Source organism: Myodes glareolus, chromosome 8 (genome assembly GCF_982192425.1).
Source record: "Myodes glareolus chromosome 8, mMyoGla1.1, whole genome shotgun sequence".
Classification (NCBI taxonomy): Eukaryota; Metazoa; Chordata; class Mammalia; order Rodentia; family Cricetidae; genus Myodes; species Myodes glareolus.
Window position 1 is genome coordinate 31,275,434 of NC_142033.1, and position 144,179 is coordinate 31,419,612.

At 40.7% G+C, this 144,179-nt stretch overlaps 3 protein-coding genes across 13 annotated transcripts in view; 1 reads left to right on the forward strand and 2 right to left on the reverse strand.

The window, feature by feature from the left end:
* The first annotated feature begins 7,927 nt into the window (after positions 1-7,927).
* Positions 7,928-90,713, forward strand: Clock (clock circadian regulator). Of its 10 annotated transcripts, none has more exons than XM_085691755.2 (24): positions 7,928-8,080; positions 9,234-9,312; positions 14,275-14,392; positions 30,793-30,877; positions 38,629-38,718; positions 41,302-41,361; positions 41,581-41,729; positions 44,458-44,549; positions 50,278-50,367; positions 56,112-56,232; positions 59,101-59,214; positions 59,347-59,465; positions 61,681-61,763; positions 62,172-62,278; positions 63,006-63,153; positions 63,651-63,726; positions 68,960-69,101; positions 69,988-70,088; positions 70,552-70,641; positions 74,102-74,254; positions 75,599-75,802; positions 76,432-76,637; positions 80,775-81,024; positions 83,770-90,713. In XM_085691755.2, the coding sequence occupies exons 5-24, from the start codon at positions 38,672-38,674 to the stop codon at positions 83,953-83,955; spliced, it is 2,538 nt and encodes an 845-aa protein (XP_085547881.1). In that variant the 5' UTR covers positions 7,928-8,080; positions 9,234-9,312; positions 14,275-14,392; positions 30,793-30,877; positions 38,629-38,671; the 3' UTR covers positions 83,956-90,713. The 10 variants fall into 10 exon arrangements, with proteins under 10 accessions (XP_085547881.1, XP_085547879.1, XP_085547885.1 ...); XM_085691756.2 differs by lacking the exon at positions 7,928-8,080 and adding an exon at positions 8,235-8,387; XM_085691753.2 differs by lacking the exon at positions 14,275-14,392.
* A 913-nt stretch (positions 90,714-91,626) lies between these two features.
* On the reverse strand, positions 91,627-117,490 carry Tmem165 (transmembrane protein 165). 2 transcript variants are annotated; one of them, XM_085691762.2, is made up of 6 exons: positions 117,075-117,487; positions 102,966-103,191; positions 97,235-97,410; positions 96,660-96,839; positions 93,179-93,284; positions 91,627-92,399 (listed from the first exon to the last, which is right to left on the reverse strand). In XM_085691762.2, exons 1-6 carry the CDS (start codon positions 117,273-117,275, stop codon positions 92,323-92,325), a joined length of 966 nt encoding a protein of 321 aa, XP_085547888.1. In that variant the 5' UTR covers positions 117,276-117,487; the 3' UTR covers positions 91,627-92,322. The 2 variants fall into 2 exon arrangements, with proteins under 2 accessions (XP_085547888.1, XP_085547889.1); XM_085691763.2 differs by lacking the exon at positions 93,179-93,284 and having other exon boundaries at positions 117,075-117,490.
* A 26,103-nt stretch (positions 117,491-143,593) lies between these two features.
* The window catches only part of Srd5a3 (steroid 5 alpha-reductase 3), a 13,552-nt gene continuing 12,966 nt past the window's right edge, over positions 143,594-144,179 (reverse strand). The window contains exon 6 of the mRNA XM_048415281.3: positions 143,594-144,179. This exon is cut by the window's right edge and continues 361 nt beyond it. The gene's annotated coding sequence lies outside the window, so the exon portion shown is untranslated.

Consider the following 144,179-nt stretch of genomic DNA (forward strand, 5'->3'; position numbering starts at 1 on the left):
AGCTATTATTGTTGTTTTTGATCTTAGCCATTTTGACTGGTATGAGTCATTTTGATTTGCATCCCTGATGGCTAAGGATGTTGAACATTTCCTTAAGTGTCTTTCAACCATTTGAGATTCTTCTGTTGAGAATTCTCTGTTTAGATTTGTACTCCATTTTTAAATTGGATTATTTGAAATTTTGATGTCTAATTTCTTGAGTTCTTTATATATTTTTGGAGATTAGTCCTTTGTCTGATGTGAGGTTGGTGAAGATCTTTTCTCATTCAGTAGACTGCCTTTTTGTCTTAATGACTGTGTTCTTTGCTTTACAGAAGCTTCTTATTTTCAGGAGGTCTCATTTATTTATTTTTGCTCTGAGTGTCTGTGCTATTGGTGTTATATTTAGGAAGTGGTCTCCTGTGCTCATGCATTGTTGGCTACTTCCCACTTTCTCTTCTATCAGGTTCAGAAATTTGCATGCAAATGGATGAAACTAGAATAAAACATCCTAAGTGAGGTAACCCAGACCCAGAAAGATGAACATGGTATGTACTCACTCATAAGTGGATACTAGCTGTCAAGCAAAGGATAACAAGCCACGACCCTAGAGAAGCTAAGTAACAAGAAGAACCCTAAGAGAAAAATATATAGATCTCTCTGGGAAGGGTAATTAGACAAGATCTCCTGACAAAATTGGGAACATGTAGGTGGGAGATGGGAGAGCAGAAGGGGAGGAAGAAGGGAGAAGGGGAGGGGGGAGGAGAACTTGAAGGAACGAGATAGTTGAGATGGGTGAAGGACAGAGATGGAAAGCAAGGAAAGAGATATCTTGATTGAGGGAGCCATTATGGGACTAGCAAGAAACCTGACTCTAGAAAAATTCCCAGGAATCCACAAGAATGTCCCTAGCTAAGACCCTAAGCAGTAGTGGAGAGGGTGCCCGAACTGGCCTTGCCCTGTAGTCAGATTGATGACTATCTTAAATGTCACTATAGAATCTTCATCTAGCAACTGATGGAAGCAGAGGTAGAAGCTGAGCTCCCAAAGTCCAGTTGAAGTATGAGAGGAGTGAGAATATGAGCAAAAATGTCAAGACCATGATGGGGACACCCACTGGAACAGTCTACCTGAGCTAATGGGAGCTCACCAACTCCAGTCGGACAGGGAAGGAACCAGCATAGGACCAAACTAGGCCCTCTGAATGTGGGTGATAGTTGTATGGCTGGGGCAGACTGTGGAGCCACTGATAGTGGCACCAGGATTTATCCCTACTGTTTGTACTGGCTTTTTGTGAACCTTTTCTCTTTGGATGGATACCTTGCTCAGTCTAGATATAGCAGGGAGGGCCTTGGACCTTCCCCAAAACAATATGCCTTACTCTCTCCGAGGAGTGGATGGGGGTGGGGGAGGAAGGTGGAGAGAATGGGAGGAGGGGAAGGAGTGAAAACTGAGATTGGTATGTAAAATGAAAAAAGATAGTTTGTCTTCTTTTTAATAAAATAAAATAATAAAAAGATAAAAATTTTATTTTCCTTCTTAACTCTGATCCATCCAGTAATAAGGGTTTTTACCCAGACACAGTTCTGAAGACTAACATTTGTAATGTATTAGAACAGGACGATTGTGTGTGATTCCAGCCTCTCCCTTCCATAGCATGTACACACACATTCTTCTAGCAGACTCATGCTTATATTATAAGCCTTTACCACATCATAAACACATTTGTCTTTTCAGTAGCATATAGGTATTTGTCAGTCTGTGGGAAAACTGATATGTAATATTCTTCACTATATTGAATGATTTAATAGGGCAGAAACTTCACAGTTTTTAATTGCCCAATACTCAATAATTGTGACTTTATTTTTAACTATCCCTGACAACTGTGTGCTATTGAAATCTCCCCCTCTACTTAGAGTGTCTTATTAAACTTTCTTCCTGTTGTTATGGACATTGCCAAGAAACTTGTTAGAAGTACATGATCTCTGGCCCTATTCAGACTAACTGGGTTGAATTTGGACTTTCATGAGATGCCTAGGTGATTGGCACGTGCATTAAAATTCCAGGAGCACTGTGAAGCAAGCCCCTTAAAGCTTGAGCGTGGTAACCTCTCCCCTCACTGGGTTATCAGATCACCCAAGCTGAAACTCCAGCTTCAGTTCCAAGTCAGAACTGAATTCAAGGAACCCTGAAGATGGAGGAGGCTGCTTTAAGATAGGATCTAGCTATGTAGCCAAGACTGGTCTCAAACGGGGTTGTATTTTAGCCTGTTCGTTTCTTTCCCTCCCTTTGTCTATCTCCAAGGAACTTAAAATCCATATTGCACCCAAATACTTGTTCTTTAATGAGGCATGTTGGTTTTTAGAAACTGGGTCAACCTTTCCTAGCACGGTCTCATGTTCAGCATGGACACGGATCAGGTTTAGCCCCATTCCGCTGGTCTCTTAGTACTGTTCCCACCCACCCAAGAAGTATTCCTAGGCTTCTTGCTGTTAGAACTTCCTTTTTCTGGAGGTGTCAAAATGGTTCAAGCCCAGTCAGTACTTTCAGCCAGTCAAATCACGAGAATATCACACCCTGGCCTTATCAAATGGTGGGGATGTATGCTTTGATTTAGTTCAACCCATCTCTGGTCAGTGGTTTCTCTTCAAGTCTCTTTCTTCCTGTTTGGTAAGTATTGGTGATATTGATAAATCTCCCTTTAGATTCTTTAAAGTTTAGAGGCAACGTCAATTTGACGCTATTAAAGCCTTAGTCACTTAACATAGAAGGAAAAAGGGAGTAAAGAAAAAGACCACATACTGTAGGAACTCAAGGAGATTTGGCTTCAGAGGTAGGCGTGGATACAGAGGTGGAAGAACACAAGTCTGAGGGCAGCCTGGGCTACATACATTATTGAGACTTGTCTTAATAGGAGCCAATAGCTGGAGATGGAGTTGAGGGGTAGAGCGCTTTGATCCTCAGTGCAAACACTAACAGGCACGTACGCATGCGCATACGCATGCACAGAAGGAAGGAGGCAGCCACTGCAACAACGTGGCTTCAGTGAATGACGCTCTCGGGTATTTTTGTTCGTTTGTTTTCTCAAGGCAGGGTTTCTCTGGAGCCTGTCCTGTAACTAGCTCTTGTAGACTGGCCTCAAACTCACAGAGCTCTGTTTGCCTTCCGAGTGCTGGGATTAAAGGCGTGTGCCACCACTGCCTGGCGGGTACTCCTCTTTTTAAGTGCTGTGTGTGAGTGTGAAGTTAGAGATGGCCATAAAAGATCCACTTTCCACTACTTTTGACCATAGCTGAAGGGGCAGGTTTCTAGCATCAAATACGGATAGTTATGTAGGGGATGAGATACTAGACCCTCTGTTCCCTCCTTTGGACTTCACTTGGCATCATATACTGGTGGCAGCACCCTGTTACTGTGTGGCACCTGATACACAGGTGGTAACTTTCTCGTCACTGTCACATCTACTACAGACAGCAACTCATCTAATCCTGTGTTGAATGCTCCTATGCAGGTGACAGCCTTACCTATTTACAGTGCCACACATTCTTACACAGGTGGTAACTTTATTATAGTCTCATGTTCTTATAGATAATCCTATAAGAGTGTTCCACATTCTTCAAGATTCTCAAATACTAGGACAACAGTACTAATCACATGATCTTCCCAATGCATTCCAGCTTATCCCTCCTTTATACTTTTATATACATATCTGGAGCTACTTCTTGAAAATCTGCCTCCAATCATAGTTGGGGGTATAAAAATCTAGCAGCTCTAATCTCATTCACTCAATTCACTTCAGATATTGAAATAAACGCTATAAATAAAGCATGTGGTTCCTTTCCTCATGAAGTGTATAATCTGATAGGGGAGATGGTTAGTAAGACATTGAAGATTAAACAAACCCATTGAACATTAAATAGCACAAAATTAAACTAGGAAGTGTTATGAGGGAAAGAGTAAGCCAAGAAGAGGTGGGCACTGTGCAGGTGGAAGAAGAGTAGGGATCCTTTAATATACCAAGATCTTTTGACACTTGAAAGTGGAGGAGGCAGGCTGAAGAATAGGTACAGCAGAAAGCAGGCAAGTCAAAGCCTGAAAGTGGGTGGTGATTAGCAAGGAATTGAAGAGATGTTTCTGGAATGTGATGAGAGCAAATGGTAGACCATGACGTTGGAGGGCAAGCATGGGGCAGATCAAATAGGGGATTGTGGCCATGGTTAAGCATTTGGATGAACTGTAAATAGACGTTTTAGAAGGAATACAATGTGATTTCTCTCATACTTTTTTTTAAAGACAGGGTCCTGCTAGGTAGCCTAGGTTAACCTTGACCTCACCGTTCTTCTGTCTTGATGTCCCTAGTGCTAGGATTACAAGTATGTACCACTATTAACCAGTCACAATTTCAAAAGAATATTTCTGTTTTGTGGGGCATACTTGAGACACCCAAGAAAAGACATCAAGTAGGTAACTGGACATGTGTATGAAAACTGAGGAAGTGGAAGCTGTAGTCAAAACGCATGAGTCAATAGAACCACTCCTTGGACTCCAGTGACAGACTGTAAAGATGGACAACAATCATTCTCACCACCTAAAGCCACAATTCTCCAGAATTCCTATCCTTGTATTTTATGGGTACTACTCGGAAGCTCGGGGAAATTACTTGACTCTGTGTCCCTTCAGCTTAGGGAGAATTAGTAACATTTTAAGTCTATACTGTTGACTCTGAATTCTATAATACCACAGACAGATATTGCTGAAATCCCCTCTATTTTAAAAGAACTAGAAAGATCCTAAGTCATAGAGCCATGAATATTTAAAAACTGTACTGTACTCATTTGCATGCCTGAAGCTTCCAACTCACCTAAAAGTATGGCGTGCTAGATATGTCTATGGCAGATTGAACAGTATTATGAGAGGAAGACGCTACTTTGTGACTAGTGGGACATAGAGGGCTAACCAAAGAATCTGACCAATGACAGCTGAAATCATGGAAGGAAACTGATTTCTAAAAGTAGCCAAACAATATCCCTACCAGTTCAATAGTAGCACACAACCATTGGCTGAAACTCAGCTCCTTCACTGGACTTAAGGTCCACTCAGGAAGAAGGAAATAAAGCCTGATATTGGAAACCTAGCCAGAGACTTGGTGCTAGTGACATCGTGAAAGTTGGAGGAGAACCTACAATGTCCACATTACCAATCTAGCAAGAGTCCAAACTACAACCTAAATATTCACCATTATACCCACAGATAAGTATAGGTTTCACCCTTTATCAATTTTTTTTGCAACAAATAGAGACTATTATAGAAAACCACAACAGATCAAAATGCAAGAACGAGTAACTGTATGGTACTTAACCCCAACTGACCCATCTACAACACAGACCTGTACCTAGGGCTCGGGGGCCACAGTGGAAGAGGAGGCAGAAAGATTATAAGAGACAGAGGAACAGGAGGTTTTCCATGAGGCTGGATTTCCTAGAAATGTCAGAGAAGCTATACCTATGAAGTCTCATCAGTGTGGCTGCCGAAACAAGACCTGAGCAAGGAGGATATCAATAGATATGCTAACGTGGAAGGGGTAACTCTCATGGGGCCTCAACCCTTGACAAAGAACTGTAGGCCACTAAGGAATGCTGAAATCAGGGAAACACAGTTCTTCCCAGAGAAGAGCCCCTAAACTGGTTATTCAATATCAAGTGCCCAGCCCTGAAATCATAGCCGTACAGGTAGCATCATACAAACTAAGCAGGCTGTATTTATATATTTAGGAATACATACACACACACACACACACACACACACACACACACACACACACACAATTAGAGAAATAGAGGCCATGAGTTTGAGAGAGAGCAAGATGGGGTACATGGGAAGGATTGGAGGGAGGAAAGGGAAGGGGGGAGATGGTGCAATTAAATTTCAATTTCAAAAACATTTAAAGTGGCCAATACTTGACATGGAACTTACTAGCAGGTAGTGTTAATGCACAGCTGCCTCAATTGTCCTGTGTGCTGAGACTATTATCCTCATTTTACAGATGAAGAAGAGCTTTATACAGAAGTCAGTAGAAAAAAATTAGAAACAGTTAAAAGGCACAGGGGCGTTTACAGAACACATAACTAACAATGTGGTTAAAATTGGGAGCCTTGATTTAGTATTTATGAAAACTATGAGGCAAAATTTTTGTTTGACGGAAACACAGAATGTTCAAGTTGGGGAGAAAAAGCTTTTCTCCCTCCCTTGGAGAGAATATGGAAGGAAAGCTGTAAAGTGAACCGTGGAAATATTCACAACAGTGGCAGAGGACTGAGGAGAAAATCAAGGGATTATCAACAGGTCTTGGTAAATAATTAAACCCAAAATGTGAGAGGGAGGAGCCAGAGGTGACTAGGAAGACAATGAAATCATTTCAAGGGCAAAGGTCATGTGAAGATATATGTACTAGACAATACTGAATATAAAATGGGACTGTCTCTAGACCAAAACGGAAACATTCAGCCTAGGAAAAGCCCTCTTACTCTGGTCTGGCTGCAGCCTACTTCATCGGCACTCAGACCTTATTTCCTTTCACTACCACGAGTGGTCAAGACAGTAACTTGGATGTGGCAGAAAAGCTCTCATTGGTTCCAGCAATAAAACACACACATTCAGGAATTTATTGATTACTTCCTTGCAGTTTCCAGAGGACTCTAGCCCCCACGGACGGGCATCAAGCATCTAGGCTACATCTCCATCTTTGAATCTGCCTTTTCTGTTTGTTTTTTCCTTCCCTTTTCATTAGTCAATGAAGAAAAGACTTTACTCTTCCAGATTCAAATCCACTGTTAGGCTGAAAGAGAACTAAAACAAGGTTTCCTCCTTAGCAGCGTTCTGCCTGGACCGCAGGGACTGAGTGGAGAATGGGTAAGTTGTTTAGAGGAAACGAACCAGAGCAGCACATGGCATTCAGAACAGCAGAAAAGTGCAGTAAGGGTTTTGTTTTTTTTTTTTTTTTTTCCGATGGCAAAATGAACAAAGCATTCATCAAGGGAAAATTCTCTGGACAGGCTCTGGCTATGCAGCCCAGATTAGCCAGGAATTTGAGGATTCTCCTACCTCAGCGTTCACACTGCTGGGAGAGTAGGCAGCTAAATTCTCCCGATTTGAAGTTCTTCATTCTGGGCATACACCAAGAATTTAATTCTTACTGAGATGGGCATAACCTTGGCGAGAGATTTGGAAGCTAAACAGTACAGGTTTATTTATTGCCTTCTGTTTCATGTCCAAGATGATTTAAATAATAAAAAAAGAAATTAGTAAGAATTAGGGCTCTGAAGGCTTCTTTCCCAATAATTCGGGTGCAGTGGCCACGAAATAAGTGTAATCTGGGGTCCTGGATGATGATCTGGAGCTAGCCTCAGCTTTTATAGTGTTTTCTTGCCTTTTTATAAAATGAGCAAACACATCCCGATCTTTTGCAGCCGAGGTCAATTGTCGCCCAAATCTACGTCCGGGGAACAGCTGGAAACCGAGTTCCCGCAGCCCACGCACCTCCAGGAGAGAAAGCCGACCTCTTCCAAGTCGGGTTGGAGAAGTTTCATTTGGCGTCAGCTAAGCTCTTTGCTTTTCCAGGGACAGAGGTCCCTGTCGGGCCAGCGGCTCCCACAGGCAGGGAGCGCCGCATCCCGGGAACCGAGAGCCACCCAAGCCGCTGCCGGCGGCCGCACCCTCCGCTAGGCTCCGCCTCCCGGCCCGCGCGGGACAGGGGACCCCGGGGCATCCCCGCTTCCCTCTGCGGCCGCAGAGCGAGCAGACGCGGGCCCGCAGGAGTCGGGGTTTCCTCGCGCGCCCGGGATCCTCCGGAGCAGCGCGACGCCGCGCGGCTCGGGGCTGCCTAACGGGGAAGTCGCATGCGCGCCCGGGCGCGCTGGGGAAGGCGGCCGCGAGGGGAGGGGCAAGTGCAGAGCCCGGCCGGCCGCGGAGCCCCGGGTCCACGACGCATGCGCCGGGAGGGAGCGCAATCACGGATTCGGCTGGCGGCTACCGGCTGGGGAGAGGAAAGCCCGGACTACGAGAGCGCAAAGGAAATCTGGCCGCAGCCGCGCGCGCGCTCCCGGTAGGTGCGCCCCAAAGGGTGGGCCCCGGGTCGGACGCGCGGCGGGCGGGCGGGCGGCCGGCCTCGGCAGCGCATGCGTGCTTCCGGAGCCGGTGGAGGAGGGGAAGGCCGGGAGGGGGAGGAGCGCGGCAGTAGCGGTGAATTTGGAGGGGTGGGCTGGGGGCGCGCACCGGCCGCCCCAGGTGCTGCTGGCTCCCGGGGCCGCGGCGGCTCCCGGTCGTTGCGGCCTGGCAGACGCCAGTCCCCGCGGTCAGAGTCCCGATTTGGGGGAAGGAGGGAGGAAGCCGAAGCCTCAGGCGGCCGCGCGGTAAAGACGCGGGCGGGCGCTGGGGGCGGCGTGTGGGGCCGGGGGCGAGGGGGGCGGCGGCGACGACCAGGCCGGGAGGCGGGAGCTGCGGCCGGGAGGCGGGAGCTGCGGCCGGGATCGGGGTGCTAGCCGAGCGCGGAGCTCCTGGGAGTCGCGCTCAGCTGGGCCTGCGGGAAGTGTCCGCGGGCTGCCGGGGTTACCTGCGGGGCAGGGGGGCGCGGCGGGTCCTGCGACCCGGTGGGGAGGGGGCACGACGCCGGGGCGGCCGCGCGCTGGAGGCTGGGTGCGGGGACAGGCCGAGTCGGCCGCCCCGAGGGCTCGCGCCCGGGACCCGCTAGGCCTTGTGACCCACTTTATTCCTGTCACCACTCGGGCACGTTTGGAGCGGCGCCCAATGGGGCGATGGGGCGGCCAGCTCCTCCGCCGAGCCCCCGCCCTCGCGGCGGCCGGCGAGCGCCGCGCTCCGCGGTCCGAGCGGCCGCCGCTGCCGCCCAGGGCTGGTTCCGTTAGTGGTCGTGGTTCCGGGGCTTGGTCGGCGGGCTGCGCGGGGCCCCGGGCGTCCGACCCGCCGCTCTCCGCTGGCGGAGCTGACCATCCCGGCAGTGGTCCTGGCTCGACCGGTACGGAGCGCCACGAAGTTTATATTCCCGTGGGTGTTCTCAGCCGCCGTCCAAGTCCCGGGTAGTCAGTAGAATCCTGAAAGATGAAGAGCTTTGGCCTCCGACCTGGCAGATGACAGATCGGGTGGTGGACTTTTGCTATTAGAATGCCGTACCCCCACCACCTGAACGACTTTCTTGACGCTTTTAAAAATATGACAACAAACCCCGGTGTTTTCTTTTCCAGTGAAAGAACAGCACAAGAAGAAACTTTTAAAGGCATTGTTGATTTGACTACGGCCCCGATCCCCGAAATCACAGGAAAGGTAATTTCGCTCGATTGCGTTGTTACAGCTTTAAAAGAGATGAGGGAAGAAAAGTTGGTTTAGAACATCCATTTTCATAGCTGATTGAAAAGAAAGCCTTAAGAGGATATAACTTAATGAGTTGCTGTCTCTAAGTCATGTGCCCCGGAACAGTTCAAATCTGGTTTGTTTTAAAAATATTAGGGGAAAGAAACCTTATGTGCCAAGAAACCTTACTGACTAGAGTGACATTGGTTTAGTTTGCAGGACTAGCTATGATCACCTATGAAAAAAGAACGAAGCAAAACTTAGGCATAAAGTTAAAAAGCAAGAAGTAGAATGGTGTGAACTGTGTGTTGTTTTCTGTGTTAAGGGAACATGTAGTAACTATAAGATTTGTATTGTTCTTTTGTATAAGGAAGTTCTAAAATAATACTAGAAAACCAATAATTTTGGAAAAGGGAGAAGTGGTCTAAAGAGGAAAGGGTGGAAGATGAAATGTTTTATGTGTTGTCTATAGTATTTTTTGTTTTATGGATTCATAAACAACAAAAATTACTTAAAATACTTTATATGCTGTTGGCTTCCTATTTTGTAGGGAATTTTGATCATTTTCAATAGTTTTCTTAATATTTGAAAGAATAAGCTGAAGAAAAGATTAGGATGAATTTGCTGCCTCTTTCCACTTTAAGAAGGTGAAGTCACACGATTTCAAAACCACAAAGGTTGTTCTTTGTCCTTGCTGACACTTAGTGGTAACTGCATCTGGCGTCACAGTTGGGTCATGCTGCTTTGATAGGGTAGTGTCTCCCTTTTATTTTTTCAGGAACTGTAGTCTATATATTTTTTTTCCTGTTGTCGATCCCTACCTCGGAAGTTCGAACACTGTACTTTCAATGCTAATAGACTAGATTGTTCAGCTTAATGTGCTTTTCTGATGGGCAGCTATTATTTCCTTTAAGGAAGTCAGACGTGAACCCCAGTGAAGTGTTTGTGGGGGAGATGATTTTGTATGGAAAATAAAATTCAGAAGCAAATATAAGAAAGTAAGCATTTTTATGATTACAGGTTGTGTAAATATACATTGTACCCTTTTCAACAAGGCTAAGGTGGAAAGGGTCTTGTGAGAGTGGGTACAGTTTTAGGAGGGGAATGCTCAGAAACTCCCTCTAGTGACAGTAGTACTGGTGAAAGCTGGTTGCTGTAGAGATTTTCCTTAATATTAGTAGTACTTTTATTTTGTAAGCTAGGATATCTGTGGCTTCTGTTAGTTGCTGATCGTCACTCTAGTGCACGTGGCATTTGTCTTTCATTTGCACCTCACAGATGCCCCCTTTCCAGTCTTGTACACCAGTCAGTCACATAAGGGAAGCCGTCTGCTGTGGTGGTTGTTGTTGAGACAGGCTCTCAGGCTGTCCTGGAACTTACCCTGTACTCTCAACTGGCCTTGAACTCATGATAATCCTCCTGCTTCAGCTTCCTGAGTAGTAGGATTACAGGTGTGTGCTGCCACACTGGAGATACATTTCTACTTTTATCTCCTAACTTTCTCCAGAGTTAACAATTGGATGTGTAGCTTTCTCCATGTTCATTTTAGCCTTAAAAGCTGAATTATTGAGTTTTATGGTAGCTTTTTGTGGGGATGTCGGGGAGTCTTAGTATGAAGTCCAGACTTGTCTGGAGGTACAGAATCTCCTGCCTTACTCAGCCTTAACGTTGGGGTTATGCTTGGCCAGTTATTGAGTTCTTCTTGAATGATTGTTCTGCCAGTTTGTCTCAACTGTACCCCCCCCAGGATAGAAATGATTAGAATGTGTCATAGAGTTTCAACATCTGATATAAACCTTAGGATATAACCCCCTATACTCCCCACTTCCCAATGTTTGGAGGGAGTTCAGACTGGTGTGAATTTGGCATAGAGACTTAAATTTTAACATTTGCTATAGCACTCTTAGGAGCCCAATTGTAGGATCTCAAGTTTGGGTCATAGAGGGTGAATAGGTATCTCAGGCTCTGTCTAGTTAAGAAAGGAGAGAAAAGCAGACCAGAAAGCTCAGACTCTCCTTCACACAGAAGGAGTCAGCTGCAACCATACAGCAAGTGTCTCTGCGGTGGTGATGTTTATCTGTGTAATTGACTTAGTTTAGCTTTCCCTCTGGAGAGAGCCTTTTGCTGTTTTATTTGATCATTATAAACTAATTATATATTGATTTCAAGGTTGTTAGAAATATGAAAGTAAGAAGTATAATTGTCAGTGAACTGCTGTCCATTATCAAACACGTTGGGCAGGTTTTGCTAATAATAAAAGAAAGTTTTTTCCTTTCTTACTCTGTCCCCAGAGCACAGCATTAAATGCTTTCTCTCCTTATTTTTACCTATGCTGCTGTGTCAGGTAAACTATTTATTTGTTCTGATTTTTTTTAATAAGACATTGTGGGGAACACATTATTTTTAAGTTTTACATTTTATAGCACAACCATCTTTGTGACTATTCCTTTAGAATATCTGCAGATGTTGCAGCATCTTTTTTGTTGTAGATCCTTTGTAGACAGTACATCAACTATATTTTCTCCCTTTCTGACCATTAAATTGTTGGTAGAGTTGAACGAATTATTAACCTAACACCGTTAAGTATAAGAACAGTTTAATCCTTACTAATTGGCTTAATTACATAATGGCATTTATAGATTTCTTTACAACCATTTTTAATATCCCTGATATATGTAATTTCCATAAATTAAGTGGATAAAGAAGTTTGGTTTTCTCCATGCTTTACTCTGCAAATATTAAATTACCTAAACAACTTATCCTCACAGTTTTAATTCTGAGTTATCATGTTAGTTATATAATTCACGAAGAAATACTTTGTCTTATTATTTTAAGTCTGTCCTGTCACTCTACAAAAAGAAATAATTTATATAGTATATATTTTTATTGTTTTGATTTTTAAAAAGGACTATTTATTTTAAAATTTTATTTTGTGTGTTTGGATGTTTTGTCTACATGTATGTCTGTGCACCATGTCAGTGTGGACTCTCTTGGGAGCTAGAAGAGTGTCAGGTCCCCTGGGAACTGGCGTTATAGAGATGCTTGTGAACTGCCATGTGGGTGCTGGGAATTGAACCCCACTCCTCTGGAAGAGCAACCAGTGCCCTTAACCAGTGACCCATCTTTCCATACCTTAAAGGATTTTTTTTTTAATTTTTTAAAAAATGCTCTGTATTTTAAGTATTTTTTTTTTTTTGGTAAAATCTCTTATTTATATGGTGAGTGCTAGAATCAAAAGTGGACCCCTGTGTCCAACAAATACTCTATTTCTTAAAAGAGCTCATGTTTAATTGAATCTTTATTTTTAATTTTCATTATAAGTAGTAGAAAATAAGACCTCAAATTGACTCCCTTTTTGTTTTTGTTGGTGTTCGGATTTATTTGAGACAGAGTCTTACTGTGTGGTCCAGGCTTGTCTAGGCCTCTCAATCAGTCCTACTGCTCCGACTTCTCTAGTACTAGGATATGCCATACTTGGTTTCAAAGGTTTTTGTATTTAGGAAACGAGGCACAAATAAAGTTGTAATTGTAGCCTAAGCCACTTGCCTAGCTAAGAGTTTATTATTTGTATTGAAATATAACTTACTGTTCAGTAGTTGACTTACTTTCTTAATTTTCAGCCTTTGGTTATAAATGCAGCACATCCCTGTATGGAAATTTGGAAAACATAGAAACCACAACAAAAAGCATAGTTTTAAGAATTTAAAATACTACTGAAAATCCTATCACCCAGAGGAGCCATTGTTATTTTTTCTGTTACCTTTTCCTCCACTGTGCTTAAGCCTGGCGTGAGTTTATTGTGCACACTCACAGACCCGTGGCTGCACAGAGGGCACCGCCTACTCCAGTGTAAACGGCTGCGTCTTTACAGCAGCTTGTCAGCGTGCTTTCATGCTGCTGTTTCCTGCAGTGCTACTGGCTTAGTATGTTGATTCTCACCCATGTTTTCCATATAATTTACTTAACTACTTTTACTATTGGATATGCAGGTTTTTAATTTTTAAGTTAATAAGGGGAAATACAGCTTGGAAATTTTCAAGTCTTCAGAATTAGAATACAAGTAAAATGATACTGAACTTGTGTTGATAACGAATTCAACATTTTGTTGGAAAAATATGTCAGTCTCTCCAGTCGATTAATAATCATGATCAATAGTGAAGTGAATCAAAGATTTTTGTAGTCTTTTCTTTCTAAATTTGTTTTGCTTTGAATGTATTTCACATTGCATTTCATGAGCGATAATCAGTTGGGGATTTGGTTTTCTTTTTATTACTGAGGATGAATCTCATTGTCAGCCTCTAGTTTAACTGATATTCTGTGCGTTTTCTGCTTTTAAAGGCCTTGTTTCTTCTCTGCTGCTCATTGTTTTCTTTGGGTGTACTTTGTTTTCTCTAATCTCTCAAGCTAGAAGCTGAGGTCATTTGATTCTTCATTATAACCATACTAGAAGTTCTGACTGCTTAAATTGGTTACTTCCAGATTTTTCTATTTTGGGGATCTTGGGATTCTGATCCTTTTCATCACTCTTCTGAGTATCTGGGGCTGTAGGCAAACACAGCTGTGTGTGGCTTCTGGTATCTCTTTGATCTGGGATTATTGAGAAGTTTGTTTACAAGTATTAGGATTTTCCAGAGATATTTCTGTTAGTATAATTCCAGTGAGATGTGATTGTTTTAAATTCATTGAAATTTGTTTTATAGCTCCAAATGTGAGCTTGGGAAATGTCTTACATGTGTTTGAAAAGAAGGTTGTTGGGTACAGTGTTCTATAAATACCAGTTATGTCAAGTTGGTTTATTGTTTTATTTATACCTTACTACTTTTGAATGAATGTCAGACCTGCTCTTTTCCGCCAGAGCTCACGTGCACGTTAGCTTTTTCATTGCTGTGATAAAATATCTCAATGAAACAACTTAAGGAAGGGCGTTTTCTTCAGTTCCACAGGCTGACTGGCCCCATGGTTGAGGTTCTGAGGTGAAAGAGCTTGATAGGAGAGGGGTGAGCACGAGTTCCTCACGGGCAGTGGCAGCACGGGCGGAGAGCTCTGAGTGGAGGTTAGTCTCTAGTGACTTGGAAGTTTCTCATTTTCAGTAATGCCATCAAATGAGGAATCTGTCAGTGGATTGATCCATTGATTAGCCCAGACCTCTACTGGCCTGTTCCTCTGTAGGTTTTTTTTGGGGGGGGGGCTTGTTTGTTTTGTTTTGTTTTTTACTCTTTCGGGGCCCATCACCAAGCTTCTACTTAAATACATGGAGACTTATTCTTACTTAATGAATGTCTGGCCTTAACTTGGCTTGTTTCTAGCCAGCTTTTGTAACTTAAATTAGCCTGTTTCCCTTCTTCTGTGTTTTGCTTCTGGGCTTTTTACCTTTCTTATATAACTTTCTTCCCTTCTTACTCCATGGCTGTTGTGTGGCTGGGTGGCCAGCCCTTGGCATATCCCTCTCCTCCTTTTCTTGCTCCTCTTCTCTCAAGCCTGGATTTCTCCTATTTGTTCTCTCTGCCTAGCAGTTCTGCTTATTTCTCTCTCCTGTCTAGCTCTTGGCTGTTCAACTCTTTATTAGACCAATCAGGTGTTTTAGACAGGCAGAGTAATACAACTTTACAGATTTAAACAAATGCAATATAAAAGAATGCAACACATCTTTGCATCATTAAGTAAGCATTTCACAGCATAAGTGGATGTAAGGCATCTTAACACTAATATTCCACAACAGTTCTTCCCTCTGTAGTCAGATCCACCAACTTGGGACCATGCCTTCACCCTCTTACCTTTTGGTAGGCGCATCCTATCTGGACCATAACAAAATGTTAAACCTTTTCATCTAGGATGGGAGGAAAGCACCTTAAACTAAGAGAAAGCTAAGAGACAGGATCTTGTTAAGTTGCCTTTGGGTTCATGATCCTTCCACCTTGCTTCCTGAGAAGATAGAGTGCAGGCCCAACATTTGTGCCCTGTGTAGTTTCATAATTCAGCTGAGTATCTTAGAGGACATAGAAGCGAAGAGCTCTGAATTCCTGTGTGTTGGCCGTTCTGTTACTCTAGTCCTTCCCGAGCATCCAAGTGCTATCCTAGCTTCTCTGGTCTTCGTCAACAGTATTCTGCACAGACCAAGTTGAAATTTAGCCTCTGGTCTGAGTCCAAATTAGAAAATGCTGTAGATCAGTATAAGTCAGATAGAATGGAAACCTTTAAAAACCCTCCACCCCATCTCTGGAGTTTCACATCTTGTCCTGTTAGTTTAAAAAAATGCCCAGAAAGCTTGATTTGGGGAAATCATTTTATCTTATTGTTTATATATTAATGTTATTAGATTTTAATTTTAATACTTTTAAATTTATGCCTTAAATTCACTGATTTAAAACCTGTATATGTAAGTGTGTAGGTTGAGTTGTAATAAATGTACATAAATAAATGTAGCTACTACCAGTACCAAGAAACAGAATTCTTTTCACCCTCAAAGGTTCCCTGTTCTCTGGCAGCCCCTGGTCTGTTTTCAGATGGCATGTTTCCTTTTCCTGTGATGCAGAAGTGGAGCCATGTAGTCTGTCTTCTGGGCCTGCCTTTCATAGCGCTCGCATATCAACTAGTCTGCCTCTTTTTGTGCTGGGGATTGTCTGTCATGTAGGGTATGCATATAAATTGTTTTTCCAGTTATGAGTTGATAGACATGGGGCTACTACTGTAAGAACTGGCAAACATTGGAGCACATATATTCTCATTTCACTTGGACAAACACCTGAGAATGGTATTACCAGGATTTGTAGTAATTATATGCTTCACTTTACAAGATACTGATTGTTTCCTAAAGTGGGTGTGTAGCTTTACAATCCTTGAACCAACCATTGGCAGTTTTTTTGGCAACCTACACTCAGTAATGTCAGTTGGTTTGTATTTTGACCATTTTAATATGTGTGTATAATTAGGTATCTTGTTCTTTCATTTGCATTTTTATAATAAATGATATTAAATATACTTTCAGCTGTATGTCGTGGGTGTATTTTCTTTTGTGGAGTGTACGCCCAAATCTTTATCTACTTAGACGATTGGGTTATTTGCTTATTATTGATATAGAAAGGTCTACTTTGCCTTAATATAGTCTATTAGAATATATTTTGTTTTGTCAGATATTAGATAGTCGAATTGTAGAAATTATCTTCCAACCCGTGACTCACTCCCCTTTTTATGTTATTGGCATTTTTGAAGAGAGTTCTAACTGTGATGATATCTGATTCATTCATTTTGTCTCTCTTTCACTTCCCTTCTTCCCCTTCTCTTCTTTTTGTTGTAGATCTTTCTGAGACAGAGTGTGCCTGCGTAGCCCTACCTGGCCTAGAACTTGCTAGGTAGGCCAGGCTGGCATCAAACTCACTGACATCTGCTTCCCTCTGCCTGCCCCGTGCTAGTATTGAAAGTGCACTACAGTGCCTGGCAATTTCTATTATTTTATGCTTTATGGTTTTTGGCGTCTTAGCTGAGAACTAATATTTTTGTCTCGTGTTTTATCACAGAAATTTTAAAGGTTTGCTTTTATATATGTCTGTCTGATTCAAATTGATTTTTATATATAGTATGAGGAAAAGATTGATATTAAAAATAACTTCCCTTGTAAATACAGTTGTTACTATGATTGTACTTCAGAATTATAGTTAATAAATAGTATTTCTCTGAAAATAATAAAGCATTAATGCTCAAAAAGCAAAGGAGAGTTTTTTGTTTGTTTTTGTTTTAATGGAATTCACTTTTTTTTTTTTTGGTTATTCAAGACAAGCTTTCTCTGTGTAACAGCCCTGGCTGTCCTGTAGCTCACTGTGTAGACCAGGCTAGCCTCGAACTCACAGAGATCTGCTTTGCCTCTATAAACGTGTGCACTACCACTGCCCAGCTAAAAGAGAGTTTTTTAGGAACCTTAGTAGAGGATTTCATGGACTTCTATCAGATAATACTGTATCAGATGAACAAAAACCAAATCTATATATAGTAGCTGAATATATCAATTGTAATTGGGTGGGTAATCTTAATTCTACATTAAAAATAGAGATTGTTTTACTTATTTTCAGAACATTTGTGGGAAAATATAAAAAATAGACCATCATATTAGATAATAAAACTTAAGTGTATTCCAAAAGTAGTAGTAACATGCAGCTGTCCATGTTAATGGAGTAGCTCTTAGTCACGTGTGCTTAAATTTAAAGTAAAATTTAGCACTCAGTTTTTCTCTCTCATTAGCCACATTCATATTTTAACTGAGTTTGGTTGCCTATAAAACATATGGAGGAAAAAATATATGTATACCTCCTCCTTTTAAAAATCTGTGTATCTGTTGGTGGACACGATTATTTCCATTTATTGCTTAATATGGACCATATGTCTGGTGAGCATAGAAACATAGATTTTTCTTCAGCATATTGGCTACAGTTCTTTTTGTTTTGTTTTGTTTTTGAGACAGGGTTTGCCTGTGTAGCCCTGGCTGTCCTGGATCTCACCTGTAGACCAGCCTGGCGTCAAACTCGGCGAAATCTGTCTGCCTCTGCCTCTGCCTCTGCCTCCCAAGTGCTAGGATTAAAGGCATGCACCATCATCACCCAGCCTGACTGCAGTCCTTTTATATATAGTTGTGGAATTGGTGGATTGTTAACGTAGTTGAGGAGTGTCTATACTGTTTTCTATACCAGGCCATATTAATTTACATTCCTACCAGGAGTATGTAAGAGTTCATTTTCCTTTGTATCCCTGTCATCACTTGTTATCCTTAGCCTTTTTTGGTATTCGTCGTTCTTAATAGAATGAGGAAATACTTCATTGTGGTTTTGTTTTACATTTCCTAATGAGTAGTGATGCTAAGCATTTTTTCCTATACCAGTTGGCTTTTGTATGGTTTTGTTACTTTTTTCTTCTCTCCCTCTCCGTGTGTGTGTGTGTGTGTGTGTGTGTGTGTGTTGAAGGTGCACGTGCTCATGTGTGCCCACGCTGAAACCAAAGGCTGGCACTGGGTATCTTCCTTGGCTCTAACTCTCTGCCTTGCTTCTTTTTTCTTTTTTTAATTGCCTTTTTTTTTTTTGTCATATACTTAATTTTGATCATGTTTTCCCCTCCCCCAGTTCCTTCCAGATCCTCCTGAACTCTACCCACCCAACCTTGGTTTTTTTCCTCTTTCAAAAATAAAAACAAAATGAGAAATACAACAACCCCCCACAAAATAAACAAGCAAAAGACCAATAAGAAAAAAATGTCAAAACAAAGCAAAAATGGAACAAAAGGTCCACAATAAAGTTCCTTTTGTGTTGGCCAACTACTCCTGGTGGGGCCCTGCCCTGAAGTGTGATCGATATACTCAGTGAGACTCATTGTAGAAAGCTGGTTTTCCCACCACCAGTGGGTATCAATTGCAGATAGCTTCTTGGTTAGGGGAGGGCCCTGTGTTGCCTTTGCCCTCAGTGCTGGGCTCCATCTGTCTTGGCTCTGCTGCAGGTCCTGTGCATGCTGCCATATCTCTGTGTTCATGGATCAGCTCTGCTGTGTCTGGAACACACTTCCCTTGGAGTCCTCATCATCTCTGGCTCTTAAGTCTTATTGCCTTTTCTTTCCCTTAGATCACTGAGCCTTGAGGGGAGGGGCTTGATGAAGACCTCCCAATTAGGACTGCGCTCTCCAAAGTCTCTCACTCCACTCATAACTCAGCGAGCGAATCTCTGAGAGTCTGAGGTCAGCCTGGTCTACAAGAGCTAGTTCCAGGACAGCCAGGGCTACACAGAGAAACCCTGTCTCAAAACAAACAACAACAAAGAAAAGAAAGCTAAGACTTTATCTTGTACTGTCATTCTCTGCCCCTATCATCACCACCTGCCATGGAACAATCTACTACTTGAATGACGCCTATGCAATAATAATGGAACAATTGCATTTCTTAGACAGTGCATTTTAAGTTCTGTTTCATAGCAGGAGGATAGTGGACTTCTCTGCATGTTTCCATCTTGCCCCCTTTCCTTTTCCTTCTCAGTTTTATACCTTTTGTTTTTGACCACACGGATACTGTTCACATTCCAGGCTTTGTCAGTAAACTCTAAAAGCTGAATGCAGTAACCCTCATTTAACTTCCATTTCCATCCTCCAGCTCCTCCCCATCCTCTCCCATGTCCCTCTCCCAATTTCATCTTGTTTCATTAGAATTTCTAGTGCCTATAAAGGCTTTGTAAGAGAAAAAACTGTGTATGAGTGTGTGTATACACATATACATACATACATACATACACATTTATTTAAAATTTATATTGGTTGCTTTTGGTAACTTTGTGACTTTAGAAAATAGACAAGTTAGTCAGTGACCAGTAAGAAGTCAGAGGTCTCCATGACAGTTTTACAGAAGACGTTTGTCTAGTTGGCTTCAGAAAGTTTGTGCTAGGAAGTGGGCCCCAGTCTGTTTATTGTTGTAACAGAATTGGAGAGGAGACTAAATGTGTGTCTGTGTCTGTTAGGGCCCTAATGAGGAAAGAGTGTGACCTAAGAATTTGGAACCCTGCAGTTCCTGATGAAGCCTTTGTCCAACCCTAGAGAAGCATTTCCTTTGCTTTGACAGAGTATAGCATCCTCCCCCACACCACAGGCCATTGCCTAAAGACTGCCCTGGTCCCAGGCAAAGAAGGGATCTGCTTAATGAAGTCCTTACTCAAGATCGGTTCCCATTTGCTTCTTACTGCCTTCTGCCCAACAACTATCATCAGCAACTTTGCACAGCCTGAGAGATTTGCAATTCCTCTTCTGGCAAGACCTGTCGTACATGCAAAATGGTTTGTAAGACTTAAATAATAAATATAAGGAGAAACCAGAGAAACAGGTGTGGGAATGTTTTGAAAAATGTTGACCTGAACAAAAACTTGGGAAGAAGGAAGGTCACTGATAGGATGTTACTATTGATAATCAGTGATTTGCAAATATTTTTCACAGTATGTAAACTTTTTCTGCATAGTCTTAATAGAGTCTTTTGTGGAACAAAACTTTACATATTGATGAAGTCTAATTTATCAGTTTTTTGTTTGTTTGTGGATCACGTATTTGAAGTTAAGCTGAAAAATTGCACCAAGTTCTAGGTCCCTATGATTTTTGCCTTTTATAATTCAGTTGTCTGCATTTGAATGCATGATATACCTGGGGGCTGGCGAGATGGTTTAGTGGCTAAGAGCTCTTCCAGAGGACTAGAGTTCAATTTCCAGTACTTCTTTGAGTGACTTGTAACCATCTGTATCTCCAGCTTAGCGTGCTTTTCCTGGTGCATGGACATGACTTACCACCCCCCCACACACATATAAATAAATATACCTTTAAATGTATATAAAGTTTGAAGATCACGTCAGGGGTCTCTTGATGGGGTTTCCTTGATTTGCTTATGGTTTTATGGTTTCTTTCTATACTGTGATGGTCCTTCAAGTTTTTAATCCATTTGAAGCTGCCCTACACTGAAATCTAGATATTGATGAAGTCTGGCATGTTCATTGCCATATTTCCAATTTCTGAAAAATAGGAGTGCCCCTACAGTTGTTCAGTATTTTAAAAATAGTAATAGTAGAGTCAGTGTTATACTTGGAATTTGGTTAGCAGCTGCCTTGTTTGTAAAGTTATTTTTTTGTGTCCATGTAAAACTCAGAAGCTGATTCTGCCAGTTGTTAGGAGAGAGGCCTTTGGAAACTTCTGCAGTCCTTCTAGATCAGTCTTTGAACTTGATGAATTTCACTCAGTAACCTCCAGCCTTTTCTTTGAGCTCCGAGGTGTGGCTCTGTGGGCTTTGTTGTTTTGTTTTTGTCATGTGGATTTCAATGTCCTGGTAAATATAGACCAAGGAAGTATAAATGTATTTGGAACTTATCTGCTTCTTTTCTTTGTAGTTTTTATTTAAAAATATTGAGGGTTTCATTTTTATAAGGAATATGTATTAGTAAGCTTCCAATTGCCATAACAAAAGAACTGAAAACAAATTTTAGTGAGGAAAGTTTTATTTTGGCCCTGTTTCAGAGGTTTTAGTTCATAATCTGCTTGTTCTGTTGCTGCGGTTCTGTGGGGAGGCAGAGCTTCATGGCAGCAGCAGCAGCGTGTGGAGAAAGGTGGCTTACCTCATAGATATGAAAACTGGGGAGAAGGCCTGCTTTTCCAAGGCACACTCCTAGTATCCTGTTTCTTCTAAGCACCTGCCATCTCATTGGCTATTCAGCTGTGGATTAATTCATTGGTAATGTTAGCATCCTTATGGCGCAGTACCTGTGAGCAGCACCACTCCCTGGGACTAAGCCTCTAACACATGAGCCCCAGGAACCATTTTATATCCATGCGATAACAGAATGAAAAATAACTGAAATTCAAATGTGCTCTTTTTTAAAATCAATCTCTGAAGTTTTCTCAATTTCCTCTGAAAAATAAGGGCTATAATTTTCCATTTCCTGTGATGGAGGTTATCTGCAAAAGGCTGAATAGTGGAATAAGAGTTAATTGTCAGGTTTTAGACAGAGTAATGATTACCATGTTTTATAGTTTGAGTATTTTACATGTAAACGCAGTATTATTTGTACACTTTCTGTTTCTCCATTGTGCGATAAGTTCCCTGCTACAGCTCCAGTTCACGTCAGAGGTCTACCCACTGCCAAGTTCGGCGTGCTAGCTGCTTACTTCTCTGTGACTCATAAGCTAAGACTGTGACATATAAAAAAGGTGAAATTCAGATTTCAGTGTTGATTTTACTCAGATGTAGCCTCTCTTGTTTTATGTGGACTGTGTATAACTACTTTTAAACTATAGTGACTATACAGTGGTAGCAGCAGGAACTTTAGGACCCTTCTTCAAGACCGTCCTTTGCAGAATACGTTAGCTGACCCCTTACTTCTCTGACAAAACACTTAATAAAAGCAACTCAAGGAAGGAAAGGAGATTTTATTCTCCTTCGCAGTTTGAGGGGTACAATTGTTTTGGTGGGGAAGGCACGGCAGTGGGACTCTGAGGAAGCTGTCACATTGTGTCTGCAGTCAAGAATCAGAGAAACCAGCATGAATGTTGATGCTCAGCTCACTTTCCCCGTTGTCTCTTTTATTCAGCCTAGGACTCACCCCGTGGGCAGCACCACCTACCTTTAGTGTGAGCCTTTCCTTTAGGTGAACCTCTGCGGAAACACCCTTATAGGCACGCTCCCAGCTGTGTCTCCTCTCTCTTCTAAGTCCAGTCAAGTTGACAGTGAAGATTAATTACACCCTTGCTCTGTGCAGTAGGAGTATTTGTAGGTCAATTGCTAGGGTTTATAAGGTATGGGAGTAGGGGAAGGTTGACAACTGGAGGTAACGGTCAGGTACCAGCTCTTAGTGACTGACTTAGACTCTTTTTTTATCCTGGGAAGAGTAACCCATATTAATTAGACTAACTTGTGTTTCTTTTTTAAAGTAGGGAATAAATTAAGAGAATATATTCACTAATGAGTATATATATTCACTAGTGAGTGAATATATATATTTAATTATTTAATATGGAAATTTTAAGTTTTTACCATGTTTTAAAGTCGTCTTAATATTTTACATGTAAATGCCTGTATGTATCATTTACACATTTTCTATTTTTCCATAATATGTGGTGATAGCCCGTTCATTTTATTAAGTGAAAGAATTGATATTATTTGGAAACCACTTAATGACTGACTCAGTTATTAAAACTAGTACATTAAAGATGAAGGTGCACTGCCCCATGGATGACTTAGAGAATGATTTTGAGGAACTAACTGAAGTTAGATACAGGCAGTCCTATACTACTAGAAGAAAGACCAGGATTTTAGTATTTACCTCTGTTGTTCCTCTGGAACACTCGATAGCAACTGGGCATATCCATCTCTCTGAATCCAGTTCCTTTTTGAAAAATAGGAAAAAAGAAATTTTCTGGCTGTAGGCGTTTGGGAATTTGTTACAATTATTCATTGTACGAGTTTTGCTCTCCACTGATTGATCTCCCACAGCTAGCAATAACTTGGCACATGGTTGACTATTTAAGTATTAGTTGAGTGGAAGAAAAAAGACTGGTTGAGGTTCCATGTCTCTCAGATAGGCACGATCACAGTAATGCCAGCTTCTCCAAAGGTTTGCTTTTGGGGATTTGATGAGTTTTTGTTAACTAGAGTAACATTTTGATGGAAATAGAAATTTTCTTCAGATCTGTTATTTATAGAATGCTATCAGTTCATTGACTAGATTTATTGGTATACTTAATTATATAACATTTTATGAATGCTTTAAATGGCAAGGTTAACTGCTATTTTAGCCTCTAAGAAACAGAGGAACTAATTCATTGTAAAACCTTAGTGTGCGTGCACACACACACAAACACACTCCTCATTTGAGAAATTTGGAAAATTCATGTAAGTTTTCTGAACTTCCCCTAACTCTGCACCAAACCTCATTTTATAATGGAACTTGTCTACACAGCTTCTTCAGCAGTTTACAGCATGGAAAGATAGTGTGCAGGAGTTTTAGTGAAGGAACACTGTTCCAGATTATGAAAATGATTGGTAAGTGAAAGTAGAAAAAGAAAACAAACATTTATCCGTCTCCTTATACAGATTATGTCCCAGGATTACACAGTTGGTAAGAGAGAAATTGTATCTTTAGAGGAATCGCAGCTATAAGAAATGCTAGAAAATGACAGGCCTTGTGGATTTAATCATCAATGACTCTGAAGATACTATGGGAAAATTGGTTGTGAAATGTGTAAAATACAGTGGCTAAAGCAGAATCCATAAACCTTTTTAACTAGGCACTCTGGCTAGGAGACAAAAGACAACCCTGACAAGTAAATAGTAGGATCGAGCTGGGAAGGAAGTCGGCGCGAAACAGCTGTGCATGGATGAGGAGGCGCGGATACACTAGAAATCGGTAGTGAGGACTCCGGGAAAGGCGCTCTCCTCACTTTCTTTCCCCGTCTACCCTGAAACAGGGTTATGGTTTCATTGCCATGGTAGCATATACATTCATAAAGGTGAAGGAAAGTGTCTCTGGCCTGAAGAAGTGGGAAAGCTCCTTGGAAGCTGGACCATGATTTGGAAATCCTAAGAAAAGACAACTCTGTGTGTGTGTCCAAATCCACAAGGGCCCCAACCACATTCCAGGTACTTGAGTTCAGAGCAGAATCCGAAAATCAGAGAAGTGCCCTACAAGATAAGCCATAGCTCGAGTTATGCATACAGATAGTGACCCCAAGCAGTAAAACCAAAGCTACCCCCATGTAACTCTACTTAGAAACTGTGGTCTAAACTTAAAGTCATGTTCCTAAGAGAGCCTTACTAGAGCCTACAGTCCCATGGCCAATATTCGGAGTATCAAGAATGTACTGCAAATTCTTGCTGTACAAAGAAAAAAAGGAAATTATGATTCTTTTTAAGGAAACCATGAGAGGAGCCAGAAAATAGAATTACAAGAAAGTCCTTAAACAAGCCTTGAGTTAAAACTAAGCACTTGATGTGAATGGAAAAATAGGGTATAGGATTTGCTTCTGATATTTGAAAAATTTTCCTGAAAATCAGAACATGAATCAAATCAAATTTCAGAATTGAAAAATGTAATATGTGAAGTATAAATTCACTGTGTGGGTTCAGCACAATGGAGAATGACAGGAAAGCGTGAACTTGAGATAAATCAGTAGAAACCTGCAGGCTGTATCTCCTCCATGTAGGTCTGCACTATAACCTAGGTTCGTGTTGTGCTCTCTGCTTTCTGCTCATGGAGTAGTGTGCTGTGTGCACATCTGCATGTTCCCCAAGTAATTGCTCCTTAGTGGCTGCAGAGATCAGTGTGCAGTTTGAGCCTTGTCACTCCACTGGTTCAGAGGCAGCCATTACTTGCCATTAAAAAGACTAAATACAAATATGTAATTATTAGAGTGAAGAGAAAATATTATGGCCCTTATTTTCTAAATAATCTGTGGTTCTGAATGTTTACTTAAACTAGTCAGATGGCTGTGAATTTGCTTGGCCTACTTGGTTGTACAAAAGTGATTTGGCACTTAACACAAGTTTTAATAAATCAGAGTAGCTGTCATTTTAGTGAAGTGATTATGCTGAAAAATATTCAGAGGACTTTTCAAGCCTTGAAAAGGGGTTTATTTACTGTGGGTGATGTTTTAAGTATAGCCTTGTTGATGGGATGGGTATACACATAATGAATATGTTGGAGTTCACTGCTGTGGGCGGAGGATGGATGGTGTGTTGTTTTCACTGGTGACATGGAATTGTACATGTGTGTGTTTCTTATCAGAGTTACATAAGAGCATTTTCATACTAATATGTAATGTACTTTGAGCAAGTGTGTGTGTGTGTGTCTAATACTTGTTTTTGTACTAATAAGCAAGCTCTAAGCCTTGTGTTTTAGTAGTAGTGATGAACAGATCAGATTTCCTAGCACACCTGAAGACTTGTGCACTGATGAAAGGCTGTCCTTCTTTTAGGTCGGTACAGGTTTTCACCTTCATCTTTGGGGACCCATCTAAGAAATCCACAAACATTTGGCTTTTTAAGTTAATGGACTCTTACAAAATTTGTGGTTTAGTTAAATTTGGGTATCTGTTTCACACTTAAATCACATCACATCTTTTTAATGTGCATTGAGAAGTTAATGCCATTTTTTTGAAACATGACATAATAATGAAGTAATTTTTTTAGAAGAGAAAAATAGGTCTCATATTTATTTGGACACTATACAAACAGGAGATTTAGGTAATATTTGTAGAGATGTATTGTTGAGTTGTTGAAATGGTCATGTTTTATTAAGAGAACTTGCTACAGGAAGCTTCTACTACCACAGGCTTGATTCATAAACCTGGTTTGGGGTGTGGTTTTAAAGAATATTGCTTGAGTTTTGTATCATACCAGCTAAACTTTAGCTCTACTTTTGATTAATGTTTGTATCAGGAAGCAAAATTTGTGGTATCAACAGACAAAATTCTAAAGTAGGTCACGAATCAACATGTTATTAGATTATAAACAAGTTACAGTTTTAATTTATAAATTATAGAGAATTTATAATTTTACTTTTTACCTTAAGGTTTTTTGTTGTCCTTTGATAATTAGCAATAATTAAATCAAGTTAAAAGAATTTCCCTCCTTTGTGTGATGTCAATACATAGGAAAGTAATTTTTTGCTCATGTGTTTGTCCTTTGAAATAACTTGTATTTTATCTTCCTTCTTACATGTAGGTCGAGCTATAGTATTAGACACCAAATTCATAAAAAGATAAAAAGAATACTTCAGCTTTCTAATTATAAAAAGAATGTGTTTTCATGAAGGATATTTTACAATATACAAAAGAAAATGTGAAAACCATTGTGCTTAAAACATCTCAGAAGCCATCATATGCTGTAGCTTTGATTTTGTTTTGGTCCCACTCTAAGTACAATTGGACATACAATTTTTTTCTAGCGTTAGTGTTGTATGAAGGCTACTTGTTTGTTCTTGGCTGACCAGAACCAAAATAATCGCACAGAAACTGTATTAATTAAATCACTGCTTGACCTTATTAGCTTATGCATATTTCTAGCTCACTCTTACTTCTTAAATTAACCCATTTCTATTACTTCATATTTTACTCAGAGGTTCATGGCCTACCGGCAAGGTTTCACCTTACGGCTTTCATCTTTCTCTTCTGGTGGTTTCATGGCGTCTTCCGACTTGGCCTTCTTCCTCCCAGCATTCAGTTTAGTTTCCCTCACCTACCTGCCCCGCTATAGACCCAAAGCAGCTTCTTTATTCATTAACCAATAAAAACAACACATAGACAGAAGGACTTCCCACAGCACTTTAGTTTAAGTAATATTTTGGTGAATATAAAACTTATGGTGCTTCTGGTTGTCTATTTCCCAAAGTGAAATTATGGGGTCAAAGGATCTGTATATTCTCAGATTATTTATGTGTCTGAGTCCCTTCTCTCCCTTTAAAAGTCAGAGTCTGGTGTAACCCAGGCTAGCCTTGAACTTAGTATGTACTGAGGGAGGATGCCTTTTATTACTTTTAACCCTCCTGCCTTCACTTCCTGAGCGAGTGTTAGAATTACAAACAGGCACTATCATGCTTGGCTTATTTGGTGTGTCATCAAACTAGGGCTCCATGTTTCATAGGCAAGTGCTACCAACTGAGCCACGGGTTTTCCTTTAAGAAGAGCAAATTCCTGGCTGGGGCTGTAACTCAGTTACTAGAGCACTTAGTAAGTAAGCGAGTAAGTGTGGCAGCCAGAACTTGAGGCAGCTGGTTCCATTGAAAGCTCTTTGCTCAACTACCCGTTTCTTTTGCATGCAGTCCAGGACCCCAGCCTAAGGGATGATGCTGCTCACATCATAGTGGGTCTTGGCACCTAAGTCACCCAAATGTCCAGAATCCCTCATAGGAACATCCAGACTCACTTCCTGGTGAGTCTGTATCCTGTGAGAAAGACAGTTAGTGCTATCCATCATGGACACATAGGACTTTCTCTATGCTTCTGTTTTTCCTTTAGATTTTTGTTAAGAAGGTCATGCTGGCTTTGTGGAATCTCTTTGGAAGAGTTTGAGAAGAAAAGGTGTTAACCCAGTCATGATTTGATAGAACCAGTGAAGCCAGTTTGGTTTTTCTTTGTGAGTAGTTTTTGGTTATCGAGTCAGTGTATTTATCTGTTTAGATTCCTTTCATATTTAAGTCTATGTGTGTAGAAGTTTGTCCAGTTTTTTTGTCTGGTTTGTGGTGGTTGTGGTAATATCTTACAGTTCCGTGTCTGTGGCTTCAGTTCAATTGTCTCCTATTTCTGATTTGATTTATCTGAATCTGCTTCATAGAATTGGACATAAATTCATTTGATTTTTTTTTTTTAAGGCTTACCTTTGTTGATTTTGGGGGTGGGTCTTATTTCTGGTTGATGTTTATTTCCTTCCTTCAGCAGACTACAGACTTGGTTATTTTTCTTTCTGGTTCTTGGAGGTTTCTTAATTTTCCTTTTTCAGAGCTTGATGTTGGACCCAAGACTGTGAGTGCATCAAGCAAGTGCCCTTCAGAGAGCTGCACTCTGGGTGTGGTAGTTTTTATTGTGGGTATTTTAGTACCTCTCTAAAATGTCTATTCCTTTACATTTGATGTGCTTTTGTTTCTCTCAAAATACTTGATCATTTCCTTCTTGATTTGGTCTTTAGCTCTATGGTTATCTAGTAATGTATTGTTAAATTTGCACATTAGTAAATTTCTGTTTTTATTCTAATGTGGTTGGAAAGCATACTTCAGACTTAAATTTGTTAAAGCTTGTTTTATGATCTAACATGTGACTTGTTCTACAGACTTTTCAGTGTATTTGAGAAGAGTGTACATTCTGTGACTGTGAATGAAATATTTTTTGTGTTTGGTCTGTAATGTAAGTTTGCTTTTATTTTTCATCAGCATGAACTGTCCATTATAGAAACCTTTTGTTTTGTTTCTCTTCACGCTGCTTTTTTTATTTGGATGCTTTGTTGGTGGGAGTGTACATCGTGATTGCTGTAGCTTTTGAGTGAAGTGACACTTCCATGTTATGTATAATGTTTATCTTTGTAAGTATGGCCCTGTGTGCCTGGTTTTGGTTGTCACTTCCCCTTTGTGGAATATGTCTCTCTGTCCTTTTTAGTTCTAGCCCATATATACTTTTAAATCTAAAGTGAGGCTTAAGATATTACATGGTTGGATCTTCCCTATTTTGAATTCATTCAGCTGTTCTCTGTCTCTCATTCTAGGACAGCTACTCTTACACGTGATATACTCGTACACTCTTAGGTTCGTGTAATCCCTTGTTTTCCAGTTCACTAGCTTCTTTCTCCTTGCCAGTTTCATCTGCATTTATTTTGTTCTCTTTATGTTATTTTGCTTTCACTGTTTTCACATTTCTTTCTGTGTATCCATAGAAATATCTGTTATTGTCATACATAGTAAATAAAATGTGGCCGTCTCTCTAGGCTGGAAACTTGAATTACGTGCAGGAATTCGAGTCATTTGCTCTCCTCCTGCTTTACATTACTGATGTCACATCTTACGTTTATTTATTTATATTATATGCCCATTAGGATTTTTGTGTAGTTTTTAAAAAATATATGGTTCAGTTTCTGTAGAGAATTAAAAGTGATTTATCTTACTTATAGATTTTTTCTGTCTTTTCTTTTATTAAAAAGAGATTTTTTTATATAATATATTTTGAATCTGATTTCCGTCCTCTGAGATTTCCCATACCTTCCTATTGGAATCCACACCCTTTCTGCTCGCAGGCATCTACATAATAATAATAATATAATAATAATAGCAAAAACAAATAGAACAGGACAAACAGAAGAAATTAATAGCCCAGGAAAAAAAAACACAGCTTACACTAAGATGCAGAGACACATTTTTTTTAAAGATTTATTTATTTATTATGTATACAACATTCTGCTTCCATGTATGCCCGCACGCCACAGGAGGGTGCCAGATCCCATTACAGATGGTTCTGAGCCACCATGTGGTTGTTGGGAATTGAACTCAGGACCTCTGGAAGAGCAGCCAGTGCTCTTAACCACTGAGCCATCTCTCCAGCCCCTCAGAGACACATTTTTGTTCACACAAGAATTCCCTAAAAACACAAAACCAGAAGCCAGAATACACACACACACACACACACACACACACACACACACAGCCTTGTCAAAACCTTATGAGACAGAGACCCTTCAAAATGCTATTGAGTTCATTCTGTATTGGCCATCTCCTGCTAGGTATGGGACTTGCCCTTATGTCCCCAGACTCCATTGGAGAGAACTGATTTGTCATTTTTGAGTGGTTATCAACTGAACCATAGCTTCTGGGTTTGGGGTGGAGGCTTCTGTACATTTCTCCTCTCCGCTCTGGCACCCCATCTGGTGAAGACTTGTGCAGACCCTGTGCCTGCTACCATGGCCTCTGTGAGGTCATATGTCCATCGGCCACTGTGTTTAAAAGGCCTTGTTTGCTTGGTGTTCTTCATCCACTCTGCCTCGGACAGGGTTCCCTGAGCCCTGAGGGGAGGGGTTTCCATGGAGACATTTCGTTTAGGACTGAGAATTCTAAAGTCTTTTGCTTTTTCTTCACATTGTCTGCCTATGGTTCTCTGTATTTCTTTTCATTTGCTACAGCAGGAAACTTCTCTGATGATGGCTAAACAAGACACTGATCTATGAGTATATGAGTAGAACATTGATAAAAATCATTTTATGGGTATATTCCTTTAGCAAAAGAATAGTATTTGGTTTTCCCCTAGGCTCCTGGCCTTATTTGTAGCTTTAAAACTATTTTTTTTATGGAATCAGTTTATAGAATTTCAATTTTATTGTTCATTTTTATAACAAAGTTCTAAATCTTCTATGTTTAAGAATTAATTTAAATGTTTTTGTGTTAAAACCGTATGTAAGTTGAATAGAGTAACGTTTCTTTCTTGTTTAAATAGGGTTCTGATAGTCGGTCATACAGAGGAAGGCCTTGAACACGTGGATTTTGGAGAATCTGTTCTAAAAGTGTAAAAAGTGCAAAAGGTAAAGGCATCTTATAATGTTCTATTGTATTGATTTTTCCCAGAAAAAAAAATGTGTAAAAGGACTTAGAAATTACATGGCATGCTCATTTGAGGAAAGCATTATTTAAAAAATTTTGCTTTTGTGTTAAGTCCAACTCAGACAATAGTTACTGTTTATGTATTACTTTAATTAATGATTACATGATGGTTAATAAGACTACAGCTATCTCTGTCTCATGAAGATTGCATTTTAAAGGAAGACAAGCAGTAAACAAACTATTAGTGGTACCAAAAGAATTAAAATGGACAGTAGACTGGGGTGGCTTTCATAGCATTAGCCAGAGACAGCTGTGTTGAAAATGTGTTGTGAATGAAATGGCAGGTGCTAAGCCATGTGTGACTCTGAAAGAGAAAAAGAAACTACATTGGCAGGAGGAAAAGAATGACTGGGTGCTTAAAGAACAGAGTGTAAATGTGGCTGGAGTGTGCCCTAGATACTGCAGAGCAGACATGAAGATCAGCCTGCACAAAAAGGAACTGAGGAGTAAAGCAGATGGCGAGAGAACAGTCAGGTGCTCTGATTGAACTCTGTGCTATTCTGGACACCTCAGAAACCTATAGAAGAGTGTGGTGCTGGGGAGTCAGCTCACTGGGCAGAGTGCTGGCTGTGCAAGCATGAGGGCTAGCCTGAGCTCACAACCCTAGCTCTCACATAGAAACAGACAGACAAGCAAACAAAAAACTTGTGCCATTGTATACCTGTAAGCCCAGCACTTGTGGGTGGAGACAGGTGATTCCCCAGAACTCCCTGGCCAGATTAGCTAAATTGGTGAGCTTCAAGTTAAGTCAATCTCTGTTTCAAAATGTTAGATAGAGAACAATAGAAGAAAACATGGTGTCAAACTCTGGTTTACACATGCACTTACATGTGCATATACATAACATACACTACATACTATGCACCCACACAAACTGTAGCAAATGCCTTTTGGGGAGGCAGGGAAAGGATCCAAAATTTGAGGTCAGCCTGGGCCCTGTGATAATTTGTCAGGAGACAGCGGAGTCGGGGCGGGGGGGGAGTCTATATTTAAGGCTTCGAAGTTGGAAATAATAGAGTAAGAAAATGTATTTAGGAGTTATTGGCATAAAGAAGTGCTTGAGTGTTTTGCATTCAGTTACCTAGGAAATGTATTCAGCCATAGTACGCAATGATAATTGTCATAGGAAGTGTATTCAGCTCTAGTTCACACTGATAGTTATCATAGGAAATGTATTTAGCCCTAGTTCACACTGATAGTTATAGGAGCAGCGATGTCATTAAAATGAATACAAAAGCTGGAAATGTTCTGCAGTAGAGAAGAAGAAATGATTAAGTCAGTACAGAAATGATGGCTACGTCACATCCACCAAGGGATCGTCTAGAGAATCAAGGAAGCAGCCTCTGCATATAGCAGTACAGTGTTTGTGAATTCAGATAAGCGGTCCAGTGGAGGCTCCAGGAGTCCAACAATAAGAGTGACGAGAAAGAGTAAGGACATCTAGACTGCAATGGCAAACAGCTCAGCTGAATTTCACGCCTTGAAATCTCCTTAGAGCCAGTGTGTTAGCTCCCTTGTCCCTGTGGTGCAGTGCCCAGCATAAGTTACTGTAAGACAGACTTCTTGATTATTATTTTGGATTCTGGGTTCAGTAGACCATGGTTATTTGCTTTTGGGTGTCTGGGCTCATTGTGAAGTTGACCATTAAGGCTGCAGGAACATGAAGCAGAAGAGAAGGCAGTACACAGGAAGAGGCCAGGGCAAGACAGCCTAGGATCTGGCTGCCATTGACCTGCTTCTGCTCACTAGGCCTCACCTCCTACCTTTTACCACCTGTCAATAATACCTTCGTATCATGAGTCAGTCAGAGCATCAATCTGCTCATTATGTTAGAACGCTTAGGATATATTTGACTCTGGAACTATCCTGGAGACACACCCAGAGGTTTACTTCATTAATCTCTTAGATTAGTGGCTCTAAACCTGTGGTCACAACCCCTTTGGGGGGTCTAATGACTCTTTGACAGGGTCACCTAAGACCATCGAAAAATACCGATATTTACATTATGTTTTATAACAGTAGCAAAATTACAGTTACGAAGTAGCAAAGAAAATAATTTTATTGTTGGGTGTCCCCAAAACCATGAGGAACTATACTACAGGTTGCAGAATTAGGAAGGTTGAGATCCACTGTCTTTGATGTTTCTTAATCCGGTAAAGTTGACCAAGATTAACCAGTCACAGCTAAATACAGAAAAATAGTTTTGCAATTGATACAAATTCACAAGGACAGAGAGAATGGGAGAGAAAAAAAAATGGACCTCAGAAAGCTAAAGGAAGTGTGGTAAATTTCTTATACTAGCAGTGGAGGTCTGAGGAACTTCTTGTCACCAGAGAGCCTCTGAAATCGCCATGAATTTCAGAACCCTCTTTTATTTCTGAAGTGAAAGCGATGGTGGTATTAAACAGAGTGATTTGTTGCACATATACTGAAGAGATTTCTTTCTTCTGACTCTGAAATGTGTGTTATTCCTGATATTCCCAGAAGTCTGATTATTCTTTAGTAAGTGTAAAATAAGTAAAAGCTAAATGGAAGGGTTGATAAATAAAAGCAATATGTGAAGAGTAGAGAGAAAAGTTAAAAATTGAATAAAGTGATTAAACTGTCTTTTATCCTTCATATTCAAGTAAGATTTCCAAAAAATCAAGGAAACAAAAAGTAACTAGAGAATGATGTGAGAAACCTTGCTTGACTGACATAAAGTATCGCCTACAGAGTGACTGCTACAGCTAGAAAAATAAATAGAAAATGGTTACATTAGCATTAACTTTTAGAACAGAAGGTTGCTTTCAGGGAGAAAGAAGTCGGTTACATAAGAAAGGATTAATAATCAGAGCAGTATTGGACTTGAGATATCATTTCTCTTTCAATAAGCAAAAATTAAATAAATAAATTAAGTAAATAAAAAATGGTGACATCATGATGTGTTGGTCAGCATTCGGCCACCTTGACAAAACACCCAAAATAAACACCTTTTTTAAAAAAGGAGGATGGGTTAGCTTGACTCATTGTTTCAGAGGATTCGGTCTCCAGCCACTTGATGTCATTGCTGTGATGAGCCTGACGTCATGTGCTCAAGCTGCTCACTTTGTACTCAGAAAAGATACTAGGGTGCTGCTAACTTCATTCCTCCAACATTTTACCTTCTGACATAGCTAGGAACTAAGCCTTCATCACATGAGATTTGGCTGCAAGGCGCCATTTGAAATCAAACCATGTCACCTAGGGTGAGAAAACAGAGACCCTAGTTTCTGAAAACAGAGACCTAGGGAATCATCAGGGTGATACTGAATACTGATCCCAAGATGACAGCACTGTTCTTGGGTACAGATAACAGATATTTGAGAATAGATTAGCAAGTTCTGGAGGAAACAGTTGGAAAATGGTGAGAAGTTAATGTATATGAAGGTAAAGAAAGTATATTTAGATAGTCATGAGTCTGTAGTAAATCAGCAACAAGTATGTGCAAAACCAGATAAGCGGTAAAGGAGAAAAGCTTTCCTCCTTCTGTGATAAACACTGTGACCAAGGCAACTGTGAAAGAAAGCATTTTATTGGGTTTACAGTTCCAACGTGTTAAGAGTTCATGGTGGCTGCAGGAATAGCTGAGAACTCACATCTCAAACCACATTCGGGAGTAGGGAATGGCAGGAAGCTTTTAAGACACGAAGCCTGACCCTCCCTATGATAAAACCCCCAAGGCCACATCCTTCCCAAATAGTTCTACCAACTGGGGACCAAGTATTCAAATACATGAGCCAGTGGTAAACAAACAATCTCTTTCAGACTTCTGGAGCAGCTAACTACAGGGAAAACTACTCAGAAGGGGAAATTTAATGTGGACTAGAAGACTGAGGCTTAGCTGTGAATCACATTTACAGTTGTAAATATGAACTTAGCAGTTGGGAGGGGTGTATGTTTTTAATGTCAAAAAGAAAAAAAAGGTGAAAAAGATTGCTCAGCAATTGTCTCAGTTGGGTTATCTATTGATATGATTAAAATCATGACCTGCATAAACTTGGAGAGGAGAGGATTTATTTCAGTATCACACTCCGCTACTGAGCGACGTCAAGGTAGGAACCTGGAGTAAGAACTGAAGCAGAGGCGGTAGAGGAATGCTGTTTCCTGGCTTGTTCGTCGGGGCTTGCTCAGACTGCTTTCTTACACACCACCTGCCCAAGGGTGGCATTGGCTGTGTTATCCCACAGTCTCTAAATAAGAAAATATCCCCGTAGGCTGACATAAGGCCAGTCTTAGAGTGGCATTTTCTCAATTATGGTTCCTTCCTGTAGCTCCTGTGTAGTTGACCAAAAAAACAAAAACAAAAACCAGCCAAGAAAGTGATTAAGATTTTTGCCTGCTCTTCCAGAGGATTCAGGTTTATTCAGTAGCTAACTTTGATTGGTGGCTTACAGGCACCTGCAACTATAGACCCAGGGGATTTTATGCCCCGTTTTAGCCTCTGAGGGCACTTCACTAGTGTGGTGCACATATGTGCATATATACAAGCAGGCAAAACACCCATTCACAGAAAAATAAATGAATTAAAGTTTTAAAAAAATACCCCTGCTCCCTAAAAACAGTGCTTTTCAGTAGAATTAAGTAGAAGATGCCTAAAAATCTAGACACTTTTGAGAACCAAAGAGGCTAATTTAAATACATTGGGACAATTATGACTATCTAGGCACTCTATCTGAAAATGAAGGAATCAAAATTAACAGAAGACGTTCGCAGTAGCAGGTTTGTTACTGAAAGGAAGTGGAAACTGGGTCAGAACAAAGGGCTTCTGATTTTATAGTAAATTTCTTACAACCACTCAACTGTGTAAAGTTCATCCCCGTGTGTGCATGTGGGAAAAAAAAACTAAATTGTAAAATAAAAGAATGAACCGGACATTGAGATCACAGTTGTTTTCCTGGGGAAAGGGACAAAAAAATTAATGACAATAGCTGAAGAAGGTTGATCGACCAAGAGAAGTGAGGTTTTATTTTATTGGTCTCTTAAAGTTCAGAAGTACGGTGCTAATATTGATCAATGGCAGCAGTTGGAAAGGAAAGCCTGTGGTGGGTGACAGCAGATGGGATTCAGAAAGACAGTAGTGTAATGCCAGTAATAATACACTGCACGGTTTATTTTTAAAACAGAATCCTTTTTATGTGAAGGATTCTATTCCAAAGATGGACTGCCAGACACTGAGATCGTCTCTAATTCTGTGCACTGCTCTGTACTGAAGTAGGAGTTGCTTCTGTGTTTACCCCATTTAAATTGTTCATAGTTTTTTTCATTTAATGCTGCCTGCCCATTCCCTGGTAAGCTTGCATTTAAAGCTGGTTTTAAAGTAGTATTTACACACAAGTACTTGTGCCCTCAGTACCCTGTCATCATGAAATAGTAACACGATACATGCTCACCTGCTAAATCTGTGATTTAGAGTTCAAGGAGCTTATGGAAAGGAACATTTAATTCCTAGCTTAACTTGATCTTTTTGCATTTTGGTGAATTGTGCATTTAAGTAATTGCAACTGATCCTTTTGAAGACACATTGCCTATCATTCTGGGCTATTAATGTCAATACTTTATAAAAATAAATAAATGTTATTTTATATGAGTAGACTGTGTACTTGGAATTTCTCTTGAGCTTGTGTAGGGAAATGTTATGATGTCTAAAATGCAACCTTTCTGATGAGCAACTGTGACTCTAACTTGTCATTAAAACCCTGGGTTATTGGGTGGGTTTTGTGTTTGTGTGTGTCTGTTTCTTTATTACCACAGCATTCTGTTGCTTTGACACTCTTCAAAAAGATTTGTTCTGGAGGTAATTTAATCCTACTTATTTTATTCCCTTCATTTTTCTCTTAAATAAAATATATTTGTCAGTTGGCTGGAAAAGTAGAATAAAGATTGTGAGCTTCCCTTGAGTGTGTGGTCTTGAGTGTGTAGCTATGAGTAAGCATAGGCTGAGCAAATTTTTTGAAAATTATTGTTGATGGTAACAGAGGATAGCTTAATAGAAGGTTGATCTTCTAAGCCATTGTGCTTACTCATTTTGTACATAGACAGCAGTGTCCTTCCTGATAGGTTTGTCATAAACCCCACCCCGTTGTTTGTCCCGTTTTCTCCTTTTTGACAGTTAAGCATGCTAATGGCTTACTAAATGAATGACATATAAGACAGAGATTTGGCCCCTTAGTTTTGAAACTATATTTTATATGCGTTTTCCGCTGTCCTTTTTATTTTAGTAATAGAACCAGCATCTGTTATTACCATTGCCCTTTCTTGGGATCTAGAAGGTGGACGTAGGTAAACCTGAGTAGTCTGAAGCTGTGTTCCCTCTTGTGGTACTAACCCAGACACTTGGAGTCACAGTGTTCTTTATGCTGTTGATCACCTCTGATCATTATCTTGTAAGAATTCAGTCTTCTCAGTCTCATTTTGTTACCTAACCATATAGACAGTGCAGTGACAGTGCGGTGTCGTTTTCAAGGGCTGTCTCTCCTCCTCTTTTGGAGCTACATCTGAAAACAATGATAGAATGTTTTAGACTCTCCTGTTAACCAACATACCTTTAAATACCTGTGGTTTAGATAGAATTACATGCTAATTTATATTATTTTATAAATTCTAAATAAAGGAAACAACAATATAAATTTCTTAAACCTCAAAAATTAGGATGTTAATAAATCAGATCATTTGTTAATCAGTAACTCACGGCTTGAGATAAAACTGCTTTATAAAGGAATTTTAGGCTGTGACTCAGTTTGAAAGCAGTGCGTTTTAAGATTTAATTACTTAAAGGTGTGAAACACTTCAAGATACTTATTTTCTCTGCTTGATTTGTCTTCTCCTGAACTTTCCTGAAGCCCCTTTAGGTGCTAGTGATTAAGACTCTAAACTATGACATGCCTATGAAGAAAATGAGCTCTAGATTTTCTCAAGTGCGGTGTTGTAGCTCATGCCTGTGCGGTGTCAGACCATCTCTCTGCTCTTTAGAGCCCTCCCAGCCGTCATCTCTTTGTGTCCTGTGGTCTGTTGCTTCTTAGACTTGAGCAGTCACAGCAGTCAGTGAGGATCCTGGTAGAAATGTGGGTTTTCAGATGATGAGGATGCTTCCTGCCTCTGCACCATATTTTCAGTAACAAGTCTTGCCCCATGACAGGACTTGTTACCTCAGGCTTCCCTCTGTAATTCTCACAGATACTCTTGATTGATTCTGGTCTCGGTGATGCCGCTGGACAATATAGGCTTCACAGTGTATCTTATTAGAGTTGCTTAGATACCTGTCTCCTTGCTCATTACAGATTTTTACCTGTAGAGCTTAGCCTCTCATCTTTATTGGTACTAGGCCTACCTTGCTGTTTAACAGAAAATAGAATCTCAACAAGTATTTATTAAATAGTATTATTGCAGCCAGTTTATAGTTATGCAAAGTGTATACTGGATATTAAAAATGACATTTCTGTTATTTTAGAGAAAGACATTAAATGTGAGTTTGAATCTTTTCCACATTCGTTTTAGAAGAAAAAAATCTCAAATATTCTCCATCCAAAGATAATTTGCTCAAAAATAATGCACTAGCTTCATTTTGAAGTCTGCACAGTAACTTACAGTAGTCTCGAGATTACTTTGTAGAAGTGCTTTAGAAAATTCATAACCATTTCTTTTTTCTCCCAAGGAGAAATACAAATGTCTACCGCAAGACGAAAACGCAATGTGTTATGTTGTTTACCGTAAGCTGTAGTAAGATGAGCTCAATTGTTGACAGGTATGTTTTTTAAATTCACTATTAGAGTAATGTTCTTAAGTGTTAGTGCTTAATCATAATTGCCATTATATTCAGTTTCTACATAGAACAAATAAATAGTAAGAAAGTATGTTAGTAGTTTTAAAAGCCAAAGTGGATTGCTTAGGACTTATGTCACAAATGAGTCCTTATTCTTAATTTTGGGAATTTTGGTCAACCGAAGAAACAATAATGCTTGTAGATGATTCCCTGGCCCCTTTTAGACTCTAGGATCAAGTCTATTGGTGCCACCTCTATCCCTGCAAGCATCTTAGCACTTGTGACTGGTAAGACATAGTTGTTACTAGGATCATTAGTTCATTAGTTAGTTTTTAATCTTTGTATATAAGTCTTTGAGAAAATATAAACTTGTTTGTTTATTTCTTTGACTGTAAAACTGCTGGTTGGTTTTTTTTGTTTGTTTGTTTTTGGTGCTGGAATTGTCAACCAAGGCCTAATGTGTACTAGTCAAAGAGCCTTACCACTGAGCTACCTCTCCAGCCTTGTTTCTAAGACTCTTTGTTATGTTGTTGTTTTCATTCTAACACCTCTAACATTTGACGTGTCTTAAAATTCACTTCTCAGACTTCATTTGGTAGCTTCTTTTCTTCTTTCTTTACTTCCTTTCCCCTACTTCCCCTTCTTTCTCCTTCCCCCTTTTTCCCTTCCCTTTCTTTCCCTCCCTCCCTCCCTTTTTCCCTTCTTTCCACATAAAGATGAACCTTACAAATGTATAGAATCTTTTATATTATTTCATTGAATTGCTTAGATCCTCAAGGTTTTGAAGATAGAGGTCAGGGATTAGCCAGCTTGTTTAATTATGGTTACATAATTCACTGTATGACGATTCCAGTTCTTTAAGGATTTTGTAAATAGATTTGTATGTAGAGTAGTTGTTGATATCTGAAGGCAGCTTTTCTTCTTTTCTGATTAAACAAAGATATATCATGTATTAGAGCATAAGACTTAAAGGCAAGGAATGTCCTTAGAGAGGAGCCTTCACTGTGACCCTAGCTTTGGATTAAGGCGTTGTCTCCTTCTTGAAAAGACACACCAGTCATCTAAAAGGCTTGAAAACGAGTGGGTGATGAGTTCCTTTTCTATACTTTATAGTGTTTGGGATGACACCTGTGTGTTTAGAGATAAAGCAGTGATTATTAATATGTGTTTCTTATATCTGAATATTATAATATTTATAGACTCGCTCGTCAGAAAAAGTATAACCATGTAGGGTTTTTAAAATAAGTTCCCAGGCATAAATGGACTGCTTCAGGTCTATTCATGAGCCTCCATAAAACACAATTTACAATCTCAAAATGAGGCTAAAAGACGCCTCAAAGGCTATTATTGATCTTCAGAAACCACAGCAGGATTTGACTGAATGGTGTGACTGGTGAGTTCATGTAGAAGTTATAGTCATCAGAAACTTGGCTATCACTCCTTAGTTTTAAGACTCAGCTTCTAGTGCTCTTGATGTAATTTGTTAGACTTTCCCCCAGGTCTCAGCTGTCCTCTTCTTGTCACTTAAATCTTCGCTTAATGTTCCCATTATATAAGTCCTTCCTAACCACTCAGACTAAAGCAACCACCCAGGGTTGCTTAGTTGATTTTCTGTTGCCACAATAAAACACTGTGACCAAAGCAGCTTATAAACATTTAGTTTGGGACTACAGAGGGTGATCTAGACCATGACTGTTGTAGCGGGGAGCCTGGAGCAGTAGCTGAGGCTTGCATGTTGAAATAATATCCATGGGAGGGGTAGCAAAAGGGAGAGAGAAAGAATGAAAGTGAGCTTAGGAGGAATAGCATGGGCTTTTGAAACTCCACAGCCCACCCTGCCAGGGACATGCATCCTCCAAAAAGGCCACACCTCCTAATCTTTACCAAACAAATCTACCAAATGAGGACCAAGCATTCAAGTACATGAGCTTTTGGGGATCAGTCTCATTCAAAACCACCCTCCTTTAGAAATAAGGCCTGTTGCCACACATTTCCATGTGTGTCTCTGTAACAGAAGATGAAGAAGAGGAGAGCAGCTGTTAGCCCTGTCTGCTCTTCTGTTACAGTTTACTGTGTACTGTGCTAGTACACAGCCTGCCACCTGAGTGCTAGTCAGTATCTGTTCAGTGGGTCAAAAATGCTAAGTTCATGAGCTAGTAGTTATTAGGATGTTTATGAGTAGTGGTGTGTTTAAAAGTGACTATCTGAAAAGGTTTTTTAAGTTATGGTATTATAGTTAATATATTCCAGATGGGTAGTTTAATATAAGGACATTTCATACTGGCATTTGACAGGTTTTCAGTAGATATTAAAATTTTGAAATATGATATTTAAACTAACTAAGTTCTTATTTAGCCTGATATATACACATAGCTGAGTATAACTTTTTAAAATTCACGCCCGGACACTAAAAGTATAATTAAACATAATTAAACTTTTATTAAAAAATAAGTTGGTGGTTCCTGAGCTTGTATTTATTTGATCTCTTCACCTTGGAATCAGGTCAGTCTGAATGGATTCACCTCTCCCTCTTACTAAGTCGTTTCATTTTGTTTTCTCTTGTAGAGATGACAGTAGTATTTTTGATGGATTGGTGGAAGAAGATGACAAGGACAAAGCAAAAAGGTAGTTAGCTGTGAAGTAGAAAATAGTAAATAATGTATAATACTTAAAGTAAAAAAGCTTAAACTATCAGTATGCAGTTTAGAAATTGAACTATCTCCTGACTTTTTGAAAAGTAAGTTTGAATATATTATGTCATGTCCAAATTGGACACTGCATTAAACTATTTGTGTAATTAAATAGATTATGTAAAAACTACACATTTAATTTCTTTTTTCCTAGAGTATCTAGAAACAAATCTGAAAAGAAACGTAGAGATCAATTCAATGTTCTCATTAAAGAGCTTGGATCTATGCTTCCTGGTAATGCTAGAAAGATGGACAAGTCCACTGTTTTGCAGAAGAGTATTGACTTTTTACGCAAACATAAAGGTAAAATACTGACTTTGTAAATTGGGTATGGTTTTTATAGCAGACTCTCTCTTAGAAAATATGAGTTATATGATGTTTAAGGTAAAGAAGAAAAGATTCCTAGTATGTTCTTTCTTTCATTCAACAAGCATTTAGTTGTTTTTTTATTCTAGGTCCTTATGAAGTTAGGATGACTTCCTTGGCTCTCAACTTAAGCAAGGGGAGACAAATGTGTAAACATATAATTAAAATACAGATGAGTAATTATTATGAACTATAAGCTTGAGAAGCACATTTTGTCATGATTTTTTTTAATCATAAAGAATGTTTTAAGGTGTACAAATAAGTATTTTTTTTAGCTAAATCTTTTAGGTTAGGCAAGTGAAAGTGTTTTACACAAAGGAAGTATTGTGCAAAAGTGGGAGAGCAGAGAGGTTTGATTGTGACTGAATGTGTTTGTGTTGGAAGGCTGGAGGTGTTATCAGGTCACGTGAGGTTGTTGCAGGCCATTTTTAAAGGTCATTTCAGTGTATGTCTAGGAAGTAAACATTACATCTAAAAGTATTTGTTACTAGAAGAAAATCATCTTCACTAAATCAGTCATGGAAAAAGAAACTTTAAAGTATTTGATATTTAGGTGGTGGAGATAGTAAACTGAAGCTAGAGAAGGATATTTGCTTTTTTAGATGAAGGAAAACTGCAGAACTTCTCAGGAAGACAGATGCTAACTGCTGCCTTTTTCATTTTCTTCACCACCTTTGTAGTCCATTGCTAGGCTCGTTTGTGCGCCACTGCTCTCTGAAATGTGTTCGTTTACTGACATTGCCCACCCATCCCCAGTCCAGCAGAAGTTTTTTTCTTCTTTACTCTCCGTAGAGTTAGAACTGGTGATCTTGATCTGCCCGCTACTGACTTCATGGCTTCCATACTCTGCTGCTGCTTCCCCTTCCTGTCTGGCCCTCTCTCCTCTTCCCTTCTCTGCTCTCTAAATGGGATGTTTCTCAAGGCTTATCCTTGTGATCTTATTTTCTCAACCCTCTTTCCTGTGGGTGACTCATTGTATGACTGCAGCTGCTGTGCGTCTGTAAGCACTAATGAATCTTTGTTTTCAGATGCAGAATTTCCATCCTTGTATTTCTAGTTAACTTACAGACACCACTTTCCATGTGTCCAAACTCAGTTCCTCTAAAATGGAATTCATTTTCATGTTGTCAAGTCAGTTTTTCCTAAACTGACTTTTTCCATTTTTATACCATTTGGTTAGGTTCCCAGGACTCAAACATGAAAATACTTTGGGAATGTTTTCGTTTGTCTTAGCATCATATCACATATGCCATATTCTCTCCTGATTCTTTTGTAAATGTGTCAGTCACTTAGATTGAACCTCTTTGTAAATGATGTCCTTGCTGACTTGGTCTCCCTTTGTATAATGGCACTCTCAGAAACCAGTGCCTTAAACATCGTAGAGCTCCGTAAATGATTGTTGAATGAAATAAATTGAAATGCATACATTTCCACCCTCTGAAAATAGAACATTAATTTTGGCATTATCTAGATTTTGCCCCCAAAATTGAATGTATAATTCTCACAAAAATGAAATTTGTGGTAAATTTCAGGGACATTTTAAAAGTATTTATTTATCTAACATAGACCTGTATTAACTAACCCTTAATAAATTAGTGTATATTGTTATATATATAATTGACAACAGTTTAAAGAGCCTGACTGTATAGTAGCTGTACTTTTAGTTCCCTGTCGTAGTTCAGTGTAGTCATCATTTGTAATCACCAAACTTGTTATATCAGTATGATATATTTAAATATCCGGTAACAAAACATTAAAATAATATAATCCATACTTTTCACTATAAAGTAAGGTAGAGTACAGCCTATCACATTGATCTTTAATTTGTATGATTGTTGTAGTATATCTTTATCTAAAATGGAAAAAAATGTTGAGGCATGGTGGTGTTTGAAGCCAAGACAGAAGAGTTGTAAGTTTGAAGCCAGCCTGAAATACATAGTAAGACTGTGTTTTAAAAATAAAAGAAAATATACTTGTTAAACAGCAAATAGTTCATACTTTACTATTTATGATAACATTTTTATAACTGAATCTGTTTGCTGTAGCAAAATGAAGGAGTCATGTGGTAAATATGTGTGCTGTGCCAGAGGCCCCATTGACTTGGGCAAACTCCACATAGTTAGGAGCATTAAAATGATGCTGAGCAAGTCACTCTGCAAGCGTTGTTACTTTCTGTGAAATTCTGGCCCCAAATCCTCATTTAGTCTCCTAAGATTAGAAAAAATCTTTTTGCCTGGCAAAAATAAGTCCTTTTTGTTGAAAACAGACTGGCTGACCCCATTGGCAACTTTGCTTTGAGCTGACTCCTTATCTCTACTCGAGATATTACCATTTGAATGGCAAGGAAGCCAAGGTAAAAAATTTTCTCAAAATGTTTGGAATAATCTTGGTGTAATCTGCTTATTTCTATTGCTAATTATGTCAGGTCGGAAACAGTTAGGCCTGTCGCCCACAGCGCATATCAAAACTGTACCCTCGCCCACCCAATAAAATCTCCAAAGAAATTGATACTAAATGGTCCAGACCAAGTTCTAGAAGATAACATTTCACATTTTCAAACCCTGGCCTCCTGTGCTTGTCGTTGACTAGGAAGAGAAGGCGACTTGTAGGGTTTTGTGCTCTCCAGTGGTTAGAGTTTGCTGCTAATGTGTCAATCTGTTTACAGAAATCACTGCACAGTCAGATGCTAGTGAAATTCGACAGGACTGGAAACCTACATTCCTTAGTAATGAAGAGTTTACACAATTAATGTTAGAGGTATGTCCAGATTTAATTTTTGAAAGTTTTATTTCTCTAAATTTTTAACAGTGATTAATTTTAGTATAGTTTTAGTAGCATGAATATTGAAAAGTTTTAATTCAGTGTAAATGTAATAAGCTCTATTTGTGTATAATTACAGTTGATCAGTGTATTGATCAAGTATTTTAAATAGATAATGCCATGTGGTAGAAAAATACCAAATTTCTTATTTTCATTATTTGAAATTTTGAGGTGCCTTCATACAGTTCAGAAATCTGTAGCTACTGAGTCGTCAGCCTGAGATGCCCACTCCATCCTGACAAAGCGTAGCGTGCGCTATCACATCAAACACGGTTGTCAGTTGTGCATGTTTTACTCCAGCTGTGCCGTCACGGCTTGGATTCCGCAGTCCTGGAGGCAGGCAGTCCAGTAAGAGAGAGCTCTTGAGTCTAGTTTGTGGGTGGTCTTCTTGCTATGCCATGGCATGAAGATATGCTGTATAGGAACTCTCAAGGACTCTCTTATGGGGACACTAATTTTATTTTGGAGGCGTCATCTTTATAACCAAATCACCTCCTATCTGCTTCCTCCCAATGCAACATAATGGGAAATTAGGTTTCAACATAAATTTTGTAGGACACAGCATTTAGTCCTACTAGACATCTGTGTAAAATGACCACAAATTGTAATAAAAATGATGTATTTTTCAAATGAAAATATGTTAAAAGGTAATCATTCTGTAAATAGAAATGTTTAAAAGAAAGTGAGCAGATGTTCTTCTGTTACAGAATTGCTTTTAAAAATAATTTAGGACAGCTTTTGCTTGTATGCTGACCGTAATATCTCCTGCCAGATGTAATGCACATAAATTTTGTAACACTCATACCCAAAAGCTTTACTTTTCTACTCTTTTATCTTTTCCTACATAGAGTAATAAAATTATCATTTATGCAAGAAGCTGGTCAGAATTTAGTACCAAGTTTCATGAAAATTTAAAATAGCAAATAGGTGGTTTGCTTTGTAGTTAACAGTGATAAGAAAACTCAAGAAGGTATGGCAGAGTCATTGGGGTGAGTCAGGGCTATTGTGGCTATCTTGGGCAGCATGTACAGAAATCATAGATGTATGAAATGAAATTATTAGGTAATTTCATGTATCACGTGTATGTATATAATGCTTATGTTGCAAATATTTTTTTTTTCTTTTTTGTACCACTAGAGTCTGAAGTAAGGCAGAACATTTTTCAGTAAGGGGCTTTTGTTTCTTTGATTATACTTTGGGGTGTAACAATTAGTGAACTGTATTTGTGTGTTTACCAGAAATTATTAAAATTTGTTAAAGTATAAGTGTAGCATAAGCATTTAAACTTATACTTTAAAACTGAAGGGTACTTTTCTCCTGGTTAACTCCGCCAGTTCCCAGACATGCTTTAAGAAGGTGTTTGAAGCGGGAACAGGGCCTCTCCAACTCTTTTACTGGCCCCTAAGACCCCACTTCTCATGCTGAGTCATCTTGCCCAGCCTTAATACATAGGAAGGTGCTCAGTCTTCCTGCAACTTGCTATGCCATGTGTTACTGATACTCAGAGGAGACCTGCCCATTCCTGGGTGGAGATGGAAGAGGAGAAGATTGCAGGGAGGCCGATGGGGAAGGTGGGGGAGGCTATGGCTGGAAAGTGATATTTTTTAAAAAGTGAGATAAGGAAATTCAGGAGCAAAGTTGTCAGGAAATGTGCCCATGTCACATAGGTAGACAAATGCTTCTGGGATGTGTAAGCATGCTGTGCCTTCAGCCACCATTATGTGCAGTAGCTTTAAAACTCATTAATTAGTGTACAGTTGAGGTCCAACTCGAGGAACAGTCTTATTTTTACTTGTTTTTTCCTCTTAAAAGAAGTTTGACGTACAAAAGTATCTATCTATCTATCTATCTATCTATCTATCTATCTATCTATCTATCTATGTTTGTGAAAGGATACACACAAGCTAGTCTACAACAAGAAAGAAAATGACTCATTTTATAATCCTAGTGCAATTTGTCATTCAATAAGATTTTCTGTGTTATAAACTGCTTTTATTGGCATAAAAGTTTGCCATAATTCAAAAATTATTTATTTTGTTAATAATCTTAATGCACCTGCTTTACTAACAGGCTAAATGCATCCAGGTTTTTTTCTTTATAATAGGAAGCTTTTATATTAGTTACTAAGGTGCGTGTACTACATACCAGATAACTATCAAAGGAAAATAAGCCAAAAATTCTAGTGATGATATGACATACAAACAGAGAAAATATATTAAGAACTTGAAAATGTAAGTTAATTCTTTATAACTATCCTCAGAGTTTAGATTCACATAACTGAACAATGTTGTATTTACTTTGAATATGTAAAAAAATCCTTTTAATTTTTTGTTATATCTATCCCTATCCATCTATCTGTCTATCTGCCTGTGGTTCCGTTCTTGCCCCAGCGCACATGTGGAGGGCAGAAGACAACTTATGGGACTTGGTTCTCTCTTCTTACCAGGTGGATTATGGAGATCAAGCTCAAGTTGCCAGGCCTAGTAGCAAGCACTTTTACCCACTTAACTATTTTAGTAGCCCAAATATTTTAGTTTATTTTTATGTATTGAGTAAGTGTATTTTTAAAAAGTAAAAGACTAAGGTGAAGGGTGTGTATATAGGTGTGTATCTTATCCTTAATCCAGATGTTTGCACACATGTGATTTCACATGCTTCAAGTCTGCAGTTTTCTGATTGAATATGAAAATTTTAATCATAACTTAGAATTGGATTTGTTGAGAAAATAGTCTGATTTTGTTTGGATAAACTTTGTTTGGATAAGACTATGATGTAGTTGTGTTACATTTAAGTAATCATGTTGATTACATTAAAGCTGAGTAGGCCCTTTCTGTTTTCAGCTGAATTTCAGATATATGCTTTATCTTACAATGTTAGCATTGTGGTACTGAAGCTTAGTCTATCTACTTAACATGTTGGCACTGCTGGTAGAGGAGTTTAGACCATCCATTTAATATGTTAGCATTACTGGTACAGGAGTTTATACCATCTGCTTAACATGTTGGCATTGCTGGTATTGGACTTTAGACCATCTGCTTAACATGTTAGCATTACTGGTACAGGAGTTTAGACCATCTACTTAACATATTAGTGTTGCTGGTATAGGAGTTTTAGATAATTTAGCTGAGCTTGTTCATTATTGACCATGCCCAGAGAAGTTGAAGCTTGCTTATCTCCCAAAAGTTAATTCATGTCATAACTAGAACTTAGGTCTTAATACTTCTGTTGCCTCTCTTAACTCTTTGAATGCATCTGTGCCTCCCCAAGCCTCCCCCCCCCCATCTATTGCCTGAGGAGTAATTTACTACAAGACCTGGGAGTAGGCATCTTAGGACAGAGTCATCTTGTTAGAGTCATCTCTGGTTGTATACTGTTTTCCCCTTGGCAGCTCATAGTCTTCCTTGTAGTTTACAAGACAAGGGCTCACAATATGTGTCAGCCTTGTCTTTGCTGAACATCTATAGGGAACTTCTGTACCCTCCCTAGAACTGACATTCTTATCTTCCACAAACTAAATAATCACTGTTACCAAGAAGATACCTAGATGAAAGTAATGGTGTAAGTAATGAACAGTTCTCCTTCGTTCATACAGTAAGAGGACAGAGATGATCACAGCTGCCCGTCATGATATGGGGATGCTCTCTGCCTTATTCCACGTTTCTCCAATTACCCTTCTCAAGGAAATTTTATCCTCTACTCAGAAGATTTTCATGACTTGGCACAGTTGAAACTTTTCTTTGCAAGAGGAAAGAACAGGTTTCAGATCTAGGAGTGGGACTAAATGATTGAGCATTTTCATTTCAGTTCATTGTCTTCAGAGAGAAGCCCTGCAGTTCCTAGCAGTGTCTTCCCAGCATGAACAGATCATCACAATGAAAGATAACTTACTTTCAACACTGATAGTCTTTTCACATGAGAAAGCGTAGGTTTGTTTTCTTTACCCCAATTTGACTCTATTGACAGTAGCAATCAAATAATTACTGATAAAATTGTAATGAGGTGACACTTCAAGAGTTCCTTTAACTTCAAGATTTCAAACCCCCTCATTATCTAAAAACATATTTGTTTGAGTTATTCTGGAAAGTAAGAAACCATTCAAAGTGCCTTTTTTCTGGACCATATCTCTCCCCTAGAAGGAGAGAGGGGAAGGATACCTTTTTTGTACCTTCAACAGTTAGAGACTGGGAATATAGCTTCATGGTAGGGCACGTGCCTAGCATTCATGAGGCACTGCATCCATTTCCTAGCACTGCAAATAGCAATAATAATTGGCTCTGATGGCCTTCTTGAGTTCAAGGCCATTATGAGCATTGGAAGCTATCTCAAGACACCCCACCCCCAACCCCCAGTGCACACACACAAAATAAAAATTAAAGCCCAACTTGTACTGATTTCCTTTGCTCCTAGTCCCATCCTTTATGGGCTATCCTACTTTTCACTTGTACCAAGTGTGTTCATCTGTGCCCAGAAATAAGGATGAGTGAAACACACACAGTTTTCACCAGAGTTGGTGACCCTTTGAGGGAGCTATTTAACTAAATAACTTGCAACTTCTCCACTAGTGATCTTTCTCTCCTTTAACTTACAAATGTACTGGTTACCCTTTGCTTTATTCTTTTGGTACATGAGTCCTTTAAAATAATCCTTATTTTTTTTACCAGTTTTATGAGTGAGTTATAATAGCTCTTGTCAGCTTGTTCTAAGTTTGTTGTAAGTGACTTGCCTTCCTGTTGATGTTGCTCTTTGAAAATAACTAAACTGTTCCTTTTCTTGTTCCATGGCCTCTCTGATCTCACCGAACCGTCCCTCTTTCTTTCCAAGCTCTTTCCACACTGTATTCTGTCTTTTCTGTTTGTCTGGCTCTTTGCTCTCATATTTCAGTGATTCTTCCAAACCTTGTCTTTGGCCCATTTCTTTATTGAAGGTCTCACCTCTTCATTTAGCATTACTGTTCCTGTGGTTGTCAAAGGAAAGAAAGCACACTGAATCTCATATTTTCTGACATCTTTCCTGAAGATGTTTGTGTTTCTTAGCCCTTGGTTAATCTTTCTCTTTTCATATTGCTACTCATTTCATTCAGTGTCGTTAATTTCTTGATTATCCAAGATATGTTTTCTTGACTCAGTTCTCTGTTTTATATATTTCTTCTAGACTACTAGTATTGAAACACAGCTACCGCCTTACCTGTATAAAACCTTCTGTTGCCTTCCTTTATGTATAGAGTAAAGATATCTTTACCAACAATTTGGGCTTTACATGATTGTGCCTCAGGTTAGTTTGGGGAGGCTTAATTTCTTCTCCCTTCATTCTGTTCCTCCTGTTATAGTCCTACACTTAAGCACACACCTGTCTGTGTGTACTTTTTGAGATGTGACCATCTCCAGATGATCTGTACATACAATGTACGTCTGCAGCTAGAAAGGCAGAGCGTGGGTTATCTTATCTTTAGAAACCAGCTTCCAGTAGATAGCCAAAATGATACTTTTCCCTCAGAAAGATCTAAAGATGCCCAAAAATGAATACACTAAGGTATTGAAAGCAAATTAGCTGCCATTTTGACTGTACACTAAACATTCCCACAATAACTCTTTCGTCATTTTTCTTGTTTTTATTCATTAAAATGCTTTTTTCTTATCCCTTAACTGACCATTATGTTTAATTTCAGGCTCTTGATGGTTTTTTTTTAGCGATCATGACAGATGGAAGTATAATATATGTATCTGAGAGTGTAACTTCATTACTTGAACATTTACCAGTAAGTATAAAAACCCTATAATCTCTTTATTATTTAATGTCTACACAAAATATTAGAACGCACTAGGAAGTAGATCTTCAGAGTGATATTTGAACAGTGGTTGAGGGGTTGGGATTAAAACCCCAGATGTCTTTGTATTAGCATTGCCGTGTTTTCTCAGACCAGTCCTAAGGCCCCTATCCATAGTCCTTTAGCCTCTCTTGTTCTTCCCTTTGCATTCAAATGCTAATTTTGCAATGTTTTTCTTTTAGCTGATGAAAATACTGTATCAAACAAAAAACAAACAAAAACCTCCAACCAAATTTCTACTACACTTATTGCTATGAGGAAAACTCATAAATAATTTTCTCAAAAAAGTGACTTATAAAAACTGAAGTAGAGCCGGGCAGTGGTGGCGCATGGCTTTAGTCCCAGCACTTGGGAGGCAGAGGCAGGTGGATCTCTGTGAGTTCAAGGCCAGTCTGGTCTACAAGAGCTAGTTCCAGGACAGCTAGGACTGTTACACAGAGAAACCCTGTCTCGAAAAAACAAACAAACAAAATACAAGTAGGTGCAAAGCTTGCATGCAATGTGAGTTGGATTGGTAATGTAATAATGGCCATATTCCATTTTAAAACATGTCCTCAAAAAGGTGCACTGTGCTAGAGATGCAGCTCCATAAAAACCTTGTATGTTTGCTTTTACTCATCCTATATTTATTGAACACTAGGCTAAGTGCTTCCTACAGTTAAAGGTTTTAGAAATTTATTTGAAATTTTTATATAATGTGTATTTAAGATTGGTTTGTGGTATAAAAATTCTATTATTTTCAGATTACTTTTGAAATGCCCATTGTTAGAAAATTTACATTAGTGCAATGTAAACCATTCTTTAAATATTTCTTTTTAAAAATATATTTTTTTTAAGGGGCTGGAGAGATGGATCAGAGGTTAAGGGCACTGATTGATCTTCCAGAGGTTCTGAGTTCAATTCCCAGCAACCACATGGTGGCTCACAACCATCTGTAAGGAGATCTGGTACCTTCTTCTGGCCTGCAAACATACAGACAGACAGAACACTGTATACATTAAATAAATAAATAAATAAATAAGTAGAAAAAGTATTTTTTTTAAAAAAACAAAACAATATTTCCTTCACTCGGGTTTCTCTGCTGCTTAATACCTTGTATAGAGAAAGGACTCTACCCATAAAAATGTCAGATTGTCATTGTTGTCAAGGGCAACTTTTTACTGAAAGTCAGGCAGTAAGCATTGCACTCATTTTTAAAATTTTTATTGCAGTATATGTATGTCTGTGTGTTTGTACGCCATTTGCATACAGATACCCAGCGAGGCAGGTGTGGATCTCGGGAGCTGGAGTGAGGGTAGTTGTGAGCTGCCTGATGTGGGTGGTGGGAACTGAACTCAGGTCGGGACTCTTGGTGAGCAGTAAGTGCTCTCAGCTGCTGAGCCCTCTGTCCCTATTGCTAGTTTCTAGATTTGGCTTGGCTTCACTGGTCTTCTTCTGCAAATAAAGCCCAAATCTAAAAAGTGGTTGGACAGTAAACATATAAGTCAATTGGCTCAGACAGAGAGAAGATCAGATCAAGTGGATATTCTTAATGACCCCTTTAAAAAATTATTTGCCATTAAATGCTGAGCCAAAATGTTTAGAATTTGCTAGCTTAACAAAACATTACTCTCCACCAACAGATAGGCTAAGGATGCTGTCAGATAATACCTTAAGTCCATAATTGAGATTTCTCTGGCTAGCCCATGTCTGATGTTTCATCTACAGATGTATTTTTTTGATGTCTTGATTTACAAATTTCTTTGTTCTGTTACCATAAAACTCCATGAAATGATTCCGTGTTGGAACAACAGAACTTGGGATAAACTAAATCTACATTCCAGGGCCATGATCACTTAAATTTGACTTCAGAATAAGTTACTATTTTTCTCCTTTGATGAGGGTGGGAATTTATTTGCACAGTAAGAAAGCTTGGCAGGCTGGGGAAAGAGTGCTGGGAGCCTGGGATGTGGCTCAGTGGTAGATCACTTGCCTAACGTGCACATAGCCCTGTGTTTCCCTCCCCGGCTCTTCGCAAACAGCAGCCAGTAGAACAGAAGACCACAGAGCACAAGGAATGAGAGAATCCTCTGTAGGATTAAGATAGGATTAATTGAAAATGAGAATATTTATGTGCTTTTAACCATATATAGTTGTATTATTTTTTTCAGTTTTGTGTGTACAGGAAAGATGTTTTTTCTCAGTCACAATCACAGCAGCACTTGCATTTGCTTACACTTTTCACGTCTGCTCTTTGGGTTTCCTGCAGGATTAAAGGTCTTCTTTTTGTTAACTGTGCATCCTACCACTTAAAGTCAGCTTAAAATCATTGTAAAAAAAAATGGTTTATTTATTTTACAATTAGGGTAGTTGTATGATGCTAAAGCCAGCAATTTTTATCTTTTTATTCCTAAGAATATTGGCTGGTTTTTCAGAGCCACTCAGGAATTACTTATTGAGTGAATAAAAATGAATTAAGTAGTTGGCCATCTTAATGATTCCTTCTAAAATGTTCCCTAGGGCCCTGATAAATGGCCAATTAGTTAAGAGCACTTGCTGTACTTGCAGAGGCCCTGGGTTTAATTCCAAAAACTCATATCAGGCAGTTCACAGTTCTAGTAGATCTGGCAGAGCACACACATGGTGCTCATACATATACTTAAACATGCACACATATTCATTAAATAACTAACAAATAAAACTTTAAAAAATACTTTCCTAATGGAGAAGAGGGCATCAGATTCCCTGAAATAGGATTACAGACAGTTGTGAGCTATCGTGTGGGTACTGGGCATTGAACCTGGGTTCTCTGAAAGAATAACCAAGACTCTTAACCCCTGAGGTGTCTTTGATCCACTGCTGGTGGGTCTTTGGTGTGGGATAGTTTAATTATACTTTAAATGGACAGCCTGACAGATCTGGTTGTTGCAACGTATTTGATCTTTATAATAACCCCTCAATAGAAACCTCACTTTGCCACTCCCTCCTGTATTTTTTCTTAAAAGTTACATATTTTAGAACTATTTTTAGGTTTACAGAGAAAGACAGCAGGAATTTCTTTCTCTTGAAAATAGTTGAGGCGATGAAAGAATCCAGAGAGTTAGCATTTTCTTTTCTTCATTTAAGTTGTAACCGAGTGGACATAATGTATTATCCACTGAGTGGATACAGTGTGGATCGCTTTATTTTAATATGAAAATGTGGCAACTGTAAGTGTTGTGTTTGAAACATGAATAGTGGTTAATGGAGAGTTTGGACTGTGTAGGAAGAGGGAGGAGCAGTAGGAAGCATGCTGGTGTTCTTGGCTTTTCCTTTGTAGGCTTGTAGATAGGAAATAAGGACGCAGTGAAATGGTCCCAGAAGAGTTGTTGGTTAAGAGTAAACAGAAAATGTTATTCTTAAAATTAACATTTTAGTTCTTATTTCAAATTTATTTTTTATCAAGACTACTTTGTGCATTCTGATCAGTGCTTAAATTTCTACTTTGTCAGTGAAAGACGGTTTCCTAGTGTTTGTTATTCATGCCTGAAGTTTCCATCATTCTTTTAGCATTAATGGCTTTTTAGTCTTCCAAAAGGATTCCTCATTAAAATACAAGTGTGTTTTTGGTGTGGTTATTCCTTAAGCTATTATCAAACGACTCAGTGGTGCCAAATCATTGTTTTGTCCTAATAACTAGTATGTAAGGCACATATACCTTTATTGGCAAGGGAAAGGATAAAGGTGTAAAAGATAAGACCTTTTTGTTCATCGTGGAGCAACAAGACATAGACATCAAGAGACCTACCTACCCCCTTTGAGGTATAATATGAGCCATAAATTCTAACGGAATTTGTTTGCATTTGAGGTTTCAGGTGTGCTGTTTTGAAGGAAGTGACTTTTAAACTTTTTTATTTTTTATTTAAAATACAAATACATCATTTCTGCCTTCCTTTTCCTCCTTTAATCCCTCCCATGTCCCCACTTACTCCATTTCAACTTGATAACTTCTTTTTCTTTATTATTGTTACACACAATGCACATATACATACATATAAACATGTGGACGAACCTTGATGTTGCTTATGTATATATGATTTGGGGTTGACTGTTGGGTATTGAATACCAATTATTAGGTCATTCCTGTGAAAGACTAATTTTCACTTTCAGTAGTCATTAGTCACTTATAGTTCTTTATGTAGAGACTCCATGAGATTTCCCCTGTCCATATTAGCATATCAATTGGTGTTGTCATTGTACATATCTTGTTTAGGCAGCCATAGTTGTTGAGGTGTCATAGATACAGCTTTCTTGTCATTTCTAGCAGACACAGTCTCACAGCAGACTTCCTAGTCTCCTGGTTCTTAAATTTTTCCTGTTCCTTCTTATGAGGTGTCCTCTGATAGGTGCAGGGGTTGTGTCATAGATGTGTCCTTTGAGATTGGGCACACCACAATGAATTGATCTCTACATTTTGAACAGTTGTTTTCTTCAATGGTCTCTGCCTTCTGCTGCAAAGAGACACATTTTTGATGAGGGCTGAGAGCTATACTTATCTGTGTGTATAAGGATAAGTTTAAGAACGCAGTTAATAATTACGGTAAGTCTAGTAAAGTAGTTGTAGTAGCTTCTCCTGTAAGATCTGTAACCTTACTAGCTAGGAGTTCTTGGCTAGGTTTCTAGTACCAGGCATCGCTTTCTGGAAGGAAGTAATTTGAATTAGTGTTTGGAAAATGCAAGATAGAGATGTGGAATTTGCCTAAGCTGTAGAGAAGACTTTGATTCCTAGAGAAAAGCCAGAAGTCGTGTGAGTATATGGGGAGTAGGAAGCCATCCCTCCTTTCCTCCCATGATTTGGCTTTTCTTACTGTTTTTTTTTTTTTTTAAAGCAGTGGAGCTATTCAGGTATATAAAATGCAAACCAAATGGAAGTGCAGCTGCCTTCCCCCAACAGCTCCCTCTACCTCCCTTGCCTCCCACAGGCCTGAGCTCTCACTCCTTGATTCTAGAGTTAGAGCAGGGTGGACAGTGAGGACTCCAATAGGATGGGCTGCATTCAGTAGAAGGTAAAGTCGCTGAGGTGTCACTGTCATTGGTTCTTCATCTTTGAGTCTACAGCATCACCTGTCACAGGTTCCTAACATTTGTAAGACTACTGCTGATTATTGGATAGCGACTAAAGTCACGTCTTAGCATGCAAGAAGAATTAAAATGCTTTACATGCTAGCTGTTCATTTTAGGCAAGGCTTTTGGGAATGTGATATAGAATAAATGCCTGGAAAAGATGAAATAATATTAAAGGGCGTGTTGGACTATTACAATGATAGTAGTGTCAGATCTCCTCATTTAGCTTGTCACTGTCAGCACCGCTGTTTAACAGGTGTTTGAATAAATTACAAGTCTGTGTCTAAGAGCCAATAATTTTCTTAACTTTCTTGGTCCCATTGTATTTTACAATGTTCAAATTTGGTAAAACTAAAGTTTTTGAATAGTGTTTCTGGCTTTTTGAATCACATCTGATGACTCTGGTATGTTAGCCTTCTCTAGCTTCTCAGTCTCAGTTTTTAATATGGAGTTTGTAGATTGACATTACTGGTTTTCCTGGATAATTGAATATTAATCATATGTACCCCTGTTATTTAATATTTATTATACATGTTAAAGATAAGTGCCTCTCAAAGAACCATTATATAATTTTAAATTTTCTTATTTTTCAGTCTGATCTTGTGGATCAAAGTATATTTAATTTTATCCCAGAGGGAGAACATTCAGAGGTTTATAAGATACTCTCTACTCACCTGCTGGAAAGTGATTCATTAACCCCTGAATACTTAAAATGTAAGTAGGCCCTCCTAAGCAGAGACTCAAAGCTTATATTTGGCAACATTATCCTTTATTTCTGTAAGTTTATGAAAAACATGTTTTGTTTAACTAAATTAGAATAGCACTGTTTCATGAACTTTATTAAATGCTTTTAAAATATTGGTGAATATACACAACTAAAAGAATTGTGTTCATTTTAAGATACCATATCTATCTACTATTCCATTGTATATTGAAGTCTCATCTTTTTTGTTATAAAAATTGATCGCAATTATGCAACAAACTGTAATATATAAAAAGATGGAAATCAGTTACATGTTTTTAATTTTTAAATAAAATCTTAAAGTATTTATTAAATAATCTTTGCTGGATGTGTTTAATATAATTTCTTAAGTTGCCAAATATAGTGAAAAATAGTCCCTGCCATCAAGCAGCACAAAATATTTTGGTGTAGTGAGACATTTCTGTAGATTGCCTGGACAAGCAGTTGACTGGAACTTTTGCTGTCTTCATTCTTGGTGTTCTGGTTACCTTCACACAGCCTCCCATGTAGTAGACTGTGATACGGGGCATGCTTATCTGGGCTCGTGCTTTAGGTGTCTAACATTCTGGGAATGACATGGTGGAGCACAGCTGTTGACAGCATGAGAGCTGAGAAGCAGGAAGGAAGAAGGGCTTGAGGACATGCCTGCTACAGCCTACTTCCTCCAGACTCCTCTTCTCCTCAGTCTCCAGATTCTCTCACAGTAGTATTGCTAGCTGTGAGCCCTTTGTGCTTACAGTTCATGTATAACCCGTAATAGTTACCCTGGGTAAATCAAGGTGTGTGGGTCTGGGCATGTAACAGTGGTGAAGTACTTGCTTATAATGCACATGACCCTGAGCTCGTTTCCCGTGTGTGTGTGTGTGTGTGTGTGTAAATTAGTACATTATTGTATTTGTGTGGCCATTAGCTGTTAGAGACCTTCCTTAATACCTTTTTTATTAGTTTTAAAATGTATCTTATCTGGTAATAGTGACTTAAATCAACTTAAAAAGTTCTTTGTATTTTTGTCTTCAGATTCTATAATATTAAGAACTAACCCGTGTGTACTTGGATACGTGCTTACATCCATGTTAAGAATAGATTGTCTTTCAGAAGGAGTTATAAAAAGATAGAAGTAGAAATTTACTTGGAGCCTATATGTAATTGTTTATAATGAGATTTGCATTACGCTAGTCATTAGACCATTTTAATATGGATAAAATGTTAAAAGAAACATTTGGGCTAGACTTAATAGAGAAACCAACTATACGGCTTTAAACAGTATTTGAAGTCACAGAACAAAAGACATTACTGAGGCAAATGCATAGAAAAGGGGGAGAGATAGAAAGTTGGCCCTCTGAGTTGTCAGCAGAAGGACAGGGAGAAGGAGCCAGTTTTAGAGACCCTAGAAGGAGAGGACTGCTCAAAAGCACACATAAAAAGCTTCTGCCAAGATAGACCTCCTACTCTGGAGATCAGAGAAGTCTTAACTAAGTGATTCACTGAGGACCTTCTAAAGAGGTGGTTACACAGGCAAGATTCTTATTGCTATATTGCTTAGAAAATGTAGTACCCTCTTTAGCTATAATGTCTGTGAGTTGGTACAGATAATACGATGTTTGCAAAGATGAAGCAGAATTATAAAACACCTAGATTTTCATCCTATGGAGTTTAATTTTTACTCTTTACACAATAAAGAACTAGTGAAGGCCTTTTGGGTGGTTTGTAGTTGCAGGGAGAAATCAAGATAGAGACTTTTGCATTCTAGGGTCAAAAAGGGGAAGTGTATAATTAGCAATAGAAGTATAGATGGAGAAAAAACATGATTGATAAGTTGGCAGATCCAGTATAACTACATCTGGGAAAATTTTGAAAAGATAATTGGAATTTGCACCTGTTGAGTTAGGTGATAAAGCCAGATGCAGAAGAGTCTAAGTGTGATGCAGTGAGTGAAGGAGCGGGGTATTACATAGTCATGGACGAGACTATCTTACATAGAGGGTAGAGTTGGTCAGAAAGATGCAGGAGGGTAAGGAGCCGCCCAAGATCAATTGGTGAATATAGAAAGGTTCTTAAAGGTCAAGCTCAAAAGGTCTTTGTGAAAGTATCTAGTATCAGACAGTTAGCAAATCCAGTAGTATAGGGAGGGGAGTCCATGCTGTGGGGATGAGGGAGAACAAGTTGTCAGATGAGCTGGGAAGAATGAGAAAAACCACTTGAGGTTGACAATACAAACGTCAGTGTTGTTTGGGAGAGCCATCACTCTGGAGGCGTAAGGCAGTTAGAGAAATGGATACATGAAGACCAGAGTACAGTTTAATGAGTTCTCTGGTGCTATAAGTAGATTAGCATGAAAAATACTTTGTTGGAAAGATTGAAGACCTGGACAGATTTAAAATTGTAGGAAGTAAGGAGCCAAAGAAAAAATTGCAGTTGCTAAAGGAATGAATATCAAATGGCAAGGCTCTGGTCCTATAGGAGGCCAGAAAGACTCTTGAAGGTAGAGATGGGAATAGTAAGCCTATAATTTTAACACTTGGGAACCTGAAGCAAGGGACAAATTCTAGGCCAGACTGGGTTAGTGGATAAAACCCTGCCAAAAGCAACAGCAGCAGAAAAGAAGGTATTGGATTTAAATAAAGGGAGAGCATTAGCTTTAAATGGAGAACAAGATATTTTTGTGAAATGAGAAGTAGGGGTGGGATGGGGGAGCGGATGCAAATGGAGAAGGGCTGTGCGTGCTGCCGTGCTCTCCCGCAGGACTTCACTTCACTGGGATGCACTGAAAACGGCGTGCAGCGCTGCCTCTGTTGGAAGAATGAGTGTGAACTCACCCAACTTTTTATCATTTGTTTCAGCAAAAAATCAGTTAGAATTCTGTTGTCATATGCTTCGAGGAACAATAGATCCAAAGGAGCCATCCACCTATGAATATGTGAGATTTATAGGAAATTTTAAGTCTCTAAACAGTGGTAAGTTAAAATGCTTCTCTTACAATACGTTTTAACTGACTTTATTTTTCTAAGCTCTTAGATGCTTAAGTGTTAGTAACAAGTATATTTTACTGGATTAACCCCATGATACATGTCTCCTTGCTTTTTTAGTATCAACTTCAGCGCACAATGGTTTTGAAGGAACTATACAACGCACACATAGACCTTCTTATGAAGACAGAGTTTGTTTCGTAGCTACTGTCAGATTAGCTACACCTCAGTTCATCAAGGTATGCTTCTAATTTTAATGGCTCTAGTGCCGGTTCATGATATGAGAATTGTTCTTAGGAGTTTTTTGGGTTTGTTTTTTTTTCTTTTTTTCTTTTTTTTTTTTTTTTTTTTTTGTCTTCAGAAGGTTGAAACTTAGGCCAGCATCGAAGTAGTAATAGCTGGTGAGTTATTAAATATGCATGAACTTCTTACTTTAACACAGTGAAGGACGAGCGCTCATTCAATAATATGTAACCTTTTTTAGTATATTCTTTGCAAGTGTCCCATGGTAGTATATTATCATTGCCCTGCTTTTGTGCAGAATTTATAGTTCACTATCATCCTTAAAAAAAAGTTGAAAAATGAAAATTAAAAAAAAATCTAGTTTTTAAAAGAATGTGCCACTGAGCGATGGTGGCACATGCTTTTTATTCCAGCACTTGAGAGGCAGAAGTAAGCAGATCTCTGAGATTGAGGCCAGCCTGATCTATAGAGTGAGTTCTAAGACAACCAGGGCTGTTAACAGGAAAACCTTTTCCCTGGGGAAAAAAAAAGAAAAGAAAAGAAAAAAGATAAGGCTTTACTAGATATAATTTGATATTTGAATTTTTATTAATTTTTTAAAAAATGTGTATGGGTGTTTTGTTTACACATATGTTTGTGTACCATGTGCATGCTTGGTACCCAGGGAGGCCAGAAGACGGCATTGGATGCCCTAGAACTGGAGTTACATACAGTTGTGAGTTACCATGTGAGTGCTGAAAATTGAACCAAAGCCCTTTGGGAGAACTGGAGAGTTCTTAATGGCTGAGCCATCTCTCCAGCCCCCTGCTCTTTGAATTTGTGTGCTTTTATTTCTTGCATCCCATAAGCAGATGATTAGTAGAAAAGGAGAAAAGTGAATTACTTTAGCCCTTAGAGACTGGAAAGAAGACAAGGTGACATTACTGTTTGGGTGACATGATAGTGTAAGAAAGAACAGTCAGCTGTTAGGAGATCTTAAACTAGTCTTGCTGTACCTGTTTTGTCTTAGGAAATCAGAGGGCAGTTGCATGCTTTATCTCATTTCAGTTTTACACTGTGACATAGATGCTGTCTTAATTTATATTTAAGGAAACTAAGGCTTAAGAAAGTTGCTTGCCAAATATCTCATCTATTAAGTGGAACTTGATTGGAATTATTTTTCTTTCAAAGCCCCAGCTCCTAACTGTTAGAGAAGATTGTGTAAGGATGGAAAGACTATAGAGCATTGCTTTTTACAACAAAATCTAGTTTTCATGGATATGAGGGGAGAACAGTCAGAACTTATTTTAGAAAGGTAATCAGAGGCCAGGCCTGAAATTTGTTTTCTCTGTGGTTTTTCTCCTTGGAGAGATTTGAGCATGAGAAACCATAGAAGAGTTTTAGATGGGAAGTTATATAATCGTGTTTGAGAATTGCTAAGGTAATGATAATGGCTGACCATTAGGGAGGGAGGGTAAGGATCTAAACTTAGTCACTTCGTAAGTGATGTGGAATGAATTTTTAAATTCCTAGAAGGTGAGATTAGAAGTCTTTAGAGCTGGAGAGATGGCTCAGTGGTTAACACTTACTGCTCTTACAAAGAACTGCCATTTGGTTCTCAGCAGCCATGCATGGTGGCTCACAACCAGCTGTAACTCCAGCTGGTTACCACGCCCTCATCTGGTCTCCCCAGGCACATGTTGACACACATAGAGACATATATCTATACACATGAATAAAAACAAATGTTTATTAAAAAACATTTAATAATGACTACTTATATCATGAAGAGTGTGCTGATTTCTAGACTCTATTGTCCATCTAGTCCCCATCAATGAGAGGGGAATTGTGTAAGTATATATGAGAGTAAGGCATGTTCAGACACTGAGAAATGGGAAGGGTATATCAAAACAAAGGTCTGGATTTAGTAGTAGGCTCTTAGGCGTGTGAGCGAGATTGAACTGGACTATAACTGCTGACCTGAGGCTGGCAGTTGCTGCTGTTTATATGTTGTTGCTTGGGATGGCTGTCAGAATCGTTGGGGATCCAACTTAGGACTTTGCAAACCCTAGACAAGCGCTCTGTATCTCCAGCCTGTGTTTAGTACTTAAAACTAAATGTGTTAAAGTTTGTTTAGATGAAACTTATTTAATGATTCATGTCTACCAATATTTAATATTTCTAAGGATACAGACAATTTCTTTTAAATTATACGTGTTAATCCGTTTGTAGGAGATGTGTACTGTTGAAGAGCCCAATGAGGAGTTTACATCTAGACACAGTCTAGAATGGAAGTTTCTATTTCTGGATCACAGGTAATGTCACCTTTAAATTTCACAAAAGAAGAAGAAAAAAAAAGGCCGTAATTATGTAATTCTGGATATTAACGGACTACAGGGACAAATGTTCTAAACAGAATTTTGAATTCATTATTCATTCTGGAAAAATGTAAATGTACTTCTCAAATTAATTTCTGGCTGTGATGTCTCTTGTAGAAAAGTTGTAATACTGATTATTTTTTTATTTGTTGTTTGTTTGAGTTTTTTGAGGCAGGGTTTCCCAGCAGCTATGGAGCGAGTCCTGGAATTCGCTCTGTAGATGAGGCTGACTTTGAACTCAGAGAGATCCACCTGCCTCTACCTCCCAAGTGCTGGGATTAAAAGGCGTATGCCGCCACCACCTGGCAATACTGATTTTTTTTTTATTGTCATTAAATAATTTAGGGCACCACCAATAATAGGATATTTGCCATTTGAAGTTTTGGGAACATCAGGCTATGATTATTATCATGTGGATGACCTAGAAAATCTGGCAAAATGTCATGAGCACTGTAAGTAAATCTTAATGCTTCTCTGTTAAGAACTATTTTAAAACATACAAATAGATACTCTTGTTCTATTAATGAGACTGGGAAAAGATTTAGAACTGTTTTTTTCTAAACATATACAGAAGGACCAAGTTTATGGTCTTACATACAAAGGAAAATCTTATAGTACTTTAGAGAAGTACATAGTTTCCCAAATCAGTTTAACCACAAAACCCAGTTTCTGCCTAACTTCAATTAAAGTACTTTAGAACCTAACATTTGAATTAGTTTGGGAAGTTCCACTTAACAATGATTGCAAACAATGACGTTATTCTGAGTTTTGGTTGATAAAAGCTTTATAATTAGATGCTACAGATATCATACGTGTCAGTGTCTTTGAGAAAATGTAGTTAGTATGATTATGAGCTGTTGTTTCCCTATGTGTTTGATATCTGAGCATGAACAAGTTAATGGTATGAGTCTTTCAGTATGTGGGATTTGTTATGAATGAAGAAATGTATAAGATCAGCAATAATTGACTATAAAGTTGGAAACTGGGGGATCTGGTTATTTGGGAGACCTTAAGCTAGTTTTTAAAAACCATCCTTATAGTTGATACATTTTTCTGAAAGTTATCCAGAAAATAATTATGTCTGTATAGAGTTAAATGTAAATGAAAGCCTTTGTTTAAAAGAAATCCAGATTCTTATAGCTAAATATATATCAAAAAAAATACGTCTTTTCTTTTCAGTAATGCAGTATGGGAAAGGCAAATCCTGTTATTATAGGTTCCTGACCAAAGGACAGCAGTGGATTTGGCTTCAAACTCATTATTATATCACTTACCATCAGTGGAACTCAAGGCCAGAGTTCATTGTGTGTACTCACACTGTAGTAAGGTAATAATTCTCTAAAACATTTGTAAGGTGTGCTAATAGCCGAATATAATTTTATGTGTGGTTTCTTAATGAATGATAGTGATCTTTCCCCAGTTTTAATACTTAATATTTTTAATAGTAAACTATTTAATAGTTAGAAATCTAATACTGACAGTGCATAGGTATGTAAGACCTGACTTGACTATTGTGCTGTAGCAAAAGCTGTACCAACATTGAAGCTCCAGTGCATGTCGTGAAAAGCATAAACCAGAGTAACTGCTGATTGTCCTTCCTTTATTTAGTTCCTCCTAATTCACATGCTTAGTTCCTATAGGTCCTTGGTAGCATGCCTAAAGCATATAGACACTGTACATGTGTGTTTGGTTTGCTTAGCACATAGGAAATCATACGGAATTACTGTGATCAAGAGAGATATGTAACTAGCACCAATTATTTGCATCTCTACAGTATTTTAAATAAATGGCCAAACATTAAAATTTGATTCTTTCCATTTATAGTTATGCAGAAGTCAGGGCTGAAAGACGACGAGAACTTGGCATTGAAGAGTCTCTTCCTGAGACAGCTGCTGACAAAGTATGTTTCTTACAGCCTCTTTTTAAATATTTCATTTCCTAATAATTTTGTGAGAGAGATTTGGTTATCTCTATAATATTTATTTTTCACCTTTTAAAAAATACTATTTGCTTCTAAGAAGGAATTGAAGATCTTGCCATTTAAAACTTAATTAGGTGAGAGACATACCCAATATAATATTAAAACTATTATAATTGACTTTGATGTGCTAGACTGTATTCATTTTATAAGTATAAACTGTGATTTACTCCTTATGGCCTTCTCTGAGGTGATAACATACACTGTGAGAATACTGAGTAGTTTTAAGAAGGAACCTAAAGACACGTGACTGGGAAATTATAGTTAGAATTGGAACTCTGGTTTCTTTGTTGTATATCATGTGGAAACCAAGCATATCCCCTGTCTAATCTGATGGAGAAGGAAGTAGAGATCCAAGAGCAGTATTCTGGAGTATATGTGAGAATACAGCTCTCTTACACAACTGCAGAGAGTGTTTGATCAGGGACAGATAGGTTTTCAACTCTATCAAACTGGCAGCTATGACTTGCAGGTCACATCTGGCCTTCTGACTGATTTCACAGCATCTATAAACTATAAATACATTTTATGTACTAAATACTTGAAAAAAATTAAAATAATAACAATGTTTTAATAATAAGGCCCCATGAGACAAGTATCAAATTCAAATTTGATTCAAATTGCAGTGTTTATAAAGAGCAGAACGACACTCGGTTGCTTATATTTGCCTGTGGATTTATTTGTGCTGCAGTAATTGAGTAGTGGTGGCAGAGACTGTGTGGCTGAGAGAAGCTGAGAGATTTGCTCTCTGGGACATCAGTGTTATGGAGAGATGTCTGCTCTGTTTTTTTTTTCCATTTATTTATTTATTTATAAAAATGTCCACTTCCTCCCCTCCTCCCAATACCCTCCCATTCCCCCCACTCCCTCTCCTCCTCCCTCTCCAGTCCTAAGATCAGTCAGGGTTTCCTGCCCTGTGGGAAGTTCAAGTTCCTCCCCCCTCCCTCCAGGTCTAGGAAGGTGAGCATCCAACCAGACTAGGATCCCAAAAAGCCAGTCCATGCAGACGAAACAAGACCCAGTGCCATTATCAATGGCTTCTCAGTCAACCCCCCTGTCAGCCACATTCAGAGAATCCGGTTTGATCACATGCTTGTTCAGTCCCAGTCCAGCAGGCCTTGGTGAGCTCTCATTAGATCAGTCCCCTTGTATCAGTGGGTGAACGCACCCCTCGCGGTCCTGACTTCCTTATTCATGTTCTCCCTCCTTCTGCTCCTCATTTGGACCTTGGGGGCTCAGTCCAGTGCTCCAGTGTGGGTCTCTGTCTCTATCTCCATCCATCGTCGGATGAAAGTTCCCTCTGATCCTGCCTTCCTTGCTCACGTTCTCTTTCCTTCTGCTTTTCATTTGGACCTAGGAAGCTAAGTCCAGTGCTCCAATGTGGGTCTCTGTCTCTATCTCCATCCATCGCCAGATGAAGGTTCTATGGTGATACGCAAAATATTTATCAGTATGGTTATGGGACAAGGCCAGTTCAGGCACCCTCTCCTCTGCTGCCCAGGGAACAATCTGGTGACCTCTCCTTGGACCTGGGAACCCCTCTAGAATCAACTCTCTTGGAAACCCTAAAATGGCTCCCTTAGTTGAGATATATACTTCCCTGCTCCCATATCCATCCTTCCTCCCACCCCTCCATCCCATTCCCCCAAGCTATCCCAAATCCTCCTCTTCTCCCTTCTCTCTAATCGTCTCCCCTTACATCCACCCCCCACCCTCCGTGCACCCAAGTTTGCCTGGCAATCTTGTCTACTTCCAATATCCAGGAGATAACTATATGATTTTCTTCAGGTTCACCTTCTTATTTAGCTTCTCTAGGATCACGAATTATAGGCTCAAAGACCTTTAATTATGGCTAGAATCCACTGCTCTGGTTTATAGTAGCACACTGAGTCGTGATATACTACTCGAGGATCACATTTCCTCATCACGCTCTGCTCATGATTAGTGATTGTTAGAATAGTGGGGAGCTTATGACAAGGTTCTCAGTGAAATAAGAATTAGCTGAAGGGGAGGAGTTTGGGGTGTCACAAGGCGGGAAAGGGAAGTAGGAAAGGGAATTTTGTTGTATGGAGATTTACCATCTGGATTGCAGGCAGATAAGAACCCTCACAAGTTTCTTGATTATTAATTTGAAGTAAGAACAGTCAGTGTGCTTTGTTTCTTTGTCAATATTGTACGGTGTAGGATAAGCAAAAGTGGTTTAACTATTGAGATTTTGCCAAGGAAATGATGATAAGAGGAAATAGGAGCAAGGGTACTGAGCATATGTACACGGTTGTTAGAATATCAAACACAAATTTAAGATTCTTAAGGGAAAGAGGACAAAGTGAAAGTGATATATAGAAGCATAGAGTCAGTGTAGTTTTGGCTTAAACCATAAGATTATTGGAATTAGGATAGTTAGGGTGAGTAGGTAATGTGGCAAGTTTTGGTCAAAAATGAGGATGCTTGAATTGAGGTAATTGGCTTTGACGTATGACCAAGATTAGTGACTGAAGACTCATAGAGATTTTGAAGGGGTGACACCAAGGACAAGAGCTTGCGGTGTTGTTTTGGGTAGAAGTGATTTGGGATTACTAATTCTGGGGAGTGCTGAGCCAGAAGTTAGAATGCCATTCAGGTGTATGTGTGAAGTCAGCACAGGAACGATGACCTCAAGAAACCATGTGACATAGTGTGTGAGCTTAAGCTCCACACCATTGAGCTTAAGAAGGAGGACGTTTCTTCATCCTGTGAAATTAAGATCTGAGAGTCCTAAAATAGAAACTCCCATTTTTGATGGGAATGACAAAGACATTGGTGCGGTCTGATTTTTAAAACTAATGTGTGAAAAAAATAATCAGAGCTGAGGTGGGAAATGCAGAGCTGTTTGTTATTATGCACTGTGAAGGTGGGTGGGAGGTTTCAGAGGCTAGGAAGCAGTGAAAAATGGTCTCAGATACAGGCTGGGAAGAGCTGCAAGTTAACGAAGGAGACAAGGCATTGAGTGACGTGGCCTCTACCCCAGAATGAATAACTTTGAGAGCAAATATTTTGCATTTATATGTATTTGAATATAATATAATGTAAGCAATTATATGTAGCCTTGAAATAGGATGTGCACTTGTTTCTTGTTCACTGATGCCTGTAGAAAGACTTTAAGGGGACACTGATTCTATTCTAAGTATGGGATGGGGATGAAGCACCAGTATATGTGTTCTGTCCATAGTAGGTTCTGCTTTTGGTGGTGGGTAAGCCTGCATAAGGCAAGGCTGTCAGTTGAGAGGGGAGACAAAGAATAAGAAACAGTGGGAAAGGTTTGGGAACTCAAGAATAGAAAAATGAGTCCTTTAGTACACTTGGCAGTTCTGCTGACTAGAATTGAGCATACACTTGAAGTTACTTTTGATAGTTCCTTTTAAAAATGTGGTAAAGTGGCAATTTTATTGATTTTAAGGACACACTTCAGTATTGTAACATTCCTGTTGCTGTATGGCTGTCATCAACATCATATCTAGAACCTTTTCATCCTCTTAAACATTAGCTGTGTTTGTTAAACCGCTTTTCACCCCTTCCCTCCAGCTCTTTTCATCTATGGCTTTCTTTTTTAAATTTGACTACTCTGAGTACCTCTTGTAAGTAGAATCATGCAGTGTTTGTTCCATTGTGACTGGCTAATTTTACTTGGTGGAATGTTCTTAGGGTTCATTATACCAGATTTCCCTTTGTTTTGCAGGATGGGTAATATTCTATCATGTGTGTATATCTTCTTATTAATCAGTGGAATCCTGGGTTGCCTTCACCTTTTATTTGTAATAATATGTGAACATAGGTAGGCGTACAGACAGCTACTATAGTCCCTACTTCTTGGGTGTATACATTTGAGGGAACCTGCCATACTGTTTTCCATAGAGGCCCTGCCATTTTACCAATCCCTTTACCAAGCCATAAGAGTTCAAGATTCTTTCCGTCTTTATCATACTGATTTATTTCTGAGGAGCTTTTGTGTTTGGTGGGGTTTTGTTGTTTTTTTTTGTTGTTTTATTTACAACACAAAAAAAACTTTGTAACACTGACAGCCAGAAACTGTTGACTTTGAACTCAGAGAGGAGATCTGTCACCCAAGTGTCTGACTTGGGTCTTCTGGTCCTAGCTATTCTAATAGAGCATGAACTAGCATGACCGGTTTTGATTTGGATTCCCCTGGTTAGTAAGTTTGAGCAGTTCATCAGGTGATTGTTTCCTCCTTGGAAAAATATTTATTTTCATTCTTTTTTGTTTTCTTATTTATCTATTCATTCATTCATTCATTCATTCATTTTGGGGTTTTGTTTTTGAGGTAGGGTTTCATACAGCCCAGGATAGCCTTGGGCTGACTATGCAGCCAGGGATGACCTTGAATTCCTGATGATTCTGCCTCTGCATCCCAAGTGTTCTGATTACAGGTGTGTGCCACCCGTGTCCAACTTGTCCTCTTTTTGTTTGGGGATTTTGTTTGTTTCTCCATAGGGCATCTTGCTGTGCTGCCCAGGCTGAGCCCAAATGATCCTCTTACTAGCCTTTGCAGATACTGTGTTGAAAGGTCCATACTCGCTCGGTACAGTTGTTCACTCCTGTAATCTTAGTTTTTGGGAAATTGAGGCAGTAGGATTGCCAACAGGTTCCTGGCCAGCAGTGTGAGTCCTTTTCTCAACAACAAACAGGAGTGCGTCTTGTCACAAGTTATGTGTTTTGTGTCCATTCTTATAACTGAGTTCTGTATTCTAAATATTTAGTCCTGATCAGATAATGATATATCAATATCTCCTTACTCTTGTAGATTATTTTAATTCTGTTGCCACCGGTGTATTCTGATGCAGAAGTGTTTTTAATTTTGTGACCATTTCTTTATGTTTTCTTCAAGTGTTTTATGTTTAGTTTGTAATGTTTATGTCTTTGATGAATTTTGAATTAATTTTTGAACATAATACAAGAGTATAACCTGAGTCTTGTTATTTTTTTCTAAATAGAGAATGAAATCAAATTTTACAATATTAAAATAAGACATTTTTTCCTGACATGCATACATACACACAGTTCCTTGTGCTTGCGCACACTGTCTCTCCAGCCTCTTGTACAGCTGTGTTGAGACCTCTGCACTGAGCAATGTGAAAACATTTTTTTCTTGTCTCCTTAGAGCCAAGATTCAGGGTCTGACAATCGTATCAATACAGTCAGTCTCAAGGAAGCACTGGAAAGGTTTGATCACAGCCCAACTCCATCTGCCTCTTCCAGAAGCTCACGAAAGTCATCTCACACAGCGGTCTCGGACCCTTCCTGTAAGTTCCCTGACCCGGGGACAAGTGTGGGTCTCAGAGAGCTCTTCTAAGTTATCTGTGCTGCTGACACCAGCACTTCTGTCCAGAGTTCTTCTAATTCTAAGTTTTTCTGTTTTGAAGTACAGTAACCTTTCTAGTAAGAAGCAAGTTATTTATCTTTGGAAAAGATTTAAGGTCATCAGATGATGATAGATAGATGGTAATGTTCTGCTTACCTTTTACATGGTTCCCTTATAAGAAAAAATACTACCTTTTATTGTAAACCAGGTGGGTATCAGCCGCCACGTGAATGGTGGAAATGGAACCCTGGTCCTCTGCAATAATAAGGACTGTTAACCATTGAGTGTTGTGGATAGAGTCTAGCCCTAGCCTTTTCTTTAATTTATGGAGACTTAGGTAATTGCCTTTAAATTGTAGTTGGTCCTCTGTATCTACAGCTGGTAATAGGAAATGCCTTCTCCATTGTCTGTATGAGCATGTGCAGGCTTCTTTCCTTGCTATTATTTTCTAGTACTATTGTATTAGGTATTAGTAATCCAAAGTTGATTTGAATTATACAGAAGAATGTGCCTCACTGATAAACAAATACTATGCTATCTGCTAGAAGACACCTTAGTGTGCATGGATTTTTATACCTGCAGGGAGCCCTGAAGCCTAGCCTTTGAGGGAATTGAGGAGAACGGGAGAAACTATTTTCAAAGTTTTCTGTCACACGTTTTCTTTATCCTTAAAAAAGAAGTAATTAAAATTACTCTTATAAACATGGATTTATCTATCTCATAACAGAAAGCTAACTCAGTCATTTCTATTCATGAAGCATATTTTGAGATTAACCATTCAGATCTGTTTGTAAGCACTAATTCTGTTCTTTGTTAACTAACTTCAGCAACACCGACAAAGATCCCTACTGATACTAGCACTCCTCCCAGACAGCATTTGCCAGCTCACGAAAAGACGACACAGCGGAGGCCATCCTTCAGCAGTCAGGTATGTGTGTTAGTCAGCCCTCACAGCCTTCAGCAGTCAGGTGTGCGTGTTAGTCGGCCCTAACAGCCTTCAGCAGATTCCCTGTTGCAGTAACAGATGACAAAGATACCCTTTCTGTAAGAATCACAATTTCTGCAGACATATGACACTCAAAATCTTTCCCATTTTACAGATAAAATGCTAGATAATGATTTTTTTTAATTGTGAAAAATGCTAATTGAGAGCTGTGAAGTTCCAGTTGCCTTCAGTTTAGTCTACCCAACTTGCAATTGAGTGTACATCCAAGGGCCTCTGCTTGGATACCATGGGAAAAAAGATAAAAAGAATAGAAAGGGCGACATACTTTGTACTCAACAAAATAGAAGGTTGTCAGTGATAAACACATTGTATTGGTGTTTGTGGTGGAAGTCCTCCTAGATGAGTATGAGCATCACTTCATTGTCATTTTTTATTTTGCTTCTAGTCCATAAACTCCCAGTCTGTTGGTCCATCATTAACACAGCCAGTGATGTCTCAAGCTGCAAATTTACCAATTCCACAAGGCATGTCACAGGTATTTTTGTTTGTTTTAGTAATTGCATTTAAGCAAATATGATTTTATACATATGTATATATAAATACATATACTTATATGGGCAGTAAATCTTAATTGGAAATATTTAGAATATGTAGTGACATTTTAGTTACCCACAATGATTTTGGGTACCCCTGGACCCTTACTAGGCAGAATCACAGGTGCATATGTCTTTTAAGATTCTTGATGGTCTTATACAAAGAATTTTCTTGCTTGCTGTGTTATAGCATCTTACATATAACAACAGCTTATAGGTATGATTTTAGACATGAGATATACTAGTTCATTTTGTTCTTCCTATGGATATTGGAAGATTTGAGTAATTTACATATTAATTCGTTTGCACATGGGGCATTGAGTTCTATGTATGTATTGAGTTACATATATCAGGAATGCGGACAGTATTTGTAATATCTATATTAATAAGCTACTTGATCTAGAATATATGACATATAACTAAAATATCATGTTATGTAGTCTACATACAAGACTTGGATCCTTAATGCAACTTAAACAAGTGTGAGACGCCAAGGCTGGTGGTACATGCCTGTCCTAACAATGTGGAAGGTGGGAGCCAAAAAATCAGGTGTTCAGGGTTATCCATTGCTATATAGTGAGTTCACAACCAGCCGCCAAAAGCAAAACCAAAATAACAACAAAAGTGAAGGAAAGCTGTTTAGAAATGTGAGATGGCCTGAGTCCTGAGGAGAAGTGAGTACTGAAGTTAGCAAAAGGAAAGAAGTTCCCCAGCGCACTGCTGTATGCCTCTTAACTGTGGTTATAGCTCGTTTAAAGTTTCAGAAATATTAGTGAATTATTACAGTAATAAATATAGTAGGAAATCTTCAGTTTTATTTGACACTAAAAGCTGATTGGTAGCAACATTACCCTGTAAGAGCTCTATAACAGTACTGTATTATTAAATATCAAATTGAATCGTCAAATTTTATTTATTTTGAAGTATTGACAGAATTTTTATGTAATATGCAGACATACTTTCAATATTATTTGTTCTTTAATTTTATTATGAGTAAAACATTATCAACATCTTTATAGAGGTGTTTTTATGAAATATATAAGTAATATATACTATGTCAAAAATGGTGCTAAGCATTCAGTCCTCCTACTTTCACTGGCTAAGTAAAGCTCAGTACTTTGCTTTTTTGTTCTGTGGATTTATTTCCTGTTATCTTCTATCTTCTGTGCTTGTTTCTATTTTTTTGGTTTGTGTTTAGTAGAAATGCTTTAAATTGTGACAACATGACATTTACCTATAGGAAAGAGTAACTTTAGTCACAATAAAATACATGTGTATGACATAAAAATAAATATAACATATTTTAACTAACATTTTTAAAAAGCATGAGAAAGTTGAGGTACTAAATTTATAATTTTTTTCAAGCCAAGCAGAATCTAATACATGATATCAGTTTGTTGTTGTCATCTTCAAAGGTCAAAGTTTCATGCTTTAAAAGCTATTATTCAGAAGCCAAGCATGACGGTGCAATACCTGGTAGGCAGAGGCAGGAGGATTACTACAAGTTTGAAGCGAACCTGATGTATGAAAGAGAGCTCTAATCCAACCAGAGCTACATAGTGAGGCCATTTCAAGAAAATAAAGAAAAGTAATATTTAGCATCTTTAGCACAAACTTAAAAAGAACTCATTAATTTAGGACAACCTTTTTGAAGATAGAATATGGAAGGGTAGGGTGGGCATTTCCTGCTTTTAGGTACAGTTCAATGCAGGAAACTATGAACCTAGATTTCCCATAAAGTGAAATGCTCTATTATTACATAGTACAAGCTGTTCATGGAAATAAATGAGTAATGAGTCATCGCATGTACCTGAATTGTAGGAACAGCTTATTAATCGGATATAAAAGCCAGAAGATTGAAATCCCTGAATATAGAATGACTTTCTTCATTCATGTGTACATTCATTTATAATTTCTTAGAATTCCTTAGTCTTTAAAAAAAAACCTGTGTTTTAAACTGGTCTAAGGATAGTATCACTGCAAAGTAGTTTTTTCAAAACAGTATGAGAATGAAATTATTGGTTATTTGTCAGATGTAAATAAGCGATTTTTTGTATATGTGGGGAAGGAAGATACTGGGAACTGAACTCGGGGTCTTGAACATCCTAGGGAAATGCTCTGTATTTGAGCCCTCAAGCCCTTTTTTTAACTTTTTATTTTGAGACTCCTTTTTATTTTGATACCTAGCCTTAAAATGTTGCCTAGGCTAAACTTGAACTCACTCTGCATCCCAGATAGGTCTTGGATTTATGATCCTCCTGCCTAGCTTTGGGTAATTCTGCCAATGTACACACAAAGGGCCCTCTAGAGATGACAGTTTGCTTTGGGTTCATTCCAGCTGCGGGGTTCATTCTCCTCTGGTAAAATGTAGACATGAAATGAGCAGCTAAAGAACTTGTTTTGCTAAGTTGTTGACATACAGATGAGTTCAGGTTGTCCTTTTGCTTTCTTTTTTTAAGAGTTGGGCCCACTTTTTAGCCCTGACTGGTCTAAACCATTCTGTGTAGACCAGGCTGGCCTCAACCTCACAGAGATCCACCTGCCTCTGCCTCCCAAGTGCTAAGATTAAAGGTGTGCACCACCACACCTAGAAGCACTCAACATCATCTAACTGCAGATTGTTCCTGTAATTAGTCAAGATCGAGTCAGATGTCAGAAGCATACCAGAATTCAAGCAGAGGTAATAAAAGATGTATTAGCTAGTAACTGAAAGAAGAATCTCTAAAAAATGTTAAGAATAGGAAGGTAAGCCAGATAAGTGGATAAGGTACCTACCTACTGCCAAGCCCGACAGCCTGAGTTCTGCCCCAAGACCTGCGTGGTAAAGGAGAGAACTGACTCCTCCAGGTTGTCTTCTGACCTACACACACATTTTGTGACATGTGTCCCTCCCCATGTAGTAATTGTAACTTTAAAAAAAATGATATGAGAACAGCCACTTATCATAAATCAAGGGGAGCACAGCCAAGGACAGACATACGGACGCAGCCTCCTGAGCAGCTCTTACCCTGCACTAGATGGGCTTTTTGTGGCTGGAACCACTGAGTAGAGAAGTGCGCTGAGCTGTCATGGAAGGAAGCCATCTGCTGGGAAAGTGAGACTTTCTGGGTGAGCCAGGGGCATTGCATGGGGAGGAACAGCTACCACTGGCACACGTGACAGAAGAGAAGGCCCCACCCCCCCAGCACCAGGAAGATAAGCACCTCTGTGGCAGCTTCCTAGGGGTCTGCAGGCAAAGACTGTGATTTTAAAGTCTAGCTCCAGTGTCACAAGGAGAATAAAGATGGTGGTTTGGGAACTGACATTCTGGTCTCGTGGCACTGCTTGCTTTTCACAGCGCACAGGTATCAGGACCAGGGAATTCTAAGGTGTGTTATGCTTTCTTTACATGTGCTGCTGCAGTTTCAGTTTTCAGCCCAGTTAGGAGCCATGCAGCATTTAAAAGACCAGCTGGAGCAGCGGACACGGATGATAGAGGCAAATATTCATCGGCAACAAGAAGAGTTAAGGAAAATCCAAGAACAGCTTCAAATGGTCCATGGTCAAGGGCTTCAGGTAAGTTATTCTGAGCACAAAGAATCTCATTCACAGTTTGGGTTCCTAAAAATTGCCTCCCCCCACTTAAATGAAAAGTCAGGTGCAAGAGTTGTATTTTTCCCAGTTCAGTATACATTTGTAGTAGGGGGCTGCTTAGACCCAAAATAATCACACAGAAACTATATTATTTACAGCATTGTTTGCCCAATAGCTTAAGTGTATTGCTAGCTAGCATTTAGAATTAACCCATCTCTATTCATCTGTGTATTGCCACGTGGCTATGGCTTACCAGCAAGGTCTGGCTCCTCTGTTCCCAGTGACTACATGGCATCTCCTCCCTCTGACTCCACCTACTTTCTCTCTATATATATATATATCTCTTCCAACCTTATATTCTGTTAAGTCATTGGCCAAAAGCAGCCTCTTTATTCATTAATCAATAAAAGCAACACATATATGGAAGGACTTCACACACTACACATTGGCTATGTGCTTAATTCTAGAACCTTCAAAGATACTCATTCTGAGAGCATTGCTGTCAGCATCATTGCTTTTTAGACTAACAAACTTCAATTTTAGTAAGTTCAAATCCATAATTAAAAAAGTTTTACTTTGTAGAACCTTTAAGGTAGAGAGTTTATATGTTTTAGTAAAATGCCAATAGATATGATTCCTATTACTTGACTGACATTATACTTAGTACTTGACTAACAGGGATGTGTACGGAACTAGGGCTATGCTGAAGGGGAACTAGGTGAACACTCTCCTGTGTACTGTCATGAACTCTGAGTAATGGATGGTACAAAGCTGCCAGCAGCAGCCCTTTGACAAGCACTGAATAGCACAGTTTATCTTGTGGCTGAGAAAGAATGTGTATCTTCATAGTTTATTGTCATTACTGCTAATTGGTCTCGCAAAATGTGCTAATTACTTGTTACTTGACTGTTAAATTTCATTTTGCTTGGCTTCTTTCAGTATTCTCCTTGGTCTTTTTTTTTGTTATTATTATTTAAAACCTGTAATGCTTATTTAGGCTGGGAATATAGCTTATTGGTAGAGTGTTTACCTAAAATTCTTGAGGCCCTGATTTGATTCCCAGCACCCTCACAAAAAAATGTAATTAAAAATTGTGTGTGTGTGTGTGTGAGAGAGAGAGAGAGAGAGAGAGAGAGAGAGAGAATGTGAGCATGTAAGCATGTATGTACTACAGAATATATGTGGAGGTCAGAAGATAACTTTGGGGACTCTATTTCTTCCTTCCACCATGGGATCCAAACACCAAACTCAGACTGCCAGGCTTGTGCAGCAAGCTGAGCCTTCTGCCAAAGAAAGTTCACTGAAATGTAATCTTTATTTTCAAAGATGTTTTTGCAACAATCGAACTCTGGATTGAATTTTGGTTCCGTTCAACTGGCCTCTGGAAATTCTAATATCCAGCAACTTACACCTATAAATATGCAAGGCCAAGTCGTTTCTGGTAGCCAGATTCCAAGTGGAATGAATACTGGACATATGACCACAAACCAGCATGTGATACAACAGACTCTACACAGTACGTCAGCTCAGGTAATGGACCAAAATGTCTGCCTAAAACTCTGTGCTGCATCAGCTTTTAAATTTTAATAAAAATTAGAACATGCAATATTGACAACGAGCATTAAAGTATTTTGTAGAAAATATGTTACTATTAAATATTTTGATATTTAAGAATTTTATGTTTTATGGACCTAGTTTAATAATTATACTAGATTCTTATAATATGCAGACTTTCTGTATGTAAAAGTCTTTGATTTGCAAGAACTTCTTCAATAGAAAGCATACTGAATAGAATGTTGTGGAAGTGGGAATAGTTTAATCATTCTGTAGAATTCTGGTAATTAATTAGTGTTCATCTGTTACTATATTTGAAAAACATACTATGTGAACATCACTGACTTGCTTTGAGCCTTTAACAGACGTCTTTGTATATTTTTTACTTCCCTGTTAAGATCATGCTTCTTTTAAAGTATTAGCTTACTTTCCATCGAAGAATCCAGACTAAGTCAACTATTCCAAATCCGCCTTTTTTGTATTTCTCTCAGAATAATATATTTTGCTAGTCCATTTCTGTTCTGTCAGCCATTGTTAAATGGTGAATAGTAAAAGCATGCCATCCTATAACTGTTAGATAATCTCTATAAAATCTTCATTTCCAGCAGAGTCAACAGAGTGTAATGAGTGGACATAGTCAGCAGACGTCTCTTCCAAGCCAGACGCCCAGCACTCTCACAGCCCCACTGTACAATACAATGGTGATCTCCCAGCCTGCGGCCGGGAGCATGGTCCAGATCCCATCCAGTATGCCCCAGAACAGTACTCAGAGTGCTACGGTAACTACGTTCACTCAGGACAGACAGATAAGGTGGTTGTCGTACTTCATTTATTATTTTCAGAGTTGTAAATTTAACAGTGCTTAAGAACACTTGCTTCTCTTTCAGAAAGACGAGTTCAGTCCCCAGCTCTCCCCTTCTGCAGCCACAGCTCCTTAACTCCAGCTGCAGGGGTTCTCATGACCTCTTCTGGCCTGCTCCATGCCTCTATGCATGTGGCAGACACAGGAAAAGAAAACCATAGAAACAAATATGTAAAAATTTCTGGATGGGCTAGTGATACAAGTCAGGAGTAGAGAAGTTGCCTGCGTTCAATCCTCAGTATTGCACTTTTCTCCAAAACCATTCATTTCAGTTTTTACCATGAAATTTTAGTTTATTGCTTACTATACCCATTTTTTTAAGATTTGAAGTAAATACTGTATCTCTTATAGTAAAGATTTAACAGAATAGCATCAAAATTTACTTTTCACCCTGAGCTGGGCTGTCAGATAGAGAAGCCCATTTTGTAGGCACTGTCACACAAGCTTCAGTGGGCTCTGTCCACGTGCCGCTGGGGTCGTAGGGAAGCGTTAGCAGAGCAGCACTGGGGTAGCTAGATGAGCTGGCATGGAGTTTGGGGACCCGGGAAGAGGGAACATATTCCAATAGATATTTCCTTTCCACAGGAAATGAGAGATTAATGAAAATAAAAGAATAACCAGCTTGCATATACTTGGTGTGATAAATATTTGGCAGACTTTATAGGGGGACTGGGGTTCAATCTTTGGCACTGCAAAAATAATAAGTAAACTTTTTTGGTCATGTGGATGGTATTAGTAATAAAGCACACATCTATACAGACTTCATGCTGTTTGTGCTGCGATTCTCTCATGTCTGCTGTAATCATGACTACTCCCTTGTCAGTGCTAGCAGTGAACTTCATCAAATGGGAAAGGCCCACAGAAGGAGTTCTGTCACCAGAGAATGGAAGACCATGAGTAATATTCTGTATTGATAAATTTCACTTTGATTTATCCTTAAAAATGTCATTTTCCTTACATTTATAAAATAAAAACCTTGAGTATAATTTTCCTATAAATGTAAATTTTTTAAAAATGATTTTATAGTAGTTGTAATTTTCTCATGAATTGTTTGCCATTGTAGTCAATGAACTTTCTTTACCATATATTTAACTCCTAAGTATCTTACTGTTTTATAAAAAGTGAACTTTTATAGAGTTAAAAGTTTTAATTGATAAAATATAGACAACAAAACTTCTGTGTTAATATTTATTTATTTAGGAGTTTTTTATTTTTTAAAAAAGCAAACTATCTTTTTTTCATTATACATACCAATCCAAGTTCCCACTCCCTCCTCTCCTCCCATTCTGTCCACTTACCCTCACCCCACCACCCCTCATCCACTTCACAGAGAGGGTAAGGCATATATGCTTTGGGATAGGTCAAGGCCCTCCCTGCTATATCTAGGCTGAGCAAGGTATCCATCCAAAGAGAAAAGGTTCACAAAAAACCAGTACATGCAGTAGGGATAAATCCTGGTGCTACTATCAGTGACCCCGCAGTCTGCCCCAGCCATGTAACTGTCAACCACAATCAGAGGGACTAGTTTAGTTCTATGCTGGTTCCTTCCCTGTCCGGCTGGAGTTGGTGAGCTCCCATTAACTCAGGTAGACTGTTTCAGTGGGTGTCCCCATCATGGTTTTGACCTCTTTGCTCATATTCTCACTCCTCCCACTCTTAAACTGGACTTTAGGAGCTCAGTCCAGTGCTCTGATATGGGTTTCAATCATCAGTTGCTGGATGAAGGTTCTATGGTGACATTTAAGATAGTCATCAATCTGACTACAGGGCAAGGCCTGTTTGGGCACCTTCTCTGTTGCTTAGGGTCTTAGCTGGGGTCATTCTTGTGGATTCCTGGGAATTTCTCTAGAGCAAGGTAGCCCCATAATGGCTCCCTCAATCAAGATATCTCTTTCCTTTCTCTCATCTTTGTCCTTCCTTCATCTCAACTATCCTGGTCCCTCAAGTTCTCCATTCCCCCTCCCCTTCTACCCTCCTTTCTCTCCCCCCCACCCCCATGTTCCCAGTTTCGTCAGACAATCTTGTCTATTTCAACTTTCCAGGTGGTTCTATGTATGTTTTTCTTAGGGTTCACTTTGTTACTTAGCTTCTCTAGGATCATGAACTATAGGCACAACATCCTTTGTTTATATCTAGTATCCACTTAGGAGTGAGTACATACCATATCCATTTTTTTGGGTCTGGATTACCTCACCATCCATTTGCATGCAAATTTCAAGATTGACGCTTTGGGTTTGTGGTTGTTGTTGTTGTTTTGAGACAGGATTTCTCTGTGTAGGTCTGACTGTCCTGGATCTCCTTTTGTAGACTAGGCTCACCCTGAGATCTGCCTGCCTCTGCCTCCCAGGTGCCGTGATTGCAGGCGTGCAGCACTACTGCCTGGCTATGTATTAACTGTTTTAAAGTGTGCTGTCCTGTGGCCTTGAGTATATCCACACGTGGTTCCAACTATCACCCTCAAACATCTTCAGAGCATTTTTTATCTTTCCAAATTGAAACTCATTAAACAACTCCTTAACCTTTCTGCCTGTTGATTTTAGCAACCACCATTCTGTTTTCCGATTATACAAATTTGACTGCCTAAAGATACTTTGTGTAAATTAATTACCCAGTAATTTATCTTTTTGTAACTGTTGTATTTCACTTAACAGAATATTCTCAGGGCTCATCTGTGTTTTCAGATCAGATTCATTTTAAGGCCAAGTGTTCTTCTGTATGTTATACGTAGGTAGCATTTTTCTTACCATTCTGCCAGTGGATATTTGGGTTGCTTCCATACCTCGGCTGATGTCAGTAAACACAGTTGTGCACAAAGCATCCTCATGTGATCTTCCTGCCTATTGCATTCTCTGACTCAGTGCTGAGAAATGGACTTCTTGTAATTCTTTGAGGAACTGTTACAGGGTTGTCCTGGTTAGGGTTGGTTGGTTGGTTTTGTTTTTCTCAACTTGACACAAGCTGGAGTTAGTAGGAAGAAGAATCTCAATTGAGAAAACAGAATACCTCTATCCTGTTGTCTGTAGGCAATTTCTTGAAGAATGATCAATGTGGAGGGGCCCTGCCTATGGGGCAGTGCAGTTCCCTGCAGATGGTTCTGGGCTGTATGAGAAAGCTGTAAAGGGTGCTTCTCTCTTCTCTCAACTCCAGTTCCTCCCTCCATTGTTCCTGCCTTGGCTTCCCTCCGTGGGCTGTGATTTGGGATTCTGTAAGCCAGATAAACCCTGTCCTCCTCATGTTGCTTTTTGGTCCTGGTGTTTTATCAAAGCAATAGAAAGAAAATTAAGAAAACGGTTTTCCTAGTCTGTTACAGTTTTCTGTAATAGTGACCTGATTGGCACACAGTGGCTTTCCACTGCTATTTTATTTTCATTTCTCTAATGATTAAGTCTGGTGAGGAGTTTTTATGTGTCTCTTGGCTATTCGTAATTTTTGGAGAAAACGTTTAACTTTTGTCCAGTTTTTAAATGTGTTGAGTGTTGTTTGATTGCAAGAGTTCTTTACATGTCTGGCCAAGCTTGATGTCATTCAGTTAATTTTTTATTTAATGTTACCTACCTGTGCTTTTGGCATCGATAGTGATAATGTTGCCAAGCCCAACATCATGAAGCTTGTGTGCCTTTTTTTTCCCTAAGAGTTCTGTAGTTTATATCTTATGTTTAGAACTTTTATTCATTTTGAACTAATTTTTATATATGGCATGGCAGGTCCTTCATTATCTTGACTATGAGTATTTTTTTAAGTTGTTTTGCTATGTCTCTGTTTTTGTTGTCATGTTTTATATTACAAACTCTGTGTGTGTGTGTGTGTGTGTGTGTGTGTTGTTTGTTTGACTGACACCCCCCCAGGAAAGAGCCCTTTAAAATTGTTTTTGGTGCTGGAGGTTGACCCCAACATGCTATACAAGCAAGCCCTCTGCCACTGAGCTAAAGCCCTAGCCTCCAAGGAGAATCTCTGAAAACGGAAACTAGGAACATAGTCTTTTATAAAATAAATGAACCATTTCATTGGGTATTATCTAAGATAAATATTACCTGACTTGAGTTATGTGTGGTCCTTTTGATACCATTTCTTTGTTTTCTCTCACAGATTTTCTCAAGGTCAGCAGCTTGTGACCAAATTAGTGACTGCTCCTGTAGCCTGTGGGGCCGTGATGGTGCCAAGTACCATGCTCATGGGCCAGGTGGTGACTGCCTATCCGACCTTTGCCACACAACAGCAGCAGCAGCAGCAGCAGCAGCAGCAGCAGCAGCAGCAGAGTTCCCAAGAGCAGCAGCTTCCTGCAGTTCAGCAACCATCTCAGGCCCAGCTGACCCAGCCACCACAGCAGTTTTTACAGGTAAGTCTCACCGTGGGGAAGTTGCCTTGAGCTGATTGCCTATTTTATAACCAAACAAGATGATAAATGACCAGGGTTGTAAAAGACCTGGAAAATCTGTAAAGGCTTATTGTAGGATTTAAATATCTATAGAAATAGAAAGCTTGTCCTAATAGGCTATTTTATGTTTTCTTCTTCAGTCTTGGAAGACTTTTAAAACCTTGTCTAGCCAAACTTAGTTATCTGACCTTCTGGCCAGAGTAAGTGGCCTACTTCCTGACCATATCAAATCGCTTATTAAGCCCATTTTCTCTCTCAGGCTAATATTTCAAGAATTTAATAAAAAAAAGGTCCCGTTTTCTTTCTTCAGTACCTTCAAACTACTCTTCACCCAGCATCAAGAACGATCCCTTTTTTAGCCTAGGAGTTTCCTTAATCATCAGATAAAATTTTATTAGATTGTGATTTTGTTGTGTTTGTTGTGCCTGGCCTGGAACTCATGCAGATCTTCCTGCCTCTGCGTTCTGGGATTACAGGTATGCACTATCATGCCATATTATTGGAATTTTCTTCTTATAAATTAATGTCAGAGGAGAAATCAGTGTAGGTGCAGTATAGTTTGTCACTAGAACTTAGGCTCTAAAGTCAGGGTGCCCTCAGATTGAATAATCGCTATACCACATACACATGACCTTTGGGATAGCACTTAAACTTGTCAAACCTCATTGGTGCATTGGATGTAATAGTTTATACTTCATAACACTGTAAGGTGTATAGCTAGCTGTCATTGATGACCATGGTACTAACAAATGTAGTAAGACATTCATATTAATGACAAAACCCACCCAGATGCCATGGGGATGAACCTATCCATAGGTCCAGAAGAAAGTTCCCCTGGGTTAGGATCCTCAGCCAAGAACCAACAGAACTGGTTTCTAGACTCCAGTGTTGGAGAATCTGGTGTTTTTTCTACAAGAGGCCATCTAGGCTAGGTGAAATTCTTATTTTGGTAACATGGAGTACTGAAACAGCCTTATTGCTTAAATATTTGAGTCACACCCACAGGACTCAAGTCTGAACTACTTCAATTAATAACTGGGTTAGCTATTATTATAAATAATAAAACAAGTCTTAGGCTATTATTTAGGTGATATATATAAATACACATATAATATATATATATATATAATATAAAATCTCCAGTGAGATTTAAACAAAAGCTTTAAAAAATATGATTTGCCTTAAGGTCTAGTATTTTGAATCTATCAAAGAAGATAGGCCTTTAAAAAGAATGAGTGTTTGGGACCAGGGAGACAGCTCAGTAAGTGAAGGTACTATCTTCTGAACCTGATGTCCTGAGTTCAGTCTCAGATTTCTACACAGTGAAAGGAGAGAACTGACTTCCACAACTGTCCCATGACTCCCACATGTGAACCCTAATAGTTGTACACACAAACAGAATAAATATTTATAAGATGAATATCCTCTTCTTCCTTGCCCCCACTACAAACATGCATCCCCAAAACATAAATACTTTGATAAATACATAATTTGGCTTTTCTAATGGACCTCTGTTTGAAAATGGATTATAGTCAGAGAAGTAAATGCCATAAATCCATTTGACTTACCAAGGTTTTTCTGGTAGCAAATCAAGAAGAAAAATTGTAAGTAAGGTCCTTGTCAAGTTTTGTCATCTCACAGTTTAAGTCTGTACTTAGGCTTGAGCACATAGGTTCTCTTCATACACATTTGCACATGTTACTAGTTTCAGTTTAAGGATGTCTCAGTAAGTGTGTGCTGTCTTTCAAGTTGTTCACTTGAAAATTCTCCCACTGTCTCAGCTAGTCCATTTTTGTGAGCCAGGAGTCAAAATGTGACGAAAGAAACACTCAAAGTTGAGGCTTTCAGTTCTGACATATTGATTAGTGATGGTAGACCAGTCCCTGTTTGGGGGAGGGGCTATTTTTGTTTTGTTACTTCATAAGGCCACATAGGACTTCAGCCTCCACCTGTGCCCTCCTTTTTTCTATAATGCTTCATAGACACTTGTACTGAGGGAAAGGCTGAGGGTGGGAAAAGTAGACCGCTTGATAGTGTCACACATCTGCAGGTGGACCAGCTCAAGCTAACCCAAGTGTACTTAAGGCCTGTGCTTTTCTGACTCCTCCGGGTGGGGGAGGTAAGCTAGTGTGTGCAAGTTCAAAAGTATGGAGGCCAACAGTCAGCCCTCGGGACTTGCTCCTTGGTCTACCTCGTCGTTCTGAAACAGAGCCGAATAGGAACCTGGGGCTCACTTACTAGGGTAGGTTGGCTGACCAGTGAGCCTCAGGGATCCTCCTGTCTCCACCTCACCCATACTGGGATTGCAAGCACTTATGGGCAGAGCTATTTTCTTAACTCTGGTCTTGATTCTTAACCAGCAGGCAGACGTGTGTGCAGACGGCACTGTCTGTCTGACCAGGGAGTATCCGTGTCTTATACAGACACAGCTGTGCTCCAGTTTCACTGCCTAAATTTGGGCCCGGAGGAAATAAAATAAAAATATGCAGCTTGTCTCAAGACAGTAGTATTTTATACCATTAAATTCTCAGCACAAATTCCTTTGAATTATATTTTGTTATGCTTTCAGAAAAAAGGTAAGGCTTCTGTTTTCCAAAAAGTGTTTAGATTAGTGAACAAAATGAGAATTTAAAGCTCTTGTCCCTGTGGACAGCGGACAGTGTGAATGGACAGTGTGAAGACATAAATCCTCCTTTTGTTTCGCAGACACCTAGGTTGCTCCATGGGAATCCTTCCGCTCAGCTCATCCTCTCTGCTGCCTTCCCACTACAACAGAGCACCTTCCCTCCGTCGCATCACCAGCAACACCAGCCTCAGCAGCAACAGCAGCAGCAGCTTAGTCGGCACAGGACTGACAGTCTGAGTGACCCTCCCAAGGTCCAGCCACAGTAGCACACACACTTCCTCTCTGACACTAGAGAGGAAGGGGATGGCCAGAAAGTCACTCAGATGACATACGGTTAGAAGTTTAGCAGTTCTGTGAGGGTAGTCTTGAGTGTTCCAGTTCCTGGATTAGTTGGAGATGCTGCCCAGTGCTACAGATGTACATTAAATACCAGCCAGTGGGGGATTGTAGAGACACAGCCAATTGGACAGTTTCTTTGCCCAGATATTTTTTTGATGGAGAAAGAGTATATTGCCAAATGTTAACAAGCTCAACTATCCTGACCTTTACCGAATCAGAAAAGCACTGACAGTGTTGGTAGCTTTAGTGGTTCTGTGCCTGGTATCATGTTACAGAGGACACACCACTGCCAGGGGTTTGCTTAGATTGCCATGAAGATAGTCCAGTAGTTAGTAGTCCCCACTCCAAACTCCCCTCCCTGCTCAGATAATGATGGATCAGTGATTCCTTTCAGAATGTTGTGCAGGTTTGAATTCTCTGTATAGACGCTATATAGATGTGTGTATGTCTGGATGGAGGAGAGAGCAAACCTTTGCGCAGCATGAAAGCATTATCTGTCCCTTACAGGTATGAGTACATTTCATTAGATTTTGACACCATGTACAAACTGATAACACCTCCTTTTCATTTTGTTTACAACATAATTGTGTTCTAGTCACTTTTTCCAGGGCACAAGTCTTTTTGTTTGTGCTTTGGCTGTGGTGTCAGTTTGTTCAGTGAGATATAATGTGCTGCTGGGAATGGATTTTTTTTTTCAGGTTAAATTATTGCTATATTTCTTTCCATTTATTCAGAAATATCCCTATTTCATTATTTTAATTATGTTTGAAAATAGAATTGCACTGTTTTATTTTGGATGGTTGGTTGAGAGTCTGATCATGTATTTTGATATATTTCATAGTTGGAATATTTATGTAAATGGTTTTCAACAAGCCTGAAAGTGATTTCAAGAATGTTTCAGTTATAAGAGTCAAATTTGCACACAGAACATTTTAGGCACTTTTTAACATTCTCAGTGGTGGGAATTTTAACTTTTAGGATTTGTTGGAATCCTTTTATTATCCTTAAAAATTTCAATGCTTCTTTTAGTCAAAATGATTCAGGGTTATTTGAGGGGGAAAAACCCATAGTGCCTTGATTTTAATTCAGGTGATAACTCACCGTCTTGAACTCATTGTCTGGTTTCAGTAGCAGTTTTGAAACCTTAGTACATTTTTAGCAGCATGTGGGTCTCAGTGTCATCTCCAGTTCCCGTGAAGACTGCTCCGTCTCATGGGCCACCTGAGTAGTATCACAGTTGTTAATGTGATCCCAAAATTATTTCCAAATTCTTTCTTCCTTTAAAGCTAAGTAGTCCTTTAAGAATTACTGGTAAGCACTTGCTCAGAGGAAGGGTAGGAATTGCCTTTAACCTTTGTCGAACCACGACTGTAACTCACATGCTTTCTAAACATGAATTAAGATTTCATCTGGCAATATCATACTCTACAGGTAATATACTCCAACGAAGTTACATAGATTTTAAAAGGCTTTTTTTTAGATTTTATGGTACTAATAATGAAATTTTCAATTATAGAACAAACGAGAAATAGAAAATAGAATATAAAATATTACTGGGAAAAGGGAAGACAAGTGTGGCAATTTAGAATTGACTTTAAAAGAAAGTGTGTACCGGGTGAGGCTGCTAAACAGAGGTTCTCAGCAGTGAAAATAACCTAATGCAGAATTTCTAGATAAGGGCTCTGGGGAACACGGAGTCAGGTATCTGTCCTCAGCTTTGTTGTCATCCTTACGTATGTCTTTGTTTTCCTGTTTACCTGGCTGCAGTTAAGTTAGAAAGTTAGTGGTGAAAAAGAACAGAACCAAAGAAAATTGGTACCTACCCTTCTGCAAAGAATCGTGGCTAGATACCAGTCAGTAACCGACATATCAGTCTTCTAGTTGACACTCACATGGACACCCGAAGAGCGGGGAGAACACATGTATGTATATCAAGCTTATATACATGTGATGAAATTAATGTGAAATAGAGCACCCACATTGCTTTTCTCCCCTTCCAAATTGCCTTCTTGATCTTATGCCATTCCATGTCATCTGAGTTGTGCCTCATTTACTTTTTGGCAATACCTAGTGATAAGGATTTAGCTAACAGGAGATACAACGTACTAATTACGTAATTCTTGTTCTCCACAGTTCATCTTCCTGCTTCAATGCAGTTGATAATGGAGCACCAAGCCACTAACTTAGGTGTCCTGTCCACGTGGAGCGCGGTGCTAGGCAACACTTGTCAGCATCAACTGCCTCTCAGCTCCTTAATTCTTGCTTTCCCTGAAGGCAAACTGTCCCTGTCTGTATCCTACATATATTCAGCATTCTGATGAAGGTTGATCTGTTGCCTGCTCTTCATTTCTATAGCCAAAGTTGTTGACTGAAACCTAAATCTAAAATCTAAATTATGAAAAGATACCAAATAGAAACATTTCTTAGCTTCTTATAAACTTCCCCTACTCTATTTCATGGGGATTCATTTTTCTTTAAAATTTGGATTCTGGGCAGCACTTTTTAGTTAAGAAATTGTTCAAGTGCGGGTCAGATAGGTTCTCGTTGCCCTGCAGGTACCTTGCTCTGGGCTGCTTCTGCATGGAGTGTTGCTGATCGTATGGGATGAGAACAGTACAGCCCAGAGCCTAGACATTGGAAAGTACTCCTCTTTTCTTCCTTAGAGTAGTAACTATGGAGGGGGCTGGGGAGCAGATGTGGTGGGTGGGGCTGCATACAATTGAGCACTACAGGCCCTTCCCCAAGCTCCAGCCTAAATTTAGGGGAGCTTTAGAGTGCTGTGCTCTGCTGTCGCATAGACATGGCTTAGGAATGTACTAATAAAAGAACGCCCGTGCTTTTGAATAGTTTGTGATAGAAAACTGTGCAAACTAGTGTGTGTTTGAGTTGTGTGTGCTGTAGTTGGCCGTTGCCTTAAAGCAGTCTCTTGAAGTTAGTTGGGAGCACTGAAGCAGTCCAGCTGTATAAAGGGCATTGTGTGGAGGGAGATGAGCCCTGTCCAAGCCTTAGAAAGGGACCCTAAAGTAGTTGTCTACAGAGGTAGATTCTTTTCACTTGGATATTACTGTGTGCTTAAAATGTTTCCACTACATTAAGGCATTTTTTAAAAAGTGGGACGCAGATAGCATTTCTAGTATTATTTTTTCTGTTTGGTGATTAGTTTGTTGGTAAGCATTTGTGTAAAACGCGTTCAAGCTTATCACCTTTCCAGTACCTGTGGTCCTGTTCTTAGTACCACAGAGTTCACATGGAAGGTAAAAACACTGGATATTAATATTGCTGAGGGCATATAGCCAGGAGTAAGCTGACTGGAACTCTTCAGTGGTGGAGAAGAAACAGCACAAAGGCACTTGCCATTTTCATAGTGATTAGAGAAAGAAACTTTTACGTTTGTCTGGATTGAGTGAACACTCTTCTAAGAGGAGCTTCTGAAGTAAATGCAAAGGAAAAGAGTTGACTATTTTTATAGCATATTTAATATATTTGTATATAACTATGAGTGTAGTAGGAACCCTCCACCCGCCTCCCACTTTTCTAATCCCCCTCCCCCCTTTGCCATAGCCCTAGTACAGCCTCATCCGCATGGGTAATGTGCCTATTGTCAGCCTACCTACCAAAAGATAGTGCTGCTGCTTTCTGAGACAGGTGAGACCAGACTCTCATGCCTGGGGATCCTTTATGGGAGGAATAGCACACACTTAGATCAACATACCACAGTCTAAAAGCATCATTTTGAAAGGTAATAAAGCACTTTATTGCAATTATTCATTTAGATAAAGTTTGTATCTTAGGCATTAACCATTTTTAAAGGATCCCCTAATCATCACTTAGGTGAAATTATAAATGACACATTTCTGAGAAATGTTTAGATCCAGTGAACCGTAGCAGGTTTATGGGAGTGATTTCAAGGTAGCCAAATAAACTCTGACTTTTGTTTTGAATGTCGTGGAGTCAGGAGATTGTAGATGCGTAGTTCATTTAAACACTATTGTAAACCTATCTTGCCTATTGTGTGGACACCAAAAGAGACCAATGAGCCTGTTTGTTTTCAGAGGTCTAGGAAAATATGCATCTGTCTTGAGTAGATACACAGAACTAATCTATCAATGGTTGGTAGTAATATTTTAGGATACGGTAATTTCAAGAATTATTGAGTGTTTTAAATGTGCCCTGAAATGTTGGCATGTCATTTCAGCGTTCCCACTTGAGTTGCTCTTGTAATATTTTTGCACAAAAAAGACTGAGAATGACTGCTTTGGTTGAAGAAAACTATAATTTGGTCTTATTTTAATGTCTCCTGTGGAAACACCGGAGGTAAATTTTGTTGGTAGAGTTACTAATTCAGGATATTTCAAACAGTGTTGAATAGCTCACCAGAAATTACGCAAAAGTATATATTTAAAAATTAAAATTCTTTTTTTCCACGTGACTGTTTGCATATTTTTTCTGTTGTCATAACACTACATTCCATGTTTTCCTGAAATAATAATACTTTGAAAGATGAGTATTTAACAATACTTTCTAAGTTGCCTGGGTTTTCCCAGGAAAATGTTCTAGAGAAATAGGTTGTATTTGTATATAGTTTGTGGAGACTATTGAGACACCATCAACACCACCAGCAAACACTGAGGTGCTGAACTAAGCGACAATCACCATAGTAAGTAGTTATAGGAGGTCTTAGGAGTGGTTGGAAGGAACTTGTTCCGAATGCAGTTCTCTGGGTTTCTTAAATAAAATGGCTATGTATTTATTTATATTTGTTTATCTACATTTGGTCTCCTGTATTTAATTTATGGTCAGTTTTGTTTTGCATCATTATCTTGTTCTTGGGTCTTACTTGGGGCAGCAGTTGTTACCCTGCCCCCCGTGACTCTCCACTGACAGATAATTGAAACCCATTGTACAGCAGGATGGCAGTGGTGGGTCAACCTGGACATCCCTGCACTTCCTCCTGCTCTGAACTCATTTAAGAAAAAATTTTCAAAGGTAACTCCTTTCAGCTCTGCTTTATTACATTACTCCAACCTTTTTCTAGTGTCACTTGTTGCCTTCAGTGTTTCATGGGCACTTTCTATATGGTTACTCCCCCCACACAGTCAAAGGCCAGTATGACAGAACCAAGGGCACATATGTTACATGCTGCCTTTGTTTTTGCCCATTTGGGTAAATGCTAGCAAAACAGTACCTTTTAGTGGCTGTCATCATTATTTCCACATATTGAGTCCTTACAAATAGTTACACAATGTATGCATACTGAAAACTCTTTAAAAAGTTGATTATCTTTAAATCTCCATAGCCAGCACTGACTAGTGCTTGAGCATGGGAGGCCTCGCTCTGTGAGGATCCTTCCTGCTCACCTGATGTGCATAGTACTCTCATTGTGGCTCTGGAGTCCCACAGGTAGGGTCTAACTCACAGAGACCCCGTGGAGAACAATGGTTAAAATACGATCAGAAAAACTGAGTTTAATTATGTAAAAGGTGTTTAACTCTGAGGAGGGCAAGTTGAAAATATACCATTTTTAGATACATGCTTTTAAATCAGAGAAAACAAACTGACATCGCTTTAAGAAATGATATTCAAATTGTTTGTGTTTGAGTACTGGTTCAAGTTATTGCTGACAATGGTTTTAAGAATACGACAAACCTAAAATATAGGAAAAGCTGTTATCCTGAAGTTGATGACATCTTCAAGCAAAAACACTACCCTCAAAAAAAAGTTCCTGATTAAACACTGGATGTATCAGCCAAAACAACTGGAATTTTGAAACCATTCTAAAGTTATTTTGAAATTATTTTATTGTGGCTTCAGTTGGGAGAAAGCTCTAGTGTAGCACTTTCACATTCACCCTGTGTAAGGAGTGAAGCCCAAAGACAAGTTCAATTAGTGCTGTATTAAAACCAGTTAGTGCAAAAAAAATATATATATATATATATATATGTTTTATCTTTGTAAACTTTGTTAAATCAGTTAGTGGTTGTATAAACATGCACCAGATTCTTTGCTGTTCTCTGTGGTTCTTGCTGTGCTGTTCTTGACATTGCTGTCCTTACTGCTTGGTTCTGGGTTTAAATGAAAACAATAGACATAGCTCATCATTTCCGGCTCCCAGGGGAGAGATACACATGGCTGCTGATCTCCAGATAAGAACCCCCCCCCCAAGCAAACAGTTCATTGAAATAAATTCAGTTATTAAAAAAGACTGGCATTCTTTCAGGTGTTACCCTTTTGCCAAAACCCTAAACTCCACAGACAAATGATGGACAATGAATGGTTTCAATGGTGCTATATTAGGGTCCCTGGTTTTCATAAGCTACATTTGGAAATACAGTATTGACTAAAATACGACTCCTGTTACCAGCTCAATATTGCCATTTTAGTTGAGTTCGATACAATTGGTTATTCTTGGTTATCAAAGTTACTTTTTAAGAAGTAACAATGTGTTGCCAGCATGCCTTCACTCAGGCCTCTTGCTGTATGAGCACAGGTTTTACTTAAATCTCCATGTACTATCAGAACGCTCTTTTCCATAGATACCTATAATGTATTCAGAATCAAAAGTTACAGCAAAAGAGCCAAGCAGTAGCAATGGTTTTTCTGTTTTTGTTTTAATGTCAAAATAATTAGATCCAGACTTTGTTTCCTTCAGTTTTAAAAATAAAGAATACCTCAGTGCTGCTTCTCAGTATGAATCACCTGCTTTCTGTGGCACATGACATGTACGAGTCACATCTGACTTACAGAAAGACTATTAAATGTTTTTAAATCTGTCAGTGACATTTTCCTTTCTTTATTCAACAGTGGGGCTTAATTGTGCTAGCAGTGTTTGCCTTGTAGCTTACATTTTAATTACCACTAGAGAAACAATCCTGCTGGTACAAGACTGCTTGCTCAGCAGTTATGCTCAGTACTCACCCTCACGTAGTCCTGGGGCTATGCTGCTGGCTGCTTTCTACAGTTGCATGGGTCTACTCATGTAGAAGGTGCAGCGTGGGGACATGGCAAGGATTTCTTTAAAGTGTTTTGTTACAATTCATGGAAACTTTCTGACCTTCAGTACTACAGTTTTTATGGAATCTGAAAACTCCTTAGAAGCTTGCAGAAAAGATTTCACCAGTATTTGCTGTTGAACAATATTTGAAAGAACAGCTAACAAAAAGTAACTTTCAACAATTTTCACTAGAGTGTTGGGTGACTTAACTGGTTCTTCACAATAGCCTCAAATTACAAATTACATGTGGACATCTAACATCACAATGTTAAACTACATTGTGCTATCATGTTCCATACAGGATACCTGAACATTTCATAAAGGAACCAGCCTTCACACTTAAAGATACCATTAATGGAATGGCAGTGCTCCCACGTTACACTAGAACACACACTGGGAGCAAACAGCCTTTGCTGTCTGGGTGCACAGTGTCATCAGAACACACTCTTGAGTGACTACTGAGGTAGCTGTGAACAAGGGATGACTTCAGACTCTGAAATAAACTGCATATTAGTTCTTGGAAATAACAGAATGTAAATATAATAAACAGGAAATACTACTTTGGTAAGTTATAAAGTATTTTGTATAACACACAAGGAAAACCAAGTACTAGTCATACCACTTTTATTTACATTGTATCTGTTACATTGTTTATTCAGTATAGAAAAAATAGGAATACATTCATAGTATTCTTTTAACTTGGTAAGCCCATGTTGTCAAATATTGACTATTTTTATATTGGGTATCTTACCCAATTAAAAAAAAATAAGAGGGAGAATGGGCCTAGCCAACAAGTCTTAGGGCATGTTATTGATACAACAGTAAACCTTATTTCTCTCTTTAATCCTAATTCCCGAAGGACAAAACTACTGATTACTTTACTGGCTCAGGAATATGGTTTTAAAAGTAGAAATATTTCATTCTTTCCCCCAAGGAAATGTTTAAGATATACATATATATAAACACCCCAGTGTCCAAGGAGAAACTATTTATAAAAGGGTCATGCTGCAAGAAAACTCAAGTGGTCAATCTCACTGCACTGGACACATGTATCAGAACAGACCTAAGGGCTGAGGTGTTAACATAATTAGGCCAGAGGAAAAACCCACACTTAGAAGTCAGACTTCTAAATTTTTTTACAACTAGAATCAATGATTATCTCTTTTGGACATAATACTTCATTAAATGAGTCAAACTTAAAAATTAATACTACAAAATACAGTGTTTTCCATTACTTTTAGTTGTAATGTACACTATGTACAGAAAGTTGCATATCTTAAGCTGAATACAGATGAACAGCTTTTTAAAAACCAGAGTCTGGACTTATAAATAGTGCAGAAAATGCAAACGCCAGAAAAACGATGCCTCCTATGATTGTCACTGGAAAAAAGAAGAGAGAAGATGAGTGAGGCAACATGTCTTCCACCCTGACACTATGCTAACAAATCTGTCTCTCCACTCTCAAACGACTCAAACTGTCAGTGGCCCAGCATTCCTGACTCTCTCATTCTTACCTGACAAGCAGACCTTTCTTTGTACACTGCTTAGAGAAAGAATTAAGTGAAAGTGTTGGCAAGCAGCAGTTGTATAAATCAGGGGAGTAGGATGGCTTAGCATATAAAGGTGCTGTTGCCAAGCCTGACAGATGATGCCCACAAGCCTCAGACCCCAAACTGCCTTCAAAGGCTGAACATGGTGGAGCTGGGCAGTGGTGGCACATGCTTTTAATCCCAGCACTTGAGAAGCAGAGGTAGGCTGGTAAGCCAACCTCTGTGAGTTCAAGGCCAGCCTGGTCTACAAGAGCTAGTTCCAGGACAGCTAGGGTTGTTAGAGGGGAACCTTGTCTCAAAAAAACAACAATAAAAAGGTTGAAAATGGTCAAGTCTCACACAGGACCTACCTATCATTAACATACTTCAGGCCAGTGGGTTTTTCACTGGCTTAGAAGCTGAGTTTGGCCATGTTTTGATCAATTTGTAATTTAACTAATTTATATACATGGGAAAAGTCAGTTTGCAGATAACGTACACACTGGTCTAAGTGATGAGCATGAAAACCAGGTGGTCTCTAGGGAGATGAGCAAAGCTAGTATGCCATTTCTGTTATGTCTGATTTTCAAGCATTAGAACACGTTTGCATTTTAATTAAAGAGACCTTACCTGTTCTAACAGATATTTTTTGTGCTATCATCCTTCCTCCAATTACTGCCAATCCAGTGCATAAACAGTGTCCCACTGTTCCACCCACTGCTACACCATAGGGATCCTGGAAGCAGATGGAGCTAGTGTTAAATTTAAGTTGGAGATGCTGTTTGAGAAACATCAGTATTAAGTAGAACTGAAAATGGGTCATGAACCGCATAGCATCATAAACACTTATAAAAGTCCAGATATACTCGAACTTTATGAAACAAAAAATAGCTGTTTCAAGGAATGTGGATAATACAGCTAGATCTCAATACTGAAATCCTGTATGGTACAATATTCCTGTGCTTCCTGAGAGCAGAAATCCTGCTTAACCCTTGTGGCTTTAGCTCAAGGTAAGGAATAAGAGCTAGAAGGTATCAGATTTGGGGAGCAGTGAAAGCTTTCCAGAAAAGACAGCCCAGGAGACTAGGCAAGAACCCCATGTGTCTCTTGGGGAAGAAGAACAATAGAGCACTGGAGTAGAGTTTCGACAGTGGAGGAGGGAGGCCCTGAGGCGCATGTCAGGAGGGTGAGAGCCAGGGATGGAGTGTAGGTTGGCACCTGACTTCTGTTTCAGACGCCAAGGTTCAGTCCCTAGCTACAAGGGATCCCTATGAACACTTCCCTTGTCTTGAGACACTGACTGGTTTTAACACAAGTGGGCTTCTGCTTTCAAAGGAGACAACTAGAAGTGATCAAGACCAGGAGGCCTGACAACCCTGGTAAGAAGCAGTGCTGCCTGGACTGGGGTCGGAAATGAAGACGAGAAAAGCAGATAAGTGGAAAGGCACATGGCCATGAAGACAAGCAGGTTGACACATGAAGACAAGCAGGTTGACAAACTAGTAACTGAATAGACATGACAATACTGGGGTGATAAGAAGACTGGAGGATAGTTCAGCAGTTAATAGTATGTATTGTTCTTCTTGAGGACCAGAATTCTTTTCATCATGTTGGGTGGCACACTACTGCCTGTAACTCCATTTCTAGGGAATTCAGTGCCCTCTTCTGGCTTCTACAAGCACCCACATACACATTGTCATACACAGGCTCACAATACATTAAATGTTTTTAAAGGAGCAGAGGAATGAATTATGGGAGCTAGCAAGTGAAAAGTAGGGTATACTCAGCACACTTGTAATCTCAACTCTCAGGAGGCTCAGGTAAGAGCCTCTGGTTCAAGGTCAGCGTTGGTTAGCTAAAGCAAGTACAAAATGAGAACTGTCCTTTATAGAAAGGCCAAATTTGATAATAACATCACCTGAGGGAGCACATAAAAACTCATAGGAAAAAAGTATGGACAAGTTGACCATGATGTAATCAACAGGATGAAAACTACCCAGTAGTTGCCCTCTGTGATGTCCGATAAACTGGGAAGGCAACTTAAGGATGGTGAGTTTATTTGGGTTCCCAGCTCAAGAGAACAGTTCATCATGGGGGCAGTGGTCACTAGCATCCACAATTAGGAAGCAGTGATGAATGTTTGTGTTCAACTCACTTCCTCATTATACCACTGTCCAGGGATCCTAAGCCAGGGAATGGTGCCTCCACCCCCAAGTAGGATCTTCTACCCTAATCTAGTCAATATACTTCTCAGGTGACTCTAAGATCTCAAGGTGATAACAGATTAACCATCCCACCCTGTGAGGTGAACAGTTGGGTGGTAGTAGAGTTGTCCTCTTCACCAACCATAACCACGCTCTTCCAACTCTGGAAAGTAAGATGAGATATGCGACAGAAGGACCCCGAAGACAGTGGAGGGAGTAATGCAGAAAATGCTCTAAACACTCAGCTAGGAGAAAGGTGAGAAGGGGGCACCTGGGGTCCAAGACCGCATTGTGGTTGGTGGGGGTGAAGAAAGCTGACCAACAAATCAGCAGCCAGCTGCTGTGAGTGAGAAGGCAGCGTGTATAGAGTCAGGACTCAGACGGCCTGGGCATGGACCAGAGAATGCACTACTGAAAAAATGCTGTTAACCTGTATTAATGGATCCTTTAAGAGCCAAACCGCATGATTTATACAAAGACGGAGAGTACTGTTGACATGGGAGTGCTGCGTCAGGGGCTGCGAGACACCCTATGCGACCCACAAAGTAAGTAACTGCAGGTACCAGCTGACCCTGGCAGAGCTTCCACCACAGGCTCATTTTCAAGGCCCAATTCTGACATCCAAGAGGAGACAGGACATAGCCATTAAGGAGCATTTTAAAAGGTTGTTTTATGAGAATCAAATAACAAGAGTTCCTTTTTTATTTTTTTCCATCTCCAAATAAAGCATTCTTAGGCTTCTTTCCGTGTAATCTCAGTCCTGGCCTGGAAATGCTTTCTATTTTAAGCTGGAGGACTATGGTAAGGAACATTTTTGGTTTTTTGAGACAGGTTTGTGTTACAGCTCTGGCTGTCTTGGACTTTTCTTTGTAGAACTGGCTGGCCTTGAACCACCAAGATTCCTGCCTCTGCCTCCTGAGTGCTGGGATTAAAGGTGTGTGCCCCTAGGAACATGATCTTTCAGAGAGACATTTCCCAGGATTTAAATGTTTCAGTGTAAAATAATGTAACTGATACAAACTTAAGATCAAGAGCATGCAGCTCCCCAGGACATCAGCATCTGTCAACAGAAACTGGCATCTCATAGAAGATGATATCAAACACCCTCCCTCCCCGCCAGTAGCAAACTGATAGGTCTTTAAAATATGTGTGCTCAGAGGCACCCACAGAACACAGGCTGACTTCTGGTCCCAACTCAAGTCACCCCACCTCGCAAGTCGTCGGAAGGTGTCTTCTAATTACACTGCAGTCATCAGCATGCTCTGCAGAAACAGTCTGCAGCATCCCAAGATGAGCACGGCGAGCATTCTGTGTCCTTAGATCCTATCTGTTCCTTCTCTATTTCAAAAGTAACCCTCCTTGGGTCAGTGTAAACTCACAGGCAAATGTGCTTCAGAAAATTTCTCTGAGTTATTAAAGTGATGTTGAAAAATATTAATCAAAGAGCTGCTCAAAATTTATAAAGAAGTAAGCGAGTTCCCCTCTGTTACATCAATTTTTGCTATTAAAAATTTTGTTGTTTTAAGACAGTCTCAATATGTAGCCCAGGCTAACCTGAATTCAAGATCATTACCAGACTCCCCAGTGCTGGGATTACAAGCAAGTGATATACTAATTGATATTCTCAATGAGCATACAGAGAAGACATGAGAGGAGAGCCAGGCAACAAAGACAACTGCCACAGCTTTATTTTGGCAAAACACAGGGAACAGACCCAGCAAGATAAAAAGAAAAGAACAATTAAGAAGTATAGACATGGAGAAAGTTTGGAAGGCTAATTCCAGGTCATAAAATGAACAGATGTGTCAAACTTTCAGCGTGGGTAGTCAGCTTGTGGCCTGCTTGCCCACTGGTGTGGAGCAATGTGAACTATGGTCTTGATATAGAAGCAATCAAATACTACTCACCTCTCTAGCTGCCAGAACAATGGTAGTGAGTTGAGAGCGATCTCCCCATTCTGCCAAGAATGTTAAAGTGAGAGCTTGAACAAAAATGGGTGAAATAAAATGCAACCACTTTTTCTGAGGTATTGTTGTGCTTGTACCAGTTTCAACATCTGGTCCATTTAAGAGTTTGGTTCGCTGGAACTGAAACAAATAAAAATTACCATTAACCCTAGTAAGTATATCCAAATAATATAAAGTCACTCAATCCTTTCAATGCATTTAATTGCATGGCACATTCACTAAAGAAAATATACTCTGCATCCTGACTGCCCCTTAGCCACCACCCTCACACAGTATCAATTTTCCCACTCCAACAAAACCAAACAGTATGCAGATGCGTAAGAAACACGTAGAACTAACAGTTCCAGAACTCAGACACTGGCCATCAGCCTAAAACATTTTCCTCCCTGCCACATTCACAGTAACCAAAAGCACATCAGAGCCAAGTTCTAGGAGTCAAAACTAACCAAGTTGACCCACACATAAAGCAGGGTTGTGTCCCTGAGTGCCTTTGGCATGTACCAGTGACAACTTACTTCTTCATCCTTCTTCTTTAACTCTGCCTGAACTTCTTCCAGTTCCTCCTGACCCTCATCTGGGCTCATCTTCAAACCTTCCCGAAGCATTCTAATGCCAAAAATGGCAAAGAGTGCAGTTGAAACATAGTAGGTATACACCCTGGGGATGACCGTTGTGGCATAGCCGAACAAAACTGTAAGGAAATGCCAACAGTGTTAGGTGTCTTCCACAGCAGGTGAACTCAGGAAATTGAAACGTGCTTTGTTGAAGGAGAGCTGGTTCATATTAGACACATCCGCTATGTAACGACCTAAAATACTTCTGCTTCTTTCTTTCCATAACTGAGTTTTCCACAATGCCCATGCCTGCACAGGGACCTTTAAGATGCTGACCTCTTCTCCATTAATGCTCAGCTAGAGCTGGGCTTCCCACTTACATTTGTGCTAGGCATAATACTTGACCAGGTGAACTGATGTCCTCTAAGAATTTCAAGGTTTTCTAAACTGGAAGCCACAAACCACTCTATAAATAGATGTCTCTTTGTCACGGATCTTTAAAAGATCAAGAATCATGACAATTCTCTTATAGCACAATTCACACTGTTCCTTTTCAACTACGTAAATTTAGCATATCTTATGAAATACTAAAAATTCCTTATAGGTATGTATAGACATACCAATATGGCATATATTTTCTATCCTTTGCCTACTGAAAGGGCCAAGAAACAGACATTTTGGTAACAAAGCATTCTTGGGGAATGTCTGAGAAGAGGCTGACCAAGCACAGGATGTACCTGTTATTCCTAGAAGGTAAGAAAGGACAAGAACCTGCCACAGGACAGGACAAAGACAGCAGCTAGACAGGTTCCCACAGGCCAGCCTGGACAATGTGGTCAATAAACACCTGAAGAAAGTGCATGAGCATAAGAGTGGGAGGAAGGAGTGTGCAAGGCCAGAGCTCACTCGTGTAGAACAGAAGCCAGAGTTAGGAAGCTACCATTTTGAAAGCATTAAGGGAAAACATGCAAGAATTATACTACATCTCTGGGCAAACGTCAGTAAAGAACAAGTTATAAACTGTGTTACAGTGTGTCGCCACAGGCTGGATATTAGCTCCAAGAGAAGACTAAGAAAGAACTGGACAAATCAAACTACAATGTCACTGAGGAAAAAAATGGATGCCATGTGCTTCCATGAGATATTCTTCTGAGGACACAATGACACTTGTGAGCTCTTGGCTAAGAAGATGAACTTAAGTTTAAGCATGTGGAAACATCCCCCATGAAAGAGGAAAAACCATAGGGTGTGGGCTTCCCCCACCACTGCCCTGTGTTCCCAACAGCAATTGGGAGAGAGGAACCTGCACCTTGCCTGTGCAAAACAGTAGGGTTGGCCCTGGCGATATGTGTGAAGAGGACCTGAATCTGAGGCAGCACTGGCCCTGCTCCTTGCTGCAGGCTGCACTGGGTGAGCTAGCCCAGACAGTCCTGGACAGATCATATGGACAGTGGCAGATTGGCTAGGCTGACCAACCCAGCTATCAGCCCAGGTCCAGAACCAGGGTTAGGGGTGTTGGCTCACCCCAACATCCACTTCATCTATGAATCATTGGAACATGTGGAGGGGACAACTACAGATCCAAAACAGCAGGATCTCCATGACACAGGACAACAGAATATCCAAGAGGAGCCCCAGTGAGAGCCCAGCAGTGTAGCAGAAGCCAGAGGCCTTGAGTCAGATCAATGACTCGTGGCAATAAACACTTGCAAGTAAAGATGTATGAACTAAAGGGTAAACTGCGTGACTCAGCGGGCCACACAACAGCTTCCACGGCAAGATTCTTATTCTTATTCTTTTTTTTTTAAAAAAAAAAATTTGTTTGGTTTTTTATTTTCCTTTTAAATTTGGTTTTGTTTTGGGGGGAGACTGCAAGGGCAGAGAGTGGATGCAACAGGACAGGGAGATACGTGGGATCAGAATGCATGATGTGAAGTTCACAAAAAAAAATCAATAAAAGTTAAAAAAAAAGTACTATGTATAGTGTGTCTAAATACATTTTATTCGCCTAAAGATACAGAAAGTATATAAACATGACCAGATTACTTATACAGATTGGCCACAAACGCTAAAGCAAAGGGGTAAGAAGATGCTAACAGCCAGTGCACCTGAGCAAGAGTTCTCTACACCCTCTTGTCTGTGCAGCTTTACACATTTAAAGTTACTTCCATCAAGATCTGATTCATCTTGGTAGAGCATTTACTGTGCAAGCATGAGGACCTGAGTTCGAATCCCCAGAACCCACATAGAGCCAGACACAGCTGCATACATCTGTCATCTCAGTGCTCACATGGGGCAACGGGAAATGGGAGTCAGAAGCAGGAGAAGCTCCAGGAGCTCATGGGCCAGCTAGGCTCAGATACACAGCTGTGAATGAGACCTGTCTCAAGACAGGTGAGGACCAGAACCACTCTAGATTGTTCCCTTACCTCCATACATGTACTGTGCAGATATCCACACTCACACAAGCACACGCATACAAGACAGAATAGGAAAATAAAACTACTTCCATAAAAAAAAAATTAAGTTTTGAAATAAAATGTAGAAGACCCTTTGAAATCTCCCAAACTTAATTCTTCTTTTCTCCCCAGACACAACATTCTCAACTCCAGTGAGGGCTTGGAGACCCACATCCGTCCAAGGCCTATACACTGTCTTCTGGAGGCCCAGAACTCAGAAGCATGTACACAGCACTATAGGGTGCTTTCTGCCCTGTAGTCAAGTTAACAGCAGTTTCAGAACAACTGTGTTACCACACCAGAAGTCTGAAGATGAAGGCTTTCAGTTATTAGAAGAGTCTGCTGAGGAAGCGACACAGAAAGACACTTCCCACAAACTTCCAACTCTTTCCATGTCTCCTCCACAGCACATAGGAAATGAACAGCATTTAAGATGCCACTGGGTGATCTCTTTGGTTATTTATCTATGTACTTGTTTGATGAGTGTCTGGCCTGCATGCACAGCTGGCACCTGAGGTGGTCAGCAGAGGGTACTGGTGGGCGCCCTGGAACTGTAGTCAGGATAGCAGTGAGGAGGCTCTAGGTGCTGGGAGCCAAGCCTGGGTCTCTGCAAGGGCAACCAGAGCTCTCAACTGCGACTTTCTCTCCAGTCTCAGGTTTTATTACTTTAATTTTTTATATGGTTAATATTTTTGGTGTGTGTATATATATGAGTATAGGGACTCTCTCACTGACCCTGGGGCTCAACAGTTTCAGCTGTCCAGTGAGCAGCACTGTCTCTACTCCACAAAGCTTGGGTTACAGGCACAGGCAGGCAGACATACCTGGCTTTTTATGTTAGGAATTAAAACTTAGGTCCTCATGCTTACAGAGCAAGTGCTCAGACACTGAGAGCAACAATAAACAACTGGGACCTCAGGAAACTGAGAAGTTCCTGTAAAGCAAACGACACAGTAAAACAAGAAGGCAGCCTACTGAATGGGAATGGTAAAAAATCTTTATCAACCCCACATCAGACAGAGGACTGATCTCCAAAACACATAAAGAACTTAAGAAATTAGACATCAAATTCCAAATAATCCAATTTAAAAAACGGGATATAGAACTAAACAGAGAATTCTTCACAGAAGAATCTCAAATGGCCAGAAGACACTGAAAAATGTTCAACATCCTTAGCCATAATGGAAATGCAATTAAATAACTCTGAGATACTATTTTAAATCTGTCAGAATGGCTAAGATCAAAAACACCAATAACAGCTTATGCTGGAGAAGATGTGGAGTAAGAAGAACACTCATCCATTGCTGGTGGGAATGCATACTTGTACAACCGCTGTGGATATAAGTATGCCAGTTTCCCAGAAAATTGAGAAATCAACCTACCTCAGGACCCAGCAATACCACTCTTGGGCATATACCCAAAGGATGCTCAATCATACTGTAAGGACATTTGTTCAACTATGTTCATAGCAGTATTATTGTAATAGCAGAACCTGGAAACAACCTAGATGCCCCTCAACTGAAGAATGGATAGAGAAAATGTGGTACATTTACACAATGGGGTACTACTACTCAGTAGTAAAAAACAATGAAATACTGAAACTTGCATGAAAATATATGGAAGTAGAAAAAAAATCTTCCTGAATGAAGTAACCCAGACCCAGAAAGATGAACATGGTATGTACTCACTCATAAGTGGATCCTAGCTGTAAAGCAAAAGATAACCAGTCTATAGTCCGTGACCCTAGAGAAGCTAAGTAACAAGGTGAACCTTAAGAAAAACATACATCGATCCACCTGGAAAGGAGAAATAGAGAAGATCACCTGACAAAATTGGGAGCATAGGGGTGGGAGAAGGAAGGGCAGAAGGGAAAGAGAAAAGGAGAAGGGGTGAAGTGGAGGGAGAAGGAGAACTTGAGGGAATGGGACAGTCGAGGAAGGACAGAAATGAGAGCAAGGAAAGAGATATTTTGATTGAGGGAGCCATTATGGGGATAGCAAGAAACCTGGCTCTAGAGAAATTCCCAGGAATCCACAAGGACAGCCCTCGTTCTACATTTTAAGAAATTAGTTTCATAACGGTAAGAGGCAAATGGCAAAGCCCTCCAAATAAACTAACTTATCACTATAGAATAGAAACCACAAGGTGGGTAGAAACTATTATCTGTACTTCACAGAGAGGAAGCTAAAATCCAGGGGTCAATTAACTTAATTCACTAGGATATGCCATGGGAAGTCAGTCTCAAACCAAGCTGTGGCTCAAAGGGAAACACCGTCATCTAACACACTGTGGTGGTCTGAGGTAGCTCTCACATAGCAACTAAATAAAGCTCAGTTATTTGAGTGTTAAACTGACTTTCCTGTGGTCTAACATCTTAAAATTAGAGCCTGTAAAGCAGTAAACTGAACCGTAACATAAAAAGGTTAAAGAATGCTTCATTTCACATAAGCAGGGTAAGAAGGAGCTTAATAAAGATAAATGAAGGCTGCTCCTCAGTGCTACTGCCCAGTGTGCCTCAGGAAGTAAGCACACAGTTTTCTATGGCCTCTTGAACCCCACTTCTAAAACTGCAAATATAAATGAACTTATGTGGACAGAAGAAAAAGAAAAAAAACTGAACTAGAATCAAATTAAAAACCTAAGAATTAAAGCTAGAGATGGCTCAGTGGTCAGCAGTGCTTGTTGCTCTTGCAGAGACCCAGGTTTGGCTCCTCACACCCACACAATGGCTCACTACCATCTGAGAGTCTCTTTCTGAAGTCTGCAGGGACCAAGCACACACATGGTGCAAAACACATGCAAACAAAACACTCATACACACAGAATAAATCAATTTAAAAAATAAGTAAAAATTGCAAGGCTGTGGTGGCACACCTTTAATCCCAGCACCTGAGAGGCAGAGACAGGCAGATCTCTATGAATCAAGGCCAACCTGAACTACAGAGCAAGCTCCAGGACAGTTAGAGCTGTTACAGAGAAAACCCATTTCGAAAATAAATGAATGAATGAATAAATAAAAATTAAGGGTAAAAGCCACCAGTGAATAAATGACAGGAGTATGTACCTTGGCTCTGAATAGCTAAAACTTCCATTTAAGAACTAAAATCTGGGTTTCAATAATGTGTATCCTGAAACCATTTGCTGTTTACTAAAGTCTGGGGATAAGCAGATTTCAATGAAACTGGGTGAATGATTCAAGACACGCATCATGTTCCCTGGGAAAGCACCCTTACCCGACAAGCATGTCATCAAGGCCAAGGCAAGCATGGCACCAGCCAGCACAGTCAGCCGGTTATAACGCATCGCCATGATGGCTGCTATGAAAAATGTCTTGTCGCCGAGTTCAGACACTATGATGACTGATATGGCAGCGACAAACGCATGGATAAATCCCAGATTCGTCTGGGTAGCTGCATCTTCTCTGTTGGCATGAACTGGGGCAGCTGGTGTAAGTCCTTTCTGAAAATTAAAGAAAAAAAAAACAAACAAGAAAATGTTTAAGTCATTTAACTGACATTCTCTTAAATGAGAAGAGTTATTTTTTGTCATAGCCATTCCACTAATTTATTGCTTTAAAATTCTGAATGTCATTAGTAATAGCAGTAGCCCATAATTCAGCTCTCTATACAGATCAGTAAGAGTATGTTATGTCTTGACACCATAATTACCTTATTTTCTAAGTATGTATTAGAGTCAACTCTCTGCTGTCTCATTCAAGTTCTCACTAGCAATTTGGGTGAAGACTCAGGTGTTTATCAAACATTCACTGACATGAGGCTGACAAGACATATCACTGACACTGTAAAGGCCTACACAGGATACAGCAAGCTCTCGAGGCTACAGCCAGAGCTGGCTGCAGCTAAGACAAGGTTTAATATAGCTGGATGTGCAGATGGTTCTGTGATAAACTCTAAAAATATCCTGGAAGGTTATCTGATAAAAAAAAAAAAAAACAACAAAGCAGTCTTGGTGGATAACAACATAACAGTATGACAAATTCCATTGGCCTTCCCCGAAGTTGGCTAGAAAGTTCCAAAGTCCTGCCCTTTAAGAAGGCACTGACCTCTGAAGGTCATCAGAAATGGAGAGATTCGAAATCCAGGGCCTAGCAAGCAAGTAGAGGCAAACTCTGCCTGTTCACAGTTTTAAGAGATCATAAAAACTAAAAGGAAGGGAGGTGGAAGAGAGGAAGGAAAAAAGGAAGGGGGGGTGAGAAGAGGACCTGTAAAGGGTGATTACAGAGCAGGGATTTCACGTGGTCAGCACAGATGTGAAATCTTATACAGGTAGTTCCTGGCTCACTGCTGAGACGCTAAGGTAATCAGATGGACACCAGGGAGGACAGTGTGTCTCGGTTTCAGTAACTGGGGAAGTTTTCATGTGGCTTTAGCTATGCTATATGTAACATTTTCCACTGTTACTGTGTACACTATTCCTTAATGAATGACATAAACTTGACTTCAACTGCTACAGGGAACATCAGAACTGTAAGAGTGGCCCAGACTAGGGGAGACCTCTGAGCCAGAACAAGGAAATTCTGTGGTCCCCGCAGCAGCAAGCACCACTGTACAGGTTCTCTCCTTCAGCACCTTAGTTCTAGCTACACTCCTTTAAAATACTCTTATACCTGGCCCAATAAGTAGTCTGTGAGCATGAAGCATTCCAGAAGACACAGGCACTTCAACTAAGACGTCCCAAACACCTAACTTTTCTGCTGGAACCTCACCCTCCTCCCCACACTACCCTCTTTCCTATGAGACAGGGTCTGGTTACCATGCTAAGGCTGGCCGGGAAGTCACCATCTTGTTGCGTTGTCATCCTCCTAAGTCCTGGGGTTAATTACAAGCGCCAACCACCACACATAGCTAGATTTTTTTTTATATGAAAAGACTTCACAAAATGTCAGGATCTTAAGTCCAAAAAAAATTTCAGGAGTAATATACAGCACTTAAGATCATTTGGCTCTAAAGCTCAAAAAAGAAAATTTTGCATTTTAAATCAAATCACAGTAGAGATAAACGCTTCATATTTTCATGGCTTTCTAAGACTTAAATCCTTGGCCAAGTTATTTAGTCTGTTTTTCTATGAAATAAAGAATCAAATTTGCCTAAAGAATACACTAAAGGGAAGGAGCTGGCTAGAGAGATGGCTCAATACTCTTCAAGAGGACTCAAGTTTGGTCCTCAACATCTACACAAGGCATCTCAAATCAACTCTAAGGGATCAGACACCCTCTTCCGGCTTCCACAGGCACGAATGGGGCATACATTCTCTCATATTCTCTCTCTTTCTTTCTCTCTCTAAAAAAATACTTTTAAGGGCGAGTCCAGCAGATGGCTTACTGAGTAAAGGTCCTTGTGGTCAACCTGATCACCTAAGTTTGACGCCCAAGACTCATAGTGGAAGGAGAGAACCAACTCTTCCAAGCTACCTTCTGACCTCTATGCATATGTGCATGTCCACACACACAAAGATGTACATAAGTATACACATACATAGATGTATAAAAATAATAAATAAAAATATTAAAATGAAACAAAGTAAAACAAACACAATCCTCCATATTCTCAAAACTTGTCTACACAGAAGACTAAAGAAGACTAAAACTAAAAGTTTATTAAGTCAGTCCTGGACGGCCAAAACTGAGGATAAGGATGTTGTGAAGACAACGAGATTTTTAAAAATGAAGTATTGCAGATGTCCCATTTGGGGCGGGACCACCAAGTCACTTATTCTCTGCACTCTGACCAGTTCAGGTACCTGCAATGGTCTCTGTCTTACGGAAAGGGCTCTTTGCTGAGGGTCAAGCTGCACTGACTTATGGATGGCAGGTTAGTATTCAGAACTGCAGACAAGAACATTAAGTGGACTCAATAGGTTCAGACAGGACTGGGAGGAATGAGCTTCCTCCTTCCTAAAATTCTCCTGTTCTCAATGCCCGCCTCTACTTCTTGTCTGGCCAATCAGCATTTATTTAAAACATGACTGACAGAATGCAGACAATGCTCCTGCACCATAGTGATTTCCGTTCAGCTGGCCAGAATGGGCCAACGAGTCTTGGAGAACTAAGAAGAGAAAGAGTGAAGGAAAAGGGAAGAGGCGGTGGTAGGGGGTTCTCTGCAGTAGCCTGTGACCCACCTCCGTTTTTTATCTTATGCTCTGTTCTTAGTTTTAAAATAAACTTAAAAGAAATCAGTATCCAACTGTCAAGAGTATTTCAGGCCTAGAATGTAAACCCGTACCTGTATCTATTTAATATCCCTCAGCTAACCACACCAGCTCCCAATATAAACCTTTCTCCTAGAATGTAAACCCTTACCTGTATCTATTTAATATCCCTCAGCTAACCACACCAGCTCCCAATATAAACCTTTCTCCTAGAATGTAAACCCTTACCTATATCTATTTAATATCCCTCAGCTAACCACACCAGCTCCCAATATAAACCTTTCTCCTAGAATGTAAACCCTTACCTGTATCTATTTAATATCCCTCAACTAACCACACCAGCTCCCAATATAAACCTTTCTCCCAAAGAAGTCAGAATAGCAGTGCTAAATGCAAAACATCACAAAAAATTAAAAAAATTAGCTTCATAATGTACTTTTATATTTTCTGGTTTAAATTACCCATTATACAAAGTAAAAACAGGTAAAATTATTTGAGAGATCAATTTAACTCAATGCATCCAATCACCATTAACTTATAAGAAATATTTTTAAATTGCCATAAAATATTCTAACATTTTTTCATACTACTTTTAAAGTGGTATACATATGCTGATTTCGTCCTCTTGGGTCAGCCATGGGCAGTAAATCTTGAGAACTCTGCTAACCACAGCCTCAGTCAGTCAGACTGCCTTTCCCAGTGCTCTTCATTTTGCCCCATTCGTCCAGGCTCCTCAAACCCAGCTCAAGAAAACGTCTTGAGCAAGCTTTATTGGGTCTCTAGCCCTTTGCATCCCAGGCCCCTGAAATCCAGCCATATTCATACAATGACAATATACCACAGAAGGTGAGGCCACAAAGGTGAGGCCAGGAACCCTGGGAAGCTGACGTTTCTGTGGTGGAAACACATTACTAATGACGTGTCCAATCAAACCTACGAGAGCTACATAACATATACTGGCTGGCAAGATGGATCAGCAGTAAGAGCACTTACTTCCAAACCTACCAACCTGAGTTCCATCCCCAGGACCCTCATGAGAAGAACTACTTCAACAAGTTGTCCTTTGACCTCCACAAGTGTGATGTGGTCCACAGATGCCCACACACATTCGCATAAACAAACACAGATAGTTGTAAAATTCAAGATCATGAATAAGAATGTTCTATAAATACTAATATTGAAAAAACTATTAAGATACTTCTGATGAAATCTGTATTACATATGAAGGTAACACATACAGGGAGAAAGGGAGTTATGTACATGACTGTAAATGCATCCCAGATCTCAAGAAACAGTGGGCATTTCCAGAGATGGAAATCAGAACCAGAATGGGAGAGCCACTTTTCCTTTAAGAGCCAAGTATTTCACAGCTTTGTGGGCTGGACAGTTATGTGGTAATTACTCAACTCTGCTGCTGTAGCTCCAGAGCAGCTGTAAAATACTTTAAGAAATGAAACAGCATGGCTGTTCCAACAGAACTTCACTCAGAGAAACCAGCCAGTCTGCAGGAATCCACCGTTAGAGTATGAGAAGGCGAGGCGACACTGTGCCCCACACAGCCTTCCATACCTCTGGATTTCTGCCATCATGACCCAGGTTTGCATCACTGCAAAGACAGTGAAACATGTATTTTTAACTGTGTGTGCATCCGTGTGTGTGCGAGTGTGTGCACACATGTGAGGGCAGGAACCCACAGAATCTAGACAAGGGAGTCGGATCCCTTGAGACTGAACTCACAAGCAGCTTTGAACCACCCATTATGGGTGCTGGGAACCAAACCTGAGTCCTCACAAGGGCAGTACCTTCTCTCAACAGCTGAGTCCCGCCTCCAGTCCCTCCAAAGACCGGTTCCCCCAACCTACTACTGCAGCAGGGCCTCAGTTCCTTGTGAACTGAGGCAGGCCTTACGCAGATCCCACCAGAAAGGACATACTCTGCACTTATTCACCCACAGGTCAGGGAGCTCGCAGCTGTGGAACAACCTTTGACCAACAAGTGGAGTATGGGTTCAGAGATCTTCCTCAAGTCCCACAGGATCTAGGACTAGCCTCCTGGAATGGCTGACTGCAAAGTACAGCAGTGTGTGCATTCTGCCCGATCCTGCCCAATGGTGAGAAAGAATAAAGCTTGTTCTAGGACCCGAGAGGAAACCACTGGATAAATACCTGCAGTCTGAAAAAACCTGCACCCCAAAAGAAAAGTCTTCATGACAATGATAATCCAACTCAGAGCCAAGAGGAAAGTTCCTAAAAAAATTTGAATGTAAGACAAACATGTATGAAGCACTGTGGGTAATAATCAGGGCGGGGTAGGGGGAATATCTGCTATCAAAGGCAAACTGCCTAAGAGGAATGGTGAAATTAATCAGAGAAAGAACACTATAGGTTTTAGGAAGAGTAGGATTCAATTAAGGATGGTAGTAAATTATTTTTTTGCCTGGCTACCTAATACAATCATGTTCCTAAAAGCTATGTGGAAAAGAAAAATCAAAATAAGGGGTGTAGTTCAGACACGTTCAATGGGAGTGACAAGCAGAGTTTCACATGCAGGTTTCCAAGAGACTGTCAGAAACAGATCGTGAGATGAGGCTAGGCCAGACAAGGTATAAATCTGGTGCCAGCACCCTAATTTAGCCAGGGCTGTTTGCAAGGGGATGAAATTCCCAGGGGAGAAAGCAAATGGCTAAAGCCCACAAAAATGAACCTTAGGAAATACATGGGTCTTGTCCACCAGAAATGGAGAGAGCACAGGGGAAAGTTAACCCACCACCACATCCCCAGGTTACCTATGACTTTCAAACCTCATGCTCCCGAACTTGACTCCACTCTACACACACTGAGGTCAGAGCTCCAGTGCTGTCCTCTGCCTCCCTCAGTGCACACCTGGTACCATGGACACAGGTGCCTTTTCATTTTATTCCTGAGTATTTCTCTACCATTACTGAGACTGGCTACATTTTAATCCTTGAAAAGAGACACTGAAAAAAAGAAGAAAGGGGATGCTGCAGATGCTCAAAAAAAGGAGGCATCCCATTTATAGATGTCTTACCATATTGATATATTAATCTATAGATCTGCATCCAAAAAACACCTATTCAAAATATGAAAGTGTTTAAAAAAAAAAAAAAAGTCGGGCAGTGGCGGCACACGCCTTTTGTCCCAGCACTCAGTGAGGCAGAGGTAGGCGGATCTCTGTGAGTTCAATGGTCAGCCTGGTCAACAAAGTGAGTTACAGGACAGTCAGAAATACACAGAGAAACCCTGTCTCAAAAAACCATAAATATATGAACAGAATAGAATAAAATATGAAAGTGTTGAACTAATTTTCTAAATCTCCAGATCTTCTCTCAGACACCTGGGGTGTCATATTTTCCTAAATAAACATAACCTAAACAGAAATCTTTCATTCCTGAAACTTTTCCTGGCCATCCTAACCATACATATACCCACTGGAAGGCTTAGTTTCCTTAATGTGCAGAATGAAATCACAGACACATTTTTCTCTTCATATACACTACCTGGGATCCTGGGGTTGGGGAAAACCTGAGTATTAAAAAGCCCGAAGAGCAGGGATAGTTTCAGAAGGTCATCACTGAATATTTGGTGTGTTTCTGGGTTCCTATACATAAAGGATGTTATTTTGTAGAGTTTAACAGGCCTCGAACACGCATGAGCCCATGCTCCACGTGGGCTGGTTTCACTTAGTGAAACTGCTTTCTGCCCAAGAGACTGACTGACCTGTGGCCCCAGTGCTGCTGTCTCCACAGTATTCCAATGTACCGCGGGTGCTCAGGTTTCCTTACCTCCAGCTGAAGCACTTGGTTCTATGGATGTCCTTAGCTGGGCCGCCTCCCCAGCTGTGCACACTTTTCAGATATGGTTACAATTCAGAATCAGTTGCTTTAAGCAACGGATTACCTGAAATAATGTACACAGCACACTCAACCATGCACAAGGCTGTAGAGCCAAGGTGGAGGTCTTACAAAGCACAAAGTGCAGCGGCCAAAGCAACCCGAGGCCATGCCTGAGAGAAATTATCTTGTCAGCTGGATAACCTATCTACAGAGAACTTGTCAGGTCAGTCTTTACAACTGTCAAATCCTTGTAAAACATCTCTTTAAAGCAGAACTTGGGGTATGGGGAGGCCTTAGAAACCTACTTTGGGGGAGGGGTAGAAGAAGAAGGAAAGAAAGCAAACAAAATAAAAAGGCTCTTTTAGCTGAGGCAGTGTCTGCTGTTTACTGTGTAGCAACTACTAGGGACTAAGTAGGTCCCTAAGTTACTAAGAAGAGGCCAGATCATTTTCACATCATTTCATTTGATAAGAAAAAAAAACATAAAAGAGGTGATCACAATTTAACCTGGGCACAAAAGGCTTAACCCATTTTTCTACAATCATATTGCCATGATGGTGTCAGACTTAAAATTTTAAGAGAGTAGCTCGCCATGTCAAATGAGAACAGGAAAAGATCTCTGGACTTAATTGGCTAGGTTACAAGTGGGCTTCAAAATGATGGGGGGAGGTTGGAAAGAAGGCTCAGCAGGTAAGAACACTAGCTGCTCTAGGAACTTATTACTTACATATTATATTCTTTATATGTAAGTAAGTCTCAAAAGGACAAAAAAGGCATGGAGGGAACCATGATCAAAGATTAGCTGACAGCTAATCATCCAGTAGAAGTGGTCTCTAAAACAGCAGAACAGAAACCAATGGGCCAAGCAGTGCTAGTAAAGGCCCCTCATTATTTCTCCTTCCTTCCTCAGAATAGAAGGAGCTGGCTATGGAAGTGGGACTGGAGGAACGACGGAAAGGGGGAGAATAAGAGAATCAAGGAAGAAAGCACTGGAGGTCAGAGGAGCGCAGAAGATGGGGATGTGGCTGGATGGTAGAGCACTTTCCAACAGACACAAGACCCTGGGGTCAATGCACAACACTGCCCTTCCTACAAAACAAAGACAGAGGAGGAGGCACAGAAAGGATGAGTTTGGTGCAAACATGAAAAGGGCAAAAAGAGGGGCTGGTGAGATGGCTCAGTGGTTAAGAGCACTGACTGCTCCTCCAGAGGACCCGGGTTCAATTCCCAGCACCCACATGGCAGCTCACAACTGTCTGTAGCTCCAGATTCAAGAGAATCTGACATCATTATACCAATGCGCATGAAATAAAAAGTTAAATAAAGCTTTAAAAAAAAAAAGAAACCTCTCTTCATGCGATGTTTAAAAAAAAAAAAAAGAAAAGGGCAAAAAGAGGGCAGAAGCCAACACGGAGATAACCAGGGCACAGCTGGAAGGCAGCGCAGTTCCAATTCTGGCACTCCACTTCTCTGCCAGACATTCCACAAGACACGAAATACTGGGGGTTTCCTCATAGTATTCCTGAGACACCACTACACCAGGTTTGGTTCGGGTTTTTGTTTTTTTGTTTGTTTTTTTTCGATACAGGGCTTCTCTGTGTAGCTTTGGAGCCTGTCCTGGAACTCTGTTCTGTAGACCAGGCTATCCTCAAACTCACAGATCTGCCAGACTCTGCCTCCCAAATGCTGGGATTAAAGGTGTGCACCACCACCGCGGGGCTCTATGTCAGTATTTTAATATGTGAAACACAAATTGCATCTTGAAAAACAGGACCTGCATTCTGCACTTAAACATAACAAAAATCTTTGCTGATTTTGAGAGCTGGGGAGATGGATCAGTTCATACTCGTCACCAAAAACTATAGGGAATTGAGTTTAGATCTCAGAACCCACTCAAAGCCAGTTGCTGCAGCATAGGCCTAGAACCTCAGTGTTCCTCCAAGATGGGGAGCAGAAAGAGGAGACTCCCACAAGTTTGCAGAACATCTAGCATGGCAAACACGGCATAAAACAAGAACCCCTGGCTGTCTCAAACAGGGTGGAACTCCAGGATGAACACCAGTGGTCCTGTCACCTCCATATACATACCACAGCACACTTGTGCTCACACCCTCACATGACACACATTCACAGAACTCTGCATGTAATGCCTCATTTAAGAAACTGATCATTGGGGCCTTGGCGCCATCTTGCTTGAAACTCCTGCACCGTGAGAGCAAAGTGGAGGAAGAGGCGAATGTGCAGGCTGAAGAGTCAGAGAAGGCAGAGGCACAGGTAAACCAGCTGTGCTTCACCCACCAAGGCTAAAGGAGCCCAAGTAAGGGACGCTGAAGGCCAGGACGCTGGTACTAGTTGCAGGACTGTGTGCTATGGTCGGTATGAGTCTCAGTAGCCCTGGAACCTCACCATCTGCTCGCAGAGACCACCTAGAGACCTGACTGCCTTCATGACAACCGAAACACTCCCACTGGCCCTTTGCCCTGGACCTATGGCATTCTGGACTAGTTCTGTTCTCACTTGTGGCCAAGTGTAACTCATGTACAATAAACCATCTTTCTAGCTGTCTTTGATGAAGAATCAAAAAAATAAAGTGAGAGAGAGAGAGAGAGAGAGAGAGAGAGAGAGAGAGAGAAAACTGGTTACTGGAGAACCAGTCTCACTATATAGGTAGGCTGCGCTCAACTTGAAACCTCCTATTGTAGCTTCCCATGTGCTAAGATTATGGGTATGCATCACCATAACATTATCCTCACGAGAAAATGACAACAAAGAGAGAGAGAACTGTATTCTAACCAATTCTAACCATAGAGTTTAATGAACACAAACATGACTTACTAAATTCTCCTTTTATTCATGATGAAACCAGGAAGATGCTTGCATGGAAACAAGACCTATAGCTTGCTGCAAAAAACTGATTCCACCCCTTCAGATTTTGTGTGTGCGCGTATAGTAAACATATATAAAGATTATTAAATAGGAGGTGACAGCACGTGAGATAATGGAATCTGGGACAACACAGGACTAGCTCGGCCTCAGCACTATTGACAGGGTCAGAACAGGGTTTTCTAGAGAACATCATTGTGTGCAAACGACAAAATGCCACGTCACCTAAAACAATGGCCCTGCAGACAGAGCCAGCGCTAAAAGACCCCAATTGGAGATTGGGTAGGGGCAGCATCTTGCTATGCAGCTGAATCTGTAACAGAGCAATATGTACCAACAGAGCCAAACTCCATCCAAGGGGTATAGTGTGTGTCACCATGACCAGATGAAGGCATTTTATTACAAGTTTTCATTGCAATGTCTAAGTCTTTCTGGATGATTTCATTAGTTGATCTAAAATATTCTTTTATTTTTACTAATGTTACATTTGACTCCTATTAAGAGTATATATTTTAAATTTATTTTTTATTAACATTTAGCAACTTGTTTACAGACATTACCATTCTACTATGTATTTATATATTTGAAGCATATTACACACTTAGTTTTACTGATTTTTCTTAATAGAGTTCTTTTGCTGACATAACACCAAATAAATGGAGTACCAAAGCACTATTTCAGGCAGAGGGCACTATGGGAAACAGTCTTCACAGCCTAAAGTGTCAGTCACAGCCATGCAGAGGCCGATCTGGGCATCTGACAGTATGGAGGAGGAATGCCGTTTAATGAAAATGGGGAAACGAACGAGTCTGTGGCGGTGTTCTCACAGCAAATATGTAACAGAAGAGCAAGAAGTGGTGTGAAAACATGAACCTGGGCAGGACGGGTAACAAGATTTTTGTAGGTCTACCAACAGTGCTACACAGCCAGAACAGTTTCTTCATCTTCAGAATATTTATCATCTATACTCTGCCCAGGAAACTAAGGTCACTATCGAGAGCACAGAAACTGTGGTCTGTTCATGACTATATGCTCAAAGAGAACCCCTCTACTCCTGCCTCAACCTGAGGGCTGGGACAGCTGTGCACTACCACCTGCCTTCTTCCTAACCAGGTTCTAAAGACAAAGAACACTCAACACAGAGCCTCGTCTGGAAGTTCAGTCAGCTCATGGCACCCAGTAAGATACAGCCACTTGTTTGTGCTGTCTCTTCCATGAACACCTGCCAATGAAGACAGAATTTTCACAGTCCACTCTCAACTTGAGGCAGTGGCCTCAAAGGTTAAATTTAAACATCTCATCCTTTTAAAACTACTACTGCATATAGTTGCAAACTCAGCTGAAACCCAGATACTCAACAGATATGAATCCTGGCTTATATGGTTGTTAACTTGTACTTTGGTCATTTATGTCACACAGAAATAAGTGATACTTTTATTAAACAGTTTAAGAAACAAGAAAGAGAAAAATCTTCAATGTATTCTAGTACTATAAGAAATATTTGAGCTACAGCAAAAAGTTATACAAAATATAATTAAGATGAGACAGTTTTTCTACTAAGTGTAAATTATCAATTCCTAATGGAAAAGAACACCAATACTTATGAAAATATTAAGACAAAACCCTGTGTTGTGGGAGTAACTTTCCCTTCAACCCATTAGCTGTAAAGTCAGACATCCATAAGACCACTTAAGTGAGGCCAACAGACTGTGACCTTTACTTAACACAGTCAAATTATCTCCAGAATCCTCAAAGGACTGCAGTAACTAACTATAACTGTGCCTGCCACCATTTCTGCCTTAAAAATTGTTAATGACCACAGCGACCATGAAATGCCTGGAAAGTTATACATTCATAAATTCACTCTTGCATTTGGTTATTTCACTCCTGGGGCGGGGGGCTACTGTTTTAAAGTAGGCTTCTGATGCTCGAGTATGTGGCAGCAGGCTCAATGATGAACACAAAGAATAAAGTTCATGACTCAGCGTTTTGGAGCTGGTTCAGAAGATGTGTAGAGTAGGGACAGACCAGCCAGACCATGAATGCACAGTCATCTGAATGGCAGCGATGCTACTGATCCACGGTTGGAGGAGACAGCGCAGGCAGAAGACAGGACAAGGAAAACCCGCTCCACCCAATGCCTCTACGCCAAAGGACTAGAGCCCCTGGCATCTAAGAGCCAGTGACTCCCTCTTCTACATGGGCCACCTGATCTGTACTGCTCTCAGAGGCAAATTATTACTCTTGAGTTCAAACACTCCTGACCCCCCCAGCATGTGTGCATATGTGTGTGAGTGTGTGCACGCGTATGCTTGTACCCTGTAAACTTTACAAAGGTCCCAGCATTAACATCTATATAATCTATTGCAATTCAATTTCTAAGTTAAAACCAGTCCATTAATGAACAAAATCACAGATAGCAGAGAATGAAGTTGAGTTTCCTTAACTTCACCTAGTAAACCCTTTAACAAGTAAAAGAAGTATACTGTTAAGATAGTTTTTCCTGCTTGAGTTCATTTTACACATCTTCCATAAAGGTATTTAAAATCCGAAAGGAACTAAAATGTAAAATCTTAGATCTTCCTCTTAGAAAATTACTTAGCAAACAAGTAATAAAATACTTGTTTTTTAAAAAATAAAATAAAAAATAAAAAATACAGGGCCTTAGGAAAGAGACCAAGAGGAATAAGATAACATAGACATTAACACACTGCAAGGGCAGACAACATGTACACAAGTTTTAAGAAACCAAGTCAGAACTACAAGTATTAAGAATAGATAAAATAGTAAAGTCTCTCAAAGGGAGGGAGGCAAGGGGGTAGAAGTCATCAAGATCAAAGGCTTACATCAATATACAATCCAGCAACCACTAAAATGCATTAGAATGAAACAAAAGGCTAAGGACTGCTAAGAGCACCCGGGAGATGAGAAGCAGGATCTGGCTTCTAACTCTGGCTGCGGTTATGGACATTAAACCACCCAAACCTAGGCCGCCCCATCCACAGCCAGGAAATGTCACCTGTTCTACCTGCTTAACAGCCACAAATGGCTGAAATCAGCTCCCCAAATCTTAATGTTACACCAATGAAATCGCCTAACAGGTGGCTATTGATTTAACTTCTTCCTGAGCACTTCCAGTAAGGAGATTCTTTCCTTATTTCTCAAGACCGATTACTACATTCTGGACAGGTGATTCTTAGAAAGTACTTGCTGTGTAAAGGCAAACTCAGAATCGCAGACATTCCCACCTCCCGGTAACTGCATAGAAAACAAAATCCGGGAAAGGCCAGTGTAATATGAACCGTGAGGAAATGAAAACACCCATTACTCAGAGAATGATCCCTTCAGAAGAGCAGCTTGGGAAAGGCTCCAGAGGTTTTTGTTGGCTCTTGAAGATGGGAAGGGTTCTGACCCGCAGGCTTCAAGCTCGAATTCTGCTGTAAGGCCTTTGTTTAGGAGGGACTGGCAAGAGAGCACACGCCAGGTCTCAGAGATCTGGAAGTGGCGGTTTCAGAGAACAGTGAGGGTGTGGTGGGTCCCTAAAAGACCGAGAGGTTGGCTGGAACTGGGTGATGAAGAAACGTGAATATCCAACCTGTCATATGACTGAGTTCAGAACAGAGCTGTTCTCATAAGGGTTTTAAGTTCAGTGAATTAGGGGGCATAGACTGGGGCAGGAAACTGACTGAATGCCAAAATGGACCCTACTGACGGACTAAAAACTCCAGAATGTAGGAGTCAAAACTGGAAATAAGAGAGCCCAAGACAGAGAAAGTGTCTTAGAAAGGAGAAATTCTACGAACATAGATTAAAAGGTTAATTTATATCTATTTGGTGAACGTAAATGTAGTTTTTGGAATCCCCCCACTCTACCATCAGACACAGGTCTCTGCGTTCTTTAAGGGCCACTTCCCTCAAGCCAAAGCACCGTTTTTAAAAAGGGAGGCCAGCAATGCATGATCTCTAGACCCATATTTGGCAAAGAACCAAGCTGAGCTTGGGTGAGCATCTCCGACTGAACTGCTTCCACAATGATGTGAAAGATCATGTTTGATGATGACCCTTTGAGAAGCTAAAGTCTCCCAGCTGCTCTGTGCTAAAAACTTTCTACTCGAGATGAGTATTTCCAGTCTTTCCAGTACGGCACATCTGATCAGCAGAACGCTGACTCCGGAGCAACGTCGATCCCGGGGATCCAGGGGACCACTGGGGACCCCTGGCTGGGCTCTCCCTTTCCCTTCCCCCAAACAGTCAGTCGAGGCCAGGCCGCGCCTGGGAAAAACAGTCGAACACCCTCCCCCCGGCGAGGCTAGCAGGGGCCGGCTCCCCTCCCCCAGCCGCCTTGGAAAGAGGGCGGCGCCGCCAGCGGCGGAGCCTGGTACCCGGCGGCCGGCTACGATGGCTCGCCCGCCCCATACCCTCCAGCCGCGGCCCTCACCTCGGCCCGGGCCGGCTCGAGGCCCTGCACTGCCGCGGGCTGCGGCTGCAGCTGCTGGGCGGGCGCCGGCGGCTCCTGATTCCGGTGGCTCAGGTCTTCGTCGGGACCAGCGCGGACCCCGACCGGGGCCCAGAGCAGCGGAAGCAGCAGGAGCACGAGCAGCCGTCGCGTCGGCGCCCGGCAGCTCCCCCGGGCCGCCATCCCGCCCGCCCAGCCGGCACGGCGCTGCGGCAGGAGGAAGTGCGGGCGAAGGGAAGCGTCGAGCCTGGCGTGCCGGGCGGCGCGTCCGTCAGCTCCCGCCGCCGCTCAGCGGGCAGCCTGCACCACGCGGGACGCGGCGACCGGGTCGGACGAGTGGCGGGCGCTCCGCGGCTGCCGGGCAGGAGAACCCACACACTCCTCCAACTGCCTCCGCGGCCCAACTCCTCCGGCCCCGCCCCCTGGCCAGGAAGGCCTCCCATTGGCCCGACGTCAGCCTCGGCGTCGTGACGTTTCCGGCAGGTTGAGGTGCGGCTCGCGCGCTCCTCCCATTGGACCCGGCGCGCCGGGCAGGTAGCTGGCCTTGGATGATTGAGGCTCCACGCATCTTTCCGGGGCCCCACCAGCGACCCCCTTGGGATCTTGGCCAGGCAGTGACGAGGCTGTAGGGCTCCTGCCAGCACTTCCTCAAGAGCATTAAGCAATTAGAGCCAAAGCCACCGCCACTTCCACTTCTGTTGAATGTCAAGTGACACCCAGCTCCACTACTTACGTGGCACTTCCCTGGCAGGAACTGCCACACCTTAAAGTGGCCCTTCCACCCACCCTCACTAAGTCCCAGTGTCACCTGCATAGAATATTCTTCAGGGGTCCACATGCTGGTTTTTGAAGGCTCTGAAGTAGGATTCAGAAGTTAAAGATGAAAACGTCCAAGTTTTGTTTTAAAACCTTGTTGAACAGCCCAGGCAAATGGTCTTTATCTACCCTGGCCCAGAATGCCTCACTCTTTAAGATGTCCTGAAAAGGCTTGGCTTTTGAAAAGTTAGGTGTTGTTTAGGACTTTTGTGGGATGGATGGAGGCTCTGGGGTAGGCAAGGCTAGAAGACAGGAAGGAATGGCTAGTTAGGCTCTAGAATATGACTGCATTTATTTAAAAAAAAAAGTTGAACACACACACACACACACACACACACAAAGCCCTAACCTCATGCCGGGTCCTATTTTAAGTCCGACTCCTATTTCCACAAGCCATTCCTGTAACCTGTCCTTAGCCTTAGCCTTCTACTGCTCCTTACAGAATACAGCTCTTGGCCCTTCAAGCCCTGGCTTATGTATGTGCCTGGTGTGCTAAGGTAACCAGGATGCCCTCTTACACGTAGTTTGGGGTGCAGCTGTTGTACTTCCCGGTTCATTCAGGGAGTGCAAATGTTCTGAGCCCTCACAATGTAATGTAACAGATCGGAAATGCAGACTCCTTCCATCTCCTGCTTTTGCCTTGCTCAAAAGGGTCAAGTGGGGGGGGGGAGCATCCCAGGACATAGAGGGCTAAGCGCCACAGGCTCTTTATTGCTGCTAGGGGCTGGGTTTAGTTTTCTGGAGTTAGCCGCCCCCAATCTATGACTGTCTCAGAGGAAGGGCTTCTGGCTAGATTCTAGTTACCTCACATAGAGAAAGCAAATAAGTTCCTGGGCTAAAACTGCAGGGTGTTGAACTGCTGGCTCCAAAGCTCCGGTGGCTCTGGAGTAAGCCGGGAATGTTCAACAAAGGCTGTCAGGCAAGGGGCATGGGGCTTTGTTCCCAGAGTGAAGCTGGCATGGCATGGTTACAGCGGCAGGGTCTGAGGAGTATGGGGTTTTCCCAGCCCCTCAGTGTTGTCCAGCTCCCCCACCTCACTGGGGCTCTGCCAGGTAAACTCCAGGTGTGAGATTCCAAAGTGAGTAGCTCTTTGTGTTCCACACAGCTGTGCCTCCTGGGCCTATGCATTGCTCCAAGACATAGCTTTAACCCCTGGAAGACTCAGAACTATTATCCTAGGCTTTAATAGTGACTAACTCTCTTTGAAAAACAAACAAACAAAATCAAAACCAAAAAGAAAAGAGGCTAATTTTTTTTTTGAAGTGCTGGTGATTGAATCCAGGCCTTGTGCCTACCAGGCAAATTGCTCTGCCACTAAGCTACTTCCCCGTGCTGTTGGCATCCCTCACTGAAGAACAGCCAAAGCTGTTTACTTGACCCCTACCCACTAACGGTATAGGAAGCCTAGTAATTCCAAGGTCAGCTTTTTGGTACTGTCCTACTTAGATGTGGTCTCACTGAAATATAATCCCTAGCGGGCACTTTACAGCAAGGAATACTGTTGCATGGGCATAGCAGCATGTGCAGTGTGTGGGCTGGGCATGAAACCCAGGACCAAGTGTGTGCTAAGCAGAGAGTAGCACCGGGTCGCTCCTCTCAGCCTTGTGAGATAGTTTTTATTTCTGTATTGTGTTTGTTTTCCATTAATGTAACAAACGCCAGTGACAGTTTATAAAGAGGAACGGTGTATGTCTGCTCACGGTTTTGGAAATGTTAGACCATGATCAGTTGATCCTGTTGTCTGGGGACCTGTGGTGGAGCGACACAAGATGGTGGGGCATGTGGTACAGGAAGGTGGCTCACCTCGTGGCTGGGGGACAGAAGGCCAGGTCTCTTCTACCTCTTTTTAAAAGTATTTTTGTTTATTTTTGGAAGCATGTACAATGTCTCTTAACAACATCTCTCTCTGCTCTTCCACCCCCTCTAGGTTTCAACAACCTCTGAACTTCATTTTCTTTCTTTTTTATTTCTTAAAAAGAATCCACCGAGTCCAGTTAGTGTTGCCTATGTGCACATATGAAGCCATCTGCTGAGGCCTGGGCAACATACCAGGAGCCACATATAGATGACAAACCTCTAGCCAGCATCACGCTATTGGAAAAAAGGCATTCCCATGAAAATCAGAACAAGATGAGGTTGTCCACACTCTCCACCCCCAGTCAATATAGTGCTTGAAGTCTTAGAGCAATAAGGCAAGAGAAAGAAACCAAAGGAATACAAATGACAGGGCGGGGGCGGGGGTGTTGGAGAGGTGGTGTTTCTATTTGTAGGTGATATGAGTCTGTACATAAGAGATCTTACAGCCTTCACCATCAAAACCTGTAGGAGCCGATGAATACATTATACAAAGTGGCAGGATACAAAACGCACAAAAATCACTAACCTTTTTATATACCGATAATATGCAGAAATGGAAATCGGGGTAACAACGCCACTGACAGCGCGCACACATGCACACCTGGAGCAAGGCTAACCAAGGAAATGAAAGGCTTCTTCAGTGGAAGCGTTAAGGCACTGAAGAGATCAATTAAGGAGCTCTCTAGATGGCAGAAAGACCCTTCTCGTACTACCCCTTTTGAGCACGTGCTCCCAGTCACCAGAGACCTCTCCACAGGCCCCGGATCTTAAAGTTCTTAGTGCTTCTCAACAGCACTAAGCTGGGGACCAAGCCTTTGGCATATGGACCTTTGGGCAACACTCAAGATCGAAGGTATAGCATACCTCGAAACAGGCCCTCGAGGCTTCCATCCGCTGAGATGAAACCTATTCGCACAGCCCCCGCACCCTCTACACGTAGCACATTACCTAAGAAGGGGAATAGGGCGCTTATAGCCATTCTGCTGGTAGCACATCTTTATCAAACGTTTATTCTAAGTCAGGCAGGACAGTCCTGAGTTATCTCACAAGGTGGGTGCTAACCTCCTTTTAATGTGCTCACAAATGAAAAGGAATTATCCTAGAACTGCTAACAAGTGACAGAATGTTTCTGGCTGCCTGTTGGCACCCAGTTTATGAGGATTCAACCATCATACCAGTCAGCAGGTCAACAGGGCATGTTTCATTTCCTGCCACGAGGACGACCTCTCTCCACCCTGGGTTTTACAGGAAGAACTATTTCCTCACCTCCTAATCTGCATATCTGGTGATGGAGAATAAATTGGGATGGGAGAACTGGGCATACTGGACTCCTCCCACTGTGCTGTTCCTCATGGGAGTTGCAGCCTGCCTGCGGGGAAAGATGGTATGCGCTGCTCTCCTGGGCCTGAGTCAGGCCCAGGGCTGTCTTCTATGGAATGATAACACTCTTGGACCTAGATGCCCCTAGTAGCCCAGCCCATCGGGCCACCACATCTAAAAGAATAAAGGGGAAAAAACGTGTAGCTGGCTCCATCACAGTAAGAGTCTGTGGTAAGATGGACAAGTTAAATTTAATACCCCGAATTCACATGGTAAAATGAGAAAATCAACACACACACACACACACACACACACACACACACACACACACACACACACAGAGTAGGCACTCCCTCCAAACCGCCTCCTATCTGTCTAACTCTCTGCTTTCATTCTGAAGTTTCTGAAAGGAAAGGAGCACTTCCCCAGCAACCCAGAATCAGCCCCAAAATAATTTAAAAGCCATTTTGTTTGCTTTATTTTTTAAAGGCTTCATGGGATAAAGACTGGTTAGAGAAGACTCCAGCAGACAAAAGTGATAAAGGCGGGGGGCGGGCAGAAACTGGAAATGTCACTGAGTCAGTTAAAGATCATCCAAAATTAAAAAGAGAACATGACAAATTGAAGCGTAAGTGGATGACAAAGAGCAACTTGCAACATACTTCACTTCAGCTCTTCCATGCATACCTGGTCTGAGGAGTGAAGCCTGGCATGTAGGCTAAGTGCTAAGACTCTGGAAACGCGGCGATCAAGAGTCTGGTAGGCATGTCCAGCTGGTCCAAGGAAACCTCAGACAAGGCTGAGTATAACTGAGAAGGGTTTCATGCATTAAATGCAATTTCAGAAGTAATTTATAGAATCCCCTAGCTTTCTACCTGAGAAACCTGGTTGAGGTTCAGAAAGAATGCTAAATAATGTCCACCCTCACTTACGTACCTGTTTGCTCGTCCTCTTTCTTGGGATAGTTCACGGAAATTTCAAAGCGGGAACCGAGAGGGTCTTCTGCTTGCTGTCCAAATCTGTTCTTCCATCAGGCTTCCATACAAGTGACAGGGACCAGCATCCATGCCGTTGAGTGCCTGTCGCGTCCTCACACCCCACATCCGGTCTGCTAGCAATTTTGGCTGTCTCTAAAACAGATGGTAAGTCTCTTCATTTTCCAAAGCAGATGTCATTTCTCAGGGGACTGTTAGATATCTTGTCGATTGGCCTCCTTGCTTCTGGTGTGTGTGTGTGTGTGTGTGTGTGTGTGTGTGTGTGTGTGTGTGTAGTTATTTATGTTTATTTTGAGATAGGCTGGCCTCAAACTCCTGACCCTTCTGCTTTAATTCCCAGGCGGGGAGATTGCACTCAGCTCTTGCAAGTCTCCAGTCTAACCAGGAACCAAAAGGAGTTTTTAAAATGAAATAGGTAATTTCATTCACTTGCTTAGAATTCCCTAACGAGAACTAGGGAGTTGGGTCACCTAGTAAATGTGAGGGTTCCACAACCTGAGTTTGGATCCCCAGAATCGACACAGCTCTCTTGAGCAAGATGGGAGGCAAAGGCAGGAGAGGCTCTCAGAAGCCCACAGGCCATGAAGCCTGGAGTCACCGTAGCAAGCATCAACAAACATCTGTCTCTACCAAGGTGGAAGGTGAGGGCTGACAGCTGAGGATGTCCTGTGATCTCTGCGTATACACCGTGGCAAGTTCACACCTTCACACACAGACATAGCCACAGATGAATGAATAGAAGTTCTCTAATGACATCTAAATACACTCAGGATAAAGACCAAAGTGCCTGCCTCTGGAGGCTAGATTATGCAATTCCTGCCTCCTTGTGTGAGCTCATCTTTACCTTTCTCCACCACGTGGACCATGCCCAGTCAAACTTGCTTCCACCTCAGGACCTTTGACCTTGCTGTTTCTATTCTTAGAACACACTTTTGTCTTACTTCTAGGAACTGAAAGGAAGGAAATAGACTTGGTAGGCCCTGTAACTCCATCTGATGCATCTGATTTCATCATTCAGCACTGATAGATTGATATAATAAGGAGCATGGCCTCAAGCAGATCAAACACACCACATGTTCAGGGGAGAATTTAGAGATCCAAATTCTTATGTAAAATTTCCATTCTTTTAAAGCCGGCAATTGTATCAAACTAGAACTATATCTACATAGTCTACATTAGCATCGATTAGAAGGGTTTCCTTCAGTAACAGCGGTTTATATCCAGTCCAGCAGGCCCATGGAGATCAGGGATCAAAGTCCCTTCTAGCTTTGTGCTGTCATTCTTGGGGTGTGGCACTTAGCTTCACGACTCAGTATGTGCTCTAGGCTCTAGCTCCTACATCCCAGGCTGCAGGATGCATGTCTGGCTGTTACAATGGGGACACAAGGGAGCCATCAGGTATATTTTTATGAAGTTTCCATCATGTTCATCTGCTTATATCTTATTGGCTAGATTTTAAAATATGGCTACCACCAGCTGCAAAGGAAGCTGGGAAATGTAGTCTTTCTGTCAGGAGCTTTTTGTACAAAAACTAAGGGGAGTCAACCCACTGGGGTCAGAAATTAATAGTTTATGTCAAAATAACAGTGTCAGATTGGGTTCTCCAAAACAGTAGACCTAGAACAAATCTGAGCCTTTAAGGCTGGAAACTAAAAGAGGACTTTTCTATATAATCCAGAAACAGAATTCATTCTTCCAAAAGACCTCAGGTTTTGCTTTTAAGACATTCAACCTATTTGATGAAACCATCCATTTGACCCCATCCATTGAAGACTGGAGATACATCTATAAGATATTTTAAGAGCAATCTAGATTAGTGTTTAAAAAACAAAAACAAAAACAAGTTGACACATAAATTTAGCAACACAGTAGTCTAATTTTTTATTGGTTAATTTTTAAAGAGATTTCTTTAATTGTTTTATGTGTATATCTGTATGGTTGAGTGTCTGTGCACCATGTACATGCAATGCCCACAGAAGCCAGAAAAGGGTACCAACTCCCCTAGAAAGGGAGCCATATAGGGAGTTGTGAGCTGCCTAATATGTGCTGGGAACCAAATTCAGGTCCTTTGCAAGAGCGGTAAGTACCCTTAACCATGGATCTCTACAGCCCCAACTCAAAATTTAAAAAACATGGTTGCAAAGCAGGGCCTGTCTGTTGGCTGCATTTGACTTGCATCCTGCCTGTTGGTAATCTTTTCCTACATAGTTGAGCAAATGGGTTAGGCCCTGATAGGCTTATAGTGAAAACTCTGTAACTTTAGACCCTGCATAGAACTGGGATCTCGCCCACCATAAGAAGCTCTGTAGCAAAGGCACAAAGTCCCACACGCTTTCTGTGCTTGCAGTCAAGGAGAGAGCTCTGGTTCTGTTTGGGTTTTGTTAGTTTAAATTTTGATGTCTAACCACTCTGCCAATGGAAAACTATCTTAGAAACAGAACACTTTTCTCCATCACCTCCTAAATTCTTTCCTGTGTAAAAGCCAAACTTCTGTTGCTATCTGATAATTTAGAGAGTTGGTGGAAGGAAGGAGGAGATAATTAACTGGGGTCCTCAAAAAGCCCATGGCCTTTTCAACCTGTAATTACCAACCATGCGTGCACACTGACTGCACAGAGGAATGTGACTTCCACAGAGTTCTCAGCTGTCTTTCAAAGTTGACCTTGAAACACCCTGAAAAGTGTAGGCAAGGCCAGAGGTGTTTTGTCACGGATCTGCAAGCAGGCTTTTATCGATATCAAATACGGTTTCTCTTTCTTTTTTTTATTTTTTAATTTTTTAAATTTACTTATTTATTTATTTATAAAAATTTCCACTTTCTCCCCTCCTCCCAATCCCCTCCCATTCCCCCACTCCTTCTCCTCCTCCCTCTCCAGTCCTAAGATCAGTCAGGGTTTCCTGCCCTGTGGGAAGTTCAAGGTCCTCCCCCCTCCCTCCAGGTCTAGGAAGGTGAGCATCCAAACAGACTAGTATCCCAAAAAGTCAGTACATGCAGACGAAACAAGACCCAGTGCCATTGTCAATGGCTTCTCAGTCAGCCCCCATGTCAGCCACATTCAGAGAATCCGGTTTGATCACATGCTCGTTCAGTCCCAGTCCAGCTGGCCTTGGTGAGCTCTCATTAGATCAGTTCCCTTGTATCAGTGGGTGAACGCACCCTTCGTGGTCCTGACATCCTTTTTCATGTTCTCCCTCCTTCTGCTTCTCATTTGGACCTTGGGGGCTCAGTCCAGTGCTCCAATGTGGGTCTCCGCCTCTATCTCCATCCATCGTCGGATGAGGGTTCCCTCTGATCCTGCCTTCCTTGCTCACGTTCTCCCTCCATCTGCTTCTCATTTGGACTTAGGGAGTTAAGTCCAGTGTTCCAATGTGGGTCTCTGTCTCTATCTCCATCCATCGCCAGATGAAGGTTCTATGGTGATATGCAAAATATTCATCAGTATAGTTATGGAACAAGGCCAGTTCAGGCACCCTCTCCTCTGCTGCCCAGGGAACAATCTGGGGACCTCTCCTTGGGCCTGGGAACCCCTCCAGAATCAAGTCTCATGCAAACCCCAAAATGACTTCCTTAGTTGAGATATATACCTCTCTGCTCCCATAACCATCCTTCCACCCTCCCCCCCATCCCATTCGCCCAAGCTATCCCCAATCCTCCCCCTCTCTCTTCTCTCTAGCCCTCTTTCCTTATTTCCACCCCTCCATCCCCCGTGCACCCAAGTTTGCCTGGCAATCTTGTCTACTTTCAATATCCAGGAGGATAACTATATGATTTTCTTCAGGTTCACCTTCTTATTTAGCTTCTCTAGGATCACGAATTATAGGCTCGAAGACCTTTAATTAAGGCTAGAATCCACTTACGAGTGAGTACATACCATATTCCTCTTCTTGGGTCTGGGTTACCTCACTCAGTAAAGTGTTTTCTATTTCCATCCATTTGCATGCAAAATTCAAGATGTCATTGTTTTTTACCGCTGAGTAAAACTCTAATGTGTATATGTTCCACACCTTCTTTAACCATTCTTCTATTGAGGGGTACCTAGGCTGCTTCCAGGTTCTGGCTATTACAAATAGTGCAGCAATAAACATAGTTGAACAAATGCTTTTGTAGTATGATAGGGCATCTCTTGGGTATATTCCCAAGAGTGGAATTGCTGGGTCCTGAGGGAGGTTGACTCCCAGTTTCCTGAGAAACCGCCACACTGATTTCCACAGTGACTGCACAAGTTTGCATTCCCACCAACAATGGATGAGTGTTCCCCTCACCCCACATCCTCTCCAGCATAGGCTATCGTTGGTGTTTTTGAGTTTAGCTATTCTGACAGGTGTAAGATGGGATCTCAAAGTTGTTTTGATTTGCATTTCCCTGATCGCTAAGGAGGTTGAACATGACCTTAAGTGTCTTTTGGCCATTCGAAGTTCATCTGTTGTGAATTCTCTGTTCAGATCAGTAACCCATTTTTTAATTGGGTTAATTGGAGTTTTAGTGTCTAGTTTCTTGAGTTCTTTGTATATTTTTGAGATCAGACCTTTGTCTGATGAAGGGTTGCTGAAGATCTTCTCCCAGTCAGAAGGTAGCCTTTTTGTCTTACTGACAGTGTCCTTTGCTTTACAGAAGCTTCTCAGTTTCAGGAGGTCCCATTTATTCATTGATTCTCTTATTGTCTGTGCTACTGGGGTTCTACCTAGGAAGTGGTCTCCTGTGCCTATGTCTTGTAGACTATTTCCCACTTTCTCTTCTATCAGGTTCAAAGTGTTCAGATTAATGTTGATGTCTTTAATCCATTTGGATTTGAGTTTTGTGCATGGTGATAGATATGGATCTACTTTCATTCTTCTATAGGTTGACATCCAGTTATGCCAGCACCATTTGTTAAAGATGCTTTCCTTCTTCCATTGTATACCTTTAGCTCCCTTGTCGAAAATCAGGTGTTCATAGGTTTGTGGGTTAATATCTGGGTCTTCTATTCGATTCCATAGGTCGACTTCTCTGTTCTTATGCCAATACCAAGCTGTTTTCAATACTGTAGCTCTGTAATAGAGTTTGAAGTCAGGGATGGTGATGCCTCCAGAAGTTCCTTTATTGTATAAGATTGTTTTGGCTATCCTGGGTTTTTTGTTTTGCCATATAAACTTGATTATTGTTCTCTCAAGGTCTGTGAAGAAGTTTGATGGGATTTTGATGGGAATTGCATTGAATCTATAGATTGCTTTTGGTAAAATTGCCATCTTTACTATGTTAATCCTCCCAATCCAAGAGCAAGGGAGATCTTTCCATTTTCTGGTATCCTCCTCAATTTCTTTCTTCAAAGACTTAAAGTTCTTGTCAAATAGGTCTTTCACTTCCTTGGTTAGAGTTACCCCAAGATATTTTATGCTATTTGTGGCTATCATGAAAGGTGATGTTTCTCTGATTTCCCTCTCTGCTTCTTTATTCTTTGTGTATAGGAGGGCAACCAATTTTTTGGAGTTGATCTTGTATCCTGCCACATTACTAAAGGTGTCTATCAGCTGTAGGAGTTCTTTGGTAGAGTTTTTGGGGTCACTTATGTACAGTATCATATCATCTGCAAATAACGAAAGTTTCACTTCATCCTTTCCAATTCGAATCCCCTTGATCTCCTTATGTTGTCTTATTGCTATTGCTAGAACTTCAAGCACTATATTGAAGAGGTATGGAGAGAGTGGTCAGCCTTGTCGTGTTCCTGATTTTAGTGGAATGGCTTTGAGTTTCTCTCCATTCAATTTGATGTTAGCTGTCAGCTTGCTGTAAATAGCTTTTATTATATTTAGGTATGATCCTTGTATCTCCAATCGCTCCAACACCTTTATCATAAAGGGGTGTTGAATTTTGTCAAATGCTTTTTCAGCATCCAGTGAAATGATCATATGGTTTTTTTCTTTCAGTTTATTTATATGATGGATTACATTGATAGATTTGCTTATGTTGAACCAGCCCTGCATTTCTGGGATGAAGCCTACTTAATCATAATGGATAATTTTTCTAATGTGTTCTTGGATTCAGTTTGCCAGTATTTTATTGAGAATTTTCGTGTCGATGTTCATGAGTGAGATTGGCCTGTAATTCTCTTTCTTGGTTGTGTCTTTGTGTGGTTTTGGTATCAGAGTAACTGTAGCTTCATAAAAGGAGTTTGGCAATGACTCTTCTCTTTCTATATTGTGAAATACATTAAGGAGTATAGGTATTAACTCTTCCTGGAAGTTCTGGTAGAATTCTCCATTGAAACCATCTGGTTCTGGGCTTTTTTTGGTAGGGAGATTTTTGATAACAGCTTCTAATTCTTTGCGACTAACAGGTCTATTTAGATTGTTCACCTGGTCTTGGTTCAACTTTGGTATATGGTACTTATCTAAAAAAAATGTCCATTTCTTTTACATTTTCCAATTATACAGGCTTTTGTAGTAAGATCTAATGATTCTCTGAATTTCCTCTATGTCTGTGGTTATGTCCCCCTTTTCATTTCTGATTTTATTAATTTGCATGTTCTCTCTCTGCCATTTGATTAGTTTGAATAGGGGTTTGTCGATCTAGTTGATTTTCTCCAAGAACCAGCTTTTTGTTTCATTGATTCTTTGAATTGCTTTCTGTGTTTCTATTTTGTTGATTTCAGTCCTCAGTCTGATTATTTCCAGTCTTCTGCTCCTCCTGGGTGAATCTGCTTTTTTTTAGAGCTTTCAGATGTGCTGTTAAGTCTTCAATGAGTGCTTTCTCCGTTTTCTTTAATTGGGCACTTAGTGCTATGAACTTTCCTCTTAGCACTGCTTTCATAGTGTCCCATAGGTTTGAGTATGTTGTGTCTTTATTTTCATTGAATTCAAGGAAGAGTTTAATTTCTTTCTTTATTTCTTCCTTGACCCAGGGGTGATTCAGTAATTGACTGTTCAACTTCTATGAGTTTGTTGGCCTCCTGGGGGTAGCATTGTTCTTGAATTCTAACTTTAATCCATGGTGATCTGACAAGACACAGGTGGTTACTAATATTTTTTTGTATCTGTGGAAGTTTGCTTTGTTACCAAGTATGTGGTCAATTTTCGAGAAGGTTCCATGAGCTGCAGAGAAGAAGGTATATTCTTTCTTATTTCGGTGGAATGTTCTATAGTATCTGTTAAGTCCATTTGATTCAATACCTCCAATAATTCTCTTATTTCTCTGTTAGGTTTCTGTCTGATTGACCTGTCCATTGGTGAGAGAGGTGTGTTGAAGTCTCCTACTATTAGTGTGTGTGGTTTGATGACTGCCTTGAGTTCTAGAAGTGTTTCTTTTACATAAGTGGGTGCCTTTATATTAGGAACATAGATATTCAGGATTGAGACTTCCTCCTGATGAATTGTTCCTGTTGTGAGTATGAAATGTCCATCTCCATCTCTTCTGATTGATTTTAGTTTGAAGTCAATTTTGTTAGATATTAGAATGACCACCCCCGCTTGTTTCTTAGGACCGTTTGCTTGGAAAACCTTTTCCCAACCCTTTACTCTGAGTAGGTGTCTGTCTTTGTGGTTGAGGTGTGTTTCTTGTAAACAGCAGAATGTTGGATCCTGTTTTTGTATCCAATCTCTAAGTCTGTGCCTTTTTATAGGTGAATTGAGTCCATTGATATTAAGTGATAATAATGACCAGTGGTTGTTGACTCCGGTTATTTTCTTTTTTCTTTTTTCTTTTTCTTTTTTTTTTTTTGGTGGGGGTAGTAGAGTGTGTTTGTTTCCCTTCTTTGAGTTTTGCTTATGAAGGGTCGCTAGATGTCTGAGTTATCGTAGGCAATATTGGCAATGTTGAATTCCTTGAGTTGTGATTTTCCTTCTAATACTTTCTGTAAGGCTGGATTTGTGGCTACGTATTGTTTAAATTTGTTTTTATGCTGAAATATTTTGTTTTATCCGTTGGTAGTGAATGATAGCTTGGCTGGGTATAGTAGTCTGGGCTTGCATCCATGGTCTCTTAGTTTCTGCAGCACCTCTATCCAGGACCTTCTGGCTTTCATGGTTTCCATAGAGAAGTCTGGTTTAAGTCTGATAGGTTTACCTTTATAAGTTACTTGACCTTTTTCCTTTGCAGCTCTTAATATTCTTTCTTTAATCTGAATGTTTTGTGTTTTGATTATTATATGGTGAGGGGATTTTTTTTTGATTCAGTCTATTTGGTGTTCTGTATGCTTCTTGAACCTTCATAGGGATATCATTCTTTAGATTGGGGAAGTTTTCTTCTATAATTTTGTTGAATATATTTTCTGGGCCTTTGATCTGCAATTCTTCTCCTTCTTCTATCCCTATTATTCTTAGATTTGGTTTTTTTATTGTGTCCCACATTTCCTGAATGTTTTGTGATGAGAATTTGTTGGATTTGCTGTTTTCTTTGGTCAGAGCATTTATTTTCTCTATGGTGTCTTCAGAGTCTGAGATTCGTTCTTCTATCTCTTGTATTCTATTGGTTATGCTTGTTTCTGAAGTCTCTGTTCGTTTACCTAGATTTTCCATAGCCAGCTGGCACTCGGTTTGTGTTTTCTTCATTGCCTCCATTTCAGTTTTCAAATCTTGAACTGTTTCCATTACCTGTTTGATTGGTTTTTCTTGGTTTCCCAGGGTTTCATTTACGGATTTACTCATTTCTTCAAACTTTTTGTTAGATGTCTCTTCCATTTCTTTACTCATTTCTTCAATCTTTTTGCTATACTTATCTTCCATTTCTTTATGGCAGATTTTCACCTCCTGTTTAAGTTCCTCTATTATTTTCATAAAGTTCCGCTTAAGGTCAATTTCTTCTATTTCTTCTGGAGTAGAGTGTTCAATTCTTCTAGTTTCATAATCCCTGGATTCTGGTAATGTCATGGTGCGTTTCAGATTGTTGGAGGAATTCTTGCATTGTCGCCTGCCCATCTCTTCCTCTCTGGATGGGACTCCTCAGCTCTCTCTGGACAGAACTCCTCAGCACTCTCTGGATAGAAATCCTCAGCACTGAAACAGGGACATCTGGTATTTCAAGGACACAGGAGACAAAAGGGCGACAGTGGGGGCAGTGGTTTCTCTTTCTTGTATGTGTTGTCATTGTCTTCACTAATTTTAGAGACTCGTGAATGAAATCTTCTGTTGTAATACTACACACACTTGCATGTTTTCTGAGTCAGTCTGAACTGTTGAAGTAATGAAAGACTAAAATGGGCCCAGGAGAGACACTAACACAAAGCTACATCACTTAGGAATCTGTAATTTTACTAAAAATTGAGAAGATTAAATATGTTCAGTTGCCTTGTCCAATAGCTTTGGGTAAGCATAAATTCCTATCATAAATTGGTTTATGCAATAACCATCAGACAAAAATAAAAACAAGTATAATTCAATACATCTGTGTTAGCTCTATAGGAAGCAAATTTGTTCATCTGCTTGAAGTTCTTTTTCTCTGCTATTTTGTTTTCAAAAAGCAAGCCGTGCTGTTGTGATTTTGTGTGCATTGAGAGTCATTTTTAAAATTTTGATTTGTGTGTGTGCATATGCATTCATATATGTTTGTGCACCATGTGTGTTCTGATGCCACAGAGCCTGAAGAGGGTGTGAGATCCCTTGGAGCTGGAGTTATGGATGCTGGCGAGACTGGGGTTGGAGCCCGGGTCCTCTGGAAGAGCAGTAAACACTCCTAACTGATGAACCGCCTTTCTAGGTCCTGAGAGTCACTGTTTCTAAAGAAACACCAAAAAAAGTTGGCCCACATCACTGCAGTTATCTATCTATCTGCTCTTTGGGAAAAGAAAATAACACTGCATCCTTCAATATCATGGAACACTGGTGAAAAATCCAACAGGCCTTCTCTATGTGAATCTGATCTTTATCTGAATGGATTTTTATCCTGATAAGCCCATTTTTTTTAATGCAAAGATATGTCTTTGACAAGAATTCTACTCACTGAAGGTAGTGCCCTTAATCTTTTTTTTTTCCTGATGGCAACCTCAGCACAAATGTAAAAACATATTGTTATTAGTTTAATGATTCTGAGGTGTGTTGCATAATTTTATGTTGTATTTCTTTAACTCTGTAAAGCTCTATTACTTTGCCTGTCTAAAACAGCTGATTGGCCTAATAAAGAGCAAAAAGGCCAATAGCTAGGTTGGAGAAAGGAGAGACAGGGTTGGTGGGCAGAGAGAATAAATAGGAGAAATCTAGAGAAGAGGGAGGACTGAGAAAAGGAGGAGAGGAGGATACCAGGGTCAGCCACACAGCCACACAGCCAGCCACAGTAAGAAGGAAAGAAAGATATATAGAATAAAGAAGGGTAAAAGACCCAGAGGCAAAACATAGTTGAAGAGAAATTGGATAATTTAAATTAGACAAGTTGGCTAGAAATAGGCAAAGCTAAGGCCAGGCATTCTTAAACAAAAATAAGTCTCAGTGACTTACTGAGAGCTGAGTGGCAGGCCCCCAAAGAGTAAAATCAAAAATCAACTACAGCACATTTTCTTATTCTAATTCTCTGCTATACCTACCCCGGCAGCACATTGCTTTTCTCTTAGTATAGATTAAATACCCACCCCATGGTTTTATACAGAACATTTTAAGAGTACATGTCTTGTATTTCTTGCTCTTTTCCTACAGCCCCTAAACATTTATGGGTGGTCATCATCTCCCTTCATGACTTAACGAACCTTGGTGACAGCCTTGCCTGAAGTTGGGGTGGCTGCACAATTTTTAGTGCAAAAGGCAATGAGGGTTCCCTGCTCAAACGGCAGGAAAGGTGTGCAACCTTTCCCCTATAGGAGGGGAACTAAGGGTGTAGGATCCCGGGTTTTCCCCTGCTCTTCGAGGTGCAAATTGCAAGGACTGTTTTGGCTAGCTAAATAAGCTTCCTGCTAACTTCTGTGCTCCGTTCTGCCAGCCTGATGATTTAGCCTAGGGCTTTGTTTTATCTTTGGTATGACAATTTCCCACCTGCCCGGGAGAACCACACGGGCAGCGCCAAGGTCCCTCTCCACTGTCTGTCGCTGCTCTCTGCCCCCTGCCTGGGAAGATACCCACAGGGCGCCAGTTCCCCTCGCCCCCCTGGCTGGGAGGAAGTTCCCTTACTGGGGCAAAGGTATATTAACTTTGCAGAAAGCTAAATAAAGTGGCATTCGGCTCCTGACGAATGACCCAGGTCTCTTTGTGTGTGTTTCTTTTGTTTAATCCCCAGGCCTTTGCCCAAGCTCATGGTCAGTAGGGAAGGTGCGCAAACCGTACCGGGAGGGTGATGCAGAACCGGATACCCACATAAGGGTTCATGAGAAACCAAAGACACTTAAAAGTTGCCAAAATAATATGTTGATGTTATCATTTTATATACTTAATGGCTTACCAATAATCTTTCCCCCAAACATAATATTTTATTAATTATTTGGGAATTTCATATGATGCACCCTGATCACACTCAATTCCTTTTCCTCCCAGATCTATTCTCCCTCCCTTGCACCATCTCCCTCTCTCTCAAAAAAAAAAAAAAAAACCAAACCATACACCAAGCCCAATTTGTGTTGCTCTAGTCAAACTCCCAGTGGCCAGCCCCTTAAAGAAAACTGAGTGCTTCCCCAGCAACCATCCCCACCACCCCCTTGCCAGAAGCCAGCAGCTGTGAAGAGCTACATTTCAGCCTCTTTATCACAACTTTTTTTTATTTTATTGAGCTATACATTTTTATCTGCTCCCTTCCCTTCCTCTCCCCTCCCCTTCAACCCTCTTCCATGCTCCCAGTTTACTCACAAGATCTTATCTTTTTTTACTTCCCATGTAGAATAGATCCATGTATGTCTCTTTTAAGGTCCTCATTGTTGTCTAGGTTCTCTGGGATTGTGGTTTGTAGGTTAGTTTTCTTTGCTTTATGTTTAAAAACCACTTATGAGTGAGTACATGTGATAATTGTCTTTCTGGGTCTGGGTTACTTCACTCAATATGATGTTTTCTAGCTCCGTCCATTTGCCTGCAAATTTCAAGATGTCATTATTTTTTTTTCTGCTGTGTATGTTTTCTTAACCATAAAATTCAAACGAATAAAACAAGAACAATCTCCAAAGCTACTTACTGCTGCTGCTCGGCCAAGTGGGAACTCTCCAACCTGTCTACTCCATTGTATAAATGTACCACATTTTCCTTATCCATTCTTCAGTCAAGGAGCATTTAGGTTGTTTCCAGGTTCTGGCTATGACAAACAATGCTGCTATGAACATAGTTGAGCACATGTCCTTGTGGTACATTTATCACAACTTTTAAGAACTCTCTTCAATAGTTTCCTGTCTGGACTACTTCCCTTGGGGTAGAGTGTCTCAGAAATTTTCCACGTCTCTCATTCTCAGTTATGAGTCTGCAGTCATCGATAGATACCACTGCAAAGGAAGCTTCCTTGCCCATAGTAACCGGTAACAGCATGGATCGCGAACTTCCACATGATTTCTGGTGGCAGCATGGACCACAGAAATCAACACGGTCTCCGGCAGCAGCTGTGATCATGGCCATCAACGTGGTCTCCACTGCAGCATGGACCAGGGGCCAGCATGGCTTCCAGCAGCAGTCAAAGCATACAGGTCTTTCAAAGAGGCTTAATCCAGAAAATGAACCATTCTTCATCTCAATATTTTGTTGCTCAGAGTGAGGCATCTAACACAGAAGATTAGCTTTGGAGTAGACAGGCTGGAGAGTTCCCTCTTGGCCGAGTAGCAGCAGTAAGTAGCTTTGGAGATTGTTCTTGTTTTATTTGTTTGAATTTTATGGTTAAGAAAACATACACTGTAGAGTCACGAAGATAGACCTGGATACTGTAAGACAGGTTACATGAGTGTTTCCTCTGTAGACAGACATGTTCTCATGAGCTCGAGTTACCTAGTAAGATCTCCATATCTCCAAATATTTTAAAAACTATTCCTCCATCTTTTGTGTGCATGTGCACGTGTGTGCGTGTGCATGTGTTAGACAGAAAGAGGGTGCCCACATGTCACATGGAGCTCAGAGGCTAACCTTGAGTAGCAGCTGCCCTCACCGTTGCTTTTGATAGGGTCCCTCATTACGTTGCACGAGATGCAATCCATGGAGAGGAATGAAATTAATTTTTTTTCAAATCTCCTTGAACAGAACAGAAACAAAACTTAACCACTTGACCATCTAAAGCTATTCTGAGGAGGGAAAATGTTGAACCACATTAAACCCTAACCGTGGATAGAAGAAACTCTGTCTTGTTCAATGTGCTTCGTAATGTGCTTTGTCAGGCACTGGGTGTGCCAGGCGAGCTGGCCAGTGAGTTTCTGGGATTCTCATTGCTTCCATCTTGCCATAGCAGGGCTGGGACTAGAGACACCCTACCTCATCCTGCTGGATGTGGGTTCTGGGGGTTCCAGATTCAAATTCTCAAGCTTATAAGTGCTTTACCTACTAACCCATCTCCCTTGCTCTTTGAATGCCATTCTGGTCCTAACGTCAGAATGTATTCTGTGAATGAGGAAGATTATGTGTAGCAAGTAGACTGTTACACATTCCTTCTGACACACCCTCAGACACTTCTGCTTTTAAACGGTCACATCCTAGGACAGACATTACAGGGGACACAATCCAAGGAATAGAATAAAGTTTATATATATATATATATATATATATATATATATATATATATATATATATTTTAAATCTCATGTTCTCCTTGAACAAAACAGAAACAAAACTTGACAATCTGAAGTTGTTCTGAGTAGGGAATAACACTGAGCCACGTTAAACCCTAACTGTGGGCAGAGGGAGCTCTGTCTTGTTCAGTGTGCTTTGTAATTCTAGGACACAAAGAGAACACGCCTGGAGGATGAAAGGGGAAACTCTGAAGGGCAATGCTGAGCAATGAACTTGAGAGAATAGGCTCACCAGAGATGCTGCCAACTAATATTACAAACACAGTGCTCACGGTGACTTTGGAAATTGTACAGTAGATAAGTGAATTATTTAGAAAAACATCTTAAATTTCCTCCATCTACACATTTCTTTTAGCCTGATCTCCAGGACATTTCTAGCAGAAGGTGTGGTAGTCTGAGTGAAAATGGGTTCCATAGGTTCACAGGGAGGGGCATTATTGGAGGAATGACTTTGTTGGGGGTAGGTATGGCCTTGTTGGAGGAAGTGTGTCACTCTGAGGCTTCAAATGCTCAAGCCAGGCCCAGGGTCACTGTCTTTTCCTGCTGTCTGCCAGTCTTGATGGAGAGCTCTCAGCTACCTCTCCAGCACCACCGCTGTGCTGAGTGCTACTCTCCGCACTCCACTGTGCATCCTGCCATGACGATGATGGGCTCAACATCTGAGCTGTAAGTCACCCCAAATAAATGTTTTCCTTTAGAAGAGCTGCCATGGTCATGGTGCCCCTTTCCAGCAACAGAAACCCTAACTAAGACAGAAGTTGTTCTCTGATTTTACCCCAGAATTGCATCTCTTAGAGCGAGGGAAAAGATCCATTCCCATCCTGCTGCCTCTTCCTCGCAATTGCTTTATGCTCTGGGTATTTGATCATCCTAAAATCCAAGTTTCTTGTCTTCTTTTTTAAAAAGATTTATGAATTTATTGTTAGCAATTGTGAAAATGTTGGACACACAGCTCGTGGAGGCCAGAGGGCAACTTAGAGGATTTGGCTCTATCTTTCAACCATGTGGGTCTTCAGGTCATCAGGCTTGGTGGCAAGAACCTTTACCCTCTGAGCCATCTTGTGGCCATGCTTCCTAATCTTGAAAGCAAAATCACAAAAGGAAACCCTATAGACTAGCAGTTCTCAACCTGTGGGTCGCAACCCCTCTGGGCGTCAAGCGACTCACAGGAGTCGAGAAAAACCATCGGAAAACACAGACATTCACATTACAATTCGTAACAGTAGCAAAACTACAGTTATGAAGTAGCAACAAAAATAATTCTATGGTTGGGGGTCACTACAATATGAGGAACTGTGTTAAAGGGTGGTAGCACTGGGAAGGTTGAGAACCACTGCTCTACACAATTTCGGATGGAAAGGAAGAAAGATGAATTGGAGGTAAAAATTGTCCACAACAAGTAGGTAGGAAGGAGAGCTGGAAGAGCGGTTAATCCCAATAAAACAAAACCCAGCCTTTACCGTCCTTTACCTGGAAGTGTGGGCCAGAGTTGCACTCACAACTATGTCCTCGACACCCCAGCTACAGACTGCGTTCCTACCCACCTACTGGGTTCCGTGATCTCTTCAGTGTGGGTTGCTTTCAAGCCTCAAATATCGTATACAGTCTTCCAAGCCAAAGAGTCATGATTAGAGTCAGCTGACAGTAGGTTCCTGGGCAGCAGGTCTTGAGGTCAGGAGACAGGAAACCACAAAGTACCGATCTGTTTCGGTTCAGTTTATACCAGAACAAATACTAGCTTTACTGTCTTCAGGTTGAAGACCAGTGACCGTTCACTTCGCCAAACAGATTCAAATGCTAACATTTTGGAGACATTTCTCTCAACCTCCCATGAATGGTGCATTTCTCTTACCAGAACCTGGTAAAAAAATGTGAGCAGGATGATAGGGTTATTGGCTCCTAAGCACTTCTTCTGCCTGGTTTGTTTACTCCTTTCTCAGAATGATCACAATATCGTTAGCAGTCTAAATACCCAAAGAATGACTACTTTTTACATATCGGTATAAACCTCATTTAATCTTTCTAAATTAAATTTACACTGAAGGACACCGAGTTAAGGACTTCATTAAAAGAGCAATCCATTTTGCCATGCATTGCCTACTAACAGCTCTGGAGTGTCTCAAGGTACCTGGTATCGTGCAAATATGTACGGTCTCTATAAAATGTGCATCCATCCAGCCTTCTTGGCAGATGACAGTCAGTTTTGGTCACTGTGACCAAACACCTGAGCAGAATAACTTAAAGAAGAAAGGCTATGCATTTCTACTCACACTGTCCAAACGTTCAGTCCACCGTTAGCTGGCTGCATTTCTTGCAGGCCTATGGTGTCATGTAGCTGTTTCCTCCAGGCTGGACATTATCATTACTGTCCCAAATCAGAGCAGTTCACAAGATTGGTCCTATTAATGTCCCTCAGGGAGGGAGCTGGGAACTCACATAACTCGTAAGGCTTCTCCCTGGACAGTGAACTGAGTCCATTTCTTTCCTGTAAGAAGGTGATTTTGGGTGCATTATGTTTTCAATGTGAACTGTGCCCTGGAGGCTCATGTATTTGAACACTTGCTCCTCAGCGGCTTGCTGTCTTGGGAGACTGTAGAACCTTTAAGTGAAGGGGCCTTACAGGAAGAAGAAGAGAATTGGGGCAGGCTTTGAGGTTGTCAGGCTTGCTTCCTGTCTTCCTTACATTCCCTGGCCTGCTAAGCGGTGAGCAAGTAGCTGCCACAGAGTGTTTCTGCCACCACAGGACCACACGACGCTGTCTTCCTCACTACGATGGACTATATCTCCTTTCAACTTGTGAGCCAAGAAACCTCCCTTATTTGCCAGGTATTTGGTCACCATGGTGAGCAAACATGGGACAGCTAAGCGGATGCTTACTTTGTCACATAACATCCACCACAGAGTTTCGCCTTGGACTGCAAACTACAGGGAGAGTCACATGGTTGGGCAAGATGAGTCTGTAAAGCTGAGAGATTATTTGTCCAACCGCGGTCCTGATGGCCAGGTGCAGCCCGCGAAGTGAGACAGGTTCTGGAAACTGACTGGGCTGTGAAGGGTTAACTGGGGTGATTACTTCATCTGTGCTGTTTGCCCAATAGCGCTCTTTTGAAAGCCCCAACTGGTGCACATGGTGGGAGCTTTTCCTGCTGTCCTGGACCCTGTTAAAGTTCTGTGAGCATCCCCTTAGCTGCTGAATTCCAAGACCAATTCACACTCCTGGGAACAGGAGGCCATGGATCTTCAGAGATACCGCTCAGCCTACGTGAAAAGATTCCATTATACAATGCTCGCCTCTAAGTGTCTTACAGATTTGGAAAGGCATCTGAAAGACCAGTAAAAACAGCAGCTAAAGGGTTTGAAAACAGTAGCATTCAGTCTGGATGCAAGGGGCACCCAGATGCTACAGGGTTATTGAATGAAAATCCCAGTGCCAGGTGCAGGTGCTTAACTACAGTTATTAGCAAGGGAGGCTTCTGAGGGCCACCTACCCCTGCACACAACACGGCTATTGCCTCTGCTGTTTGCATGCCCGAACTAGAGAGTTTCTGTTGCTGAAAATCTTGCCCACTCAGGCTGAAGGTTCTGGGTAAACTCACCTGGGACTGAAATGGAGACATCCTCTCTAATGGATGACTTTCCTAGCTACTATGTTAGCTGCTGAGGGAAACAATGGTCCTGCTCAGCTGTGGACTGGTTCCATGTATTCATACCCCTAGCAGGCCCTGCAAGACGTGACCCCTAGGAGCAATAGTGGCACAACTGTCTGGGCGTGACCAACTCACTTCCGGTTTAAGACTTATGCCACAGAGGGAATTCAGGTTTGATACTAAAAACCGAAATAAAAAGTTGTGGCTCAGAAAGGCCATAGGCTCAATGGGGAGGTTGCTGTTATTGTTTTGTTAAATGGATGTGTTGTGTCTGTGGCCTTCTAAACATCTATGTTTATGGCCATAGATTAGCTCTGCTGTTGGTCAGGGTAGCAGTTGCTATGAAAACTCTGAGCTGGTTACATTGTCTAGAATAAATGGCTTTTACTGTGGTAGAATGGTTCAATGCTCAGCTCTCAATGGAATAACATAATTATACATCGTACTTACCACTCCTCTGGGGCTCAAGGCACATTGAGGGAGAGGAAAGAATGTAAGAGCAAGAAGCAAAGGTGTTAAGAAACTTTACACTGTGGGTTGCACGTGCTCGCTGCCATCTTGAATCAGAACAACTGTAATAACCCACATGAGATACTTAGCCGTTAGGCCTAGAAACATTCCCTCATGGAGCCCAGAGGGAGGTTTTCTAGACCCATGAGGCTCACAAATCCCCACCTCCCCAAGGTTGTAGAAAGGTTGGAGAGTTGCTTATGAGAGGCAGCGTCTTAGCAGTGCAGTCAGTCACAAGCTGTCCGTGCTGCAACCACCATGAGCAGGACACAGTTGCAGGGGCACAGCTGCAAGCTGTCAAAAGGACGTCCTGACGGTGCAGCTGCCTTGGTGTCACCCATGTGCCTGTAAACACTAGCCCCCAACCAAATGGCTCACACAACTAGATTTAGACAGAAGTGTTCTAGTCTGTTGGTACCTGCTCTATCTGGGGTGATTAAACGTTTCTTTACATCTTTCTAGAAGTCCCATGACAGCTAGCCAGAAACACATGGTAGGACATGCCAGAGGAAAACTGCTCGCTTTAGAGCAACCAGGAAGGAGAAAGAGAGACACACAGAGAGAGTTGAGAAACTGCCAAGGGACAAGATAGGCCTGCCCCTAGAGAGCCACTAACTTGAACCAGGCCCCACCCATTAAAAGTTCATTCAGCTAGTAATTTAATCAGTGTATTAACTTGTGAGTCATTCATCTCCTAAATAAATACATGCATGGCTGTTTGCCTGCATGTATATCTATGCACCATATGTACACCTGGTGTCCACGAAGTTCAGAAGAGAATGTCATATGTCCCATTGGAGACACATCCAGGTGTGAGACACCGTGTGGATGCTAGGAGCTGACTCTGGACCGTCTTGAAGAGCAGTCAGTGGTCTTACCTGCTGAGCCGTCTCTCCAGCTTTCCAGTATCACTTAAAGACCTATTAACTGCAACCAGCCCTCTAATTCACAAACCTTTGTGTATTCTACCCGTATCAGATTGCAGTAATTACCACTCTTTGTATTAAAAACACACTACAAAACACGAGAGTGTGGAGATAATCCACGCTCACTGTAAGAACATGTTAGTGTGCAGGATGAGTCACAGTCCCAAACCGAGGCTACTGTCAGCATGCTCGGGTAGCCAGTGCTGTTGAGACAACTCAGCCTTTTTTCTGCCAGCTTGACAGTGTTGCCGTTACATCCCAGGAGGTGAAGAATTTCCCCCTCGGTCGATTTCTGAGTCATCCTTGGGAAGAATTGACAATCTCTATGATGCTCTCCCTTTTGGAATATTTTCACAAACACAAAACACAGTGATGATTCTGCCCCTGAAGACAGCACATAGTTCATATGCGTGTTGCCATAGCTCAGGGCCCATTCATGATACTTTCACAGTCATGCACACGTGCACATGTGCGCGCGCGCACACACACACACACACACACACTTTCTTTTCTGAAAGAGGGTTTCATGTAGCCCAAATTGGCCCTGAACTTCTGTGTAGCCAAGGAGGACGCTGATATTCTGATCCTCCTGCCTCCACGTTCCAAGTCCTGGGATTATAGGCTTTCATCCTCACACCTGGTGTTATGCAGTGCTGGGGATCAACCTCAGGGACTCATGCAAGCGAGGCAGGTGCTGTAGGAGCTGAGTCACATCCCAGCCCTGTTCTGAGCCCTGGAACACTTTGCTATTTCCTCTTTCCTCCCTCTGCACCTAGAAGTGACAAGTCTGGGCGAGGAAGAAGAGGAAGAAACATAGAGAATAGTGTGCAAGGGAAAGCAAAGGGCAGGAGGGGCAGGGACAGGAAACCGGAGCTATCTCACAGACCGACCGACCATCAAAGGAGATGCTCCAAAGTCCAAGTCTTCAGTTAACTTCGGTGTACAATTTCTTCCTACAGCAAAGTACAACTTCACTTTAAACTATTTATTTAAAATCCTGCATATCATTCGTATGGGTGTTAAGAACAAACTGCCACATGATTTCTGGACATCCCCTATTTGGAAAAGTTTTGTTCCTGAGCCCTGGTCCCGAAGATAGCAAATTCTAAGTGATAAGTGATAAACCGTATTTATTTGAACAGACAGAGCAAACCATTAGTCCTGATTAAGTGGTGAGTTGACTGATGGCAGAGAAAACACATCGGGATTCACACAGGAGCTGCAGGGTGGACTTTGGTAAGCAAGTGTGCTAGACAGTAGTTGACTCCAAAAATTAAACCGTCTGTTTTAAGGGAAGTTCATTAAACACAAGATGCTAAAGGGATGTGAAACACCAGGATGTTCTAAAGGGGAGTTGAACATTCCATCCTGCAGGAAATCCATTAAACCCGGGAAAGAAACAACTCTATGGCTTCAGGAAGTCTCTGAAACTGAGCAGATTCCCTCAGCCCCTCCTCCTAGGGAATACATAACATGTAAGGGCTGCTGAGAAACACTCGGATGAGATACGCTGCCTGGAAGAAGCAGAAATCAGCTGAGCTGCCTGGAAAGGACCGTCTCCAACCTGTGAGCTGCCTGCAGGCTGTGTAGTGTGCTCAAGGGTCCCAGCTTCAGGGAGCTGTCACTCATGCTGGGGTGGGCTTTGGTGATACAGCTGTCTGGGTCATTTCTGCTCCTGTTAGCGTCCCCTCACCCATACTGCTGCAAGTAATCCAACAAAACTGATTAGTTCACCAAGAAGGATTTTGGTGCTAACCTTATTTCTGTCAACCACAGATTCCCTATGCAGAGCTAGATGTGGTGGTACATGCCTTTAATCCCAGCCCTTGGGAGGCAGAGGTGTGTGGATCTTTGTGTTTGAGGTTAGCCTAGTCTACGTAGCAAGTTCCAAGACAGCCAGGACTACACAGAGAGATCCTGTCTCAAAAATAAAACAAAAACTCCAAACAAAAAAAGCCCAAAACAAAAAAACATTTCTCCCTGGGTCCCACTGTCATACAATAGATTAAAAGAGTTAGGGTGTAGCTCAGTGATAAGAGGGTGTGACAAGCATGTGTGAGGCCTCAGGCTCAACCCTATCACTGGAAGACAAGTACCTAAATAAGTTTTAAGAATCCATTAGATTAGAATGCCTGTCAGTTAAACAGCCTCAGTTGGCAGACCGCAGGGATGTCTTACTCTAGAGTGTATGACATCTGTGGTGACTGAGTAAGCTGGGGATGAAGGCCGAGTGTGCAGGATGCATGAAGCACCGGGTTCAACCCGCAGCGCTGGACTGCACACACCCGCAATTCCGGCCCTTAGGAGACAGAAGTGCAGGGTCATTCTCTGGTGCAGAAGGACTTCAAGGCAACCTGGGATACCCGAGACCCTGACTCAACAAAGCAAACAAACAAGTACCTCAGCTACTAAGCAGTATGCAAGTTTCTTCTCTCAGTGTTGGGAGCGGAATGCAGAGCCTCATATAGTCCAGGCAAGCACTCAGCTACCCGCTCCATCCCAACCCGAATGTGCTCCACTGTAGAGATGTGGAGGGCTTCCTGTTGCCAGGACGATAGTATTCTTTTTTTTTTCATGCTTCCGTCTCCTTTCATCCCATGCCTCTACTTCCTGTTAACCCAGCTGGATATTTCCCTTAACAAAAGCATCTGAATAGGTGTGGCGCTATTCCTTGTACCTTTAGGCTTGGTTCTACTAGTTGAAACAGACCCAGGCATCAGGGAACACTGAGTCACGGCAGAGTGAGGCTGCTGCTTTCAGGACTCCCGGTTCAGGAGTCTGTACAGGCATGTCTGTATGCATAAGTATAAAAATAGTTTATTTCCTGGATTTTATTCAGTACAAACGTCAAAAAGAGAATTCAATCAAAGAAGTTCCCAAACTTACTATCAGGCTGGTTTGCAGGGCAGGCAAAGCACTGGTCAAGTAACTGGAGATACTGGTGATAAAATTCGGAGTGTTAACTAATTCCAACAAACTCCTTTCTCCCTGGACCCACTGGGGCAGTATCATATATTCCTGGGATTTTCAGAGGTTTCTGTTGTTACTGACATGTAACATTTATTAAAAACCTGGGATATCCCACGACACTCAGTTCAGGTCACTGTTCCCAGCCACAGATGATCATTTTAATTCCCGTACAAAAGAGAGAGAAGGTGGGGTGGGGTGGGGGGTGGAGGGGGAGGCTCAAGCATGCGTGCATGCAAAACTGTTTATACTCCTGGTTAGTGTCACCATAAATCAGCTCAGAGATGCCCATTTACTGCAGTTGGTTGGCTCTGCAAAGCTCGGCAGGAATCAGGTCCCTCAAGGCCAGGTCCGCCAGGAATGTCTTCTCCGGGAGCACTGGCTCTCCAGTTAATGCTCTGCACCACTGCAG

What these genes read in the sequence shown, in the direction of transcription:
- Clock (XM_085691755.2), top strand. Translation starts at nt 38,672, where the DNA reads ATGTTGTTTACCGTAAGCTGTAGTAAGATGAGCTCAATTGTTGACAG. An exon ending in AACCCCTGAATACTTAAAAT is followed by an intron (nt 56,233 to 59,100) that starts GTAAGTAGGCCC and finishes CATTTGTTTCAG; the next exon opens with CAAAAAATCAGTTAGAATTC. An exon ending in ACTCAGGACAGACAGATAAG is followed by an intron (nt 76,638 to 80,774) that starts GTGGTTGTCGTA and finishes TTTCTCTCACAG; the next exon opens with ATTTTCTCAAGGTCAGCAGC.
- Tmem165 (XM_085691762.2), bottom strand. Translation starts at nt 117,275, where the DNA reads ATGGCGGCCCGGGGGAGCTGCCGGGCGCCGACGCGACGGCTGCTCGTG. An exon ending in TAAAGAAGAAGGATGAAGAA is followed by an intron (nt 96,840 to 97,234) that starts GTAAGTTGTCAC and finishes TATTTGTTTCAG; the next exon opens with TTCCAGCGAACCAAACTCTT. An exon ending in TTGTTCTGGCAGCTAGAGAG is followed by an intron (nt 93,285 to 96,659) that starts GTGAGTAGTATT and finishes ATCTGCTTCCAG; the next exon opens with GATCCCTATGGTGTAGCAGT.